General features: G+C 31.8%; 4 protein-coding genes and 1 long non-coding RNA gene across 23 annotated transcripts; 1 reads left to right on the top strand and 4 right to left on the bottom strand.

The window, feature by feature from the left end:
- Nucleotides 1-4,131: 4,131 nt before the first annotated feature.
- Nucleotides 4,132-5,820, bottom strand: LOC139504324 (tripartite motif-containing protein 2-like). The gene has a single exon (XM_071294393.1). The coding sequence runs from the start codon at nucleotides 5,818-5,820 to the stop codon at nucleotides 4,132-4,134; it is 1,689 nt and encodes a 562-aa protein (XP_071150494.1).
- Nucleotides 5,821-18,040: 12,220 nt separating this feature from the next.
- On the bottom strand, nucleotides 18,041-21,909 carry LOC139503086 (uncharacterized). The gene is made up of 2 exons (XR_011659020.1): nucleotides 21,852-21,909; nucleotides 18,041-19,237 (listed from the first exon to the last, which is right to left on the bottom strand). It is a non-coding gene; the product is annotated as an uncharacterized lncRNA (long non-coding RNA).
- Nucleotides 21,910-26,449: 4,540 nt separating this feature from the next.
- Nucleotides 26,450-30,631, bottom strand: LOC139503005 (uncharacterized). The gene is made up of 2 exons (XM_071292670.1): nucleotides 30,523-30,631; nucleotides 26,450-28,305 (listed from the first exon to the last, which is right to left on the bottom strand). Exon 2 carries the CDS (start codon nucleotides 28,295-28,297, stop codon nucleotides 26,609-26,611), a length of 1,689 nt encoding a protein of 562 aa, XP_071148771.1. The 5' UTR covers nucleotides 28,298-28,305; nucleotides 30,523-30,631; the 3' UTR covers nucleotides 26,450-26,608.
- Nucleotides 30,632-44,819: 14,188 nt separating this feature from the next.
- LOC139502675 (uncharacterized) lies at nucleotides 44,820-50,526 on the bottom strand. Its single transcript, XM_071292207.1, has 2 exons — nucleotides 50,439-50,526; nucleotides 44,820-46,751 (listed from the first exon to the last, which is right to left on the bottom strand). Exon 2 carries the CDS (start codon nucleotides 46,741-46,743, stop codon nucleotides 45,049-45,051), a length of 1,695 nt encoding a protein of 564 aa, XP_071148308.1. The 5' UTR covers nucleotides 46,744-46,751; nucleotides 50,439-50,526; the 3' UTR covers nucleotides 44,820-45,048.
- A 5,488-nt stretch (nucleotides 50,527-56,014) lies between these two features.
- On the top strand, nucleotides 56,015-139,739 carry LOC139502424 (band 3 anion transport protein-like). 19 transcript variants are annotated; one of them, XM_071291878.1, is made up of 28 exons: nucleotides 56,025-56,136; nucleotides 65,949-66,068; nucleotides 76,272-76,386; nucleotides 94,332-94,390; nucleotides 95,656-96,013; nucleotides 96,656-96,861; nucleotides 97,684-98,518; nucleotides 98,933-98,989; nucleotides 101,285-101,332; nucleotides 103,610-103,703; nucleotides 104,593-104,780; nucleotides 106,048-106,205; nucleotides 106,775-106,955; nucleotides 107,259-107,394; nucleotides 111,345-111,419; nucleotides 116,048-116,243; nucleotides 121,529-121,828; nucleotides 122,404-122,596; nucleotides 123,854-124,066; nucleotides 125,235-125,383; nucleotides 126,045-126,239; nucleotides 128,972-129,277; nucleotides 130,574-130,666; nucleotides 131,140-131,300; nucleotides 132,557-132,810; nucleotides 133,193-133,362; nucleotides 134,002-134,175; nucleotides 135,462-139,739. In XM_071291878.1, exons 4-28 carry the CDS (start codon nucleotides 94,355-94,357, stop codon nucleotides 135,540-135,542), a joined length of 4,857 nt encoding a protein of 1,618 aa, XP_071147979.1. In that variant the 5' UTR covers nucleotides 56,025-56,136; nucleotides 65,949-66,068; nucleotides 76,272-76,386; nucleotides 94,332-94,354; the 3' UTR covers nucleotides 135,543-139,739. The 19 variants fall into 19 exon arrangements, with proteins under 19 accessions (XP_071147994.1, XP_071147979.1, XP_071147985.1 ...); XM_071291884.1 differs by lacking the exon at nucleotides 98,933-98,989; XM_071291881.1 differs by lacking the exon at nucleotides 101,285-101,332.
- Nucleotides 139,740-144,179: the final 4,440 nt, after the last annotated feature.

Genomic DNA, 144,179 nt, shown 5'->3' with positions numbered 1-144,179 from the left:
AGTTCAACTTATTAACTCAATGCAAATTCATTGAGACGCCTAAAACTTCTGATTTTATACATATAGAGTGCATTATATTTTTACAAAAGATCCAGATAAACAGTTATGTCAGTCATTTTGATTTCAATTGTTTTACACAGCACTGTAAAGGAAAGCGGATGTCTAGTGATTTACAACAATACGTGACTTGATATCTGTGCGTTGTGCCGGTCATTATGATTTCAATCACGTTTATGTAACATTGTAGAGTAAGGCTGATTGCTCTATATTTGTAACAAGCAGTTTCTTTTTCTGTTTATCAAAAAAAATAGCGGTTGGTTTAAGGAGACCATCCCCTTTGGTCAGGATTTCCTTGTGAAGTTTTCCATCGTTTGATATAATGACTGCATTTGACGACTTTTCTCCGACGACAAACACATTACTATCATTATCTACAGTGATGCCTTTCGGATATTTCAAAACCGAATCATCGTTAAAACTCCAAACACGTGACCCATTACGGTCACAAGACACCACACTTTTTTCAACCTTGTTAGTGTAGTATATCTTATTGTCGAATGCAGATACGTAGGAATGTGGCTGTAAATCACAACTGATCACGTGAGAGGTAGTATAATCCATAGTGTTTACTTTATATATACCTTGTCCTTCAACACAGACAAACAGCGAGTCTTGATCACGTGTGATTCCATATGACGGACCAGGAAGGTTGATGAACTTTAGTGTACTTTGGTTCTCAACGTTTATAATATCAATACCGGTCTTATCGAATGAAGTTCCCGATGTAACAGCGACATTGTTATCATCGACAAATGTTATATCAAACCAGAAACTAGGATCAACCGACATCTCATATTTTAGGGTTCCATCTGACGAAATTACGTAGAGTGATTTTTTAAAGGAATGATCAGTGAACAAAAAGTCTCCTTCTCTTTACATACAGCAACCCCTTACTACCATTCCATTCGTTGTTATTTTCTTTTGCAGAATTAACTTCACGTCGTTAACGGTCTTCCTCGCTGCTGCAACTTGTATTTGTGCTTGTTTATCTTTCGCTCTTGTCAACTCAATATCACTTCTGCGAATTTTTATTTCAATTGACCCAAACTTTTAAGGTTATCTAAAATACTTTGAACCATTGTGTCAACCTTGTACACTAAGTCAAGATGCTCTAAACCTTTTGTATCTATCAACGACTGCAAATATTGTTCATTTTCATCAACCTTGACCTCAATGTCTCTCATTCCAATATATGTTTGAAGATCGGATGCATAATCTTTAATGCTTTTGAAATTCAACTGACATTGAGTTATTATAGATCCTCTTTCCATGACCGGCAGCAAAACTTTCTGAATACTCTCTTTACATTGGTACTCCTTCTCTTTAAGCTCTTCAAGAATTTATTTCTCAAGGTTATCTAAATGATTGTGTATTTCAACTCTTATCTGCTTTATTTCTTTAACATTTGAACTCGTAATGTTTCAATGTCAGTTACATTAGCCTCTCGGTTTTTCTTTATAATTTTAATGTTTTGTAATAGATCGCCTAGCCTTAATTCTAAATCTAGAAATTGCCCAGAGGTCTTGATGTTCATGGTGATCTTTTCAATAGAAGTGACGTTGCACTTACTATGATCATTGATGCATTGGAGACAAAGAGGTATTGCATGTTCATTACAATATATATGATATTGTTCATTGTGATAGACACATGATTGGTTTATGTCACCTATGAATGATGGAGGAGATTTGTAACTTGAAATTTGTATGGGTTTGTGTCTTCGGGTGGCTTTCAGTAATTTATGATGCTCTTTGCACTCATCACAAAGAGCTTCTTCACATAGAGGGCACCAGTGTTCAGATGTTTTCGTTATCTCTCGAAGTGCACATATTCCACATAGACTTGTATTAGAAACCATTGTTGTCTCTGAAGAAAATCAATTTAAGAGATGTTAATCAATATCAATGTGAATTTTAAAGGCCCCCTTTATTGTTTTCTGCTTATTTGATGCTATGGTATTGGCTTTGAATTTCATTATTCTACAATTTTTGGTATGATATCTGTGGACGGTCATGAAAGTACATATATCCTTTACGGGACAGACGGACGAGCGGATGAACGATTGAACGAATGCACAGAGCAGAAAACATAATGCCAATCTATTTTTGTAGGTGATGTATAACAACATGTCACACTAAAAACATTGACCGTCTTACTTAATCCCAGGCATAGATTACCTAAGCCGTATTTGGCACAACTTTTTGGAATTTTGGATCATCAATACTCGTCAACTTTGTACTTGTTTGGCTTTATAAATATTTTGATTTGAGCGTCACTGATGAGTCTTATGTAGACGAAACGCGCGTCTGGCGTACTAAATTATAATCCAGGTACATTTGATAACTTTTTACACCACTGGGTCGATGTCACTGCTGGTGGACGTTTCGTCCCCGAGGGTATCACCAGCCCAGTAGCCAACACTTCGGTGTTGACATGAATATCAATTATGTGATTATTTTTATAAATTTCCTGTTTACAAAACTTTGAATTTTTCGAATAACTAAGAATTTTCTTATCCCAGGCATAGATTACCTTAGCCGTATTTGGCACAACTTTTTGGAATTTTGGATCATCAATACTCGTCAACTTTGTACTTGTTTGGCTTTATAAATATTTTGATTTCAGCGTCACTGGTGAGTCTTATGTAGACGAAACGCGCGTCTGGCGTACTAAAGTAAATCCTGCTACCTTTAATAACTATTTATTATGAAATAGTCGAAAACCACTTTGGGATAAGTTAATTTTTCACTTGACTTCAAGATTTTTAGTAAGATCAAACATAAAGTCACGCGCAGACACATAGATGTACAGTAACATTGGGTAAATATACATTAATAAAAATGATTTTTTTTATACAATAACAAGCTAATAAAAATATACAAAACAATATTATTAAACCTGAACGGATTATATACTTTCGATTAATAGAATAAAAGTACACATTCCTAACAGATGATTTCTTTAAAAATCAAACAAAAACAACTCTAGTCTAGTAGATTTCGACTATTTCATAATTAAGTAAAACGTGTTGTTTTGTTTATGATATATGTGAAATAAACTGTCAATACTTCCCCTGAATTATCAAGGCCGTCCTCAATTCAAATTTTAAGTTGATGAATCCTTGAAAGATATATGACAACTCTTACTTATTGCTTATTAGTATTTGGTCTATATTGCTTATTTTATTTCAGTTCTACATAAAAAAAAAACAAAAAAAAACAACAATACATTAAGCGACTCGACAGAGAGGGTCTCTTCAACAACAAAAGATATGACGCAATCGGTGAAAGCGGAAGCAGAGCTGCAAAGCCGAATAACCTTCTGACACCTAGATCAACATCCATACTTGGGACCTGGTATGTAAAAACCATGTACCAAAGCGGCAAAGCAGCAATCATAGCCATAAAAATGAAAACGTACAAAATAGAAATACTGGGGTTGAGCGAGACTCCATAGATTTCAACTGGTAAGACAACGCATGCTACTGGTGAGGCTGTTTTATATTCTGGACACCAAGAGGATAGTAGTCCACATACAGAAGTTGTTGCCATTATGATGTCAAAAGAAGACAATAGGTCACGTAGACATAGGCGGATTTAGGGGGGGCCAGGGGAAAAAATTGGTTGCTTATATAGGGAATCACTGAAGCGTGACTGGAGCGGGCCCCCTCTTAGGTCAGTCAGTGGGCCCCCACTTATGAAAATTTCTGGATCCGCCACTGGTAGACTCTTCAGTGACGCAAATACGCTTCTTTCTATCTCGTTGACTACAACCATGTAGGTATAACTGATCATATTGTTATCTTTTCTCCTTTTTATACATGCAAACATGCTTCAGTTCAACTAAATAAGTAAACTTGATATGATTTCATTTAGACACTAAAACACTCATAATTTTATTCAATTTAAAGTACTTTCAAAGTGTTTTGTTGTGTTTATTTATTCAATTTACCAAAAAAAATGATCAATTTCAATTGTTTATACAAAACACCGTAAAGGAAAGCGGGTGTCTAGTAATTTGCGACAATTATTGTCACGTTTAATGTGTCGTTCGTTAAGATTTTAATCACGTTTACGTAACATTGTAGAGAAAGGCAGTATTCTCTAGATTTGTAACAAGAAGTTCATGTGTCTGTTTATCAAAGAAAATAGCTGACGGTTTATTTAGACCATTTTTTCTGGTAAGAATTTCCTTATGATGTTCACCGTCGTTTGATATAATGACCACATTTGAGGATTCCTCTCTGACAACAAACACATTTCCATCATTATCTACAGTGATGCCTCTCGGGCATTTCAAAACTGAGATTTCCCTAAAAGTCCAAACATGTGACCGGTTACGGTCACAACAAACTACGCTGTGATCATTCGAGTCAGTGTAGTATATCTTGTCGGCGAACACAGATACGTAAGATCCCCACGGAAAGTGACAACTGATCACATTAGAGGTAGTAAAATCTACAGTGTTCACTTTATATATTCCACGTCCTTGTACACAGACGAACAACGAGTCTTGGTCACGGGTGATTCCAAATGACGGACCATTAAGCTTGATACACTTTACTTTAGTTTGGTTGTCAGTGTTTATAATGTCTATACCGGTCTTATTTCTTGAAACTCCAGATGTAATAGCAACATTGTTATCATCGACAAATGTTATATCAAACCCAGAACTAGGAGCAACCGACATCTTATATTCCAGGGTTCCATCTGATTTTATTACGTAGTGAGAATGTAAGAAATGATCAGTGAACAAAAAGTCTCCTTCTCTTGACATACAGCAACCCCTTACTAACTTTCCATTGGTTGTTATTTTCTTCTGCTGAATTAACTTTACATCATTAACGGCCTTCCTCGTTGCTGCTACTTGTATTTGCGCTTGCTTATCTTTCGCTCTTGTCAACTCAATACCACTTAATATGTGATTTTTTATTTCAATTGACCCAAAACTCTTAAGATTGTTCAAAATATTTTGAACATTTGTGTCAACCTTGTACACTAAGTCAAGATTTTCTAAACCTTTTGTATCTATCAACGACTGCAAATATTGTTCGTTTTCATCAACCATGACCTCAAGGTCTCTCATTCCAAGAAATGTTAGAAAATCGGATGCATGCTGTTTAATGTTTTGCAAATTCATCTGACATTGATTAATCACGGTTTCCTTTTCTTTTACTGATGATAAAACTTTCTGAATACTCTTCTTACCTTGACCTTCCTTTTCTTCAACATCTTTAATAATTTGTTTCTCGAGATTGTCTAAATGTTTGTTTATTTCAACTCTTATCTGATGAATATCTGCAACATGCCGCTTTTTCATTTCTTCAATACTGACCACATTAGCCTTCCGGTCCTTCTTTGTTTGATCGATGTTCTGTAATAAGTCTTCTAACCTGGTCTCTAAATCTTGAAACTGCTCAGTAAATTTGGCATTATTAGTTACCTCATCCAATGGAATAACCGTGCATTTTTGATGATCTTTAATACATTTGATACAAATAGGTAGATTGTGCTCAGTGCAGTATAGTTGATATTGTTCCTTGTGATAGACACATGACTGTTGTATGTCAGTTATGAATGACGGAAGAGATTTGTAACTGGACATTGGTATAGACTCATGTCTTCGGGTGGCTTTCAGTAATTTATGATGATCTTTGCACTCGTTACAAAGAGCTTCTTCACATTCTGGGCACCAGTGTTTGGATGTTGTCGTTATCTGTCGAAGTGCACATATTCCACATACACTTGTATTAGTAGCCATTGTGAACTCTGAAAAATTTTATTTAAGAGATGTTAATCAATATCAATATATTTTGTTAGTATAATTCATGTGAATTACGAAGCTCCATTGTATTTTTTACTGTGTGTATTATATTATCTTTTTGCTTTTTAACTACATTAATGAATTTTGTTTGAGAACATTTTGGATGGCCTTGAAAATACATAATATACCATTCATGAGTAGTATTGACAATATATAGTTCACATATTATAAATTCAAGTTCAAATTCAAATATTTATTGTCATATAAACTCTGAACAATAAGTTTGTGACAAATAATATAAACATACACAAAATACGTTTAACAAACAAAACCATGAAAACAATAAAAGCAAAAAAGCAAAACAATCTATTTATATGATATATAAATATATTTTATAAATAAATCAAGAGTCCCCTGTCCTCAGTTCTAATGCCTGTTTAAAATATGACCCTAAGCTTTCTACTTCTTTTGAGGTTGATGGACAAAAAAGATATTTAATTTTTTTTATTTTCTTGCCAGGACATAAAATCTGGCATATGTTTAATTACATTTCCTATAAAGTTATCTCTTAGTTTAGCAATTTTTTTGCAGTATAAAATAAAATGGGCTTCATCCTCTATTGTATTACAGGATGTGCATAGTCTTTTTTCTCTAGGTATTTTTAAATGTCTTCCTTTTTCTATCATTAAATTATGATCGCTAATTCTCATTTTTGTTATGTTCCTTCTCTTTTCAAAAAATTTACAGTTTAAGTAGTTTTCCATTTCTAAATTTTGCTTTAAACTTTTATATAAATACAATTTACTTTTTTTATCTATTTTTTCAAATTTTTGTTCAAATATATTTGTGTAGAAATTTAAGAATTGATGTTTTAAGGTGTTTTTTTAACAACTTTGAGAAATTTTTTCTTTTGTTTCCCTCAAGAATGGATGTGTCCATGTTTACCTCTTTCAAAATATTTTTAACATATGTAAACCAGGTATAGCAACCTGAATTATTTAAACTTTTAGAAAGTAAAAAGGATTAAGTAAAGTATACTTTGAGTTTTTATATGCATCTCTAGTGGGTATCTCCCTAGCTCTGTTCTCACAGCTATGTTTGATGAAGATTTTCTTGTTCCGAGGATATATTTACAGAAAGACAAATGTAATTTTTCTAAACTTGATTTATCAGTAAAATTAAGGGGGTCTATATTTGTTTTGGAAATATTTGCACGTTTTTCTGCTCTAAATTTTGTAACATAAGTATCCATATAAGTTATTTTTGAATTATAAGTGGCTATTGGTTTAACTGTAAATCAAAAAGACTGCAAGCTACTTTAACTGGCAGATTATTTAAGGAACCAGTATAAGTTTTAATGGCAAACATCACTTTCCTTGCTTTATTTACAAGCTCTTCAGAGCTATGCAATAAGTTTCCATTTGAGTTCACAAGAATTCCAAGAAATGAATACTCAGAGACATTTGACAAACTTTCATTTTTATATTTTGATAAAGATGTTTCCACTTTTTTATTATTTTGCTGCAGAATCATTGTTTTAGTTTTATTAATATTTAAAGTTAATTGCCATTTTTCACAATACTTTTCTAAGTTGTTCAGACTATTTTGTAGGCCTTCTTTACTTTCAGATAATATTAAAAGGTCATCAGCAAATTGTAAAGATCCTACTTTAGTATCAATTAGTTCTAATGGACAGCTATTTTCATTTGAAAACTCTGCATCTAAATCATTAATAAATAAATAAAATAAAGTAGGACTCAATGAATCCCCTTGTTTAACCCCTTGTGTGATTTCAAAATATTCTGAATGCCACTCTTGATGCTTGAAGGCAGATTTTGTTTCCTCATACTGTCCTTTAATAATATTAAATATTTTTTTCCCTGCTCCTGCCTTATACAGTTTATAAAGTAAAGCTTTTCTCCAGACAGAATCAAAAGCCTTTTTTAAATCTACAAAGCAGGCATATATTTTATTTTTATTTTTGTGTAAGTATTTGTTTATTAAAGACTTAAGCGCAAACATACTATCAGAGGTTCTGTGATTTTTTCTAAAGCCAAATTGAGTATTACTTATAGTATTTTCCATCAGTTTAATCAATCTTTCATTTAATACAGCATTAAACAATTTTGGTAAGCAACTTATCAGAGATATTCCCCTGTAATTATTAGGATCAGTTTTTACTCCTGATTTGTGCAATAAAATTAAGTATGAGTATTTCCATTTTGATGGGTAAATACCTGTATTCAAAATAAGGTTAAACAGTTTAACAATACTTTTGATGGATACATTTTTACTAAATTTTACTATTTCATTTATAATGGTATCTGGCCCAGGCACTTTTTCTTTTTTTAGCTTACTAATAACATTTTTTATTTCAGAGTATTCTATTGGAGCATCTGTTTCTCTATTAGATATTATGTTCTTTTCAATATTAACAAGTTGTTTTTCTATTTCCTCTTTCCATTTTATATTTACAAATGTAGGTTTTCCTTGGTCCTGAATATGCTTCGTAATTATTTCTTCACAATTTCTGGCACTTCATTACCAGTATTTTTTTTGTTTTTCATTCCTTTAAGTATTTCCCAATAATCTTTAGGTTTCTTATCAAAACTATCTGTTAATGAGTTAAAGATTTTCTCTCTGTATTGTGCTTTTTTCAATTTTACCATTTTTTTTAAACTTTTTAACAATTCAAAATATTTCTGTTTAAGTTGATTATTTGGACATTTTTTAAGTTCATTTCCAATCCTGTTTATTTCTTTTTTTGTCTCATATACACAATTGTCTGACCATGTCTGTTTATATTGTTTTCTCTTACTTTTAATTATTTTTGTAATTTTACAAGTAATATCAGAGATATTTTCAAAAATGTTAGTTAAATTTTCAGTTGCACCATCAACCCCTTTTTGATTATAAACAAAACAACATGTAACAAGAAAACATTAACCCTCTTAATTATCGTTCATGAAATATTTGAAATCTACTGAAGGATAAGTAAACTGTGCAGGTGCCATCAAGATTTTTTTCAAGATTTTAAATATAAAGTAACACGGAAACACATGCATGTGTAACTTTGGGTATATATACACTAAAAAACATGATTTATAATACAATAAACAGAAACAATATCCATATCATAATTAGTTATTTAGAATAAATTTTACAAAACATTGAGTTGTCACAGTACAATATACAATAACCGATCATTGTCTGAAGTATTTAAGATGGTTTGAAGAACAAGAACATATTATATACGGTTGGATTGATTGAATAAAAGCCCTAACGGATGATTAATTTATATTCATATAAAAATAAATCTGATTTAAATTTCAAGTTTAGGAATCATCGAGTGATATATGACAACTCTTACTCATTGCTTACTTGGTCTCGATTGCTTATTTTATTTTAGTTCGACATTAAAACCCAAATAAACAACAACATGTATATCTGATGAACAAAATGCAGTGTTTTATATTACATAACTGACAATCATCTTTGTTTTGTAAAGATAATTGATGTTAAACTTTAAATCAATAAGTTTAATTTCAATTATTGAGTAAAGTATCTTTTAAAAATCAGACTTTTATAATTCATTTTGTATTACTATGGATGTTCAGTATATTTAAATAAGGTAATCCACGATTGACCCATATAATGATAATGATACTCTATGTATGAGATATTTCATGATTATAAACTGTTAGTATAAGTAGTGGTGTGATGTTTTAATATGAAAGAACAAGAGTATTAAAAAAACCAACATTAATCGTTTTGTCACAATAGCAGTTCCTTTTTTACTTCGTTCCATTTTTAATGCATGTTTTGACTAGTTTAAAGATTAATTTAAGCTATTATTTTAGAATTATATTAAACATATTGTTACAGATTTAACAACAAAAAACAGCACATCTAAATCAAATATGATAGTAATAAGTGCAATCTTACCTTAGTTTAGGAATGAAATAAACAAAAATTCAAATGTAAATTTTTTTCTGAACCAGGAATTAAAAAGGTCACATGACAGCAAGATATTTTTATCTTGTACGCGGTAACCTGGAGTGTTTTTATTTGCTGTGTTAAAGATATGTAATTTGTGACCAAGGAGGAACAAAGGTCATATGATACAGCGAGATGAATTCATAGTTAATATTTGAATTTACTCTCTTCAAAGAGTTTAATATATATATGAGATCAAGAAGAGTGCTTCTTTGGTTTCAAAACCACTCATCAAGAATTTCAATTACTCAACATACAAATTCATATACTTACGTAATATGGTATGAAACTTCTCTCCTTTTTTGTGGATAGAGAGAAATCTATCAGATTGAATTGTGAAATAAAATATAAGGATATAGGTTTTTATACAACTGCAAAAATTTAATTTTTTTTGGTCGTATGTTGTTTATAATTCGCTTTAGAAGAACATTTTGAAATGTAGTGATACTGAACTTGTTTTCTCGAAAGTTCCATTGAAATATATCAAATAATTACTATAATAGTTATCTTCCTGTATGATTCTAACGTGAAACAGTTAATGCGCAAACAGTCTTTATAATACAATAAATCACTTGTTTTTCTTTATTTGAATAAAGAAACTTACACATAGATTGCCATTTTTTTCTTACAATATGAAGATTTTTAAGGTAGATTCATTGTATACCACCATATTGGATTGCATATAAGTCTACTAATAACGTGATTAGCATTGCACTACACTAGATATTTTACGAGATTTCGATGCAGAAAGAACTGCATTTCTGAATAAATGGTGTATGTGTGGCTGAAATACTAAATTGTGTTTATTCAAAACACGTATCTGATTTAACCTTCATCAGGAACCCTCAACCTAAAAATTTCAAAATTCTTGTATGACAAATACCTACAATCAACTATTTGTGTTTTCTTCACTTATTCAATATTCCATTTGTCGTTTGTTAGAATATTTTAGTCAGTTGTTATGTATTTCTATTATGTATGTTTAAACAGTTATGGCTGTAGGATCCCCATCATTTTCACATGTCTGTTTGGGTTCTGTGCATACTTTTATCAATTTATCGAAACTATAACTAATTGTCATACAAATGGGAGGGTTTTGCTAGCTATAAAATCAGGTTTAACTCGCCTGTGAATTGTTTTTGACATCGAACTTATTTGAATGTTTTAATAAATTATTAATGTTATTCATATCATGACATTGAGATTGTTTAGAACCATTTAGATACAAAATAAAAAGTCGCATAATACAATTGATATACAATGTATAGTTATAGAAACGAATAGGATATTTGAACTTAAACATGTCTTAATTATTGATACATTGACTTACAATCAATTAGGTTAACTTAGGTCTGATTCTTAAAATCCTTTATGAACCGGACAGCTGGAACCTGTATGTTTTTTCCTCACATCAACGGTAGTCCGTACATCTGCTCCTCTCACAACAAGCTTTCCTTTCAGGAGGTATTTCTTGGGTTTTTGGTGGGTATTGAAAAAAGTCGACTATTCTCAATGCAAATATATCGCAGATCAAATTTATTTGTTCATAGTGTGTTAATTTACGTTTTTTGATTGAGTTAAGCCTGCCAATTGATATTTTATCATGTGTTTTTCAATGTTGTGATGACCATGTTATGCTATTGTTTCAGAAAAAGGGAGAAGGTTTGGTACCATTAAAATTTTAAATTCCGCTGCAAATGTTTGCACCTGTCCTACGTCAGGAATCTGATGTACAGTAGTTGTCGTTTGTTTATGTAATTTATACGTGTTTCTCGTTTCTCGTTTTTTATATAGATTAGACCGTTGGTTTTCCTCTTTTGAATGGTTACACTAGTAAGTTTGGGGCCCTTTATAGCTTGATGTTCGGTGTAAGCCAAGGCTCCGTGTTGAAGGGCGTATATTGACCTATAATGATTTACTTTTATAAATTGTTATTTGGATGGAGAGTTGTCTCATTGGCACTCACACCACATCTTCCTATAAATATATATAAGTCACCATTCCGCCTTTAACGATATAAAACCAATATCGCAAGAAAGAAAAAGCCCCTCAATTATAACAACAAAAAAAACAATTCAAACCAGAACCTTGAAATTATTTTCTCGAAAACACATGATTAACAGACTTTAACCAACCCGATTACCAGATCAACCGCCCATATAGCCGTAGTTCAATTTATCAACTAAATGCAAATTCACTGAGAGGCTAAACACTCTTGATTTTATACATTTTAAAAAAAAAAGTGTTGTTATTTACAACAAGTCCAGATAAATTGTTTTGTCAGTCATTATGATTTAAATTATTTTTGCAAGACACTGTAAAGAGAAGCGGTTGCAGATTAATTTTCAACACTAAGTAACTTGCTAACTGTGCGTTGTGACGATAGTTAGGATTTCAATCTTTTTTGCGCAACATTGTAGAGAAAGGCAGTATGCTCTAGATTTGTAACAAGAAGTTCCTTTTTCTGTTGATTAAAGAAAATAGGTGACGGTTCACGTAGATAATCTTCGCCTGTCAGAATTTGTCTGTGATGTTTTCCATCGTTTGATATTATGACCACATTCGACGACCTTTTCCCTTGGACAAAAAATGTTACCACCGGTATCTACAGTGATGCCGACCGGGTTGGTCAAAACTGAGGTATCTGTAAAAGCCCACACACATGATCCATTTAAATCACAACAAACTACACTTCCATCCTGCTTTTTAGTGTAGTATATCTTGTCGGCATATACAGATACGTAGGAATCTGACGTTAATTTACAACTGATCACGTGAGAGGTAGTATAATCCACAGTGTTAACTTTATATATACCAAGTCGGTGTACACAGACAAACAGCGAGTCTTTATTACATGTAATTCCAAATGATGGACCATGGATGTCGATAAACTTTATTTTACTTCGGCTCTCAATGTTTATAATGTCAATACCAGTCTTCCCTGAATTTGCGGATGTAATAGCAACATGTTTTTCGTTGACAAATGTAATGTCATACCCATGACTAGGAACAAGCGACTTCTTATAGTTAAAGGTACCATCTGACGCAATTACGTAGAGCGATAATAAGTCAATATGCTTTATTCCTTAAGTTTCTATCAGCGACTGTAAATATTGTTCGTTTTCATAAACCGTGAACTCAACGTCTCTCAGTCCAATATATGTGTGTAGATCGGATGCATATTCTATAAGGCTTTTATAACTCAACAGACATTGTAGTTTCTTTTTTTTTGACCGGTACTAAAACTTCTGAATACTCTTTTTACATTGACACACCTTCTCTAAAAGTTCTTTAAGAATCTGTTTCTCAAAATTATCTAAATGATAAATGGAAATTGGTATAGGTTCGTGTCTTCGGGTGGCTTTCAGTAACTTATGATGATTTTTGCATTCATCACAAAGAGCTTCTTCACATTCCGGGCATCAGTGGTCAGATGTTGTCGTTATCTGTCGAAGTGCACATATTCCACATACACTTGTATTAGAGGCCATTGTGATCTCTGAAAAAAACATTCTTAGAAGTTTATCAATACCTACTTGTTTTGTTTTTATTATTCTTGGTAATAAACACATCATAAATAAACACATAAATATGTTATGTTCGCTTGAATATCGTGGACTAAGAACATAACTGTGAAACAGGCAAACCAAAAGACAAACAACAGTATAGAAAACGGAATACGTGAACAACGAGAATTAACCCCAACACCGAAGATGATCCCATGTGTTCTGGTAGTTGTATGTCGCAAAATCAATATAGTATGCTGCGGATGAGGGATTTTCTCGCTGTATTGAAGATTAATTTATAACCTTGTTGTCTCTATGAAACATTCCCCTTTTCCATTCTCAATTTTATTATTAACAATACAAATTTAAAAGAATATTTGTATTCGATGATATATATCTGCAAATACGTCTATTGATCATGTGATGGCAAATACAAAAATTAAAGATGTTTCAACAATTTTAAAGCCGACAAAAAACGTTTTGTAAACAGATGTGTGTGAAAGGAAGGAGTGTTTGTGTGTACACTGCATTTACTTGAGTAATAAACATAACATGACTGTCCTGTGCGATTTTCTGGATATATCTTTATCAAATATAAAATATTAAAAGCCAGGTGTGACGAATATTTAACAAACCACAGAATCTTTTTGACCAGTGGAGATCGAAAAGAAAATATCCAAATCCACCAAATGTTAAAACTTTAGTTTTTACACCAATATATATATAGCTATAATTTCGGATATTGCAAGTCATAGCTTTTTCAACCCAGTCCGCACCGGGAAAGATGATAAAGAGAAAAAGATGTTTTCTTAATCTTTCCTTTCCAAATAAAGGTATCGATGGTGTCAACTTAGGCAATATCCTTCATCATAAATTAGTTCAATCGAAAATACCTCCTTATTTCCAAAATCAGTCTGTACCCATTTCTTATACCTATACCAAACCTATTGCAACTAACATTTTTAATTACAAACACGTTTTGCAGGATCTCAATATTGACGACTTCAAGTCTAAACCTCCCGATTGTACTTGTGCTAGTTCTCAATTCACATATAATCCGGCTGGCCACGTCATTACCGGTGACCTTAACATTGTAAATAACACTTCCTTGCGAAATGTGTTATCGAAAGGTCCGAAACATCGTGGAAAAATCCCTCAATTGGAAATACAATTTTAAAATTTTAATGGATTCAGTCGAGAATTATGCCAGGCAAAGGGCTAAGCGCGAGAAGGAAGACGTAGACACTCTTTCCGAATGGATTAAGGCGATGAGGTCGTTGATACAATTCTGAATTAAGAAACCGAATGGGTCTATCAATGACCATGCTACGTCAATCTTTAAAGACTCAAAGGTTGCAAAACACTCATCCTACCTCCATGACAAATATGTTGCTGTCACCTCAGATAAAGCCCCAAACAACAGTTTTTGTGTGTAAAACTCATTACATTAACTGCTTGATAAACAAATTAGTTATTGACACTTCACTTGGAAACTCAACTTATATACCTATATGGAGTTATTTTTCTTTCAGAACGATAGGTCATTCTATTTCAGAATCAACCCGGACGATACTATGTTTCAATGGAATATGCTCCAAGGCATTAAATAATGACCTGTGTGAGATCATTATTTTCCTTGATAAAAATGCAATCTATAATCTACTTCAAAATCATATTCGTCTGATAGTTTTTCGTTGCCGATTTTATTATTTACTTTTTAAAATTCAATCAATGATAGGTGTAATAAAAATGTCATTGTCCACATTTTAATTTTTGAAACAAATAACGTGAAGTTTTGTTAATTTATCGCTCCAATACAGACACATTCTCATATATGAGATATAGAACTTTAATGTAAACTATCAAAGAAGAAAGCCAGATTTAACATATTCGTTTGTAAGATTTCGAAAATCTTATTGAGTCACACTGCATAGGTTGATTGATTGTTGGTTGCTTAACGTCCAGTGGCAAATATTTCATGCATGTTCAGGACGATACACACTGAATAGGAAATCAGGATGTGACCTACATGTATTTATATTCGTCTTCGTGTCAGTTCTTAACTTTTTTTAATTCATGTATACCTTTTACTCTATCAAATTATCAACTTATATAAGAATAACGTTCACGTAACTCACAAAAGGGGTGGGTGAGGAGGGTAAATAACTATATCCTGATTATCTGTTAAAACAATGTATTGCTTTGCTAAATACAATCTTTCTAAATATTTCATTCGATTCAATTAAAATTGTTGAAAAAATAACCACTTTTCCGCGAAAGAAATGTCAATACAAATTACTTACAATGTGTTTTGTATTTGTCATACACCGTTATCGAAAGGTAACAACTTATTTGTGTCTTTCTTCATGCAGTTACAGTAATACTTTTATTGTAAATAGATGATAATTTTAAAGGTTTATATCTAGATTAATAAGTGAGTTTTATTTCACATTCTAAATGAGCCTAGATTTCATCTTGCAATAGTATTAAAACTTTTGACTTTTCTACACGTTACACAAGTAGTCCACAATCCAAACTCAAAGACAAATTGAAAGAGTTGTTATTGCTTTGTTTCATAAAAAAGAATGGCCAACGTAGATAGAAGTATCTTATCTTACGGAGGGATAAATCCTACTTTGTAAAGGATCACTTTGATTCAAACAAAATATTCTCTAAAACTGACATTATCAAAATGCTTGATTATTTTATTGACAGCATATTTGTTACGTTCGGAGGACGTGTTTTTCAACAGACTGTCGGCATTCCAATGGGAACCAAGTGTGTTTTTCTTCTTTCCGACTTGTTTCTTTATTATTATGAGGCTGACTTCATACAGGAACTTCTTATGAAGCAAAAATAAGAAGTTAGCAATATCCTTAACTCTACTTTCCGCTATATAAATGACGTTCTTTCACTAAATAATTTAAAAATTGGGTGACTATGTTGAACGCATCTATCCCATCGAACTAGAGATAAAGGATAGAACAGATACAGTTAAAACGGCCTCATAGATTGACTTACATCTAGAAATTGACAATGAGGGTCGGTTGGAAACAAAACTTTACGACAAAAGAGATGATTTCAGCTTTCCAATTGTGAACTTTCCATTTCTAAGTAGCAACATTCCAGCAGCACCTGCATACGGGATATATATCTTCCAATTGATACGATATTCCCGTGCTTGCATTTCCTATCATGATTTTTTTGATAGAGGGTTGTTGTCCACCAGGAAACTATTAAACCAAGAGTTCCAAATGGTGAAGTTGAAATCATCCCTTCGTCAATTTTACGGACGCCATCACGAGTTAGTTGACCGTTATGGAATAACCGTTTCTCAAATGATATCGGATATGTTCCTTAAGTCGTAACTACAATCACCTTCCCTTTCATGAATGTGACCTACCGAATTAGACTATTTACCGGTTTGTTATCACATAAGCAACACGACGGGTTCCACGTGTGGACCAGGATCTGCTTACTTCTCCGGAGCACCTGAGATCACCCCTAGTTTTTTGTGGGGTTCGTGTTGCTTCTGGTTTAGTTTTCTATGTTGTGTTATGTGTACTATTGTTTGTCTGTTTGTCTTTTTTTCATTTTTAGCCATGGCGTTGTCAGTTTATTTTCGATGCTTATTCTTTAGTTTTCTATGTTGTGTCATCTGTACTATTGTTTGTTCGTTTGTCTTTTTTTCATTTTTAGCAATGGCGTTGTCAGTTTATTTTCTATTTATGAGTTTGACTGTCCATCTGGTTTCTTTCGTCCGTCTTTCATAACATTTAATTCAATCAAACGTTAGAGAATAAAAATCATTTCAGGACGTACGGATATACGGACGTACCGACAGACCTCTAGACGGACAAGGAGAAAATTTAAAACTTACCTACCACGAAGGGGGCATGAAAATGACTTTTCTGCCATAAAATGCCTTGCCAACTGTTCAAAGAGAATACATTTGAACAAGCTTAACTCATTGTCAAACTATTACTGAGCTATTCAAGAAGATCTGATATGTGACTCTTCTTTTCAATTTTATTTCAAAGGAAATGACTTTAATATCTCTATTAAATTTTCTTCAAGTAAATTGTTGAATTCAGTTTGTTTTATCTCTGAGAATTTTAGTCTTGTAAACATTCATTGTATTTACAATCTTTATAAACAAAATATGTTTGTTCTTTTTATCAAATAATAAAATATCCTTCAAGTTTGACCTTTTTAACTTTTAAGTAACATTGTACAGGAATGCAAAGTTCTTTAGATTTGCAACAAGTAGTTTCCTTTTCTGTTTATCAAAGGAAATAGCAGATGGTTCAACGAGTCCGTCTTGTATGGTCAGGATATCCTTGTGATGTTTTCCGTCGTTTGATAGAATTACTACATTCGACGATTCCAATCCGATAACAAACACATTTCCATCATTATCTACAGTAATGCCTCTCGGGCATTTCAAAACTGAGATTTCCCTAAAAGTCCAAACATGTGACCCGTTACGGTCACAACAAACTACGCTGTGATCATTCGAGTCAGTGTAGTATATCTTGCCGTCGAATACAGATACGTAGGATCTCCTCGGAAATTTACAGCTGATCACGTGAGTGGTAGTATAATCCACAGTGTTTACTTTATATATACCCTGTCCTTCAACACAGACAAACAACGAGTCGTGATCACGTGTGATTCCATATGACGGACCAGGAAGGTTGATGAACTTTAGTGTACTTCGGTTCTCAATGGTAATAATGTCAATACCGGTCTTATTTGTTGAAACTCCAGATGTAATAGCAACATTGTTATCATCGACAAATGTTATATCAAACCCAAAACTAGGATCAACCGATATCTTATATTCCAGGGTTCCATCTGATTTTATTACGTACAGAGATTGTAAGGCATGATCAGTGAACAAAAAGTCTCCTTCTCTTGACATACAGCAGCCCCTTACTACCGCTCCATTAGTTATTATCTTCTTCTGCTGAATTAATTTTACATCGTTAACGGTCTTCCTCGGTGCTGCTACTTGTATTTGCGCTTGCTTATCTTTCGCTCTTGTCAATTCAATATCACTTATGTGATTTTTTATTTCAATTGACCCAAAACTCTTAAGATTGTTCAAAATATTTTGAACATTTGTGTCAACCTTATACACTAAGTCAAGATGCTCTAAACCTTTTGTATCTATCAACGACTGCAAATATTGTTCATTTCATCAACCTTGACCTCAAGGTCTCTCATTCCAATATATGTTTGAAGATCGGATGCATAATCTTTAATACTTTTGAAATTCAACTGACATTGAGTTATTATAGATCCTCTTTCCATGACCGGCAGCAAAACTTTCTGAATACTCTCTTTACATTGGTACTCCTTCTCTTTAAGCTCTTCAAGAATTTGTTTCTCAAGGTTATCTAAATGATTGTTTATTTCAACTCTTATCTGCTTTATTTCTTTAACATGTTGTTCTCGTAATGTTTCAATGTCAGTTACATTAGCCTTTCGGTTTTTCTTTATTCTTTCAATGTTTTGTAATAGATCGGCAAGCCTTGATTCTAAATCTAGAAATTGCCCAGAGGTCTTGATGTTCATGGTGATCTTTTCAATAGAAGTGACGTTGCACTTACTATGATCATTGATGCATTGGAGGCAAAGAGGTATTGCATGTTCATTACAATATATTTGATATTGTTCATTGTGATAGACACATGATTGGTTTATGTCAGCTATGAATGACGGAAGAGATTTGTAACTTGAAATTGGTATGGGTTTGTGTCTGCTGGTGGCTTTCAGTAATTTATGATGCTCTTCGCACTCATCACAAAGAGCTTCTTCGCATTCCGAGCACCAGTGTTCAGATGTTTTCGTTATCTGTCGAAGTGAACATATGCCACATATACTTGTATTTGAGGCCATTGTTATCCCTAAAAAAAATTTAAGAGATGTCAATCAATATCAATCTTTTTTGTTTTTATAATTCCTGTTAAATTTGAAGCTTCACTGTATTGTTTCCTGATTATTTTATATTATTATATTTGCTTTTGAATTACATTGATGAATTTTGTATGACATTTGAGTAGAGTAGAGTTCACAATATATTTTACATGTTATAAACAAATAACATGTAACAATATTTAGCACATACTTACAACTTTTCATCAATCAAATTGCTTGAATTTGTCTTCTAACTTTCATAGTACATACTCTTTTGTGTACTAAGTAACTACGCATGAATGACCACCAGGGTAAGATTTCATTGTATCGTAATCAAGATATTGAAATACAAATTGCTACTGGCTATTTTGAAAAAAATGTGTTCCAAATTAAACTCAATAGTTTGTAATTATTTTTCAATTTTATTTTTAAACATCCCACTATTTAATCTTTGGATCAAAAAATGTTTTTGACAATTGTCTAAAGGTTTTTTTCAATTAAATAAAGAGTAACAAATATACATTGTAGTTCATTATAACTTGATGAGAGTACAATGCCATCTAAAATTGTAATCATTTATATTATCTTCCATGTAATTACTTAAAAGAGTGAATCATGAAACCTTGTAGAGGGAAATAAAAGCAATTTGATATATTTCGTCATGAATGCATTGATTATTGGTTGATTAATGTCCAGTGACAGATATTTCATGCATGTAAACTATTTACTAGACTACCTATGGGTACATACCAGGGGCAGATCCATCCATTTTTAAAGGGGTTCCAACCCAAAATAAAGAGGGAGGGGTTCAACTGTATGTTCTTATTCAAAGCATTGATCACCCCCCCCCCCCCAAATAAGCGTTTTCCACCACCCTCTTTTGGGATCTGCCACTGCAAACTATCTATATGATTTGAAATTTATCATGTATATTAGCACATGCTTGCAACACAACTTTATACCAATATACCAATAAACATACTTACACCAGCAACTACAATCTTTTCATTCTGAAGTCAATATTTACAATGATAATAGTGAGTAGATTTACAAAACTATGTCATAACATTAACGGTACCAATTTTTCTGCACCGGATAATGAGCTACAGCTAGTCAGCCAAAATATATCAATAGACTAATTACAGGATTACTCAAGTTGTAAATATGTGCTAAATTGGATAGTCTCTTATTTTCATAGTATATACCTTTATATACACTAACCGAGACAGCTTTAACCCTCTTAATTATAATTTCAGAAATACTCGAAATCTACTAAGGGATTAGAACACTGTTCAGCTGTCTTCAAGATTTTTTCAAAATTAGATATAAAGCAACGCTCAGCCCCATGTGTTTGAAACATGGAGTAAACAAACATAATAAACATGAATTGTTATAACATCAAAGAATTGATAAAAGATATACAAAGCTTTATGCATATCACAATAAACAGTTCTCGTCGCTTTGACACATTCCCAATTTCCTTTCTCAATTTTATCAAAGGTATCAGGATTATAATTTAATACATAAGATTCACCAGTGACGCTGTTATCAAAATAGATATAAAGCCGAGTAAGTACAACGTTGAAGAGCATTGAGAACCAACAATTTCAAAACTTTGTGCCAAATAGGTAATCTATTCCGGGGATAACAAAATCCTTAGTTTTCGAAAAATTCAAAGTTTTGTAACAGGAAATTTATAAAAATTACAATATACTTAAAAATTGTATTCGGTAGATAATTGATATTCATGTCAAAACCGAAGTGCTGACTACTGAGCTGATACCCTCGGGAACAAATAAGTTACTTAAAAAAAATACAAAACAATTTTACAAAACATCAAGTTGTCACAATACAACATACTATGACCAATCATTGCCCGAACTGTTTAAGATGGTTTATAGAATCTGAACGGATTATATACTTTCGACTTATAGAATAAAGGTTATCAGCCAATCACATAAAAACAACTTTTATTCAAAGTCGTTGAATCCTTGAAGGATAAATGTCGACTCTTACTCGTTGCTTACTTGGTCTCGCTTGCTTATTTCATTCCAGTTCGAGATGAAGAAAATTTAAATAATCAACACTATTTATATACGATGAACTAATAGTAGTGTTTTTCTATCAAATAATTGACAATTATTGTTTTTCTTGTAAAACCAATTGTTTGTTGCTAGTCTTTTAATCAATGAGGTTATTTTCAATTTCTGAGTGAAGTATCGTGTAAAAATCAAACTTTCATAATCAAATTGTGTATTTATATTAGGGACGTTCAGTATACTTTGTCAAGGTATTCTACGATTGACCCATATAATGATAATGATACTCTTATTTGAGATATTCATGATTATCAATTGTAAGAGCAGTTGTGTGATGTTAAAATAAATGTTTAAGAACATGAATTTATGAGTATTAAAAGACCAACATTAATCGTTTTGACACAATATTAGTTCCTTTTTAACTTTGTTCCATTTTTAATCCATGTTTTGACCAGTTTAAAAAAATGATAGATATTTAATAGAACGATATTGAACATATTGTAGCATTTTGAACTTCAAAAAAGCACATCTTAATCAAATATGATAGTAATTTGTCTTATCTTACCTTAATTTTGGAATAAAATAAACAAATAATTAAATGTAATAAACCTTCTTATTCTAAACCAGGAAATAAAAAGGTCACATGATAGCGAGATATTTTTATCTTGTACACGGTAACCTGGCGTGCTTTAATTTGATGTGTTTGAATAGGGTTTTTTGTGATTTAAATTACTCAGCAACCAAGGAGGGAAAAAGTCATATGATACAGTGAGATATATTCATTTTATCAGAAACCTTGTAAAGTACAAAATCAAGTATTTGGTAATCGCAACAACAATCTAACTAATATAATAAATTTTATTTATAATAAATCTCTTATTGTTCTTTATTTCAAAAAAGACTTGCACATAGATAGCCATTTTTTCCTTAAAATAGGAAGATTTTTACGGTAGATTCACTGTTTACCGCCATATTGGATTGTATGGAACTGATTGATCACCAATACAAATTCAAAAGAATATTCGTAAATTATGTCTACTGATAACATGATAACCATTGCATTACACTAGATAATATGAGCTTTCGGTGCAGAATGAACCGGATTTCTAAATAAATATATAAATTTTGTAGGTGAGGTTAAAATACACCAGGAACCCTAAAATCAACTACAATTGTTTTTTCCACTTTGTCAATTTTTCATTTGTTTGTTTGTTTCAATATTTTAGTCAGTTCTGTTATATTTTTGTGATGTATCTTTAAACAGTTATGACGGTAGTATCTCAATTATTGTCACACGTACCTTCTTTTTCTGTTTTGTATGTGTTCATACTTTTATTAACTTAATAAAAATAAAAACACTTCTCATACAACAGGGAGGTTAAGCTAGTTATAAAACCAGGCGTTTCGATCTTTATGGTTTTTATGGATCTCACCTCCTTGAAATTACCTTTGATAAATGATAATTTTATGCCCCAATGAGGATAGTAGAGAGGCATTTTGTTTTCTGGTCTGTACGTCCGTACTTTCGTTCGTCTGGCCCACTTCAGGTTAAAATTTTTGGTCGAGTTTTTTTTTATGAAGTTGAAGTCCAATCAACTTAACACTCAGTACATATGTTCTCTATTATATGATCTTGCTAATGTTGATGCCAAATTAATTAGAGTTTTGACCCCGATTGCACGGTCCACTGAACATAGAAAATTATAGTGCGAGTGGGACATACGTGTACTGGGGACACATTCTTGTTCCTATATTTATTTTGTTCTGCAAATTTTATAACTTGTCAAAACTTCTGCTCAACAGTCTATAATCGAGCTTATCTGTATGTTTTACTTAATTATATACCTTATTCATATCGTGACTTTGAGTTTGTTTCCAACCATTTAAATACAAAACAAAAAGTCGCATTATACATTTGATATAAAATCTTAGAAACGGATATTTGAGCTAAAACATGTCTTTGTTAATGATACATTGATTAAAATCAAATAAGTTAGTTTCGATCTGATTCTAAAAATCCCCCCTAAAGGTGACAAACCACCAATTAAAAATCCCAATCTGTTCAACCAAATTTTGCAATTTTTACAGCTTTCTAAATAGTTTACCTTAGTTTAACTTCATAGAAACCAGGTATATCCTTAATTGTACATGTATCAGCTTTCTACATGCCAATTTTCACCATACCTTTAAAGCCTTCTAACAAAATAACTGACCTTCAAACAGAGGTTCTACAAAAAAAACCTGGAAATCTAAAAATTAGTATACTATGGAGCGCATTATTCCTCAATTTTAATGCAAACTCATAGACAAGTAAATTTTTGGCTCAAAATGATCTAGATATATTTCTCTTTCACCAAAAGTTTCATTTCTGCAAATTTGTTGGTTAGTTAAAGTAAACAAGGACATCAAAAGCACTATTTTGTGTCAGAGTAGGGCTACTTTTACATACGTTCTAAATTGGAGGAAGTAATTGGTGGTCTGACACCTAAACGGGATCGGAACCACACTTATCAAGTCATCTTCCGGTTTGCCGACACTTATTTCTATCATGCAAAATACGCAAAAAACGACTCAACAAATCAAAAACAAATTTCCCTCTGTCTGTATATTTATAGTGTAAAATATCAGCTGATCGGCACAATCTATACTGGGGTAAAGCTGATGACCGTAACTGCATTCAACGTCATCCCAAGATGTCGGATAAAAAAATGAGTCAGTATCTGTATTGTCTGTTACAGTGTTTCTATATCATTTTCTTTACAAAGGAGACCTTGATACGATGTAAATTTATAAAAGATTCACATGGAAATCACAAGTTACTTCCGAGAAATAACCATGAAACAGGAAATTCGATTTGAAAAAAACGCCAAGATGACCGTAAATCACAATCGAGATGACCATAACAGAATCAACGATTCATAACAAGGGTGACCGTAATTGGTTTAAAGATGACCGTCATTTCTAAGAAATATCCGTATTTGTATAACTACCTTTTTTGCATCCAATGATAAATGGTGTTGACATAAAAAGTATTTATGTGAGAGTATTATCATATAGGTAGAAGAAAATAAGACTTGCTTTTAATACATAGTTCACCATATATATCTTTTTTACGGTAGAGGGTATAATTCTTAAAATGAACATACAAGACATGCACATGAAAAAGTGGGGGAAACATGCAACAAAGTATAATACAAGAAAAATTGTGCTGCACAGTCTCCACTGAACGAAAAGCAAAAAGATTTATTTTTTATTTCTGGAATTCCTTGTAATGACATATGATAAATGCACTTTTTAAAAAATGCTAATGGATTTACACCCATTGATATTATATTGTCTTTGATTGGCCTTCTATTTTGTCTTGCAAGTAAAATAACAGAACCTGTTTTTAAAATACTACGACCAAACTAGTGAAGGTGAGCTCCAACAAAATAGATCCTTGAAAGAATCTTGTAAGTTTAGCGTATCACTAGGGGCAGAGGCGGATTCTGCCATTTTCCCCCAAAAAGGGGGGATCAAATGATATGTCCCCATTCAAATGCATTGATCGGTAAATAAAAGGGGGTTCTAACGCCCGGATCCCCCCTGGATCCGCCACTGAGGGGGGACCTTGTCAATTCATATATACAGCAATGCTATTCATATATCAAGACAAATTAAGATTTAAATCTGCTTCCTCTGGAACCATATACATAGGCTCGATTACCGGATATTCATATGTTTGATTAATGTTTAATATACTTCATTTATGGGCATTATGTTTTCTGGTATGTGCGTCCGTTCGTCATAATGCCAAATTACCGGTTTTTCACCATTTTAACGGTTCACTGAATATAGAAATTAATGCAGATGAGGCATGCGTGTACTAGGGACACATTCTAGTTTCTTCAACTTTTCGTCGTATCTCTAACATTTTAAAGTCGGTATCAATAAATATTTCATTGTTTACGAGAAATATGCAATTTACTATAATTATCATGAACTCAAAATACGGCAAATAGTTAAAAAGAAATTGATGAAACATGTTTATTTCCGCTAACCGAGCCCATATTGAGACAAACACAACAAAAAGCTATAAATACAAATACGGATATTCTTAGAATTGAGGGTCATCCTTTAAAAGTTACGTTCATCCTTTATAAATTACAGTCATTCTTTACAAACTACGGTCATCTTTTACAAGTTACGGTCATCTGTTTGCCATTCACGGTCATCCTTGTTATATGTAACGGTCATCTTGGAAATATTTTGATAATGATTTACGGTCATCTTAGCGATTTTTACAAATTGAATTTTCCGTTTCATGAACATTTCTCGGTTGTAATTTGTGATTTCTGTGTGAATCTTTTATACATTTACATCCTATCAATGTATACTTTGTAAAGAAAATGATATAGAAACACTTAAAATAGATACTGACCTAATTTTCGATCCGACATCTTTGGATGACCGTAAATGCAGTTACGGTCATCAGCTTTACCCCAGTGAATCTTATTCCTTTTTGAACTCGTTAGTTTTGTTAACTCGCCCAAAAGCTTCTTATTATGACTTGCAGCTGATGTTTCACAATATCAGTATGGAGCCAACCTGCTAATCGATATATCTGCTCATCCCTAACCATAACTGATACCGGAGGTGTTTCCGTTTGCTTAACAAAATCGACTTATATAGATACAACTAATTGTCACTGTTCCTACTTTTACGATTTGCAAAACCAATACCGCATCACCAGCAATTAAAGGCCCGTCAATTACACAATAAAACAGTTTAAACGAGAAAACCCAAAACTTAAACCTATATGCTAATATTGTTGTCCCCAGTGATACCTGTCTTGTCAGAACTTTGGAGGAAAAAAAATGTCATAATTTAAAAAAAAAACATTGATCAATAACAATCCCATTTGTGTACCGTTCTGAATATATATATATATCTACATCCAATAATTGCAGTTGGACACAACTAAAAATCAAACACAACGAAGTACTCGGTAATTGTTTTTTTTTTATGTGAGTGATGCAAAGTTGAACGGATCATTATTTTGTGTAATCTCGGTTTATAGACATGCAAACATGCTTCAGTTCAATTTCTTAAGTTCGCAAGAGCAAATTCATTGACACATCAAAAACTCGTGATTTTATACATTTATTTTAAATAATAGGGTGCGTTAATTTATACAAAAGATCTAGATAAATAGTTCTGTCAGTCATTTGGATTTCAATTGTTTTACACGGCACTGTTAAGAAGAGCGGATGTCTAGTGATTTGCATCAATAAGTGACTTGTTAGCTATGCGTTGTGCTAGTCATTAGGATTTGAATCACGTTTACGTAACTCTGTATAGAAACGCAATTTGCGTTGAATTTGCAACAAGAAGTTCTCTTTTCTGTTTATCAAAGAAAATTGCAGATGGCTCACGGAGACCATCTTCTTCGGTCAGAATTTCCTTGTGCTGTTTTCCATCGTTTGAAATAATGACCACATTTGATGATCTTTCTCCAGCAACAAACACGTTATTATCATTATCTACTGTGAGGCCTCTCGGGAGTCTCAAAACAGAATCATTTTTAAAAGTCCAATGACGTGATCCCTTATTGTCGCAACAAACTACACTGTTATTTTTGTTGTCAGTGTAGTATATCTTGTTGTCCAATACAGATACGTAGGAAATTGACGGTAAGTTACAACTGATCACGTGAGAGGTAGTATAATCCAAACTGTTCACTTTATATATACCACGTTTTTCAACACAGACAAACAGCGAGTCGTGATCTCGTGTGATTCCATATGAACAACCAGGAAGTTCAATGAACTTTATTTTACTTTGACTATCAATGTTTATAATGTCAATACCGGTACGCATCCATGAATTTCCAGATGTAATAGCCACATTGTTATCATCGACAAATGTTATATCAAACCCAAAACTAGGATCAACCGACATATCATATTTAAAGGTTCCATCTGATTCAATTACGTAGAGTGATTTTTTAAGAACATGATCAGTGAACAATAAGTCTCCCTCTCTTGACATACAGCAACCCCTTACGTTCGTTCCATAAGTTGTTATTTTCTTCTGCTGAATTAACTTTACATCGTTAACGGTCTTCCTCGTTGATGCTACTTGTATTTGCGCTTGATTATCTTTCGCTCTTGTCAACTCAATATCACTTATGTGGTTTTTTATTTCAATTGACCCAAAACTCTTAAGATTGTTCAAAATATTTTGAACATTTGTGTCAACCTTGTACACTAAGTCAAGATGCTCTAAACCTTTTGTATCTATCAACGACTGCAAATATTGTTCATTTTCATCAACCTTGACCTCAAGGTCTCTCATTCCAATATATGTTTGAAGATCGGATGCATAATCTTCAATGCTTTTGAAATTCAACTGACATTGAGTTATTATAGATCCTCTTTCCTTGACCGGCAGCAAAACTTTCTGAATACTCTCTTTACATTGGTACTCCTTCTCTCTAAGCTCTTCAAGAACTTGTTTCTCAAGGTTATCTAAATGATTGTTTATTTCAACTCTTATCTGCTTTATTTCTTTAATATGTTGTTCTCGTAATGCTTCAATGTCAGTTACATTAGCCTCTCGGTTTTTCTTTATTCTTTCAATGTTTTGTAATAGATCGCCTAGCCTTGATTCTAAATCTAAGAATTGCCCTGAGGTTTTGACGTTACTGGTGACCTTTTCAAGAGAAGTGACGTTGCATTTACTATGATCATTAATGCATTTGATACAGAGAGGTAACGCATGTTCATTGCAATATAGTTGATATTGTTCATTGTGATAGACACATGATTGTTTTATGTCAGTTATGAATGACGGAAGAGATTTGTAACTAGACATTGGTATGGTTTCGTGTCTTCGGGTGGCTTTCAGTAATTTATGATAATCTTTGCACTCATCACAAAGAGCTTCTTCACATGCTGGGCACCAGTGCTTGGATGTTGTCGTTATAGGTCGAAGTGCACATATTCCACATACACTTGTATTAGAGGCCATTGTTATCTCTGAAAAAATCAATTTAAGAGATGTTAATCAATATAAATCTATTTTGTTTCTTATAATTCCTGTGAATTTTGAAGCTTCACTGTATTGTTTCCTGCTTATTAAGTCTTTCCACTTTTCTGTGGAAAGACTTATTGTTTTTCTTCTGATTATTATTTTTTTTTTTTCCGCCACATTCTGAAATTTTTGTTTCGCAATATGTCGCTTACATATTTTGTATATTGTATCGTATAGTTTATACGGTTTTAAATCTCACCCTGCTAAGAAGAACAATTTTCTTTGTAAGAGTTATCTCCCTATTCACTCTTTATCATCTGTGTGCATCTCCTTTGTAACAGAAAAAGATAGCGACAAAATTCCTTTTACAAATTGTTCGTTACATCCTCAGGAATTTTTGGCTAATTTGGATCGAAGCGATTCGATGACATTTTATAGGAGTTATCTACCTTTACAAAATAAATTTGTCGGTATGTTTTTTTAACTCATAAACAGTTAACCGTATAACCCTGGAATGTTTTTATTTGGGGCCCCTAGGTCCTAACTTAGAAAATGAGGTCAAGGTCAAAGGTCAAGGTCAAGTTCTCAATTGTGACTTTTGCTTGTTTTTGCATTTTCTCCGACACTTTGAAAGATACATATAAAAGAACAAGTGCAAAATGTCTGCTTTATTGTAATGAAGATATGCTACATTTAGTCTTATACAATTTAATGGCATCTTATAGGAGTTGGTGCCCCTGAAATGTCATGATATGAGGTTATTTGATTATAACTTCACGAAGTTCATTATAAAGGCATTTGACCTTTTACAAAAGGTTAGGTGACAAATGACCTTGAAAAATGACTACCGGAAGTGACCTTGAGAAAACCGGAAGTAGCCTTTTTTGCAATTTTTACATTTAAAAGTGCTCAGAATCAATATATTTTGTCATATAGATACATAAACTGATTACTGACGACTAAAAACGACTTCCAATAAACCGGAAGTGACCAATTATCTCCCATTCTACATACAAAAGTATATCGAAACTATATATTTGTGGAATCAGTGTGAAAGAAGCTATCATATTAGACCGGAAGTGACATTAATTTCACCGGAAGTAGCATATTATTTCCCTTATATCACTCAAAAATATAATTAAACCATTATTAATCGCATCAGTATGAAGAAACTATCTTCTTATCATAATTTCTTTGGTGTGGAAAGACTTTCAATTGTTCTCTGAACAATTGGTTTTTAATTTTATATTATTTGCTTTTGAATTACATTGATGAATTTTGTATGATATTTGTTTTACTAAATTTTGGACGACTTTCTAGAGTAGAGTTCACATTATATTTGACCTTTTATAAACAAAACAACATGTAACCAGATAACTTTAACCCTCTTAATCATAATTTAAGAAATACTCGAAATCTACTAAGGGATTAGAACACTGTTCAGCTGTCTTCAAGATTTGTTCAAGATTAAATATAGAGCAATGATCAGCCCCATGTTTTTGTAACATGGGGTAAATAAACATTATAAACATGAATTGTTATAACAACAAAGAGTTGATAAAAAAAATATACAAAACTTTATGCATATTGTTATGATATTGTAACTATTATATATATTCAAGTTGGCCTAATTTGTTTTGTGTGTCCTGATAGTTGTTTACAAAATAATCTGATAACTCATTGCTTACTTGGTCTCGGTTGCTTATTTCATTTTATATACAATGAATTAATAGCAGTGTTTTTCTATCAAATAATTGACAATTATTTTTTTTCTTGTAAAACTAATTGTTTTTTGCTAGTCTTTTAACCCATGAGGTTGATTTCAATTTCTGAGTGAAATATAGTGTAAAAATCAAATTGTGTATTACTGGGGACGTTCAGTATACTTTGTCAAGGTATTCAACGATTGACCCATATAATGATAAAAATACTCTTATGTGAGATATTCATGATAATCAACTGTTTTTATGAGAAGTTGTGTGATGTTAAAACAAATATAAACGAACAAGAATTAATAAGTACTAGTATTACAAAACCAACATTAATCGTTTTGACACAATATCAATTCCTTTTTTACTTCGTTCCATTTTTAATGCATGTTTTGACCCGTTTAGAAATTAATTTTAGCTAGTATTTTACAATGATATTGAAAATATTGTAACATATTTAACAACAAAAAAGCATAACTAAATCAAATATGATAGTAATAAGTGCAATCTTACCTTTATTTAGGAATAAAACATACAAAAAATCAAATGTAATCAACCATTTTTTCTAAAGCAGGAAGAAAAAAGGTCACATGATAGCGAGATATTTTTATCTTGTACGCGGTAATCTTGAGTGCTTTTATTTGCTGTGTAAAAATTATGTAATTTGTGATTTACTCGTAAGCCAAGGAGGAAAAAAGGTCATATGATACAGCGAGATTTATTTATAGTTAATATTTGAATTCAAATAGTTTAATATATGACGTCAAGGAAAGTGTTCCTTTGTTTTCAAAACAACTCACCATTTCCATTACTCAACATACGAAGTCAGATATACTTACGTAATATGGCATTAAACCTCTCTCCTTTCTTGTGGATAGAAAGAAATCTATCAGATTGATTTGTGAAATGTGAATATAGGTTTTTATAATACGCTTTAGAAATATTTTTTTTTTAATGTCATTGAACTTGTTTTCTTGCTACAAGAAAAAAACGGAAATTCAATAAAAAAAAATATAAATAAATACTATAGGTTACAAGAGCGCAATTATTCGTAATGCATTTTCCATATTTTTTTCCTCGAAGACTACACAAACTATGAGAAAACGGGTAGCGTAGCAGTTCCTGCTACTAGAAATGCCAGTGTTGCACTACAACCAAAAAAATATATAGGGTCATGCAGCTCAAATTGACTTAAAATGCAGTTGAAAAAGATCGTCTATTTTTTTCGCCTAATCACGAAAAAGGCATATTTTGTATGGCTCCAACGTGCGGAAATAGAAGATATTTTCTATACTCCGTAAAATGTGAATATGATTTTCGGCAATTTTTAAACCTGATTGGATAAGCTTTCGATTAAATGTTATTCCAATCCTGTATCATCCAATCAGAAACCGTATAGGATTCTATTCTAAGTACCATCTTGATGTAAACAAATAATTGCGCTCTTGTAACCTTAAGAGTTATCTCCCTGTATTGCTAGCGAGAAACATTTAATGAAACAAAATCAAGTATGTCGGTAATTGCACAAACGGTCTTTATCATGTTTATAAAACAATGTTCAAATAAAGAGACTCACACATAAATTGCCATTTTTCTTAAAATATGAAGATTTTTAAGGTAGATTCACTTATACCGCCATATTGGATTGTATGAAACTGATTGATCACAAATAAAAATTCAAAAGAAGTTTCGTAAATTATGACTACTGATAACATGATGACCATTGCACTACACTTGATAATTTATGAGCTTTTGATGCAGAAAGAACTGGAATTCTAAATAAATCGTGTAGTTGTGGCTTAAATACTTAATACTTAATTGTGTTTATCCAAAGCGCGTATCTGATTTAACCTTTATCAGGAACCCTCAAACAAAAAATATCAAAAACTTTGTATGACAATTACCCACAATTAACTACAAGTGGTTTTTCAACTTAGTAAAATTTACATTTGTATGTTTGTTTAAATATTTTAGACAGTTTTGTTGTATTTTTGTGATGTATGTTTAAACAGTTATGACTGCTGTAGGACCCCAATCATTGTCACACGTACCTCATTTGTCTGTTTGTGTTTTGTGCTAACTTTTGTCAATCTATCGAAACTAACAATTGTTATACAAATGGGAGGTTTCGCGTGCTATAAAGTAATGATTGACTCACCATTTTCTTCGTAAAATGCCTGAGAATTGTAATCTTCTCGTCACGCTACAAACCAGTAAATGTCTGAAGTGGCCTATATCTGTACTCGATTGTACTGAATTAATCTGAATTTTATTCGACATTACTCGACCCCAGTCTTAATCGTACTCGACTATACTGATTTGTACTTTACCCTTATCTTTGCATTTGAAAATAGTTTAAACCATAACCCGACCAGTCTGAAACAGTCTTAGCTAATTCACGACCTGTACTAGATCAATTTTTTCCGTCTTAACCATACTCGACAAAGGTCTGAACAATACTTGACCAGTCAGTACCATACTTGAACAAATAACCTCTATTGTTTTTTTATTAAACTGTTGAATTAAATTGCTTATTAAATGACATGACAACAGCAACAACAAAATAAAGATAAACATATATTTAAGAACAGATTTTTACATCCTTACATGATTCTCAGATTTATCAAATAGAGATAGTTAAATCAAATTGTCTAGTATTACAATTTAATGTAATAATTTGAAAGTTAAACATGTTTAAGGTGGATCGGGACTATTCGACATAATTTCACGCATGAATTACAATGAACACGAAAAGTATTTGTCGTAAATTCGATATAATTTTTTTAATATTTTGATTGATTAGAAATGTTCAATCTTTCTAGTTATGTCACTTAAAGAATATTTACGTTATTTTGTGTATTTTTCAAGGTCCAAAATGACATTTCACGCATTTTCACCATTTTCCCGCCAGATTTTTAGTTTTAATGCAAATAAAATTGAGAAAGGAAATGGGGAATGGGGAGTGATAATGGACGTCATACTAAACTCCGAATTATACACAAGAAACTAAAATTAAAAATCATACAAGACTAACAAAGGCCAGAGGCTCCTAGCTTGGGACAGGCGCAAAATTGCGGCGGGATTAAACATGTTTATGAGATCTCAACCCTCCCCCTATACCTCTAGCCAATGTAGAAAAGTAAACACATAACAATACGCACATTAAGATATGTTTTACCTTTATCGGTGACCTATGTTTTTTATTTCCTCATTCTATGAAGCTATATTTCAGCTTTTTATATTACAGTTTTGGACCAAGTGTCGTTGAACGTTTTTTGATATTCCGATGAAATATGTCAACACCTCTATTTTTCCTATCATTTCATTAAAAAATTGTTCCTTTTATATACCTGTTTAAAAGTAAAATTTTGAGCTTAAATGGTCCGTGACCCCCAACTTTTTTCGACCAATTTGATTCACTTTCTATAAAGAATAAAATAACAAAAAATACGGCACTTCTAATAGCAAATTCAAATAGACCCGAGCCATCTTAAGAGTTTTGTTGACTAGAGATTTTCTGTAACCTAAAAAAATACACTTATACTGAGGGTAATTAAACCTTATTAACATGGTTAAGTTGATTCTTGGCTGGCATGGTTTTTTCATCTCAATTTTTCCTGAGTTTCTAAAATAGTAATACAATTATCTTTTAATGAGATGACAACAGCCAACAAAATAACTAAAATTGTTCGAAATATGTCTGTTATTATAACTTGAAATGTATCATATATAATATATATTAAAAAGGGATAAAGCAAAATTAAAGAAAGTAATAAAATTGTTCTTACAATTCGTGGTGAAGTATAAAGTTATACCTCCTGCTTTGGGCATACTCATTAAAACGATCACACCTGGTCAGAAAGTGTTAAATTCTGAATAACACTAATTCCAAATTTCCCCGAGGATATCACCAGCCCAGAATTCAGCACTGTTATGCTGACATGAATTATCATTTATATGGTTATTTTTATAAACTAACTGTTTACAAAATTTAGAATTTTTGAATTATTAAGACTTTTCTACCTTTTTTTTTTTTTTTGGCCTATTTAACTTTGTTTGGTTCGAGCGTCGCTGGTGAGTCTTTTGTGGACGAGACGCGCGTCTGGCGTATATACAAAACTTATTCCTGGTATCTATGATGAGTTTATTTGCAACATCTTGTTTAACCTTAATCGCAAGGCGTTTCGAACTCACGTGATAATTAATACACGAGTTTAAGAAAATTAGGGCTTTCTTTTTACTTGTAAAAACCCACATGAACTGAGATAATTAAACCTTATTAAAGTGCGTCTTGAATGCCACATCTAAATTGAAATAAATCTTAACTGTAACTTTAGAACACGTTTCCTTTTTTAAAAGGTTACCAATGATTTCTATGGTTTTATTATCTTGATTATAATTCTTAGTTTACCAAAATAAAGGTGTCATTTTTTTTATTTATTAAATTTATTTAAATTTTATATATACAGTCCGCCAAAAGTTAAGCACCATCGATATATACATTGTTTGTAACTGGCAATATTTTTTTTCAACTATTGCGAAAAAAATATTTATGTTTGGTGTTATAAATTGCCTTTGACATACACTACGAAAATTCTTTACGACCAAAAAGATTGAACTCCGATAAAGCAGTCAAGAAACTTTTTATTAAAAGGCATCTTCGCGTTTACAAAAACACTGTTTCTCCAGGTGGTCGTGTTAGTGTGCGAGCATTGGTCCGTCGACTTCCAATAGGCAACCGAAGACCAAGTCGTATTATCAAAAGACATGCCCTAACATACAGGCACTGTATAGGCAGGTTTCAATAAGAGAATGACTATCTATCCTCGAACATGAGAAGCTGACAAAACACTCATTGGTCAGATGAGAGTCGGTTTATGTTTCGACCAGTAGACGTCACAATACGAATTTTGCAGGTAAATAATACAGCCTATGACCAAAACAACATTTGTCCAATGATTTCATTCGGTCATGGTGGTATTACAGTACGGAGTTGCTTCTTATACCGTTGAAAGCCGGGTATGCATATCCTGCAGTGTCACATGACAGACATACATATATTTTGTGCCTAAAAACCATGTAGTTCTTCATTTTGATAATCCCCCAGTTGCGTCAACATGGTAACGACCCTTGTACATGCACGACAACGCTAGACCACATAGGGCAAGGATTTACACTATCTTTTGGCTTTCCATATTTCCATACATAAACCCTATCGAACATGTCTAGGGTGTCATTGGCAGAAATCTCAATTGAGAAACCAACCTTCACAAAATTTTGTCGATTTTAAAGTTGTATTTTGTCGATTTTAAAGTTGTAATTGTTGATGAAGGGCTTAGATTTTCTCAACTTAAGTTTTGAATGCGTGTAATAAGTCTCAGACGTCGTGTTATGGAACTGTACCGGAAGAGAATGTTTTACACATGCTATTGACTCAAATATTGACATTAAATTTGGTGAACAAACCAAATATTATTTCTAGAAATTTTACTGATATTGGTTGATTAATTGTTGTTAAAAAAGAAAATCACAGTGAAACTTAGATTCCGTTTCTGATTTGTGTAATTTACACTGTTTCTATGAAGGTAAAACCTTAATGCATAGAACCTTAATAAGTGACAAAAATTATATTTGTGATTTGTTTATGGTATATGTTAGCTAAATTGCTACATGAACGTTTTCTTTTTTCCGAGGAATAATTGATTTTCCAAATTAGAAAAAAAATCGATGCAATGAAAATAGGTGGTGCTTAACTTTTGGCGGACTGTATATTGTTTGATAAATAAAAATGTTCACTGCATTATAAACTAAACCCAACTGACACCCTAAATTTGTACTATGCTTAAGTCAATGGTGAAAATTGTCAAATACCCATACAATATAGCTGAAAAATTAATTAAAACAATTGAATAACATTGAAAATGTTTGTCATAATTCAGTTTTAAATGTTTGATTTTTTTCAGTTTTTAGTGACTTCACCTTTTGAAATTACCTTTGGATTTTGGTATTTTTCATACATTTTTTAACAGCAAAATTTCAGCTCAATAGTCTATAATCGAACTCATATTTTAAAAAAATTACTTTATTAATATTGTGACATTTGTTTCAGACATATTAAATACGAAAGGAAAAGTCGCATTATACATTTGATATATAATCATAGAAACGAATCGGATATTCGAACTAAAATATATTTTTATTATTGATAGATTGAATTACATCCATTAAATTAATTTAGATTCTTAAAACGCCCCCTTAACGGGACAAGAAGCTGTACTTTTTTTCATTTCACATCAACGGTAATAGCCTTTAAACGGCCGTCCCACTGTCTATATCACTCTGCTTTCGTTTCAGGAGGTGTTTTGTTTTCGTGGGTATTGAAAAAGGTCGACTAATTTCAATGCACTATAGGTCGCCGTTCCAACATCAACGATATAAAAAACCAAAACCGCATGGTCAGCTACAAAAGTCCCCGAAATTACAAAAAGTACAAAGTTCAAAAAAGAAACGAGAAAACTCTAAGCTTCAATTTAAAAACTACATGCTAACATTTTTTTAACGTAAACTAAACACAATTACGTTCCCATTGATAAAACTCAATGTTTACATGTAGTTTTAATCATGTTTTATCTACATGCAGTCGATATTCAATGTAGAACTTGTGTGGTTCAGTGTACACAAAACAATCAAATTGACATTTAGAACAATAAATTATGTAGATTTGTTATCGAATTATTTGTCTAAACCAAGGATTTATATAGTAAGAATGTCTTATTATACAAATCCTTGTCTACACTCGATATATTAATTGGTTTGTTACATATAAAAACTAGTAGCCTTTTTAGGGAGCAATCATTTAACTACATGCGGAAAGGGGGTTATGGTTTTTATGTTCGACACAGAAATTTTTTTACGCGCATAGCACAAACATTTTTATTTAGTTTTTCAAAGCTTGAAATAATTTTGTTCAAAATTTAACACTGAAAGGTATGAGGAAAATCTTGATTGAAAAATTTTTTCCTCATTGAACAGACAATTTTTTTCATCAATATTAGAATCAGAATAATTTTTATGAAAAAAAACAACCCCCCTTTTTTAGTTGAATGATCATTCCCTGGACCCCTAATCCAGACTCAAAGCATCATCATTGCCGAACACATAATTCATTTGAAAATGTCTTTCCAAATTGACTGGACGTACTCAGAAATATTTGCGACTGGTCAATCAACAATTCAATCATAAATGCATTACTGAAACACCCTAATCATCTCAACCTTCTTCTACGTTTGTAACCTATGTGATGTATTGAGTAATTAATGGCGGGTTCCGGGCGTTTGAACCCTCTTTTTGTAAGTTTTGTAACAGAATCTAGGACTTATACATTTCTCTAAAAGCCCAAGCAAACAGTTATATTTGTTTAGTTTGCTTGTTTCAATTACCATGTGATTACCATGTACGTATATGAGGCTATGAATAGGTCACCATTTATAAGGATATGAAAGTGTTTTACAGGTATTACTATAATTAGACTAATGTGCAAAAAGTAAGTCTGGAAGCGAGGTCAAAAAATATAGATAACAGAATACAAAGGTGATAAAATATAAAGAAACTATTGATTGGTTGTTGGTTGTTTAACGTCTAGTGGCCAATATTTCATGCATGTTCAGGACGAATATAATAAAAATCAATTGGCAGGGAAAAAAATAATTTTAAAAATGCCTTTATCCGCCTCTGGCAGTCGAGATATCTGTAGTATCTTTAAATAGGTGCAAATGATTAAAATGGCTTTCATCACTGCTAGAAAAGTATGTTGCCCAAAAAATTTAATTCTATTCTATGTAATGAACATTTTAATGACATATAGTTTATAAGTGTGAACAAAACTTATGCACAGGTTACTAAACCAGGTGAATAGATGTGAACAAATTTAATATGAAACCAGTGTACATAACATTAAACTAATTGTTAACATGTTTACTGTACATGGCGTTTGGTGTGAACACGGCCTAAGTCATTGAAACACTGAAAAACTCGTGATGTTATACATTTTATTAAGGAAATTTGTAAATGTGTTGTTTGTTTTTTTTTTGTACAACAAATCCCGATAAATATATCTGTCAGTCATTTGGATTTCAGTTCATTTTGCACAGTGCTGTAAAGGAATGCGGATGTCAAGTAATTTGCAACAATAAGTATTTTTAACTGTACGTTGTGTCGATCGTAAGGAATTCAATTATTTTTATGTTACACTGTATAAAAACGTAGGAACTCCCTTTTTTTTATAAAAAAAACCCACAGCAGATGACCCACACAGACCATCCTCTTTGGTCAAGATTTCCTTGTGACGTTTTTAACCATTTGACGACGATGCTCCAACAACAACACGTTACCCTCATTATCGACAGTGATGTCTCTTGTGCATTTCATAACTAATTCATCATTAACAGCCCAAACACGTGACCCAGTCACAACAAACTACACTGTTATCATTCTTGTCAGTATAGTATAGCTTGTCGGCAAATAAAGATACGTAGGAACCTGTTGGCAAATCACAACTGATCACATGAGGATGGTACAGTCTTGTATATTAATAATGTATATTCAACGTACTTCTACACAGACAAACAGTGAGTCTTGATCATGTGTGACTCAATTTGAACGACCTGGATCTTTGATGAACTTTATTTTACTTCGGTTTACTATGTTGATAATGTCAATACCGGTCTTATGCGAATCTCCAGATGTAATAGCAACACATTGATCATCAAAAAGTGTTATTCGTACTTTATTTGGCCCTTTTAAACTTTTTTGGATTCCAGCGTCACTGATGAGTCTTTTGTAGACGAAACGCGCGTCTGGCGTATATACAAAATTTAGTCCTGGTATCTTTGATGAGTTTATTTACAGCCACTGGGTCGATGCCACTGCTGGTGGACATTTATCTCCCCGAGGGTATCACCAGCCCAGTAGTCAGCACTTTTGTGCTGACATGAATTATCATTGATATGGTTATATTTATAAATAAACTGTTTACAAAATTTAGAATTTTTGAAATACTAAGGCTTTTCTACCTCAGGCATAGATTACCTTAGCTGTATTTGGCACAACTTTTAGGAATTTTGGTCCTCTATGCTCTTCAACTTCGTACTTTATTTGGCCCTTTTAAGCTTTTTTGGATTCGAGCGTCACTGATGAGTCTTTTGTAGACGAAACGCGCGTCTGGCGTATATACAAAATTTAGTCCTGGCATCTATGATGAGTTTGTTTACAACCACTGGGTCGATGCCACTGCTGGTGGAGATTTATTTCCCCGAGGGTATCACCAGCCCAGTAGTCAGCACTTTTGTGCTGACATGAATTATCATTGATATGGTTATATTTATGAATTAACTGTTTACAAAATTTTGAATTTTTGAAATACTAAGGCTTTTCTACCTCAGGCATAGATTACCTTAGCTGTATTTGGCACAACTTTTAGGAATTTTGGTCCTCTATGCTCTTCAACTTCGTACTTTATTTGGCCCTTTTAAGCTTTTTTGGATTCGAGCGTCACTGATGAGTCTTTTGTAGACGAAACGCGCGTCTGGCGTATATACAAAATTTAATCCTGGTATCTATGATGAGTTTGTTTACAACCACTGGGTCGATGCCACTGCTGGTGGAGATTTATTTCCCCGAGGGTATCACCAGCCCAGTAGTCAGCACTTTTGTGCTGACATGAATTATCATTGATATGGTTATATTTATAAATTAACTGTTTAGAAATTTTGGTCCTCAATGCTCTTCAACTTCGTACTTTATTTGGCCCTTTTAAACTTTTTTTGGATTCGAGCTTCACTGATGAGTCTTTTGTAGACGAAACGCGCGTCTGGCGTATATACAAAATTTAGTCCTGGTATCTATGACGAGTTTATTTATAGCCAGTCCACTACAAGGATAAACCGACATCTTTTATCTTAGGGTTCCATCTGAAATAAAGAGAATTATAATAGTAATGATCAGAGGATAAAAAGTTTTTTCCTGATATGCAACAACTTCTAACTGAATATCCGTATGCTGTTAGTTTGTTTTTGTAGAACTACTTTCACATCGTTTACTATTTGTAATTGTGTTTGCTTTTCTTTCGCTCGGCTAAACGCTATTTTCCTAGGTCGAGCTATGATTTTTAGTTCTAAATTGCAAGAAATGAAGGTAGAGAAAAGCACTAGAAGTATCTTGTACATCTTCACTAAGAATGAGGTATTCTGAATGGAGAATATACTCAAAAGACTTATCGAAACTGAAAAGACTGGTAAAAGTAAAATTACAACTAGACAAAGTGGTGACCCTACACTCCCCTCTGAAGTAACTGTATTATAACAAAGTCAATGTAGAGCTTTCTTTGAGATCTTAGAGACACAATTGATGCCCCCGCAGATGATGCAAAGAGTTATATTCGAAAAATATAATATTTAACCGCTTATACACAAAAATGACAAAGTTCAATTATCTCCCTAAAGAGCAAATACGTGTATTAATAAAAATCAAAACCCTGACCACCTGCACACCTTCAATATATGTACAAACAGCCAGCGAAGTGAAAACGTCCTTATATATACCGCTGAGTGCATTGAGTGTGAAGGTTAGCTTGATTGCTAGCTGAACCGTGAAGTCATTATTAGGTTAGGTGAACTAAGCTCCTTTAAAAGTAGACATTTTTTTTATTTCATTTTGTTTTGTGGTTAACTTAATATATTTTTATCATGTATATATGTAAAGCGCCTTAGAGTGATTTTATTGTTATATAGGGCGCTATAGAAATTTTTACTATTATTATTATTATTACTAGTCCGAGAGATAACCAATATATCTGTCTGTAGGACTAGGTTACTTCAAAAAAAGGTAGTATACCTTACCTTATAATGATTTCATGATTCAGCTAGTAAGCAAGCTAACCAAAGCTATTGCCTTAAAAATGGCAAAATCAAAAGCTCAAATACATCAAACGACATTCGTGACTTGGTACAGGCATTTTCGTATGTAGAAAACGGTTGATTAAATTGGTTCGTAATTTAGCTTAACCTCTCACTTGTATGACAGTCGCATCAAATTACTTAATATCGACAACGATGTGTAAACAAAACAAACTGATGCAATAGATAAATATGGCAAAATTAGGGACACAGTAGCTTGTTGACTTTCCATTTGGAGTTTTCCGCGGGGTTCGGTTTTTGTATTATTTTACTTTTTTCTGTAGTTAATTAGATTGTGTTTGCTAAATATGTCTCTGTTTACATTTTATGATGCAAACGCTTTATCAACATCATCCAGATATCTAGAGAATCTATTTGAAAGGATATCATATCCATAGAAAAAGTTACCGTCATTGCGCCAAATGGTCAACATATCTTGTCATAAAACGATGTTAATGAAAAGCGTCAAAACATATGAGCACACGGACATCTGTCTATGCCGTCACGTGCTGAATATATCAATGCAATGCAGAAACTTACTGCTTTTTTATAGCAGTGCCCAGGCCAAAGCTATGTTTTAATCAAGAAAACAAAACGAGATCAAATTGAAACACTAACGATACTTTATTTTCAGGAGAGAAACCAATCTGCCGACGATGAGTCTATTTGAAACTGGTATCACAGCTGAATTGAGTTCTAATGTGGACAAGGCAAACTAAATCGACATGAGGATTTTCGAATATATGCCTAGATTTTCATTTTTAATCACTACAAGTTGATCCACAGCTTATTTTCAACGCTTGCAACATTGCCTGTACCAAATCACGAATATTTTGAAAATACTAGATATTGAAAAATATATTCAAGGGTTAAAATTAACGAGGTTGCTAAAAACGATACAAAACTCAAAAAGCAAATAGAAGGCATAGAAAATATCAATATTGAAAACCTATTATCTCTATGTCCACCAAACAAAAGTAAAAAGCCCTTTTGTAAAGAGGTTTTTAAAGCATGGACAGAAATGCAAAATAAACTTATACCAAAATATGATGAAGAATTTTAAACAGACTAAACAGACTCACTTTGCAAAAATTGAAATATTAAAATAGGTAACACAGCTGTTTTCTATAAATACTGGGCTGATAACGATATGTTGTTGATTAATGATCTGGTAGATAATGAGGAATAATTAATGTCTTATGAGCAATGCAAACATATTGATAAAATTAAATCTAACATTCTAGTTTATAATGGAGCAATATCAGCAATAAAGTCATACAAAATTCTCTTAAACATAATATCTCTATAGAAAATCTTTATAAAGTTCATGGACCAATTCTTTCAAATAATATAAGAACACTTTTTTAATCAAATAAAGGGTCAAAAGACATGTATAATGTTTTCTTAGAAAAAAAAATAGTACCAGGCCTGGTTGTATAGATAAATGGTCTCTAAGATTAGAAAAAATGGATTGGAAAAATGTGCATAATATGTCTTTCTACACCACAAAAAGCTCTACACTTCATTGGTTAAAATACAGAATAGTGCACATTATCATACGCAGGAATGAATTTCTATTTAAAATTAAGATAAAACAATCAGATAAATGTACTTTCTGTAGTGAAGCTATTGAAAATATTGGGCACATATTTTGGACATTCTATAACATTTAAAGGTTATGGGTTAAACTTGGTAATTGGATTTATAACCAAACACAAATATTAATTCCATCTAATATAGATATTATTTTTATTTGGAAATTTAGGTAACAAAGGAAATAGTATAATATATAAAAAAAAAATATAAGAATACTCCTTACAAAATTCTATAGAACAAGAACTGACCAAATTGACTATATACTACTAACGGGTAACGAGGCTGGGATAAACTACTGGTATTTAATGTATCCACTAACAAATGTCAAAGCGATTAATAAAGTTTGGTTTACTACTAAAAAAAATTGAACCATGCTGTTAACCTCCATCGATATTAGATTTTTTGCCTCTCTTTTGTGAAATTGTAAAGGGTTTGTTTTTGGGCCTCGAACAATGAAAATAATATTATGCATTATTATATCTTTCCTTAAAATTACCACATTTGGACCACTTCATAATCAAGATTTTACTTTTCCAATTGTCGAATTCATATTTTTCAACAGTAACAAAATAAAAGTATTCATTTGAATCATGGAGTCATAAGTCAAAAACCATATCATATTTGAAACTGACTAAGCGGTATTGGTTTGGTTCATTGTTTAAGGCAGGAGAGTGACAGAAAGTTGTTAATATAAAAAAGAAGATGTAGTATGATTGCCAATGAGACAACTGTCCACAAGAGACCATAATGACACAGACATTAACATCTATAGGTCACCGTACGGCCTTCAACAATGAGCAAAGCCCATACCGCATAAAACAATTCGAACGAGAAAACTAACGGTCTAATTTATATAAAAAAATGAACGAAAAACAAATATGTAACCCTAACCTGGGACAGTGGTATAACAGTACAACATAAGAACAAACTATAAAAATCAATTAAAAAGGCTTCACTCATCAGATGGACAACAATACAAGTGGACGTGGCAGGGTACTTGTACATTCCGACCACAAAAATACATTAGGAACAGATCTGAGAGTACTCGCAGTTATCTGACAGATATTTCAAAGCCCCTAACAACTGATAAAAAAGCATGCATCTAAGACTAAACTATCAATCCGTACACATCCAACATCCAATGAATTTAGTGTAAAGACGTCATAAACAGTCAGAGAAAAACATGACCTTGTGCAATGCCAAATAACAGGTATCGACAGATTGTAGATCCATGAATGTGTATATGTATATAACATACAAGTAATATTTAGTTTGCTTTTAACTTACTGTATTATCTTGTGGAGAGTTGTCGCATTGGCAAACATGTCACGTCTTCTTGTATTTATATAAAAACGACATGTCAAAACACAAATCAGTAAAATGACGTATATGTAAGGAACATCTGAGAGATACACACCTATACTAAATCAGTTATTATGTTGGGTCATTTTAACTTTTTGCTATACCATATATACCGTATAGGACTTGTCATTGTTCAAGACAATATGGTACGCTAAAGTGTGTAACCGTATTCTTTTTTCAACATTTTCCTTTTCATGCTTCCCAACATTTGATATAATTTCCAAAAGCTTCTTTGACAACAAATAAATGGTTACACTATTGTCTACAAGGATGTCCGTCGGGTTTAAATTGTCATAAAAACGAAATACCATTGACCAACTACGATCACATGTTTGATATAATTTTCAAAAGCTTCTTTGACAACATAAATGGTAACACTATTGTCTACAATGATGTCCGTCTGGTTTAAATTGTCATAAAAACGAAATACCATTGACCAACTACGATCACATGTTTAATATAATTTCCAAAAGCTTCTTTGACAACATAAATGGTAACACTATTGTCTACAATGATGTCCGTCGGGTTTAAATTGTCATAAAAACGAAATATCATTGATCAACTACGATCACATGTCTGTATAGATAGAAATGTAATTACCTGCTGAGAATACTTTGATACTATTTAGGTTTTAAAACAGGTAACAGTAATTTGGTTCTAAATAAGTTAATACAAAAATATTTAGAACCTTGAAAAATCTCATTCATTTATTACCGAGAATTTAAAATATTGTTAGTTCTTAATATTTAAAAACAATCATGAATTATCACATCACACTAAAGAAGAAAAGCAGTTCCCAAGAAAGTGAAATTGTCAGCAATGTCAATCATTTTGGGTTTTTCTTAAAAAATTGTAAAAACAGACGTTAAGTGTCTTTTGTTAAGAGAAAATAGCAAACGGTTAACGGAAACCATCCTTTATTATCATAAAGTTTGATCCCCTACATTTATAAAAATAAATTCTTGTGGTTTATGTTGTATATTTACAAAAATATCCAAATAAATAGTTTTGTCAGTAATCTTAATTTCAATTACTTTTTAGATAACACTGTTGAGGAAAACGGTTGCCAAGTAATTTGAAGATTTTTGTCTTCGGTTCGTTCGTTTGGTCGATCGTTTTTTTCTTTCAATTACTTCGACTGAACATTGTAGAGAAAAGCACTCTGCCTATAATATGCAATAAGAAGTTCTCTTTTCTCTTTATCAAAGAAAATAGCGGTTGGTTGAAGGAGACCATCCCCTTTGGTCAAGATTTCCTTGTGCTGTTTTCCGTCGCTTGATATAATGAATACGTTCGACGATTTTTCTCCAACAACGTACACGTTACCATCATTATCTAAAGTGATGCCTCTCGGTCCTTTCAAAACTAATTCATCTTTAAAAGTCCAAACTCGAGATCCATTACGATCATAACAAACTACACTGTTATCATTGTTGTCAGTGTAGTATATTTTGTCGTTGGATACAGATACGTAAGAATACTGTGGCAAGTTACAACTGATCACGTGAGAGGTAGTATAATCCACAGTGTTTACTTTATATATGCCTAGTCCTTGTACACAGACGAACAGCGAGTCTTGGTCTCGTGTGATTCCAAATGACGGACCGTTAAGCTTGATGAACTTTAGTGTACTTCGGTTGTCAATGTTTATAATATCAACACCGGTCCTATCGAATGAGGATCCCGATGTAACAGCGACATTTTTATCATCGACAAATGTTATATCAAACCCAAAACTAGGATCAACCGACATCTTATATTTCAGGGTTCCATCTGACGCAATTACGTAGAGTGATTTTTTACAATTATGATCACTGAACAATAAGTCTCCCTCTCTTGACATACAGCAACCCCTTACTGCCTTTCCATTAGTTTTTATTTTCTTCTGCAGAATTAACTTTACATCGTTAACGGTCTTCCTCGTTACTGCTACTTGTATTTGTGCTTGCTTATCTTTCGCTCTTGTCAACTCAATATCACTTATGTGATTTTTTATTTCAATTGACCCAAAACTCTTAAGATTGTTCAAAATATTTTGAACATTTGTGTCAACCTTGTACACAAGGTCAAGATGCTCTAAACCTTTTGTATCTATCAACGACTGTAAATATTGTTCATTTTCATCAACCTTGACCTCAAGGTCTCTCATTCCAATATATGTTTGAAGATCGGATGCATAATCTTTAATGCTTTTGAAATTCAACTGACATTGAGTTATTATAGATCCTCTTTCCTTGACCGGCAGCAAAACTTTCTGAATACTCTCTTTACATTGGTACTCCTTCTCTTTGAGCTCTTCAAGAATTTTTTTCTCAAGGTTATCTAAATGATTGTTTATTTCAACTCTTATCTGCTTTATTTCTTTAACATGTTGAACTCGTAATGTTTCAATGTCAGTTACATTAGCCTCTCGGTTTTTCTTTATTCTTTCAATGTTTTGTAATAGATCGCCAAGCCTTGATTCTAAATCTAGAAATTGCCCAGAGGTCTTGATGTTCATGGTGATCTTTTCAATAGAAGTGACGTTGCACTTACTATGATCATTAATGCATTGGAGACAAAGAGGTATTGCATGTTCATTACAATATATTTGATATTGTTCATTGTGATAGACGCATGATTGGTTTATGTCAGCTATGAATGACGGAAGAGATTTGTAACTTGAAATTGGTATGGGTTTGTGTCTTCGGGTGGCCTTCAGTAATTTATGATGCTCTAAGCACTCATCACAAAGAGCTTCTTCACATTCCGGGCACCAGTGGTCAGATGTTTTCGTTATCTTCCGAAGTGAACATATGCCACATATACTTGTATTTGATGCCATAGTGAAATCTAAAAAATATAATATCAAAGATGTTCAACATTATTGTAAAATGTGTTTAACAATTCTTGAGAATTTTCATTTTTACCTTGATAGAGGCTTACTCCTCAAAACGAAGTTATTAAACCAAGAGTTCCAAATGTTGAAAATTAATCATTCTTCGTAAATGTAACGACCTTGTTGACCGTTATGGAAAAAAAATCAATAACCGTTTCACAGATGATATCGAATATGTTCATTGTGTCGTAATTACAACCCCCTTTCCTTTTCATAAATGTGACCTACCGGAATAGACTATTTACCGGGTGTGTAGTAACATGAGCAGCACGACGGGTGCAACATTTGGAGCAGGATCTGCTTACTCTTCCGGAGCACCTTAAATCAACCCTATTTTTTGTTCGAGTTTGTGTTGCTTAGTCTTGTGTCTTGTGTACTATTATATGTTTTTTTGTCTTTTTTTTTATGCATGGCCTTAGTTTATTTTCCATCTATGAGTTTGACTGTCCCTCTTGTATCTTTCTAAAGCTCCACTGAATTGTTTTTTGTTGATTTGAGGCTATCTGATTTGCTTTTGAAGCAAACATGTAATGTTTGGTATGATATGTTTTAGAAAATTGTGGACGGCCATGGAAATACATATGTATGAAATAGTCGAAATCTAAAGCTACTTCAGAATAAGTAAACTGTTCGACTATTGTCGAGATTTCTTCAAGATTTAGAATTAAGCAACGCTAAGACAACTAATTATATGTGTAACATGATGTAAATAAACATAATAAACGTGATTTTTTATTACAATAAAGAATTTATAAATAAATATACAAAAGTATAAACATATAACAATACATTATTTAAATCAAGTTTTAGATTATTTTAGGTATTCGTTGTTATTCTGTGGTTAACATGTCATAAAGCACTTTTATATTATTGATTAGGTTTTTTTTTATCTACGTCTCTGTCGTGTGTGTTCTTGTGTTTATTTGTACTGTATTCCTGTCATGAAATGTTGCCATTTTAGTGGTATATTTAACATTGCCATAAAGCCCGAGGTTTGGCTAGCCACAAAATCAGGTTCAATCCACCATTTTATCTTAAAATGTCAAGTCAGGAATATGGCAGTCGTTTTTTAATTGTTCGTTTTAATGTATGTTGCATTGTCGTTTGTTTGGGGTTTATATTGCACTTCAGTGCCATGGTTTCTGTTTTTCGTTGTTTTCCTCTTAGAGCTGATGCGTTTCCCTCGATTTTAGTTTGTTACCCGGATTTGTTTTTTTCTCAATCGACTTATGACTTTTGAATAGCGGTATATTATGAGTTTATATACTACTGTTGCCTTTATTTACAAAACATCCAGATGTCACAATACAACATACAATAACCCGCCGATCATTGCCTTAACTGCTTAAGATGATTTATAGAATGATATACTTCGACTAATAGAATGAAAATACACAGAACTATAACGGATGATTTCTTTATCTTCAAATAAAACAACTCAAATTTCAAGTTGTGGAATCCTTGGAAGATAAATGACAACTCTTTCTTATTGCATACTAGGTCTCAATTGATTATTTTATTTCAGTTCGACATTAAAACAATAATAATCAGCAACATGTATAACCGATGAACAAATAGCATTGTTTTGCTATCACATAATTTAGTCATTTTTGTTTTGTAAAGATAGTAAGACTAATCAATTATTGAGTTAAGTATCTTGTAATGAGTTTCTTCACCAAGCACAGCTGGATACGACCGCACAGGTCCAACCCTCAAATAGTGGGGCAAAAATGGACACAATATTCGTACTTGATGAAGGCCTTAATTTGGATACTAATCAAATTTTTGACACATAATAGGTTTCTGACACCGAATGACTGTAGTCAAAGAACTTTGTTTGTTTATGTGATTTGCATTTATATTTTTTTTTTGGCTTTTGTGCATACACTATGCTGTTGCAAATTGACCCTCGTTCCCCCTAAAAATAAAATCCAACTTTTTTTTCAAACAAAAAACACTATTTGAAAAAAAAATTCTTTTCAATTTCTGAAATCTTAAGAACAAATTGTTCCCCCCCCCCAACAACAAATTGTTTGACCTCCCTACCCACTTTTCAAATAAAATAGCTTTCCCTCAAGATATGGTCATAATCTCAATCAAAATTTCCAATGGAGTTTGTTACCGTAATAACCAATTTAAAAACATCATAAAAGTCTTAAAATAGAAAATGACATTCATAATCATGGCTGAATTAAATAACCTTCATCTAGCAGCAACTTTAAGAAAGTAACTTCTAAAAATAAGTTACAGCTAATAACCTCAAGACAATACAACATTTCTGTATGCATAATTTAAAAGTGTAAGGGAGGTTATTATGTAATTCAAACAACATTATCAATATTGTGTTTGAATTATCTCCCTTACACTGCTTTAAAATTATGCTTTGCACTTTGTCCATTGTCCATTAACCATGTTCAAACCCTCATCTTCCCCACTATTTGGCCTTTTAATGCTGTAATTAGGTGAGGTTAGATGAAAATTAATAAATTAAGAATTTGAAATTGATACTATAAGCTTGTATATATAGCATCCACAAAGGATAAAAATAAGCTAAAAATATTGATAGGTCATGGACTTTCTTTTCGAGATATTTGTGATTTAAAATATGGTGGGAAAAGGCTGACTCGGACTTTTTACCTTATCTTTGCATTGGTATTATTTGGGTCTAAAAACTAAAGAAAGAAAATCAAGAATCTTCTCAAATTTTGGTAAATGACATTTCGTGAGCTGTTAAGTCTTATATGAAAAAATAAATGGGTGTTATGAGGCAAAATATTTAACATTGTATTGTATGGAAAAACACCAAGGAGTCCGAAAATTTGACACAAATTCCAAAACATCACCTTAGTACATCCTTAAACATTTGTTGATTCGAACGTCACTGATGATGTAGACGAAACGTGCGTCTGGCGTATATATAAAGTTTTAATCCTTGTATCTATGATGGGGTTTTTTTCAGAGAGATCCATAAATCTTTCCAAAAGTTATTGTCTTAAAATCTAAACAAAATGCTTATTTGGACACCTTGTGAGCTCCTCATTCATAAACTGTTGGGATCATAACCCTAAAAATCCATCTTAATCGTCTTTTTGTGGTCATAAACCTTGTGTTTAAATTCATAGATTTCTAGTTTCTTATACTAAAGTAATTGTACGAAAACGAAATGTCTTCGATCGCCGATGAGACAACGCTGACGCTGACGACGACGCTGACGACGAACGACGACGACGTCGACGTGATACCAATATACGACTGCACAATTTTTTGCGGTCGTATAAAAATCAGACTTTGATATTCATATTTTGTAAGTATTAGGAATGTTCAGTATTCTTTAACAATATTTTCTACGATTGATCAACATACCCCTGATAACAATAATGGTAGTTGTGTGATGTTAAAACAAACATGAAAGAATAAGTAATAAAATACCAACATTAATCCTCTTGTCAAAATATCAATTGTTTTTCATTTCGTTCCACTTTTAATGCATGTTTAGACCCATTTCAGAATGTTGAAGTACTCTTGGGAAACAATTTAAACTAGTATTTTTAGAATGATATCGATATATGGAAACAGAATTATCAACATTTTTTATCAAAGTACACTTAAATCAATTATTATAGTAACAATTTAAATCTTACCTAAACTTTGTAATATAACAAAAGCAATCAAATGTTATCATCCATTTTTCTAAACAAGGAAGAAAAAAGGTCACATGACAGAGGTATACTTATCTTGTACGGGGAAACCTGGTGTGTCAAATAACTGATATTTTAATTTTCTGCTTATAAAAGTGTGTCATGTATGATTTACTAGTAAAACAGGAAGAAATAAAGTCAATTCATACATTTTTCAGAAACCTGTCACTACTGTTGTAGTTTTTTTCTTCGAGGGTATCACCAGCCGAGTCAGTCATAAAGTTAGTCACTGATGAGTCTTTCTGGTGCTAATACAAAATTGCAATCCTGGTATTTATGATGAGTTTATTTTCAAAATAACTTTCTGATAATTGAATTTACTGTGTTGAAATAGTATATTTATAACATTTACTAAGATAAGGTAAAGGAAAGTGTTCGGTGTTTCCAAAACAACTCAATTGTGTATCAATTATTGGACCAGGATCTTGTTGATTAATATTTCGTTTCAATTTCACAAATTAAACATGAGGGTCTTGAATTATAATTCTACGTACTGACGTTGTTTATATACAAAGACTTATAAAAAGAACACCGTAACAGTACGTGGATCGGTATTTCTACATCCCACCATTTTGCTTTTGTGCTACGGTCAGTTTTTGTAATCTTGTCTTTCATTTTTGCTTCTGTGCTTTGTCTATAGATTGGCTATATGACATTTTGTTTTTTCTTTGGTGCATTCATTAACATAGTTAATTGTTTATTTTTATAGTGATTAAGGTTATACACCAAGATTAATGTTGACTGTTCCACCGCTATTGTTCAAATTAATTTTACCTATTGTGTGTTTATTTCACACGATGTTGTCAATATAATAGAAGTGTAAGTTGCCATACAAATGAGATGTTTAGCGAGCTATAAAAACAGGTTAAATCTTCTACAATTCAAAATATGTTTATCGGAATCAGGACAAATGCGAATTTATATGCTGAAACATTATTATATACTCAGTATCTAAGCAAAGTTTTCTATTTGAGACAATGAAAAATGTACAGGATATATAAGATAAATGATTAAAAATAAAATTATTCAGTCAGTCTGTATGTAAAAATATTGTCATGACTTACAAATTAGATTTATCATTTAGAGTTGTCCCTCTTTGTCTTATTATGTGTCCCTGTGTTTTTATTTTTTAAAACATGTTGATTTATGGATTGATAAACGTCCAGTGGCGAATATTTCATGCATGTTCAGGACGATTGCAACATGTAATGTTTGTCGTGATAATGAATTCACCTTTTTCAGGTGAATTTTATTGTAGTCTATATCCTCTGAATCAAGGCTCTTTAATTAGAAATAAAGAAATGTGATTTATAATTTAATGAGGCCATCAGTTATTCGTCAGCTTCTCTTGATATGGCATTACCATCAGTTGGAATATATCATTTCCTCCATAAGACGTATTCTTTGTAGTTTTCTTGTGAAGGTTCTTTTTGGGTTTTTTTCGTTTATTGATGTTTTTGTCATATGTTTGTGTTGTTGTCTTAGGATAATGTACTTCCATATATGTACTAAATCCATATACAATACAATATTTTTCGCACAAAATTCATAACATTACACCTAAAATTCTACTGGTGTTAGTTGTTTTTGTGCCTCTCATCAATCGACTGAGGAAAAGACAAATGCTACTATTTTTTACAGTTTTTTTCTTGTGTTGAGCTGATACACCACTGTCTACGGTTATATATGAAAGGGTTCAACCCTCATAATCATGTTAAATACGATTAATAAAATTGGCAATGGAAATGGGGAATATTTCAAAGAGAGAACCCGACCAAAGAGCAAATACCCGAAGGCCACCAATGGGTCTTCAAAGCAGCGAGAATATCCCGCACCCGGAGGTGGTCCTCAGCTGGCCTCTAAACAAAAGTGTGTACTAGTTCAGTGAAAATTAGCGTCACACTAAACTTCAAAACATATAAATGAACTAAAGTTTAAAAAAAAAAACATACAAGACTGTCAAAGGCCAGAGGCACTTGACTTGGGACAGCGCGAAAATGCGACTGGGTTAAACATGATTTGTGACATTTCAACCCTCCCTCTAAACCTCTAGCCAATATGCAGAATAAAGAAACACATAGCAATACGCACAATAAAACTCCGAGATCGTTGTCAGAATAGATAACAAAAGAAACTAAGCAAACTGATAATGATACATAAATTAACAAAGTACTGCTAGCATGCTCAAAACCTCAATTAAGGAGGTAGACCTAGGTTAAGGGAAATAACTCTTAAAATCATCAGTACGTTTGTGTCAACCATTTTCAAAAATATATTTTAAGCTTCTAGGTTACACAGATTATTTTCAATCTGTTTCATGTAAATGCTTAAAATACATTGATGAACTTGACTTTTACAAACGCTTAACTGATTTAAAGAGTTATCTCCCTGAACCAAGGTCTACCCCCTTAAACTGGTTGAAAGATTATGTCTTCATCATATGAAAATCAAGTCAGTCCCTCCTGTTAGGGGTTTGGTATCATACCATCATTAAATATATGAGAAGAACATATCCCGTAACACGCCAAAAACTGGTTTTAGAATAAATGTTTTTATCTGATTTTCCGATGCAAAGACCGTATGTGTGTGAATCAATATCAATACCAGAATATGCAATCCTTAATGAACTGACAACAGTATCGTAACTATATCCTTTCCGAATAAGTCTGTTTAAAGGTTTGGGTAGATTTTGAGGTGAAAGCCAACATTTTTGTGTTTGTAAAGAATATTATCATAAAACATTGGATGTGAAATACCTGAACGTATAAGATGTCTGCATATATAAAAAAGAAGATATGGTATGATTGCCAATGAGACAACTATCCACAAAAGACCAGAATGACACAAACATTAACAACTATATGTCACCGTACGGCCTTCATCAATGAGCAAAGCCCATACCGCATAGTCAGCTATAAAAGGCCCCGATAAGACAATGTAAAACAATTCAAACGAGAAAACTAACGGCCTTATTTATTTTTAAAAATGCATGTTGATTTATATTTACAATGATGTCCTTGTTCCGATGATAAAAAGAAAATGTTTTGACAAGTTTGTGACACAGAAAACGCTGGTGTTATATTTTGTCAGTAATAATCAAATTAGGAGATAACTGTATTGTATTTTAAGCTCCGACGGCATCAATTGGGGATTAGATGGTCGCAAATTAAGTTTACTGGCGACTGCCGTTGGTTGGTGTCTGTCATACTAGTATTTGTTTTTCGTTAATTGTTTTGTTATGAAATAGGTCGTTAGTTTTTTCACATTTTTTTTTGTCGGGGCCTTTTATAGCCAACAATGTTTTTCTTTTTGTTGAAGGTGATCTATTATGATGCAGAACCACATCAATTAAACTCTGATGTGTGGATATGTTTCTCATACCACATCTTCTTATTTGATTATCACTAATGTGGCCATTCAATATAACATATCAATTATGTGTATTAAAACTTTAATAGTATTAAATGATGTTCGTTACTTTGTTTGTTGCTGTTAGTCTGTACTGCCACTTTTATATACATTGGCTATATTAAGGTGGTCATGTTTGTAAGTGGAGGGAGCTAGAGTACCCATAGAGGACCACCAAATGTCAACGGCATAGATATATATATATATAAGTAAAAATTCATAACTAGCTTCGGAAACTTGAAATTTATAACTTGTGTTGTTTTTATCTTTTGACTAGTTTTTACTCTAATTAAAAAACGTATACACCTGATTCTCGAAGAAGCAGCCATCAAGTTTTCACCCTTACTATACTAAACGTATACGCATGTTTCTCGGAGAACAAGCAGACTAGATTTTACTCTTACTACTAAGCGTATACGCATGCCGGATTCTCGGAGAAACAAGATATTCGTTTTTACTTTTACTACTTAGCGTATATACGCAAGATTCTCGGAGAAACAGCAGATTTTTTTTTACTCTTACGTATAAATGTATACAGGTATGATTAACAGAGAAGCAGATAATATCAATTCTCAAGTTTCCCAATAAGCGTGTCCTGGATTTTTTTTTTTATTTAGTTGAGAAAAGTTGTAGTTACTGAAAATCACGGTATACTGGCATGCAAATGTGGTTATTCACGTTGTTTTATTTGAAGCTGGGCGATTACAGATACTTATGATGAATGTGTTTGTAGATAGATGTTTTTGTGTTCTGTTAAATTGTTCCTTTTAAAATTGCTACACGATGATGACTGCTGTCCATTCGTTTTTGATGTGTTTTGTCATTCGATTTGTCATGTGATTATGGACTTTCTGATTGGATTTTCCTCTGAGTTCAGTATTTTTGTGATTTTACTTTTTAATGACTGGGCTCAAAGGTTACTGTTTAAATTGAATTTTGAATTCAAAATGTTTGCATAAATAAAAGAGACGTTGACAAATACACAAGTGAGAGGTTTATAACAGCTAGCTTTTTAAAAAACCATGCAGATTTTGTCAACCATTTTCTTCCGACAATGCAACTGAGTTGGCAATATATTCACGAAAGGGGAATACCTATATACCTATCGAAATCAAAAGACAATATAACCGGTAGATATCTGGTATAGAATTTTGTAAGTAGACTTGAAACCCATAGGCACTTGTCTCAGAAAAAAAATCCCTATATACCTTATTATAACACGTGTAATAATAAGGTTTATAGGAATTTTTTTTCTGAGACAAGTGCCTATGTTGAAACCCCAGTAAGTCCAGATGCTATACTGGTACCCGACCGTTATTGACAAGCTTGATATTTCGGTATATAAGGCCAAGTATTTGTATAGTAAAAGTATACTATACAAATCCTTGCGAAGGTATACTGAATATTTTACGGAGTAAAACAACCTAGCCCACTACATATCTTTTCTTTTTTAGACTCATCAATGCCGTAAATAATTTAGATTTTTTTTAAATTGTTTAAAAGTAAAAGAAAAAGCATAGACTTTAAAAAAAAAAAGTTTCCTCAGCTTGCCGGAATCATTGAGTCATGAAGTCTAAAATTCTGTATCTATATTACCAGCCTAACGCTCGACCTAGTATGTATGACCTGTTGTATCATGCGTGTCAATTTTGTTTCTCCCAAAACAGGACAAACAAATGTACTGTGTCCTGTTTTCAGTGCAGCATATTGTTACCCACATTAACGGTCTAGTAACCTGGACTGGGACTTTCATACTAATATAATATATTATACTAACTGTAATTTCAGATATACATTCAACTGTAAGGTAGCCTCAGCCTTTTTTGATTATGTGATTACTTAGCTGTTTGTATAGTGATTATTATTATTTGCCTGATTACCAGGAACAGATCAAACTTGTACAAATCCTTGACCTGAGACCAAATATTTCATTATGTTTGATTATTTGATAACCCTTATAGAACTTTATTTTTTACGATTACCTTGTTTAAAGGAAAAAATAATGATTATGTGATTATATTGACCAAAAATTTGGGATTATGTGATTACTTGTACCCCCATGAGGACCCTCAGATTTAACGGCATAGTGTGAAACGCAACTACGATTAATTCCGCAATATTGTATGTACTTCCGGTTTTTAGAATTTATGCACTTGTACAGATCTGTGTGGGATTAAATCGATATTTTTCACATTTTAACAACAAATTTTGCAAGATTAACCTTGTCAACCAGGTAAGCAACTAACTCAGACTCATATGTAAGCAAAATATTTTGATGGCGGAGCCTATATTTGCTCATTTTAGTTATATAAATAACAAGATGCAATGACCAACGTCCGATCGGGTTTGTTTATTTTGTTGGCGCTTGTTCAAATTTAGTTAAAATCAAACACAATAGAAGGAATTCTGCAGGTGTCATTCTTAAATTTAACAGTAAGAAGAAACACAAAATCTTGAATAATAGACAAGATTTATGCATTGCCACTAAGCTAGAAAAATCATGTCCATTCTGATTCAACTTTCTCTTTTTGGAGTATTCGAGTTGGATATTGTCTATTGATGTAGTCTAGCAACAAAAAAAAAGAACATCTATCTCAAATAATATAGAGGCTGAGCATCAACTTGAATTTTTAAGGAAAAGGCTTAACAGCAATACATTGTCTACCAACATGGAAGTTATAATTATTTTTTTAGTAAACAAAACAAGAACACTGTGAACATGGCGAACAGTTTCTTGCAACAACTTGAATTTTTCAATAAAACTGATTTTTTAGGAAACTGTGTGCATTTGATGTAATAAACGAAAAGCCAAGCAGCTATGATTATCTTACATCATATATAACTTTTAAGGTAGTTGTTATGTAGAGGATTGGACATGATGAATCATAACACAATACTTCCCTGTGTAAATTTTATATCATCATTTAAAAAATGTTTGATACTTTTATTGGCCCTATATATGAAAATAACAGTGAAACCACAAAAATGAGGGTTAAGATGGGGTTTACTAAATAGATACAATTAGGCAAATATTTAAAAATTAATGCCCCCCCCCCCCCCCCCCCCTGACTTTCCATCATGTCCATCTTTGAGACATTTACAAATGTAATATTAATATTTTAATAATAATTTTATGTTTAATATTCATGTACATGTATGTAGTAAAATTGAGAACAGAAATGGTGAAAAAGCCTGAATATATATACATGTATACATGTACATTTTTTATGTCAAAGAGAAAACAACCCAACCGAAGTGCAGACAATAGCCAAAGACCACCCACTTTAATGTAGCAGCAAAAGGTCCTGCTCCCGGAGGTGGTCCTCAGCTGGCCCCAAAATAAAATTGTGTACTTCATGTACATGTAGCTCAGTGAAAATGGACGTCACACTAAACTCTAAAACAAATAAATGAACTTAAATTAAAAAAACATAAGAGACTAACAAAGGCCAGAAGCTCCTGACTTTACATGTACAATGTACACTTGTACAAGTTTGCAAATAAACAATTTACAGTGGTACAAGTTGCAGTTGAACAAGTTTGTAATCAAATGAGTTAACAGAAGTATAATATGGTCCGTAACAGTCTTCACGCTGAGTGGCAGCCCAGGCTAGTAAAATTGCTCTTGGGCCTGTAAAAATCATATCTACAGGCCAACAGAATCTAACTAAAAATTTTCAAAAATTTAGCTCCGGGCCTGTAGATTTTATAGTTCAATGGTCTTCAGAAGTTCAGGAAACGATGATAGTCTGTTGGAAGTGGACGATAAATGGCTGACCCCTGTTAAGAGAGAGTCATATCTCTTGCACTTAAAAGACACAAAGTCTTTAAGACACCCTTGTAGATTTCTAAAAAGAGTAGGCTAATGCCACTACAAGGCAGAACTCACACCCGCAAAGTTGAAAGGGATAAATATAAGTTGCAATAACTTGTTTCCGAATCCACTATAAATAAATATGTTTAAACTAAACTAAATGAAACAAAAGTACAAGTTTGCAAAGGTTTGTCTGTCAAACCACAAATATTGACATTTTATGGAATGGTTTGGCTGTCATGTACATGTGTACGTCAAGGAAGATACGATTATATTTGAATAACATTTTATAACATTGTTCCTATCCTGATTAACATGATTAATCATAGTATTAACTACATGTAAAAAATGTACATTTGTACATGTAGGAGAAATTAATTTTGGACGTCAATACAAAAAATAAGCAGTTTTCCTGTTTGATGTGTGATTATGCAAATACACCTGGAATTTTAAAGTACTTTTGCACTAAAAAGAGTAATTGCTTTATACTTCATCTGGTGAAAGTTAAAGTACATGAGTAAGTTTTAATTTTGTAATTAGAAATGGAGTGATTTGAAATGAATCAATGTTAATCAGGTGGATTTTTTTTGATTGATTAAACCCTATCTACATTTGTAAGTTAATTACATGTACATGTACATCTGTCTTCATGATAAACTTTTGAGTCCACCAGTCCAAAGATCAATTTTTGAAAATTTTAGTTGAACTTGAATTCTGTTGCCTTGCATTTTGTCATGCTTGTAGAGAAGAATTTTACAAGCCTGAAAGCAATTTTACAAGTCAGGGCTGTAGGACTTGTGGTTAAGCATGAAGACTATGTACATTGTACATGATAGGAATGAGTGCCAATGAGATAACTCACCATCAAAGAACCAATGTGTAAACAATGATCTACATTTATAAATTGGTGATGGCAGGTGATTGAAAAAGTAGGAAAACACATGTACAAAATGTATGGGAAGGCAGAAATGTTAAAAAAAAAAATTGAAATATTTTACCAATATATTGAATTCATGGAATTTGCAAGGTACATGTAGAACTAAAAAAGAATGGAAGGCTTTTTGAATTATTACTAGTCCCTCTGAAAGGGGAGGTAACTCTTTCATAATTAGTTCATAAAGTATGAAAGATTCAAAAAGTACATGTTCTTACATGTAGTCATTGTTACATGTACTTTAGCATATGTACGTGTATACATGTATATCTATGTTTGTATATACATGTATCATACCCTTTTCTTGATTTTTTTGTAGGTTCATGAAAAGTATCACTTTTGAGAAAATTTATTGTCATTTTATAACATGTCCACAGATCTATTCAAATTACTTGACCATGTCCATGTAGATCTAATCAAATTACTTGACCATGTCCATATCTAAAATGTATATAATATCTACAGTCAGATATATTCGTAAAATTGTGCAAACATATGTCTGGGTATTGTAGAGGCTGGGTTGCAAGGGCTCCCCCTTTTTCAGGGAAAAATTCCATTCCAAGGAATTTGGCTCCCCTTCGGACCCCTTGTTTTTGAATTTTTGACAGATATTTGAAATCCTGTTTTATATCCATGCTATTGCAGTGTCATTAAACATATACAATGTAGCCTGCTAACCCCTACTTTTCTTTTCATAATTTCAATACATGTATTTATAGTTTAAAAAGCCAAATCTGATAAAATTCTTGTTTCTTTACATTGTTAACTTTTTTGAAGAAAAAAAAATACCAATGTTAAATGTGTGAAAAATCTAGAGAGTATTACTATAAAAAAGAAGATGTGGTATGATTGTCAATGAGACAACTATCCACAAAAGACCAAAATGACACAGACATTAACAACTATAGGTCACCGTACAGCCTTCAACAATGAGCAAAGTCAGCTATAAAAGGCCCTGATAAGACAATGTAAAACAATTCAAACGAGAAAAATAACGGCCTTATTAATATAAAAAATTGAACGAAAAACAAATATGCAACACATAAACAAACGACAACCACTGAATTACAGGCTCCTGACTTGGGACAGACATATACATAAATAATGTGGCGGGGTTTAACATGTTAGCGGGATCCCAACCCTCCCCTAACCTGGGACAGTGGACCATTTCCGGCCAATTTTCAATGCCTTTTATCACATAAATTTGTACCTTAATTTTTTTCTGCTTTTTAGTTTCTTCATTTATATCAATTTATAACAGTCTTTTATTTAAAAAGCTTGTTTTTCTGAAACAGAGAAGCAAACATCCTTATACTCAGGGACTAAACTAGTATATATTTCAAGCTGGGAGCCATGACCAGATCTTTCATAGTTAGTTTCTATATGTTCAATTGAAATTTACCTGAAAGTTTAGGGCCCACCTCAAAATCTAGGAGCAATGGGTGACTGGGCTCCCTTTAAGTTTTGTCCCCAATTACTATGTAAGTGAAATTTGTTTGTAAAATAAGAGTTATATTTTTCCTCCTTGATTATTATCAGCTACATTAAATTAGAATAATTAAAAAGCAAAAACATGCAAAAAGAAAGAAATTTAATCTTAACAACATGATACTTTATAATTACAATAAAGTTCTCACTCATAAATTTTCTCTTAGTTAAAATTCGGATTTGAAAGGTAACGCTTATGGTTTTCCCAAGAACTTTCAAACAAGATTCTGACGGATGACATTATGTAATATATACTCAAGATTAGAACACATGTCTGACAAAAGCTGATTAAAGAATATACCGTATATGTTTTTCTCATTTAGAAAATTAGGGTAGGTAAATGTAAAAGGGATTTTTTTTATGATGATAATTTTCCCATGAAAGGAAACCCTAAATACAGGTTATGTTTTTAGTTTTTTTAACTACATTGTACTCAAATTTAGCAACACAATTTTTTTAAATTTAAATTTCATAACCATATTAAGTAGCTATACATGTATATATAGATTATCATAAAATAACATGATATATATTTTATCATATAGGCTAAAGTGCAAACTTACTCAACCAAAGAATTATTAAAAAGTAACTTCCTCAACCTGAGAAAAGTTACATTTAAAGTCATATAACGTTTTATTAAGTAAATTACACATGCACATGTTAATGCATGGTTTAATTCTTATGATTTGATACATGTACTAATGAAATAAATATTACATACATGTACATGTACAAATATATGTGTAGGCAATGTATACATGTTGATTTTCCAATCTCAGTTAAGTTGGTTTAACAATGTTTTGAAATTTGATAGAAATTACTATTTTTAATGTAATCATAAAACACTCAAGATTTATGTTGCCATTGTTGGTTCTTGTAAAAATTTGCCAGTCAAGATATGAATTTCAACATCTCTGAAATTGATTTTTTGTTTGTTTTATTGGTAATTAACATTTACAACATATAAGGGAGCACCCATTTAACTTCAAGGGGATTTTTTTTATTGCTTGAATGAGAAATTTGTTTTTGACTTTAGGGAGCTACCATTTGATTTTTATGGGGGGGGGGGGGGGGGGGGGGGGGGGCTAGGATGAAAAATGTTGTCCTGCATTTTTTTTTAGCTGTAATCTCTGTCCTGCCTTTTTATTTTTCACTCTAATCGGTCCTGCCTTTTTTTTTTTAGTTTATCCTGACTTTTTTTTACCTAAATTGTCGTCCTGACTTTTTTTTTTTGCAAGTGTCACATCCTGCCTTTTTTTTTACTCAAAACTCCTGTCCTGCCTATTTTTTCAAATTTCATCCTAGCCCCCCCCCCCCCCCCCCCCCCCATAAAAATCAAATGGTAGCTCCCTTATAATGTTTTCATGTTTTCAGTAAAAAAAAAAATTTAAATTTAATACTTAATTTATGAATGCTAAGGTGTAGGGAAAATCTAGATTCAGAATTTTTTTTGGTCACCTGCTGGACCATAATTTTTATTTTCATCAAAATGGGGATGTTTTTTTAGGAAAAAACAATACCCTCTACCCCCCACCCACCCTTTTTTTTAAAGTTAGATGGTTGTTCCCTTAGTTAAATGGGATAACGATATGGTGAAATAAAAAACTGCAATGACAATGCATAACTGTTGAAGTTTTTGTAATAATCACATGTAATTTCTTTGGATAACAATGTACTATATATTGTATTGTAAATACATAATTTATTCATCATGCATGTATCTGTTGTATTGCCATTTTATAACTGAAACAACACATTGTTAAAAAGGCCTGGGAGACTAGATGTACAAACTACGTAAAATTTCATTTAATATACTAAATATATTATATTGAGATCAAATAACATGCACATAAAATAAATAAAGGAAACTTGATAAATAATATACACAGAGTTAAAAAGGACTACGGTAAGATAAATTTTGGAAAAATACATAAATTTTAATTTTAATTACCTCGTGTACAAAAATAAATATATATCTTGTATTAAAATAAATAATGTGCAGATTTGAATAAAGGTAACATGATAAATAACATAAATAGACTTATAAATCATGTTAATATTAAGGACTGGGAATTTTTTTTGTAAAAATAAATAAATTTTCTTTTGGATTTCTAGTATATGAGATATTGTAAATAAATAATGTGCAGATGTAAATAAAAGGAAACCTTCAAAGAGATAATCCCTTAAAATTTAGGACACCGTTTTATCAGTTGTTTACGAGGAATTTTAAATTAAAATCTTCTGTAAATATTGTCCAGCATACAAACAACTTTTCATAAGTTTATTTATCCTAAGGTTACTTTTATCATGTTTGACAGGGTCATGAAGGTCAAATTCAATTTCCAAATCAGATGATTTAAGACGAAATAGGATTGGAGGACAACATTTGTTTTATGAAAGTTTGACGTAACGAGAAGATTTAAAATCTTAGTGTCATAGATGTATTTACAAAAATACAGCAGTGAATTTGCTTAAAGGGTTATTTGTTTTTCTTGTTAACCGTAAGTGCTAGTGGACTCGGGCGGTCACTCCTTTATGTTAGCGTCATGATATATTTACAATATATATTTAATAGTAAAATTGATCATGATTATACGGATCTTTCATTTCTGGATTAGTTCTGGAAGTTTGAAGTTACAAGAAGACTAAAATCTGATTGGTTTATCATTTTGTGGTTAGATTCACTGTTTAACAGTAAGAGAACTATTTCTAGAAGATTTATGTAACAAAAAGACTCTTTAATTTTAGTGTCACTGTTATAAAATATAGTAGTGATTTTGTGGTTAACAGCAATTAAGGACTACTGGGTAGTTCTAGAAAGTATGACTTGTGAAGAAGAATTGAAATCATAGTGAAATATACAAAATTTACAATACAATACAATATGCTTTTATTTCAAAAACACTCCGTCACATTGACTAGTGAAACAAGAGGTAAATTACAAAATACTTAAGAATTGAATGCTTCTTTTTGTAAATTTATTGGGGTGTAAAAGCGTTGACCGAAGTACATTTTGTATGAAGCGCGGAAGCGCTTCATTCTAAAAATGTACGCACGGTCAACGCTTTTACAACCCTATAAAGTTACAAAAAGAAGCATTCAATACTTATAATTATATTTGTTGGCTATGATCATGAAAACACGAATTTTATATATTTTTTTATTTAATTCTCCTGTGCACTTTATTGTTGGACCGCATGTTATCATGAATGAAAAGTTGTATTGAGCAATGCAACTGCTTACGGAATAACACGTGATGTGCAGTTAGCCAATCAGAATAAAGTATTATAATGAAACATACATCTAATGTAATTATAATCACATACAATTAATGAAATAAATAAAACAACTTAGAAATGAAATATATAGAAAATTACTTTACTTTACATTATAATATTTCATGTTTTTATATTATAATATTTTAATAATCATATAACCTGATAAACATTGTCTTTTCTCATTGACTTTTTAAAAAAGTATACAGAATCTTTTTTGATAAAACATCATGAACATTATGTATATTGTAATATTGTCGCTGGGCTTCTAAAATGTAAATTACAAATTTTTCAAGAAAAAAATTTCTCACAAACAGGCTTTGAAAATTTTGGCAAAATGCATGCTTCCAAAATGTTGTATGTGAACTTGAACATTTTTGTAAATAGCAGTGAAATAAAAACGTTGACATTTCTGGATTATCCAAAAACTTAAATTATTTTCACAGAAATAAAGAAATGTACAATTATTTTTTTCCCAAAGCTATTCTACAATGATTTTCAAGTTTTCATACAACATTTTGGAAGCAAACTTTACAAACAACTGACATTGGCAATTTTGTAATATGTCTTATTTCACACATTTTGATTGGTCTAACTGTATGCTATTTTGTAATACAAAAGATTTCCTCCCGCCCAGACCATTGGTGTTTCAAAAAGTACTTTTAGCCAAAATTTAGAAGCCCAGCGACGATATATTATTATGTGTACTTAATATATACATGTATATTAATTAATTATTATTTTCCTATGCAACAGCAACATGGAAATTACAGATTTCATAAATAAAAAGAAAATTTCTTCAAACATTTTTTTGAGAGGATTAATATTCAACAGCATAGTGAATTGCTCAAAGGCAAAAAAAATTTAAGTTCATTAGACCACATTCATTATGTGTCAGAAACCTATGCTGTGTCAACTATTTAATCACAATCCAAATTTAGAGCTGAATCCAGCTTGAATGTTGTGTCCATACCTGCCCCAACCGTCAAGGGTTCAACCTCTGCGGTCGTATAAAGCTGCGTCCTGCGGAGCATCTGGTATTACATGTTACAATATATATATTTACCTATACATGTATATTAAAACAGATAACATTTTAAGTGTAAAAGCAGTTAATATCTTGAGCAAATCTAAAAATTTGAAAATGGACGAAAAAAGTCATTACAAGTTGACTTACACATATATAGAGTATCAAATCAGTGTCATGTACAAATGTATAGTGCCTCCATGATTTACAAAATAGTAGCAAAATTCATTGTACAGTATATGCTTTATAATATATAATTTTCTGGTCAACTATGAAATTTTAATTTAAGAAGAAGACAAAATTAACATCTTAAAGCCTTATACATTGTACATGTACATGTACATTTGTATTTTCAAAAATTTAGAAGTGACATCTGATTGGTCTATACATGTAATCAGGTTATTTGATTCTGTGCTAAAACAGGTACAACTGTACGTACTAGTTATCTAGTAGTTCGCTCTAGTTTGACTTGACAATATTTACAAAGTTTTGGTGTGACTTTTGTCTGGTCTATGATAAAGTTATTTGATTCTCTGGAAAACAGGTTCAATTGTTCTAGTAGTTTGCTGTAGTTTTACGTAATAAGAAAACAAAATCTTCTGGTAATGTTTACAAAGTTTTGAAGTGAATTCTGATTGGTCTATAATTAAGTCATTTGATAACCTGGTTGTAGAAGATTGATTTACATTATACTGGTTCATTGTGCATGTACATGTATTTAAAATTTTCATTTTTGTATTTGTTTTTTTCAAAATTTAAATGCTGACAGTACTTAAGGGACGACATCAGAAGATCGATGTAGGATAAAAAACTTAAATCAAATAGTTTGGGGGTGGGGGGTCAACATTGCTGCAAGTTTTGTTAATCTAAAATCGATTTTACATATATCCCTATTGGTCAATCAATTTTTCCCAAATTAAGTTAAGAGGGGGGTGTGGGGGTCCGTGAAAAAACTATGTGAATGAAGTTTTTTATCCTTCATTGAACTTTTGATGTCGTCCCTAAACTTTGTAGTGGTTGATGAATAATAACAATACTTCATGAATATGCAATAAGCATAAAGCTTGGAGAAATACATGTTAATGTATGCTGTTTAAGGAAACAGGGGTGTTTAAAAGAAAATGATTGTCTTTATTTGACAGCACTGCTTAATAGAGATTTGTGACCAAGCCGTTTCAGAACATTATAATGCATTTTGGGTAATATTTCTAAAAGTAAAACACCAAAACATGTGATTGGGTACTACCATTCTTTACTTTGAAAATCAACCAATGATATGATAGAATTTTTATTTTTGGTTCAGCACGATGATACCAATTAATTTTCCTGTAGATTCTGAAAGGGCGAACTGTTCTGATTTGGGTTGTTTTAAAGAGCTTAGTATGTGTATGGAAGTACACTAAAAAGGTATATTTAGACATGGATGTTTATGTTTAGTAATATAAACAAATATACATTGAAGTTTATAACCAGTGTTAATTCTAATTCTAACTTTGTATGTTTTCAGAAGTGTGACTTTTGGATGACAATTGCTACTCAGCAGATTAAGACAAAGGATTAAACATTAAACAAGCAAACTATTGAAAAGATAAATAAAGAAGCCAACTAAAGCAGGAAAAGTTCAAAGGTACAAATATATATAGAAGTAGAATATACAATTCCGAAAATAAACGGGGAATGTGTCAAACAGACCACAACAACTCTACAATTTAGCTTAAACTACATCATGTACATGTAGTCAAATGGTCACCATGAGTCAAAATGAATGATTATGTCCAAGGTTGGCAAAAAAGCGGTCAATACTAGTATTGACCATGCCAGTGGTAAATACCGGGAAATACTGGCAAATACTGGGAAATACCGGCAAATACTGGTCGATTGAAATTTAGAGTGGTCATTACTATAAAAACCATTCTTTACCTGGTCAATTATAATTACTATTAATAATTAAATATAGAAAGTGTTCAAATCATTTTAAATGCTTTCAATTCTATTTCTATTGTAAATTCAAACAGGGATCTATATTGATTAATGTGTAGTAAAAGATAAAAACTTTTTGTCCCTGCTTCAAAATTTCTATTTCCAGCATGAAGAATGTTTTGTCACACAGTCAAATAGACAGGAAATAATTTATTGTTTAAGGGAGTTCATATATCACTTTTATTACTTTCAACCCATGTACTGTCAACTTTTATTGGGGGCTGTTGTTTTAGTAATTAAAATTTCACACCTAGCCATGCCAGGTGATAGGTAAAAAGACACATTTTAATTACCTGTAAAATCATACATTTTGAATAAAAAATATATTGAATTATAAATGTTGAAATTTTAATGTAAATTTTTACATATATCTTGAGTATACAATATCAAAATTTATAATAACTAAATTTTAAATCAGTAGGAATAAGTGTTATAAATGAATAAAACATATCAAATTAATTAATTTTTAAAGCTGACACATGCACAAAAATTAAAGTTTATGTATATTTAACTTTTTATCAAGTTTTTACTTAAATTGATAGTAAAAACAACCATGAAAATTTCAATTGACCAGTATTTGCCAGTATTGACCACTTGGGGAGTATTGTCAGGGGCGGTAATTACCGGTAAATACCACTGGTAAATACCGGGGGTGGTATTTACCGCCCAACCTTGATTATGTCAGCAATTGCGTCATGAAAATGATCAAAAGCAAATCCAATTTCAGACCTCTACGCTTATTTTTAGTTCCGTTTCAAGTTCAAGGTAATTATATATAAGTTAACCAATGGCTGTGAAGCTTATTGTAGTGTCGTGTATCTGTCGGATGTCTGTTTGTTATTTCGATGTACACTTATATAAAGCATCTATATTGCTAAATCTCAAAATCTTAAAATCCTTCAACATTAACATAACATGTATGTCCCTATGAAAATGGCATCTACATGTAAGTGTAATGTTGAAGTTACTGTAACTAGAAACATTAAACACATACATGTACATGCACTTGCATAGCCCAAAATCTTTTAAAAAAAAATTAAGATCTAAGATTGAAGTTATAGAATTTTTTTGGCTAGTCAACATCATGTGTATTTTCACATTTATTTACCATAAATGTCATTGACTATAGCACAGGATCCTTTTGAGTACAATTTGTTAGGGACGACATCAAAAGTTCAATGAAGGATAAAAAACTTAATTCACATAGTTTTTTCACTGACCCCCCTCCCCTCTTAACTTAATTTGGGAAAAATTGATTGACCAATAGGGATATATGTAAAATCGATTTTAGATTAACAAAACTTGCAGCAATGTTGACCCACCCTCAAACTATTTGATTTAAGTTTTTTTATCCTACATTGATCTTTTGATGTCGTCCCTTATGACTTTAAGTTTTGAAGGTTGCAGTAACAAACATCACATTTGATATGGGTTTTGAATCTTAATGGATGCCTAAAATATTTTTGACATTATTTTTCAATTATTTTTTTTATTTCAAAATTATAAGACGTGGAAGTCTTGAGATAAGCATTCTTTAATTTGATTTTAATTTTCACAACGCAATTTTGGAGATGAAATATTTAACAAAGGCAACTTAATGTGGACTTTTTAACTTGGTTTATATATTTCAATTTCGTCCAAATTGAATATTAATTCAAACATGAGATAAAAAGGATCAAAATTACGATTTACCTCTAAGTGAATTTGAAAGTCATGTGACAGTAGAACATTCATAAATAATGTTTGGAGGTCATTTACTGATATGAATGGCTTTGTAGTCATTTCTTCAATACTAAGAGTGTTTACCTGAATATAAAATTATCTGTAAATCAGTGTTTCCCAAGGCTTTCAGAAATAAAATGGACACTTTTTACTTAACTGGACCAGAATCTTGCTTACAGGGCATTTACATGTATTATTTAAATAATTTTGCTGCTCATTTGGACCAAAAATGCATATCACTCAACTGGACCTAACCAATACACCTTATCGCTATTTTGAAATCTGCTCCGCTTGAACTATTGACGTCATACAACAATCACTTTTCCATTGTGGTGTCAGACATTTAGCATAATGACGTCAAAATTTTACAGGAACCTTTGTGATGTCCAGTAATGACGAACAAAAAGCAATAAGGTGTATATTACTGGTCCATTAACCTTGGGAATGACTGGTACATACATGAGGCTCAGAAATTATTTCAAACCTAAGGTCTTAATCAATAGATAGATTTAGTTATTCAATGTTTCATCATGTAGCACCTCAACTACTCCATATATAATCTATATGTTTACATCCTTGGCTTTCAATTTATTTTTTGAGCCTCCCCTCACCCTAAGTAAATCAATCACCAAATTTATAAAGTGATATTTTCATAGTGTAATTACACTTCTATATAAAAAAAAAGGGCCAAGTGAGCTTTTCTCATTACTTGGCGTCCGTTGTCCGTCACCGTCTCCGTCGTAGTCTTCATCCATCGTCGTCATTAATTAACTTTTACAAAAATCTTCTCCTCTGAAACTATTGGGCCAAATTTAACCAAACTTGGCCACAATCATCATTGGGGTATTTAGTTTAAAAAATGTGTCTTGTGACCCGGCCAACCAATCAAGATGGACAACATGGCTAAAAAAAGAACAAAGGGATAAAATGTTAATTTTGGCTTATAACTCTGAAACCAAAGCATTTAGGGCAAATCTGACATGGGTAAAATTGTTTATTAGGTCAAAATGACCAAAATGGTCAGTCAACTTGACCCCTGAAGGAGTTACTTTATAGTCAATTTTAAACTATTTTCAATAATTTTGTAAATTTTTGTAAATTTTTACAAAACATTTTCCTCTGTATCTAAAGGGCCAAGTTTATTATAGATAGAGAAAATTGCAAGTAACAAGAATGTTCAGTAAAGTAAGATCTACAATCACAATTTTGTCATAAATCCATCTGTTTCCTTCATACATTAGGCCAAGGTGAGCGACACAGGCTCTTTAGAGCCTCTAATTAATAGCTCTTAATGACTTCAAAAAAGAATTCCAAAACTGCAAAATACATGCCATGGTTAAATTCTGCTGTTGATATTCACTTTTATCATTATCCTAAAGTTATTGCAGCAATTAGTGTATAATTTAAAATAACTTATAAATGTTTATGTAAGATCAAAAGATGGTTCTTAATGGATGAGATTAAAAAAAAATATTTTGTTTGGTCTACATCTTACATGAATGAACATTTCCTCATTTTAGATACATCTGCTGGTTTATTTTAGCTTGAATGTTGATGCAAGAATTCTTTTGTTAAAAAAACAGAATAGATTTTTTGAATTTGTAAGTGTACTTCCAAGAAACAGTCAAATCTTTTATATGGGCACATATTTTTACAAAATTCTTATAATCAATTGATTTATTCTTGTTTACTTTAAATAAATAATTTTAAAGTCAAATAAATTATAACCAATTTTAGTGGTAAGATTTTTTATGAAAATGATACACGTTTTTATTTTGTATAGAAATTAAGTAAAATATTATACATGTATGTTTGTTTAGATAATGCTTGTCCAAGATGCAGCCTTTTTTTTTACTTTTACAGACCCAAGGGCAGGGTCCTTAATTGAGATAATGTTTTTAATTACTGTGGGGACTTTTACAGACCCAAAGGCAGGGTCCTTAATTGAGATAATGTTTTTAATTACTGTGGGGACTTTTACAGACCCAAAGGCAGGGTCCTTAATTGAGATAATGTTTTTAATTACTGTGGGGACTTTTACATACCTAAAGGCAGGGTCCTTAATTGAGATAATGTTATTAATTACTGTGGGGACTTTTACAGACCCAAAGGCAGGGTCCTTAATTGAGATAATGTTTTTAATTACTGTGGGGACTTTTACAGACCCAAAGGCAGGGTCCTTAATTGAGATAATGTTTTTAATTACTGTGGGGACTTTAACAGACCCAAAGGCAGGGTCCTTAATTGAGATAATGTTTTTAATAACGGTGGGGACTTTTACAGACCCAAAGGCAGGGTCCTTAATTGAGATAATGTTTTTAATTACTGTGGGGACTTTTACAGACCCAAAGGCAGGGTCCTTAATTGAGATAATGTTTTTAATTACTGTGGGGACTTTTACAGACCCAAAGGCAGGGTCCTTAATTGAGATAATGTTTTTAATTACTGTGGGGACTTTTAGAAACCCAAAGGCAGAGTCCTTAATTGAGATAATATTTTTAATTACTCTGGGGACTTTTACAGACCCAAAGGCAGGGTCCTTAATTGAGATAATGTTTTTAATTACTGTGGGGACTTTTACAGACCCAAAGGCAGGGTCCTTAATTGAGATAATGTTTTTAATTACTGTGGGGACTTTTACAGACCCAAAGGCAGGGTCCTTAATTGAGATAATGTTTTAATAACGGTGGGGACTTTTACAGACCCAAAGGCAGGGTCCTTAATTGAGATAATGTTTTTAATTACTGTGGGGACTTTTACAGACCCAAAGGCAGGGTCCTTAATTGAGATAATGTTTTTAATTACTGTGGGGACTTTTACAGACCCAAAGGTAGGGTCCTTAATTGAGATAATGTTTTTAATTACTGTGGGGACTTTTACAGACCCAAGGGCAGGGTCCTTAATTGAGATAATGTTTTTAATTACTGTGGGGACTTTTACAGACCCAAAGGCAGGGTCCTTAATTGAGATAATGTTTTTAATTACTGTGGGGACTTTTACAGACCCAAAGGCAGGGTCCTTAATTGAGATAATGTTTTTAATTACTGTGGGGACTTTTACATACCTAAAGGCAGGGTCCTTAATTGAGATAATGTTTTTAATTTCAGTTACTGCAGTGGATTCATTTATATTTGTGTGTACGAATAATATTTTCATAGTTTAAGGAAAACTTTCATATTCCTGGATATTTAAATTCGTGGTTTGGGCAAATTCTGCATAAATTCCTATAGAAATTTTGTTATTTGTTGACCATATGAATTCATGGTTCTCCTGTACCCACGAAATCCACGAAAATTAGTATCTAATGAATTCACAGTTCAAATACTGTCATAACTACTATACATACAATTATAATAAAAATTATTTTCTTTGGAATCACTATACTTTTATATTATTAAAAATCAATGTCTAATTTTAAAAGTACTTTATGGGGAAAAAATAGCACGAACATCCTGGTTAGTGATTTTACAGAAATGCTTAATTTCATATTCCATATGCAAATACATAAACATGTACATGCATTGATTATTTTTTGATTTAATGCATTTACCATCAGTGTAAAAGATAGATTTTTACAAAAATAACATTCTTGTATTAGATGGTATCTTGGCAAAGTATTGGTTAAATGCAATTTATCATTTCACCTGATTTGTTTGACTTGAGTTCATACCAATAAATTTTGCTTGGAGGATGTTGTTAAAAGTACACATGACCTTTGCTTATTCATCATTGCCATATTTAACCAAAAGCAAAATATTTATTGAATATTTTTGTTTGTTTATTTGCGTAAAAATCCAACTTGGAAAGGGAGTTATTCTTATGTAGTGCTTAAGTTTGTAGTGACATCGCCATAAAGGTATAAGGGCTTCAATTTATCAGAATATCCGGAATTTTTAATTTGTTTTCCGCAAAAAGGTTAAAATAAATGTTATAATATCAATGTAAATACAGTGGTATTTTCAACTTAAACAGACAGATTTTGATTGGAAGTTCAAAACAACTCTGTGCATATGTTGTGTTAAGAAGTACAAATAAAATTTGCATTTTGACAAGGATTTAAACAAAATACAAAAATACATCAAAATGCACCAAAGTATTTGTTTTGAATATCCTGCAAGTCTGACCGGTGAGTAATCGTTAGGAGATTTGATATAAAATATATATTATTGCTCATAGCATGAATATTTAAGCTGACATGCTATAAAATAATTCATAAAATACTGTTTTATTTACATATTGTCATCAAAGAATTATAGGCATACAAGGTTGCATGTATTTTTCGGTAAGGAATTTTTGTGTTATTTATTATTTTTAAATTCCAGAAATATTTGATGTTTATTTTAGTAAATAAGTTTGACAGAATTTTAAACATTAAAAAAAAAAAATGACATCAAAACAGAAACCATGAAGTAGTCAAGTAAGTAAGTAAAATTTATTTCACTGGCAGATCCAGGAGAGGATTCAGGGGATTGGAACCCCCCCTTTTTTTTTAATGATCAATGCATTTGAATGGGGAGATATGGTTAGGAACACCCCTTTATCCTGGGTCGAGAACCTCCCCTATTGAAAATGCTTGATATGCAGCTGGATTTAGTGTTGGCCAGCGCATATATATATGTTAACAGTCTCCAAACTCAGGCTAAATGTTTATAAAATGCTGATCATACAAAATGTAATGGTTACTGTGGATCATTCCAAATTTTCCGTGGATTCTAAATTTTACAAATTGAGCTAGCGAGCAACGAACAATTTGATCAATTTGAGAATTGTTGATTTCATGGTTTTTATACGACCTCAAAAATTGAAATTTTTTTCTTTCAAAGTTTGCATACAGCACAAGACTTTAGAAAGTTGCTTTTGCTTTAACATTTGGGATGTGTCAATGCATTGGTGCTTCTAAGGCACAAGTTTTTGAAGGAAAAATCTAATTCTAAGTTTGCACTGTTATTAAAACCAATTATGATATACACATGATAACAAATACATGTACTGTCCAAAAATAAGAGCTATTAGCATGAATGAATAGAATCAAAATTTTGAAATTTGCAATTGTCACCAAATTTAATTTTTTTTTCAATGATAAAATCAAAATTAATTCAACTTTGAATTTACTGTTGAAAATTGAGATTCATTTAAATATATTAATGGTAATATTTTCTAAAAGTAAGAGCTGTCAATTGTTTTTTTTTAATGTCCTTTTAAAGCTATATAGGACGAATTGGATACTGTTATAGACCAGGGGTCATGGCAGTGACAATTATGTCATTCATACTCGCTGTTTGAAGTATAATTATTTTAGATCACATGACAGAAAATTTAGCTGGCATGATGACTTTTTTATATCCGCATGCTCCCATGACCCTAATATTAAATTCCGTGTTGAACAACCTTGATTAGACCTTGAAAACTACTTTTGGGGATGCTTCGATCTTATTTAAAAAGTAATAAACTAAAAAGGGTGGATGTTATACAATGTATCAAATTTAAAGTTATAAAAAAACCTTGAAAAGACCTTCAATTCTTAATGTACTTGAATGTAAGGACATGTTAGATAATAAGAAAAAGTCATATAGGTTAGATAAGAATATTTAAAAGGAAATAACCAAAGAACTTTTCTTTCTGGTTCTCATCTCGTCTTGACTACAAAAAGGAGGTACTGTATCAGTAAATGAAGGGACACAACTCTCAATGATCATTGGTATGTTTTATGTTATTCATTTTAATTATTATAATGTAAGCTTTTAAGTAAAACAGGCAAATTTAATTTCATTTCAAATGATTCTTTCAAATTCATGGAGAAATCTTACTTTTACAAACACATTAATGATTTAAAGAGTTGTCTGTTTTAACTCTGATGCTTATAATCAGACACTGTAAATTCAGAAATTATTGCAATGTTTTTATGATTGTGAAAATTGCAACAGGGTTATAATTGCAATGATTTAAACTTGCATTTTGATTTTTTTAAATAAATTTAACAGGATTTTCTCAATATTGCAAAAATAAAATTCACGTTGAAGTCCAAAATGACAAAATGACAAAATGACAAAAATTAATGCATACAATAATTTTATGATTTTACAATATTTAGATACAAATTGAAACAGTTTTATAAGCGTCAGTCTAAGCTGGGGAACTTTAAAATGCTGTAAACTTGAAAAATTTGGCCAACTTATTTTTGTAATTGTGAAAACTACTATAGATATTTAGATTTTCAATAGATGTAGCAAAGTATTAATAAATTCAGAATTTTTTTGCATGCATTTAATAATAGCAAATGTTGAACAGTTGAACAAAATGAGATATTTATTATTGCAATTTCATGTAATGTTTATTTCCCCATTTCCCCCAAACTTCATATTGCTTTAATTGTGACTTGGATGAAGAGTTGTCTCATACCTTATCTTATATCTTATTGTTGCTTTTATCATGTTTACGAGGTATAGCACCCCAGACTTTTATAATAACGTATACTATATGAAAGAACATCTTGTATAAAATTACCAAAAAATCATAGACTTGAAAAGTTTTCATACAGGCCATGTGAATGGAATTTTAGTCAACAGAGGGATTGGTCTAGTTCTGATTCCTAAAGCTGAATGTAAGGTCTATAAATAGAACGTGGGGAAATTATTTGGCAACCAAAATAGAAACATTTTGTCACATGGTTAATAACATTCCCTACTCATACATGTAGAGTGAGTCAGATTTATTAACGTAAACTTAAGACTTGTGATACAATAACATACACACTTTATATATACCGTTAGTAATGTACTTTGTATAATAGCCTATTTTTCGTATTTTGTGGAATTTACCTTGAAATATATCAGGTTTGTTTTTTAATTTGTACTATCAATTTTACTATTTGCATGTATATATATTAATGGTGTAATTTAGTTTCTCAGTAATTTCAAAAAGAGCAGTCTGTGCCAAAAACCTTTCCATCTACAAATGTACTAGTCCGGACACTAAATTATCAAAACTTGTCCCTATAGTGACTATGTAAAATTTTGAAAATTTTCACCAGTCCAAATCAATATTTACTAGTCTGCGGCATCAGATTAGCGGCTAACGGTGCAGACTGAAAGAGGTCACTGGTTTGATTTACCATTTCAATTATATGAAAATGAATTTGCCAATAAATCTTTTTTTCTTGAAATATTATCTCTCTATTACATGAAAACATTATTTTTTGGCAAATTTACTGAATCTAACAAAACAATTTCTAATTTGCTGGTATTTGAAATTTAGCTTACAATGATTGTTTGATGGAAAAGATTAGTATGGTGTTTTTTTTTATTCATGATCACTAAAATCCATAGAGAAAATCCAGTGTATTTTTTATCCTCATTTTCATATTATTTCCAAGAAAAAGGAATCCTGAAACCAATACTAATCTCCATGACATTCATTACAATGTAAACACTCTCAACATTAATGAATTAGATAAATTTAAGCATGTCAAGGGAATAAAACATAGAAAGTGTGACAAGAATTATCCAACTGCCCACTCCCAAACAGACCACCAGCTATCAGGAACACTGACTGTTTGGTGACTACCTTTTCTGTCATCCTGTACATGTTTCTGGTTATATTTAACATTGTTATTCCAGGACTGCATGTTATAGCTAACTATGCAGAATGGATTTTGCTTATTGTTGAAGGCCATATGGTGACCTTTAGTTGTTAATTTCTATATAATTTGGTCTCTGGTTGAGAGTTGTCTGATGTTGGTTATACTACCCCATCTTCTTTTTTGTAAGAAATATTAATATGATTAGAAGATGTGGTATAAGTGCCAATAAAACCATTTACATCTGGGAAGTCTTCATGGGAGATAACTTGTGTACAAATCAAGAAACTGTTTTTCGTTGGTGAATTATAAGGTTATATTCACCACTAGGGTAAATTTTAAAAACTATTTGTGCTTCCTTGCAATTAAATGAAATTTAACTTAATTATTCCATGTCACATGATAGCATGTTACCCAATAGAATTGTTTGTAATACATGTATATGTAAAATAAACCTACTTGTAATATTTTAAAATGTCATCAAATTTTCACCACATATATTTTAATAATAATGATGACGTGACAATATTTTAATCTTGGTTTTATTTTCAGATTTCTTTGAATTTTTCACTAACCGTCGTGACGGCACAGCTAGTCATCACGGAGTTACTTTGCAGTCAGATCTGTTTTACCAATAGGATTTACCAACAAGATCTCACATAGCCTGGTAAGGCATACTTACTATTAATTTTTATTTCAAAAGGAACTGATTCATAGTCAATTTTAATGATCCTGAGTCAGATATTAATTTTAAAAAAAATGAAACTAAAACTTTGACCACAGATTATTTGTATCAAAATGTGCATTTTTATTATTACAATACTCACCAAGTCATATTATTAGCATCTCGCAATAATTTTCCTAGTTTTTATTTTGCAAATGTTTTTTTTTTTTTAAATTAATTTAATTTTTTTTTTGATTTTTCATTATTACAATGTGCTATGGTTGATTATTTTGATATATTTCTATCAGTCAGTGAATCTAAGTGTTTTATAAACAACTCTCCTGATTTCAGTTTGGCAAGAGTTGAACTGTCTTAAATTTTATGTTTACAGTATTTTGACCAATCAAATGAATCACTGTTTTTAATATCTCATTATATATATAGCTTGGGTAGGTTTTGTTATTTTAAGTGGCAGTCCTCTTCTGCTAACTCAAATTTTACAAAATACTTCAAACTTTAAATCCAAAAGCTTTGAATGAACAGATTGTTCAGGCATGTAAATAATTGGGCTCTGGAGACTTTTGGAACTTTGGTCTACTTTGTGTCCATTCCAACAAGGTACAGGTGAAAAAGACAAAATCTGCTCTTTTAAGATTACTGTAAATTCAGAAATTATTGCGAAAAATGCGACATTGTAATAATTGCAATTATTTTAACTCCCATTTCAAATTTTTTTATATGAATTCAACAGGATTTTTCTCGGTATCGCAAAAATTAAAATCGCATTTTCATCTAAAAGGACAAAATCGCAATAATAAAAGCACACAATAATTTCTGAATTTACAGTATTTAATTATATTGTATTTTAATACTGGTTAGTGCATAAAGGTTATGTTCATACTCTGTTTCAAGTTCAACACAGTGTATCAGACCTTTAAATTTCAAGAAAGGTTTCAGGTGAAATACAAATCTCACCTTGACCTTTAATTGTAATGTTAAATGGCATATTTTTTCTCTCAGTCCTGTTATAACTGGGGTAAACAGCTGATTTAGCATTTTTACTGAGAAATGATTATTTTTTTCTCTTATAAATTTAATTTGAGTGTCAGACTAATAAAGTAAAAACTTATCAAAGCAAATCAAGAGACTATTGCCAAGGTGACACCGATCATGTTGATACACCAAAAAAAAATACCAACTTTGTGTTCAGCATTCATTAAAATGAAGTGCACTCCAATTAATCATAAATTTAACTTGATATTAAAGTATTTTGTAAAAGAAATGAATAAGAAAGTGGAGATCTATCATACTGTGAATTCATTTATTTTCGTGGGTACCAATTTTCGTGGATGAAGAAAAACGTGCATTATCGTGGACATTTAATTTCGTGGTTTTGCAGAAGTCTTCACACAAGCCTTTGGAAAATTTGTCATTCGTTGAACATTTAATCTCGTGGTTAATCTATACCCACGAAATCCACGAAAAATTGGTATCCAACGAATAATAATGAATCCACAGTAAAACAAAAATCAGGTAGTTAACTTAGTACCACTACCTTCTTTTGGTTTGTCTTTTTTTTTCTCACTCATCCACACAAATAATATGGCTTCACCTAACGTAAGCTCCATTAGAGAACTATTGTGTTTTGAGACCTCTTAATGTCAATTTTCTCATTATTTATACTCATTAAAAACAAGTAGTGCCCTAACATACAAAGATTTTCCCCAGTAATTAATGACAGATATTTAAACAGCAGTTAATCTTTTCCGACTTTTGATTTCTATTTTTGGAGTTTTATTTGAAATCCTCTTAATAAAGAAAAATGACTGTGACTGAGATTTGACAGATAGATAGTTGTTTTATTTGTGACATCGGATTACCAAAAGATTGGGGTTTAACAAGAGTGGTATTAAATATTGATCTCCATTGCTATGTACCATAAATATTGTGACGAATCTATCTGTTTTTGTAATTCATGAATATAAAAACAAGAATAAATAAATAAATAAAAAGAAAACCTTAAGAAATGCATTGTCAACACTTATTGTTGGATTAGGGCAAAAAAAATAACTATAAAAAATTGAGAATGAAAATGGGGAATGTGTGAATGAAAGTGACAAAAATCCGACCATAGAGCAGACAACTGTGAGTGAGCCGAAGGCCACCAATGAGGGGTCTTCAATGTTGCGAGAAACTCCCGCACCCAGAGGCGTCCTTATACTGTGAAACCTGTTTAAACCATAAACCTCTTCAGGACTTAAGATTGTGTTCAGTTTAATCAGGTTCACAACGCACACAATTTGATATGACGGTGCTTTAGAAAATGTTTGGTTTATACAGGTTTTCGGTTTAAGCAGGATTCGGTTTAGCCAAGTTTCACTGTACATGTATGATGAAACTGTTTGGGAAATGTGATTAGATTCACCCCTCCTCTTTTTTCTCTCCAACTTTTTAACTAAAAATTTCAGGAAAAGCATGTTTGTTTAATTGAAAATTTTAATGAGGTAAAAAACTTCAGAAAGAGCTTAAAAAAATTTCTGATGAGGAAAATAAAATTGCGAGTGGAAATGGGATATATGTCAAAGAGACAACAACTTGATCAAAGAGCAGAAAACAGCTGAAGACCACCATTGGGTCTTCAACACAGCTAGCTAGAAGTTCACACATCTGGAAATGGGCCTCATCTGGCTATAAATAAAAATGTATGCTAGTTCATTGAAAATGGACGTCATATACTAATAACTCCAAAACATATAAATGAAAAAAAATAAAAAAAAATATAAAAGACTAAAAAAGGCCATTGGGGATCCTGACTTGGTACAGGATAAAAAAAGCATGTTCCTTCATTATAATTTTGTGAACTCAAATTGAGGAATAGTTTAGCATATTGGAATGATAGTAAATGATATTGTTTCAGAGTAGTTGTAATTTATTCCATATGTATATATTATTTTATATAAATAAATAGTTATTGAAAAACTGGTCCTTATCGTGATAATATTGACTGCCCACAGGACAGTTGTATTGACTAAGACAGTGATAATGACTGAGCTGTAGGCGAGGTCTTTATCGCGGTCACAGGCAACACCACCAAACAGCATTATACAAAATCACTTCATCGGGTATTACTATTAAAGAAGAATAAGGTTGCAATCTTGTTATGCCTCACATAGAGGCATTATGTTTTTTGGTCTGTTTGTCTGTCTGTTAGCTTCAGGTTAAAGTTTTTGGGCAATATAGGTAGTGTTAAATGAAGTTGAATTCCAATCAACTTGAAACATAGAGCACATATTTCCTTTGATGAGGTTACCTTAATAACTCCTGGGTCACCTCAACACGTTTACCTCAACTCTGTCACCTCAAATCAGTCACTTCTACTCAGTTCACCTTAACTGGGTCGCCTTAACTCGGTCATTTTAACTTGCTCAACTCAACAATTTTGATGATTTACAAACTTGTTTGTTTACAAGTGTTATTTTATATCTGATAACTTGTCAAAAAGGACGAAAAGTTTTATCATTTACTAGTATTTGAATAAGATATTTATTGTCAATGATCAGGAAAGATTCATTGAAACTTTAATTATATTAAATACAAATTTAACATGAATTTCATTGGTAGGGACGAAATTTTAAGTTTGAACTCGATACTAAGAAATTTTTACTATGGCTTTATTTTTTACCCATTGGTCAAGAATCGCTATAATAAAAGCATGCAAAATTTTTTAAACAAAATTAGGCCCCTCTTTTTATTCGACCCTGTGAGTTCCCTACTTCTCTTGGGACACATGGAAATTACCAGACTAATGTAATAGTTCACCATTTTGGGTGTGTCTATTGGAGAAAACTGCGGGAGAAAAATTACACATTCCATTCATGAATCTATATTGTTGCAATAGAGTTATTTTGGGGTTGTGAGACTGAACCACAGTACATCTAGCTCAAACTAGTAATTTCCTGATCTATGTGTTAATATCTATTAATTAATCTTGAGTGTTGACAAGATTTTGGCAGATTTCTCACTTATTTTTTGGTAATAACATTTCAAATCTTTCAAGATTGTGTTAAGCTGCTGGAAGGCAATACATACTTTTTACAGACCTGGGGTAATTAAAAATGTAATTGTAATTACATGTAATTGATTAACAAATTTAAATGTAGTTACATGTAATCAATTACATGTTTGAAAGTTATTTTGAGTAATGTGCAGTTGAGAATATTTTCAATTCCATTTAATTGAAAGTGTTATGAATTACATAGCCTATTTTGTCTTGTATTTGTATTTACAAGTAATTGAAAGTAATGAATTACATAGCCTATTTTGTCTTGTATTTGTATTTACAAGTAATTGAAAGTAATGAATTACATTGCTCTTTTGCCTTGTATTTACGCATTACATTTCAATTACTTTAGCTATTTGGAAGTTTAAAACATTTCTTGCTTTTCTGATGAACAAACACATGTAAACAGCATTATTTTTTTTCATAAATTTCTACAAATAAAAACAAATCTAATAACAATTTATTGACATAGTATCTGTAAATTTGTTTTTCTAACCATAAGAAAAATAATCTTTAGGCCTCTGGATAAATTCTCTTACTTCACTGATTGATAATGTACAACATCTTCCCTTGATTTTATGCCAAAGGCAATATAAAGTTCTTCCTTGAAAACTAATTGATGAATTTACATATTGATTGAAATTTAATTGGTGCAAATCTTTTTTTGAGGTAAACACTTATTACAGATGCCTTTGAAACATACATGTCTATTAATATATAAATAATACAGAATAATTAGCAGAAAATAGAAAGAATAGAGAAAAATAAAACTACTGATAAACATGATAAATAAGAGATAATACAGAAATTAAGGACACCAATCCAGACCAAACACAATGCTACATGGTATAGGTTTTTTTTCAGAGAAAATTGTGGTTAAACCTGGTTTTATAGCTAGCTAAACCTTCCACTTGTATGACAGTTATTGATGTGACAAGATAGATATATCGCTGTGACAACAGTGAACTTGATAATTTTGTCCTCAATTCAAAAATAACTACCTTTAAATTTTCTTGACTGTAGGTAGGAGAAATAAAATAGTTTGACCTCAGACATTCATTAAAGATGATAGCTTACTTTATTTCACTTTTACAGCTAATTTCCTAATGCATGTAAAACAAAACTTTGGTTAGCTTGCTTGCTTTGTTTGTATATTGTACAATCATTAGGATAACACCCAATTAAATTCAAATATGATATATACAGGTTAAACTATGCCTATATAAATTGTTTACAGATGTCAATCTTATTAACAAAGCTTGTAGAAACAATTATACAAACAAAGCAAGCAAGCCAACCAAAGTTTTTCTTTGCAAGCATTAGGAAATCAGCTGTAAATCCTCTAGTTTTATCTATGCATTGCCATGAAAAGTTTTGCCTGCTAGCCCTTACATTTCTTTCTATAGTTTTACTATATATTAGTTTAAAAACCAATGTTTTTGATAATCTTATAATTTTTTTTCAAATTTTTGAAATAAAAGAAGCTAATGTCAAGTTTGTGAAAAGTCTTAGAGAAAATAATTTCCTGCCAAATTTTTCTTTGCTATAAATCTAAAAAAACTAGGGTTGCTTCAATATTGTAGTAGCTTCATAGATGTACATAGCTGCTATCCTAAGATCTATGAAGCAGCTAGGCTTAGGTTACACGTTCAGTAGTAAAAAATCTACATAGCCCTATGTAGCTGCTACGATATATATAATACAACCCAGGTCAGTGACCTTTAATTTTATTCTGCTTTTACGTTCCGTTATTTATATAGTATCAATTTATTACAGTCATTTAAAAAGCTTGTAAAAAAAAGTTTTGACCAATGCAAGCAATTAGGTTACAACTAACACCTCCATGGTTTATGGTGTAAATGTTATAATTACTGGTAATTTATAGCCATGTGCTCCCTAAAATGGAAAAGTTATCTAGATGCAAATAAAGACATTTCCCTCCTAAATGCCATATTGGGAATTATAGATGATAAGGTTTAAGTTGAAGAATTTTAAAGGGGATATTTTCTTAAAATCAGTTCTCTTTTTATTTGACCTTTAACAAGCGTCAGCTCTAGCTCAAATTGGCAGACATGGAGTTTCAATGCTTACAGGTCAAGTTCACAAAATTTAACATTATGTAATATTGTGCTAATGTGTAAAAGCTATTTATAGGTCAAGGCTATTACACTACATTATAATACAAAACTAATTAAAAATTCAGGATTAGATCAAGTTACAAATGCAAATTGATATTAATAACTGTTAGAAAAAAGTGGTATAATCAAGATATTTAAATTTTTAACCTTACATTGAAACAGCGTTTTAAGGAGACAGATGTAAGGTTGTTTATTTTTGGACAAGTAACTTTACCCTACAATTCCCCCCCTTTTTTCAGCTAGAAGTAGAAAGATAAGCAGCCACAAAACACAGCATAAAAATCTAAAAGCATGTACTGAGCAATACAAACCCCACCAAAAACTAAAGGTGGGCTCAGGTCTTCAAGAATAAGCAAATCCTCCTCCACATTTTGCGTCCGTAAAGTTACCTCAGTCTGTAAAAAATGTTGGTACATAAAATCAAGTTTAATCACCTCCTACTACCCCTGGATCCGCCACTGTGGGATCAGGAAATAGAGGCCGCCACTGTGGCATCAGGAAATAGAGGATTTAAAATCTTAAGAAACAGTCTTTACGATGAAATGCTAAATCTAAATGGCCCGGAGCTCAATTTTTGAAAATTTTTAGTTAGATTCTGTTGGCCTGTAGATATGATTTATACCGACCCGAGAGCAATTTTACAAGCCACTGGGCTGCCACTCAGTGTGAAGACTGCAGAAAGTATAGTTTGTATGGTTTTCAATGTTCACATTACTTCTGGTACAAACTTTTGACCTAGAAAATGATCTGTCAGTCATATATAAATAAGTAGATCTAAGTATATCTTATCTGTCTTTTCAATGATCAAAACTGTAACTTAAACTAATCCAACTTTTATTCATCCAAAATAAATAATAGGAGCCGATCGATTGTAATTTTTCATTTATAATAGTATTGAGATCTCTTTTTTATGTTTACGGATATATTTTGCTCGTAAATCAGGATGAAATTGAAAAGTGTTTTGTTGTGGTTAAAGTACAGTGATCTTAATCGAGCAGCAAAAATCTACAAATTGATTTTCTCTATGATTAAATAATATGAAAGTATGGTATTGTTTGTGTACTATAGAGTGAGGGTGTTGAACCGGGTTATAAATATCAAAATTGTGTGTAACCAGTAATTTTATTTCCTCTTAGTTTTTGGACCAGGTTTTAGGCTGTTACTAACTAGTTGGAGGGATGAGCTGTTGAAATAGCCCTTACTATATATATAATATGAACGTATGATATTGTTTGATTAATGTTATATTTGGTGTTGAAAGAGGGTTTAAACGATATCAATTTGCTTTTTAAGAGTTATTTTATTTCTTCTTAGTTTTTGGATCTCAGTTTATGAGTGGCGGCAGAGTGAGTGAGTGAGTGCAATATTAAGTGAGGATGAGGTTCTTAGTAACTTATCAAATTGCTTTTTGACAGTTATATTCTTTTTAGACCCAGTTTAGATTTGTTAGTAGGTCCACTTACTATGTACATGTAATGAATAGCTAAGGGATGAGCCCCTGTTAAATGTGTCTTATTGAAGCTACACTTTATTTGATGTTTAGGAGGAGAAATATATACTGTAAACCAACTTGATCATATGATGAAGACATAATCTTTCAATCAGTTTAATTGAGGTCTGGAGCTGGCATGTCAGTTAACTGCTAGTAGTCTGTTGTTATTTATGTATTATTGTCATTTTATTTATTTTCTTTTGTTACATCTTTTTGACATCCGACTCGGACTTCTCTTGAACTGAATTTTAATGTGGGTATTGTTATTCTTTTACTTTTCTACATTGGCTAGAAGTATAGGGGGAGGGTTCAGATCTCATAAACATGTTTAACCCCGCCGCAATTTTGGGCCTGTCCCAAGTCAGGAGCCTCTGGCCTTTGTTAGTCTTGTATGATTATAAATTTTAGTTTCTTGTGTATAATTCGGAGTTTAGTATGACGTCCATTATCACTGTACTATTATGCATATTTTTAGGGGCCAGCTGAAGGACACCTACGGGTGCGGGAATTCTCGCTACATTGAAGACCCATTGGTTGCCTTCGGCTGTTGTTTGCTCTATGGTCGGGTGGTTGTCGCTTTGACTTATTCACCATTTCCTTTCTCAAATTTATTATTTTCGTGAGCGAGTAGAAAAATAACACGAATAAAAATTGTCGCGAATATGTCAATCTTTGATTTTTCTTTATAAATTTCATCAAGGAAATCAGATAATTGCGAAATTAAATAGCCATGAAGTGGTCAAAAGAGAATAAAACGCGAAAAAAAGTATCGCGAAAATAAGTTGGTTTACAGTTTAGGGAATAATACTAGCTGGATTGAAAACATTGAATAATACAACCTAGATTGATAAAACATTGAATAATACTAGACAAATTGAATTTATTGAATAATACTAGATAGATTGAATACATTGAATAATACTAAATTGATTGAAATCATTGAATAATACTAGATAGATTGAATTTATTGAATAAATCAAGTTAGATTGAATACATTGAATAATACTAAATTGATTGAAATCATTGAATAAAACTAGATAGATTGAATTTATTGAATAAATCAAGTTAGATTGAATACATTGAATAATACAACCTAGATTGAATACATTGAATAAAACTAGTTAGATTGATAATACATTGAATAATACAACCTAGATTGAATACATTGAATAATACAACCTAGATTGAATACATTGAATAATACTAGTTAGATTGATAATACATAGAATAACACAACCTAGATTGAATACATTGAATAATACAACCTAGATTGAATACATTGAATAATACTAGTTAGATTGAATTTATTGAATAATACTAGATAGATTGAATTTATTGAATAATACTAGATAGATTGAATTTATTGAATAAATCAAGTTAGATTGAATACATTGAATAATACTAAATTGATTGAAATCATTGAATAAAACTAGTTAGATTGAATTTATTGAAAAATACTTGCTAGATTGAATATGTTGAATGATACTAGCTTGATTGAAAACATTGAATAATACAAGCTTGGTTGAATACATTGAATAATACAACCCATATTGAATAATACTAGATAGATTTAATATATTGAATAATACTTCATAGATTAAATATATTAAATAATATGAGCTTAGTCAGATTTTTTTTTAAATTTGAAGTATCATATGACATGGAGAGCTGTCTTATTGGCAATCATACTACATCTTCTCATTCTAATAAATTTATTTTGCCTATTTAAAAACTTTTCTCCCCTGGACACATCTAGATGTCTAGCCTGATTATTTGGTTTGTAATAATAGAGGGAGAAATAAGTTATATAGATTGGGGTTTGTAATAATAGAGGGAGAAAAAAGTTATATAAATTTTGAAAAACAAACAAGTTGTCACTTGATTGCCAATTAAAATTATCTAATATTTAAACCTGTTTATTTAATAATTTCAAATAATCCTTAAATCTGATTATTTTGACTGGAAGTTGTCTGATTTGTTTATTTCTCACCCATTTGCCATTGTAAACAATTGTATGGAATTTGTGATTATAATAAATTAAAATGGACTCCTCAATTGATTAGTTAAATGTGTTATTTTTTACATGCAAATAATTTATTGGAATTTGTGATTAAATTTGATTTAAAGAAAAGACTACTCAATTAGATAAGTGGATTTGTCAATTTGTCAATTGTAACCAAGAAGAATTTTTGTGTTTTGGGACATATTTGAGTAGTTTAAGGATTATAGTGTGAAATACACATACATTGGATAGTGTCATGAAGCCAGTTATAGGAGGTAAGAGACACATACAAATGATTTGATTTAATTTTATAGCTATTTTTTTTTTTTAAATGCATACATTTATTATATGGATTTTTGGAATTGGACAATGATATAAAAATAATTATTGCCATTGTCCAGTAAAATCTTGCATATTTCGCCAAAACAAAAAAAGTTTTTTTAATGCATTTTTTTTACCGATTCGGTAATTATTAGTTCTAGATTTTTGTCCTTTCCATAAGAAATACAATCCTAGATGAATGCAAAATTCCTGAATTGATAGTAATTTATATTCTTAAATGCACATGTATACCCATTGGGGTTGAAACAAATTATAAATTCATAAAATGCATAAAATCTTAAAATAAATAACATAATACCTTTATTTTGTATATAATTAAGAAAACTATTCATCCTTCTTTTCAAAATTCCAATAGGGAACATACTATATATAATTGTATAAATAAACCAATTTTTCAAGACGTTTCGGCCATTGGCCTTCTTCAGTTCTTTATTTTTCCTCTCAACTATTCATCATAGAACCCAGTTAAGTTCTTTACATAATTCGCTCCTTGTTCTCAATTGTTGATATTTTAGCTCTATTTTTCATCATATTTATGTTAAATTCTCTTTTTTTTTAAATCACATCATTAATTAAAGCTAAGCTTTTTAGGAGGGGGAGGGGGGATGTGGAGCACGACGATTTTATGATTTATTCAAGTGCATGTAAAAAAAGTGTTTAAATACCAGTTATTCGAATACTTCAATTACAAAGCTCCTGGCACTAAAAGAACCTTAATGATAAAATCAATTTTGATAATAGTTTGTTCTTTAATTATTCTGGCTGTATTGTAAAATATATAATTATATAAACAATTAATGCTTCACCCCTACGACCCCTGTTGGCTTTGTTTGTTTTTATCCCAGCAATCAATTAGGTTAATACAAGTATGTTGTGAGAATTCTAAAAATAGAATATTCAGGGCTATCTTATAACTGCTGATAGTATTTATATTTGTCAACAAGAAGTTTGTTTACGTGTTTGTTACATGTAATTATGTGCGGAAATGAATGTAGTGGCGTGTGATAACCTCGGGTGAGTATTTTGATGACATCATTGACCTGAAAAGTTGTAAATTTCATATTAGGAAATAGATAACTTGATTGATTTGCGGTCAATCATAAGAAAAATTGTTAATTTCGAAATCGATAGTTTTAAAGTGTTTTATCAAGGATAAGAATTGATATCAAAACTCAAAAGTGTTTTTACACAGAGAGTGTTCAGATAAAATTTATTCATAAGGTTATCAAAAAAGTTTCAAAGGGGAAAAAGAAAAAGAAGTTAGGTATGATAAAAATTCTTTGATTTGACTCTTTGAATTTTGAAACTTACAAAGTTAGAATATATCTATCAAAAATACATGTTTATAGAATGAAAAATTGTCTGTTATTCATACTTTTGAATTTTGTACTAAAAAAGTGACTCATATCTTTATTTTCAAAAAAATATCATGAAATGGCCATATTAGGTCAAATGCATCAATTTAGTCTTATTGTTAAATGTTTATGACAATAACATTAAAAGTCTTGAGTGATGGCTTGTATAATAACTCCTCTTTTATTTGATACAGACTTTAAATCAGTGCATGCAGTTAAACTCACAAATATTAGAATATTTGAATTGTTCATTTTTATACTTTTTTTTAGCCTCTTAAAGTTCACACGTAAATTAAATTCAAATCAAATGTGAATCGAATTCGCTAATTGCATTCACACACTTTTCTTTTTTAATTCAAATTAACCAATTCGCATTTGAAACACATTTTGGTTAATACGAATTAAGAGTTAACATCGTTTGGACAGTAAGGGGAATTTGACGTGCATTGCAATTCGAATTAGAATTGACGTTAGGACATAAAACGTTTCAAATGCCAATTTAACTTATTTATATTACTTGTTAACTCAGCATAACTTCATCTTTTTTTCCCCCCATCAACATGAGATAATGAGATAGAAAAATTCATAGTTTATGAATGAATGAATCTTTATTGCAAAAGAATTAATTTCCAAGGGCAAAATAAACAACACATATTAGAAGTCAATAATTTTGATTAAAAAAGCTTTCCAATTAACAGTTTAATTATTTGAGGACCTCAATTTGATCATGATCAATAAACTTTTGATTCCAAGGTGTATAAATGAATCTGTTTGGTTGTAATTAAGATTCTCATTAAAGAGGGGCGTAATGGGGGGGTATCTACATGGAAGAACGTAAAATAAAATTGCCATTTCACGCTCGAAAAAATTAAAAATGTCTTGCATGTTGATCTTTTTACAGATTTCACCAAACGGTGAATAATAAATCTTTTTCATGGCTGCACATGAAATAAACATGGCAAAACATGTTGCACGAAAATAAGCCTTTACCACCCTCATTAAACTTTGATTCACCTCAGGAAGTGAAATTAATGTTTGTTATGAAAAAGACATTTTGTGTGTATTTTCATTGATGTAATCTGGTTAAATGGTCATTTTTTTCCCCCTATTTTAATTAAATAAGTTGGAAAATTGACAATTGTTGTTTTGGATTGTTATTCATAGCAAGCATTTGGTCCAAGGACACAGTTATTGTCCTTTGGTTTTCGTTGTCTACGAATATAGTCCCTAGTGTAAACAGTGTATAACTTGCATGTTTTATTTGATACACTTTCCCAATTTATTTCTTGATAATAAATGCATGAAATATTAAGTAGGGAGATGTAATTACATGTCAAAAAAATTTGGGTGCTGAATCTTTATGTTAAGTAGTGAATTGGTCCAGTTCTAAAAGGTCAAATTTTATCAGGTCTAAAGCTGTCACACTGAATTTTACACCCCCTTAACACAGAATTGTCAATATTTTGAGTTAGAGCTGGTAGAAGTTTCTATAATTTTGATATTATTTGTCTCACTGGTAGTACACTACACTGTAAAAATCTTTTTTATAAAGAGCAGGTGCGATTTTTTTAATTTGAATTTGTTGTCGTAAAGAAATGCACTACGAAATAACTGTGTTCTTAAGGGCCATTTGAATACTATATACAATACAAATCATTGATCATAGGTATTTGATTATATTTTATAAAAAAAACATAAAAATAATATTATTTATACAACGCCCTTTGAACTTTGATTGATTAAAGTATTTTAGGTTACTTTGATTGTACTTAACAATAAAGGAAGAATTTTAATTGAACATGAAGATTGGTTTAAAAAAATCTCCCATTAAACCTTAAAACCTTAATTATTATAGGTATTTTAAGTATTTTGATTGTACATGTATTTAAAAAAGTTTAAAAACAAAAAGAACATTTATTTATTTACACTTCCCATCTAAACCTTAATTTCATTCATAGGTCAAGTTTTATAAGAATAAAAAGAAAGCAGAAAAGAGGGGAGGGAGTCAGTAGACTTGTTCGTATTCGAGCTACGGTGAATAAAAAACATTTCAAAAAGTTTTAAATAATCACATCATACATCATACATACAAAGTTTTATTTAGTTGATTTTTAGTTAAAATTGAAATTCAGCAACTTTCATTAGACTTTTTTCAGACTCGGTTTAAATTTTATGTGTAATGCAGGGGCGGATCCAGACATTTTAAAAAAAGGGGGGGTTACAACCCAGAGTAAAAAGGGGGGGTTCCAACCCCCGCGGAACCCCCTGGATTGGCCAATGTAATGACATATTTTTATGGAGACTATGATCTACTTGTTGACATTTTATCTCTTTTATCTGTGTTGTCCAATGTTAGATAAGGTTTAAAGATCAATATTGAGAGAAGTTAAATTCCAATGAAGACACCTATAGGGATATAGGCTACTAATAATAACAACGGATCAACATTCTTAAGTTAACGGCCGATCATCCACGCTTCATTAAGTTTGAAGTTACATAAATTTTATATAAACAACTTATGTAAATTTGTTTGTTTTTGTATGATCAATATCTGGTGATGATTTTGGCCCCACAGATTGAGACACCTATGAAAGGGTGGTGGGCTACTAACAAAGAATCAATATTCTAATGTCAACATCTGATCAAACAGCTTCATTGAGTTTTAAATTACATTAATTTCATAAACAATTTATGTAAATTATATTCCTGGTACCTTTTTGTATGACCAATATCTGATGATGATTTTGGCCCAAACAGTTTCTGAACAATTTGAAGGTAACACATTCTTATGTACAAATGTCCAATTAACCATGTAACATTCAGTTTTAACATATATATATAGCAAAGCATTCAAGGTAACACGGTCCAAAACGAAAACTTGAGAAATAAGAAACAAAAATGTAATTTTGAAAATGTGTCAATAATACCAGTGCATGATCCTCTTACCAATTTTTTCGAATACAAATCAAATATTTGTCATTGAATGAGGTGTGTACTAATTAATAGGTACTAATAACTATCTACAATCTTTTGGAGTTTGTTTGACTGGTAAATGTTAAGTCTAAAATCAAATATTAAATGAAGACTTTAAAATATTACATGGAAATGTTAAGGGAGTTCGCTTCTCAGTTTCAAAGTAATTAACTTTTCAAAACACTAGTATATATTGATAAGGATTTAATAAAGGAATCAAAAGAGCAAAAAAATTATATAGGTCACCTTGCTTGTTTTCGAGATATTAGCCATTGAAATGTTGGCTGGAAAATGTTCTCTCTTGACTTTTCATAGCTTTATCATTGACAAGTTTAGGTCTTCAAAAACTATTAAAAAGTAATTAAAATTTTATAAGACTTAAACAGACAGCTTATCATTATATATGTAAAAGAATTATAAAAAGAAAAATGGGGGTCACCGGGCAAATTTTGTTAAGGCATTCAAATGGATAAAGCTAGAGGATTCCGAAAATCTGACCAAAATTCCAAAACGTGACAAGCAAGCTTCCTTAAGATATTACATGTAAATGTTAAAAGATATATGTGTCACTATAAAAACCAATGGCTAAAGAGGAACTAATTTTTATTCAGTGCCTAGTTACAATCTGAACTGTCTTGTAAGAGACAGTTCTTTTATACAACTACAAACGTGACTTAAATTTAGAAAGAATTTTGTTTATGATAGGTAGGTACTTACTTTTAAAAAGCCCAAAGCCACAAACAAAATGGTTCTAAACAGTGACCATTACTTTTGGTCCCATATACTTAACATTAGGTTAATTAAAGTAAAACTATTAAAGTTTGATTAACTAATGACCACAATTTGTCACTAAATGAAAAAGCAATGGTCATAAACTTGAACATCCCTAAAGCAAAAGCATGTACATATAGAAAGTCATGTTTGTAGTTTAACAATAATACATACTTTAAAACAATTATTAACTTTATAAATTATATTTAATAATTTCAATTCTTTCAATCACTGCATTAAGTGTTACATATATCAGTACTTTGAACTTAAAGTCATATGAAACGAGTGAGTGGTGAAAAATAATGTTTGTCCAATTCTTGAACACATGCATGTATATATCATAAACTTAGTCCTCTGTGCACGATTTTATCATTATTTTCGCAAATATATCATATAATCGTCAATTTTTTTTCTCTCTGTTTGTTATGATTTAAAAATATGGCTGCTCATTAAATGCCGTGTTTTGAAGCCGAGTTTTACCGATTGTCACCTTATAGTAAACAAATCACAAAAAGCATGGGTATTGAAGCACGTGTTTAACATGTATACCGTAATCAGATATTTGTTTATTTCAATGACAGATCCATGCGTATTGCGGTCACCGGATTTTTAAGAGGAGGGTTACGCTCGGGTCACTATGCATACGGAAAATCTGTCGGCGAATTGCTTCCTGGAAGCAAGCAATTAAAAATAAGTAAACTTCTTCTAAATGTGGACAAATTAAAGAATTTTCCTCAGAAAAAAGTATATTTACATAAGTTGTATAATGAAATCTATCCATTCAGTTATAAAAAAACATATGCATATTTTTTTTTAATTTGAGGTTTCTTATGACTTTAACAGGGTGTCAAATGTTAAATACTGTGGATATTTTTATTCTTTGGATACCAATTTTCTTGGGTTTTTGAGGGTGCACTTTTGAAGCACAAATACAAATGTTCAACAAATGAAAAATTTCTATAGGTTTCGTGAACATTGATTGGCAAAACCACGAAATCAAATACCCACGAAAAAACAAGTTTTGACGACATCAAACGATCAATGTAAGATAGAAAACTTAATTCAAATAGTTTGGGGGTGGGGGGGGTTGAACGGCTGCAAGATTTGGTTATCCGAAATTGATTTTTACATATATCCGTATGGGTCAATCAATTTTTCCCAAATAAAGTTAAGAGGGGGGTAAGGGGGTCAGTGAAAAAACTATGTGAATTAAGTTTTTTATCCTTCATTGAACTTTTGATGTTGTCCCTAAGTTCCCACGGTGCTAATTTGATTTTTATCTTTTTATCTTTTTTGTCAAATCTGCGCAGTATATGCATTAACATTTACATGCATACATAATTTTATTATTTTTCTTTATAATTACTTTTCCGTGTTTCCTCTTGGTGTAAGACTGTACTTGCAAAAACTTTAATTTCAAGTTGAATTTGCACTTTTCCAAATAAATATTAAAAGAGGGTGGTAAAGGGTTATTTTCGTGCAATGTGTTTTGCTACTTTTATTTCACGTGCACTCGTGAAAAAGGTTTGTTATTCAGTGTATTTCGTGAAATCGGTAAAAAAAGATCAACATGGTACAAGAAATATTATAATTGTTTTTCATTGTAAAATGGCAAATTTATTTCACTTTCTTCCGTGCAGATACCCCCCTTTACTCCCCTCTTAAAACTTGATGATTTTCTGTTAGGTAAGGGAAGGCAAAATTAAAATAACAACATTATGTAATTTTAAATTACAATAAAATCGATGAATATGGAAACCAATATAATTTATATAAATGTACAAATTAATCTTATCTGTTGTCAATCTTGTTCATAAATTTTAAGAATCCAATAAATTTTCTGAGGACAAAGGTTTTTAGGTGTGAAGGTTATTGTCACTTTGATATAGGACTTGAGGATATGAAAGATTCACACAGGGGTTGATCTGTTAGGTTTGTTGTTTTTATTTATATATTTATGTGACTTATTGGAATATGAACCATGTTAACATGAGCATCGGTAAGTGTGATATGGGATATAAATGTAAGACAGTCTGCAAGGTTAGCCACTAGTCCGATGCCCATCTGACTAGTCAAATTTGGTTCGGACGAGTAAGTTTTTGCAAAACTTTGTTTGGCCCAATAAGAAAAATGTTAGAATATTGGTCTTCTGACTAGTAGTTGAAAAAGTTTTTGGTGCAGACTGGTCACTAAGATAGCAACCCAACAAGACTGTTTTGCAATTTTTGAAATTTTTGAAATAATGCACACATGAAAATGCAACTGATAGGTTTTAATAGTATTTCTAAATATTGAATAAGTTGCATTGAAATTTTTAATGAATTCTATGTTTATTCTGTATAGTAATGTTCTGTGTGGCACACAACACTTTCTATTACAAAGAAGATAGCACATTTTTAATAGAATGTACTGTACAAGTCACTATCTATACAAAATACATTGTGTGGAAAGTGTTTTGCACCCCTCAAAACATTATAATACAGAATATACATGGAATTTATTAAAAATTTCAAACACAAGAAATTATGCAAATTCCAAAATTAAAAGTAATTCCAAGTTCAAATAAAAGTCACTAAATATAGAACCCAATATATTTATAACAAATTAAATTTACACCAATAGAATATATAGGTATATGAGAGCAAGGTCATTAGGGTCATTAGGTGCGAAGTTGTAATGCCTACAGGACTTGTAGGTATGAATAAACAAGTCACACAGGGGTCAGATGATATGTTTGTAATTTTTATTTATATCCTCATACTTTTGTGAAGTTATTTCTTTTGACCTATTTCTTATTCTTTTTTCATTTTTTCAGACTTCCCTCTATGTAAGAAGACTATGGCATTACTTGGAAGAGACAACAGCGAAGATCTGGTTTGTTTTATTTCATGAAGCAGAGTTATTCACCCTTGTATACTTTAATTATAATCTTTATTTGTTATAAAAGTAACATCATACTTGTGACATAAACAAAAGTAACAACAACAATAAAATAACTGAGTTGAACACACACATATCTATATATATATACAAGTAAAATGAAGGAGATTGATTTCCCCTTGTTTACTACTTTTATAAAGGAGAGTTATTTCCCCTTGTTTACTACTTTTATAAAAAGGAGAGTTATTTCCCCTGGTTAAATACTTTTATGAAGGAGAGTTATTTCCCCTTATGTATTTCTTGCCAGGATGAATATCAATTGCAGTTAAAAAAAAATGTTTTCATTTGTGCCAATCTTACATATTTCATTTGCATCAGTATTCAAGGCAATAGAATACGTAATAGATATAAATTGAAAAGAGAATTTTTATATTGACCATAAAACACAGTTTTTGTTTGCATAGTAAAACATATTCCTCATAAAACACAGTCAATATAAAACCACAGTGAAAGATCTTTAAGGACTATTACTCTGATAAATTATGAAAAAGAGACTTAAATGATAAATATTAAACACAGTTTGTTTGCATAAGATCAATAAAACATATTTAAAATAAATCACCGCCATTATATAACCTTATATAACCCCAATGGTAGCAAAATTGTATACACTCAAGTAAAACTAATATAAAAAAGATGTGGTATAATTGCCAATGAGATAACGCTCTACAAAAGACCAAATGACAGAGAAACTTACAACTAAAGGTCACTGTACAGCTTTCAACAATGAGCAAAGTCTGTTCTGGCACCATTGTCAACCAAACATGAAAGTAATGTGCTCATGTAGGAAGTTTCGTCTCTTAGATGTGTACTGTATTTCTCTAAAGGAAGCAAAATCAAGCTTACAGCCAGTGAAATAAGTTAAACCAAATAAAACAGAAATTGACAAATATAGGTCAATGCATGGCCTTCGACAATGAGCAAAAGGGCAAATGTAAAACAATTCAAGCCTAAATATGTACAAAACAATGAAGGAAAAACAAATATGGAACACATCAACAAATGAAAACCCATGAATTACAGGCTCCTGACTTTTGGACAGGCACATACAAACAGAATGTAGTGGGGTTAAAAATGTTAGCAGGATTCCAATCCTTCCCATAAGCATAGATTGTACCCTCTGTTAAAAACTTTATACTGCATTTATATTGAAGACATTCTCATACACTAAATATTGTAATGCGTTTATCTCTTTGCAGAATTATATTAAAGAAACTGAACCTTTTCTCTCAACATCATCTAGTCATGGGGGAAGCCTCGAATCCAATGGCAGACAAGATATTGCTCCCTTACCAGGCCCTATTCCTTGTGTTTCAACGGCACCCGTCCCATTTTCCCAGTTAGAGGAGGAGTATAGACCTCGTCTTTCAAGCTTTAGGAGTTCTTTTAACGAAGATGTGGAAAAACTGTTTTCTATGCCGGAGAAGTTTGACATTGCAGCACTGTCATCTGGGTCAGAGCTTGTTACTTCTAATCGTAGTGACCCTAACTTCCAGATCGGTGCTCAAGTTATGGAGAAGCAATTCCTAGAAGATATTGAAGTTGAGAACTTTTCAAGTAAGATGTTATGTGTTCATTAAGCTTTGCTTTATATTATCGATAGAAGAAACCATTATCTTGAATACTGTTCACTAACTTAATTTCAGTTAATGTTAATTCAGAAATTATTGTGATGTTTTTGTTATTTCATAAATTGCGAAAGGGTTATAATTGCAATAATTTAAACTCGCAATTTGAAATTTTTTATATCAATTAAACAGGACTTTTCTGAATATCACAAAAATTAAAATTGCATCTTAGTCTAAAATGACAAAATCGCAATAATAAATGCAGACAATAATTTCTGAACTTCAGTTACCCATTTTTTTTTTTTTTAATTTGGCAAGTTGGAAAATAATACAAATTTAAACCTTACCAAATAGGTAAAACTTTGAGATTCTCTTTTATCATTTGTTTCTATAAACAGCAACAAAATTAGAAAAATATAGCCATGAAAAAGTGAAAAAATGCTAATCACAAAATTTTTAGAGAGGAACTCAATCCAACAGGCAAAGTTGACCATTAATTGATTTGGCTACTATTTTTAGGTCCCATATAGATATTCATAAACATTCTCTGCTTTCTATTTGGTTTAAGTTAAATCCAGAAAAGCGCTTAAGAAACATGAAATTTATAAAATATTATTTTGATTTTTTACAGACCATCGAACCTCTAGATTTCCCCATCAGCACCACCCACTTAAAGCCATGAGGAGTAAATCGTTTAAACATGCCCCTCCATCTCAGGAAAAAGTGAAGAAAAAGAAGAAGAAGAAGAAAAGAAAAATGAAGACCCCTAAAAGTTTTCCCTCTCGATCTGCTATATTGTCACCTACCATTCACGAAGTCGAGAATGAAGAAGATCATGTAAGATTTGTTTTTGCTAGCTTATTAGAAAATATCTCTTGTTGCTCTTTGTTATTGGGTTGCTGTCTCATTGGCAAATACCCACATCTCCTTTTATTCACACATAAAGGTCCTAAACATAATCTACAACAACAAAAATGAATGAAGATAAGTGGATCACAATATATATCGTATCGATTTTCCTTGCTTGAGAAAATCTTGCATTTACATGAATATTTATTTTTGTGATATTGGGGATGTTGAATATAAAATTTTAATCCTGGTATCCATGAGGAGTTTATTAAATACATGGGTATAGAACATTTGTTCTCAATTTGAATACATGGTTCACTATAACCATTCAAATCCATGAAATTTGGTATCCAATGAATAATAATGATTATCCACAATATTGTTATACATGTTTAAAATCAAATGCTTTATGGACATATTTGCAATCAAATTTTTGTATATCACTTTAATTGTGATATTGTGTATATATCCAGGCACTCTGGTTTCCTCCACCATAAAAACTGAGCACCACATAATAGCACATTAGTGTTGAAAGTGGCGTTAGACAGCCTCAGACTGTCAATCAATCAATCTTTACATTATCAGAAAATCTTGAGTGTTACAGATTCCTAAATAGCTAAGCCTAAGACTAGATTGGAAGCATTTCTGAATAAAGAAAAAAGAATCGTTTGAAAAAAGAAACACTGAAATCTTTAGTAAAAAAACTACAACATAAAAAGACAAAGAGAATGCAAAACTTGGCCATGCAATTGTTAAATTTTTGGTGTTAATTATAAATGTAGGTTTAATTTTTTTTGTTTTTGTTGACAGTCATTGCACTTGTCCTCCTCCAGTTCCTACGAAACAGACGGCATGGAATCAGAGACAGAGAGACAGGAAAATGGGATAACATATACCCTAATGGATACAGGGATGCACCAACCTGAATCTGGAAACTTTAAAGAAGTGGAACGACCCAACTCTGTAGACCTAATTGAAAAAGAACGGTCCACTTTTAGAGATCTTATCAACAGTGATACAAAAAGAGATGATGCCGTCACTGAGCTTAATCGACAAGGCTCTGAACCTAATGATTTTAAGCTGGATCTCTCTGATGATGATAATCTGAAAGATTCCCCCGCCATAATTCTGACATCACCCTCGCCAGTTCATTTTGAATATCCTACATCTCCTGTCAACTCTTCAGCATTAAAGCCTCAATTTCAGCTTGGTCCAGTTTCATCTGGAGCCTCTTCTGCTGAAGACATTCAACATTTGGGTAAAGTTTGGCCTATCAAAAAGAGTGGTAACGGGTCCAAAGATGATGACAAAGTTGTATTTTATTTTGGAGATACTGAATCAGTCAGTTCTAAACAAAATACGCCAAAGAAAACGTTTTACTTAGCTGATGAGAATTCTTTATCGTCACGAAAAAAGGAGTCTGAAGTAGGATCATTTAATTCTGTGACATCATCAATGTCCAATCCCGCAGATACAGAATCAATATATTCTGGAACATCTGTTTCGCAGGGACCCCCAGACACAAACTGGATAGACGTACTGTCTGATGCCAGTGTAGAACCACTGCTGTCCCAGAGTGCCTCACAGGAAGGAGCTAAAAGTATAAAGGAAGCTGTAGGGTCAAGCAAGGTCAAATTTCATATGGGTAGGTTGAAAATTCAATTAATATATGTCTAAACAATAATTGCCTATTATGATTAATTTTTTTAGGGGGAAGAGCTTATTTATTCTTTTATTAGTTTAAAAGTGGGAAATTTCATATCACTTAGCAACTAAAAGGAGAGTGAATTTTAGACAACATGAAAATGAGTTTGAATTAAAAAAAAAACCAGACAAAATCTTGAATAGTAATAATAAAATAATGTGCTGTGAAAATCTGACTTAGAAAAAAACAATTTCAGTAGATGCAAAATAATTGTATTTCGTTATTTATGGTTGCAAACAGATGCAGATTAGGTGAATAATGAATTAATTTGTAGACTCGCAGAACCAAGGATTCATGAATATGTATATTTGTTTTTTAAAAGTTTTACTTACAAAGTTTTTCATTTATATGTAGAAAAAGAGATGAAAGCAGCCTATTTCTATTTAAGTGCATTAGTTGAGGGTGAAGAAGGTAGACTTAATCTTTAATCATGTTTTATATATAACCAATTCATTATTCGGAGCCTGATCTGTTTTAGATGTATAGATATTGGGTAGAATGCGGTAGAAAAATAATAGAGTCAATTTCCGAATGCATGCAGAGTAAGAGATTTATTGTCTTTAATTTGCTTTGCTTGCATTGTAATTAAGATTGACATCTGATATAACCATACAAGTAGGCAGAGTCAACATGTATATAGTTGATTATTTGATAATGTTCAATCAAATTCAAATATATACTGTATACAAGTTTAACTCCGCCTTTTCATATTGTTTTCAGATGTCAATCTTAATTACAATGATTGAGCATGCAAACATTAATACAAAGCAAGTAAGGCAAGTAAGCCAACACAACTCTTACTCTGCATGTATTAGGAAATTAATTCTAAAGACATAATAATTCGGAGCCTGATTGTTTATAGATATTAGATTTTGGGAAAGAATGCAGCAGAAAAATATTACAGGCTTATTTTTGCTGCTTAAGGAGGTAGACCTAGGTTTAGGGAAATAACTCCTAAAATCATCAGTACGTTTGTGTCAAACATTTTCAAAAACATATTCTAAGCTTCTAGGTTACATAGATTATTTTTAATCTGTTTCAGGTAAATGCTTAAAAAACATTGATGAACTTGACTTTTACAAACGCTTAACTGATTTAAAGAGTTATCTCCCTGAACCAAGGTCTACCCCCTTAAAGTAGCAGATTGCTAATGAGATTTTATGCTAGCAACTTATTTTTTTAGGTTTTGAGTTGGTTTGAAATGTTGTTCAACCAATAAGTGTTCTGGAGGTGTTTTGAAACTTTTTTTTTTCTTTAAAAACTAAACTTTTATGGGAAACTTAAGCCAAAAGTATCATAAATTCTAATCAGAATCTAAAAAAATTTAATACTTTATGAGAGATTTTCAAAGGTTTGCCATTTGTAAAAATACCTATGCATTTTGAACCTCATTTTAATGGTCAAGTTCTCAAGGGCACAGTAGTGACCTTCCAATACAGGTTTGACTGTATTTTAAAAACTTTCCCTTGTTGATGCTATGTCTTGTGGAACCCCTTTATCTAAAATGTTATTTAGTTTGAACTGTAAACCTGTCATTTGTATTAAGCGTCAGATTTACTTTTAATTGATTTTTTAAAGATTGCTTTACTAAAGCTAGTTAACTAGAGTATTTTATTACTTATAGGTACTGCTTATGTTGATTATACAGATTGCATTAGTTACTAAGTCTAGTTAGCTTGAGTTGTGATACTGATAGATACTAAAGAAACATTTTGTTCAAGCGCATGTCAATCTGGCTATAGTCATCTTTTAACAATTTTATAATTTTGTTAGGGAAGGGGTCTAAAAAAATGAAAGAAAAATTAGAATATTGATGACCTTTTTTTAAGGGGATCTTTTATTTTAAATGAATACATTTAACATAGTTTAGTTGTTAACTATGTTTTAGTACAATTATAATCAATCTATTTTTAAAGGTTGCAGACTTCTTTTAGGGGGAATTCTGTTTTGTGCTGAATAAGGGAGATTTTTTAAAGAAATTTAATAAATTCATTTACCATCCATAATATAAAAAGAGGTGACTTTAAAAAAGAGATCATTGACCAGTACAAGAATAAATGTTATCTCTGTACCTATCTGTATTTGTATTTTGCAAAAGCTACTAACTTATCATCCATATCATGTCATGTCATTGATTCAGGATGAATAAAAGACAATACATTCATGGCAATATCATACCATCCATCCTTGACATTTTTGTAGCCTATATATCAATATGTTATTATAGTTCTTTAGAGGTTCATTCTTGATAGTTATCATAGAACTGTAGAGGTTTGTTCTTAATAGTGATCATATATTTGTAGAAGTCTGTTCTTAGTAGTGACCCTAGTATTGTAGAGGTTCGTTCTCAATAGTGATCATAGAACTGTAGAGGTTTTATCTCAATAGTGATCATAGTATTGTAGAGCTTTGTTCTCAATAGTGATCATAGAATGGTAGAGGTCCGTTCTCAACAGTGATCATAATATTGAAGAGGTCTACTCTTAATAGTGATTATAGTATCATAGAGGTTCATACTGAGTCATCATCAGAATCAGATGGAATTCCATAATCGTTTTTTGGTGTTTTAACTTCTTTTTTTTTGTACATATTTCCACAAGGTATATGGTATGTTTTTCAAGTATATGAAATGTTGTGGTAGCATTTTATGCAAGACATTCTTAAAAAGTTGTCTAAAACTGAAAACAAGTGATTTTATTTGAATAGGTATGGACGAGGATTCAGAACCACTAAATAAAGTCACATTTAAAATGGGTAGGTATCCAGGTCACATTGGTTGATTGATCAGCTTGGAATTATATTTTGTTACCTCAAATTGATCTGTCATTTTTTTTTTCTAGTTTTCCATTGATATAGAATTTTTAACTTTAGTAAATGAATATAAACAAAATGGCATATAATTGTTGTTTTGAAAAAATTGAATTAAAATTTGTTTTGAAAAAATGTTTTGTTAAAAAAAAATTAGAAGAGGGAAACAAAGATAATTTTAAGGGTGATCCTCACAGGACTTTGGATTTTCCACATCATTTAAAGCTAGAAATGTTTTTTCCATTACCTCAAGTCACAATTCACAATAGACATATTTACATATTTGTATGCAAATTTGTCTGCAAACACTTGAAAGTTCTAGTAAAAATTTTGCACTTCAAAACAAAATATTTGATGTTTCAAATTTAAAAATGATTGTCACGCAATATGAGAAGATAAAAAATTCAGCTTAATACCCAAAGTGTAAATATGTCTATTCATCTGTAACCATGAGTATATGATCCCCCTCCCCCCTTAAAAAAACATCAGGAAAGAAAATAATACCATTTGCTGTGATAATGAATAGAATCAAACAAAAATTCTATTTTAAAATCTTGTTTTGATGACTTTTTTTTTCATTCAGCAAAATCCAAAGAACTGGAAGACCAAATTGATGTGACCGTATTTGTTCCTAGCAAGAGACATGATAAAAACTTACTAGTGTCAATTTAATTTTGCACAATTCCAACTTTCTTTTTTTTTTTTTTATCGTATGCATTTGGTATGATCTTTTAACAACTATCTGTTGACTTGCATTAAACTTTACTACAGGTATAGATCAAATCTTAGATTGAAATGGATTGAGTTGTTTTGGTATATCTCTGAAGATATCAGTAATATAAGCATCTAACAAATTCTTCTTTCTTCTTTTATTTATGCACTTTTATAAAAAAAAAAATTTAGATATGATGATAATTTCCTAAATTATAGATAGCATTTTACATATTTGTAATTTATCTAAATTTTGTATCGCAAATTATGAATTTTGGCATGTCTTTAAAAAAAAATTTTATCTAAATATTCTGATTAAAAAAAAACCAACACTTTTCATACTTAAGACAAACAAAGTAACTACAGTTAAGATAAACAATTATTGTGATCTGTCAAAGGTTATTTTTTATATATTAATTTTATTTAGTGTACTCTGCTCACCTAACAACCAATCACCTTTGTCTGTTTTTATTTCACCTGTGATCATGTACACTACAACCTGGGAGGATTTTGTCATATCTACCTCCACGGTGGAAGAGGGTCAGAGTGGACAAAATTCAAGATGGCAACCTTTTGGAGAAGATTTGCCATTTCTTTCCTTTCATCATAAGAATTGAACAAAATATAGATAGAAAGAATTAATTAAGCTTTTTAAATCTATGTTTTTCCAATAAACCTTGCAATTGAAATTCAAAGAAATGGGCTGTCCACAATACACAGGTGGACATAACAGAATCCACATGGATTGAAGTGTATATATCATTATCAACATCTGCTTTTAATGCTTTGCCTGCTTCTTTACTTCAACAATACAAATGTTTGTACTTTTGCTATAAATGGTAGATCATAGTAGCATTTTAGAAGACTTGTTTTCTTTTGTTTGTAGACATTCACCATTTCAGAATTGAGGGATTGCCTGTTATTTCGTTGTTTTAACAATGAAATGAAAATAACTGTACCTTATTGGTTAAAATTCTATTGCTTTGAACTTTGTTAACCAATCACAATGCTTTGGTGTATGCTTTTGAAAATTTTACCCAGAATGCATAAGATTGTGAAAGAGATGATTGGATAATTTCTATTATATATAATTTGTGTAGCATGTATCATATATCCATATATATTACAATGTTAGCATGGTTAAATATTTATTACTTTGGCACAGGTATGATCAATGATAAACCCGATATTATTTTGTTTTAATTTTATATAGGGATTTTGTATCAGGAGATTAAAAATCATTTCCCTTTCGGTTCTTTATTTTTGATTGATTGATTTTTATTTATCAATGCTTCTTTTGGTGGAGGAAGAGGGGGGGGGGGGGGGGGGGGTGTCCAGAGAGAACCACATTTTACCTCAGAATCTACTTGCAGGGTTCAAATTAACAACATCAGTGTTGACAGGGTTGTGGTAATGCACAATATCTTCAGAATTTGCAGAACATATGATATCTGAAATTTAAAACTTCAGTTTTCCTGAGCCATATAATTAAGTTGATGTATATATTTTTAGGGGCAGACAGTTACTCTAATCTAGAGGCTTTGGACAAAGAAAATGACCCATCTGTAGAGCAAGCAGTTCATAACCAGAATAGGAGAGGTTCACGGTAATTATATGATTCATTTTTACACCATATACTGTAAACCACCTTATTTTCGCGAGCGATTTATTTTCGCGACTTTCGCGAGAAGCAAAATAACCCGTATATAAATCGTCGCGAATATGTAAAACTTATATCCTTCCTTATTTTACTACACCAAACATTTTTGAAAATCGCGAAATTAAATCTCCATGAAATGAGATAGTAAGGGCTAAACACGAAATAAAGTATCCGCGAAAATAAGTTGGTTTACAGTATTAGGTGCATATCAGGAATAGAACAATTTTACAGACCTGTACAGACACATAGTTATGAGACTTTGTCAACCAGTCTTCTCCAACACCTAAAGGCTGCATGCTTCATAGGCCAATCCAGGGGGGCCTGTGGGGGTTGTGGAAAAAAAATGGTTGATTATATAAGAAATCACTGAAGCATGACTGGAGGGCTCCCCCTTCCCTTTTAGGTCGGTCAGTGGGCCCCCGGTAAAAAAAAGTTCTGGATCTGCCACTGTGCTTGATGCAGCAAATAAATAATTTTCACAAGTCTTTGACTAGACTAATTTGGGATCTCACGCAATTACTGTAAACAAACATATCTTCATAGATACTTTATTTCTCTAAGAGTTCTTTCTAGTAAACTTTCTAATTTCTTGACCTATTTATGTAGTCCAAGATAAAAATGGGACAATTTATATTGGCCTTCTTTTTCAACTGGCAAAAGTCTAGAAAATAAATTTCCTTATTCACCCTTTAGATAAGCACACTGAAGTAGATTTAATACCCAACAAACACACAACAGATTTAAAAAATGTGACATGTGATAAAAACAAACATTTTGTTGGAAAGAGAACAATAAGAATCAAGTGTATTACAAATTAGACATTTTCTATTTATAGGTCAAAAGATGGGCGGCCCCACAAGCACCGTCATCACCACCACCACCATGAGCATTATAAACAAGAAGATCTGTTACTACGACGACAGAAGGGGAGCGAAGTCCACTTGGACAAAAAACTTCAGAGGGTACCAACTGAGGCTGACGAGGCTAACTTACTACAAACTGCCGATTTGGATGAAATGGCCAGTATGTATTGTTTCTGTTATGGAGGCCCAACATGGGGATATCTAGGAATCATAAAATCATTATATTTTCTTGATGTTGATTACAAAATTGAAAATTAATTTCTATAAAAGTAGTAATTGAATAAATAAAAAATGCAAAAAATGAAAAAAGTTAATGTGATGGTGGTAATGAGTTCAATCTAATCATTGTTGATCAAATGACAAAAATTAAAGACATAATAATGATTCCTTCATGCAAAGTGTGTACTTGTAACTGCATAAATTTTTAATGCAATAATTGTGAACCCATTATTCATTAGTGTACTAATTGTGAACCCATTATTCATTAGTGTACTAATTGTGAACCCATGATTCATTAGTGTACTAATTGTGAACCCATTATTCATTAGTGTACTAATTGTGAACCCATTATTCAGTAGTGTACTAATTGCCTTAAAAAAGAAAAGGCAAAAGATAACAAAGAGTACCTTAAAATTTACAAGCCAAAAATTAACAATGTCACAACAAAAAACAAAGACAGCACATCCATATCAGTCTTCACGCTTAACCACAAGATGATGCTTGTAAAATTGCATTCAGGCTAGTAAAATACTTTTCTTAAAGCCAACAGAATCCAACTAAAATTCTTGTGGATTCAAAAGTAAATCATGGAGACCGCCCCTGGGGGGGGTTACTGACTATACGTTTGGGTATAACTGTGCCGACAGCACTTGTCAGAACATACTCTGTTTTAACTAGAAAACCTAGAAAAACATACCCTGTTCTAAACAGAAATATTGAAAAACATACCCTGTTCGAAACAGAAATATTGAAAAACTTACCCTGTTCTAAACAGAAATATTGAAAAACTTACCCTGTTCTAAACAGAAATATTGAAAAAGATACCCTGTTCTAGACAGGCTTAGAAAATTGATACCCTGTTCTAGACCGTATAAAATAGATGCTTATCTATACCCAGGTTCTAGACTGTATCTTAAACAGTTAAAAAACCGTTTGTGTTATAGACAAATGCTTTATTTGAAAAAAGACCCTGTTCTCACCAGCAAGGCATGAAAAAGCGACCCTGTTCTAACCAGCAGGACATGAAAAAGGGACCCTGTTCTAACCAGCAGGACATGAAAAAGCCACCCTGTTTTGCGGCACACTCGTGCCACCAAAAATATAGGGAGTAACCCCCCTGGGAGACTGCCATAGACAGTACATGAAAACTAAAGGCTAAGCAACACAAACTTTTCAGTGAATTACAATATAAAACTATTATATTTTAGGCCACAGATTGGAGAACTTACAAGGAATACGAAGACATAAAATAAACAGGAAGAAACGTAATGCCATGGCGTCCATTGTCCATATTGGAAAGACTGACAAAGGGAAGAAAAAGTTTTACAAGGAACCAAAGAAAAAGTTTGATCATAGTCCTCATGAGGTAAACAATGGTATACATAGTAAAAGTTTGATCATAGTCCTCATGAGGTAAACAATGGTATACATAGTAAAAGTTTGATCATAGTCCTCATGAGGTAAACAATGGTATACATAGTAAAAGTTTGATCATAGTCCTCATGAGGTAAACAATGGTATACATAGTAAAAGTTTGATCATAGTCCTCATGAGGTAAACAATGGTATACATAGTCAAATTCTAGGTTGCAAGTTAAATCTGAGGCCAACCAATAGAAATACTTTTACGTTGGTAATTGCTTTCCATGTTTGAATCACATGGCATGTTTTTTATGAGTATGAAAAAAGTTAATGTGACATCATACTCATGACACATTGGTAATGAGTTCAATCTAATCATTGTTGATCAAATGACAAAAATTAAAGACATAATAATGATTCCTTCATGCAAATCATGCAATTAAATTTGAAAAGTAATTTTGATTATTACAAGACAAATCCAATTAGAGATCAGAAATAATCAATAACAAAAATATGTGTTGGAGCCTTTATTAGTTAAAGGCAAATATACTTACACATTTATCTATATTTGCAGGTGTTTGTAGAACTTGATGAATTGTATGTCGGAGAGTCTAAGGAATTTGAATGGAGAGAGAAAGCTCGTTGGATCAAGTTTGAGGAAGATGTAGAAGAAGGAGCAGAAAGATGGGGGAAACCCCATGTAGCCTCACTTTCATTTCATAGTCTGCTGGAACTCAGAAGGGGATTGGAGAATGGTTTGTAAAATAAACGTTTTTATGTGGCTCCATCTTAAGTAAACCTTTTGACGCTATATTGATTTTTTTATGCTAGTAAATGATATTTCTAGGAAAGTCAGTTCAGAAATGTCATTTATATGAAATGTATAGTCAGATTTTCATTTGATTTATATATATTCTCTTTTGCAAAATATTGTAGAAATTTTTTGGAAACAATAATCATGATTTCTTGAAATTCTTTTGTCAAGATGACTAAAATTGAGGAAAGTATAATACAATTTTGAGTTAATATTTATTTCATGTATTCATTTCTTATTTAAGGTACAATGCTGTTAGACATAGAAGCAACAGATCTGCCAACCATTGTAAACAACATCATCGACAGCATGATTATACATGATCAAATTAAGCCAGAAAACAAAGGCAATATACTAAGAACTCTGCTTCTTAAACATAAGTATGTATTATCATAATATAGACTAGTGGTAAATTTAAGATTCACTTAGTTACATAACACTGAATAAATATTTTCATACTATATCTTGGTCACGGCACCAAAAAAAGTGAAATAATTTCATCTCTTTTAATGGAGTACTTCATACTGATCTCACTATATTATAAATGTGTGATGTTTTTGAATGTTAGTCAATGCAAGTTTTTGTTGTTACAATTTAACATGTTCTTTTCTTTGTTGTCATATTTTATAAGCTTTGGTTAGGATTGAAGACATATACTTTCTTAAAGTGTCTTTTTTTGTCTTTGCGTTGTGATTCGTAAATTACTATGTAGAAAGTTCTAATTGAGTTGGTTCATATGTGAATGTAACTGATATTGTTTATAGCAATTCTAGACTTTCTTCATGTACATATTCATATGTTTTTTGAAGTCTTGAAACTCTTTACTTGTTGTCTTATGTCATATCTTAGTTATTTTTTTTGTTCTTTTGAGAATTTGTTGTTGATAGTTTCTGTTACATTTTATAGTCTTGATGAATAAAAACTTGACACATTGTATAGACAACTGATTATTGTTTAAGAATGTGTTGTACTCTAGATGTCTAAGAACTAAGCCTACATCATAAATGTGATTTTAGTTGTTACGATTTAGTTATTTTTTTTATTTCTGTCTCATTGATGTTAAGCTCCTCTCCCTTTTATTAATTCTTTCTTCAGTTACAAGATATCTGATTGGCCTAATGTTATGTTCTGATATAAGTAATTTGTTCCTTCTTAGTGTTATGAGTAAGCGGTAAGTGTTGAGGTCAGCTCTGCTAAATAATGATTGCTCTCATCAGTAACAAAAGTAACAAATCATTTGAAGAGTGATCGTTTCAATAGGTAATCAGCTGTGTTTTTTTGTTGCCATTGGTTACTTGTCAATTGACAAGTTGATGTTACCATTGAAACGCCACAATATGTGATCGTTGCCAATGGTAACAAGGTGTGATCATCTGAAAAGCTGATTTGAGTTTATTTAGTTATATGGTGAAAACTAAACTACACATTGTAAAATATTTCAGCTCTAATGTTATAAGTGCTTGTGTCTTCATAGATATCATTTTTGATTAAATCTCATCATTTTTTTCATTGTGACGCCATCATGTTTGTTGTGCCTTGTATGTAGAAAAATAATTACAGTTGTGTGTTAAAATTGGTATAAAGAGTGATTGTTGCCATGGTGTGGTATATTGATAAGCTTAACTGAGAAATACTCATAAAATGAGTTATAATATATGAATAACTTTGGTAGTCATCATTGTCATTCATTAAGATTACAGATTACTGTCTACGAATTTGGTTTCATTTTCTTTGGGTGGCCAAGGGGTGGGGTAATTCAATCAGTTAATAATCATATGCAGCATATATGAGGTTTGGAAGTTTTCCGTAATTCCATGATTCAAAATGAAGGGATGATTCATTCAGGTTTTATTTTTGCATGGAAATGTACTTAGCATTTTCAGCTTTTTAATAACTTTATCTGCCGTTTAAAATCTATATACTTTCTCTGAACATACTAATAGGTTTGAGGAAAGTATCAGTGACTTTTGATTAAGCATGGGATAACCCACTAGCACTTACTCTAAATTCTAAGATTAAAAAACAAAAAACTGACGTTCTTAAAATGTGGTGGTTCTGAAAGGTGTTGACCACCAAAATTTGGCAAAGGACCGTCACAGTTTTGCTATTTTACAATAAAATAATAATGAGGAACTCTGGATAATTTTAAAACTTTATTAACTGATTAGACTTTGTGAATGAAGAAATACGTGGAAAACGTGACAATATTTAGGATCCAGCAGTCTTTATTGTGTCAACATTTAGTCTTTAATGGGTTTTAAGATAGAAGTGTCAGAACATAATGTATATAAAAAAATATCTACCAGTTTTTACATTTTGCTTTTTGCATTCCCAGAAAATGGCTTTTGAATTTAGCAGTAAACAGAAGAAGTTTGAATTAGATTTTATTTTGAGCTTTTTTAAACATAGTAGCATATGAATATTCAGATATGCAAATGCTTCACATACAATGCGTAAGTAACTTAGCTTGCAAATTAGCTTTAATGTCAAGGAATTTTAACCTAGATTTACCACAAAAATGCTTTAAGGAAGTAGTGGCCTCTCTGAAATCAGATCATGTTCCAGGTTTTGTTAGATTTGTCTGTCTTTTGAGCAGATTTTCATAATTACATTTTTCAAAACCTCATAGCCATAGGTGCCATTAATCAAGATTTAAGCTTTCCTTCCCTTTAAAAAGAAAACGTCAGTCTTTATAAATGTCTTCAAGACATTTAAAATATCACCCACTAAGCTTCTGTTCAACAGATACAGAAACATACCTTGCTACAAAAGACATTCTTAGAATAAATATTTGGTATTTTGTCCCGACATTGGTAAAAGAACAAAATTAGTCAAATTTTCTTCTCTTAAAATCATTTAAATAATATCAACATGTTTATTAATCTCTAAAGCAGCCATCAGTTATAATATTTCATTAAACTATCTTTCAATGAATATGCATCAATCATTTCAGTGAACTACATAGATTAATTCCAGTTTTTTTAGGAGAAAAAAAATAAAAATCATGATAAAATATTTCATGTGTGTATATATCACCATTCTAATAAATAACAACATTGATAAGCTTTTGATCATTAATTTGTTTGCATAATTAACTTGCAAATTAATTTCACGCCCTGTTTGTGGTATAACTTATAACAAGTGATTATCTCCCTTTAATAGTTTTTTTTTATTATCTCCCCTTAAGAGTTTCTTTATTATCTCCCTTTAATAGCTTAAAGTAATTGGCTGGAAATTCATTATAACATTTCTCATTAGTCTGGAATGAATCCTAAAAAAATAAACTGCCATTTCTACATTGTATGCAGTGCTTTTTAACAATTTTAATGTAATTATTCTGAAGAAGAAAGTTTGATTTCAAAAACCACGCCCCTGCACCATAAAGAAATACAAGACTTTGATTTAAATTGTTTTGGAGAATCAAAATGCTCATGGAAAGACAAAGCAGTTTGTTTTCTTGTAGGACAAATTCAAAGTACATCAAAAGGTTATTGTGTCATTTTGTTAATAAGTAAATTAGAGACAGTATCTTTAATAAATAGAAATTGCTTCCTTGCAGGAATAAAGGTCACCCTAGGTCAAGGTGTCATTTTGTCAACAGGTTATTAATGTTTAGTAGATAGTAATGTTATTGTTTTGTTATAAAGTTGATGATTATTTTGGTCTAAGGATTTGTTAGCATGACTTGTTATTTTTTCATAACATATCTGAGAGTCTAGAATGGGGGGTGGGGGAGGTTCTTGTATTCTTTAATTTTTTTATTCATAAATTTTGCCCATATTTCTCTAATCTCTACCACCCCTTTATCTTTTCTTTATTTTTAGGCCCATTTTTCTGGTATTTAATCAATCATGTTTGTTATTCTCTATTCTGTAAATGCCACCAGACCCTCATAAAATTGTAATGGTCCAATAAGATGTGTACTTTGGTGATTAGTGGGGTCCAAATCTTGTAAGCAGACAAAGGACCACATAAGTTTGGTCCATATGGAATAAACATTTCTTTGCTTTTGGTTGCCTCTTGTTGCTTTGGTTTTAACAGCAGGTTTAAGATACCTGTTTCTTTACATCAGCTCTCTATGGTTGCTAATGTGCCATATTGTCAGAGCATGTGAAATTGTTTTGGCGGGAAAATCAGTCTTGCATGAAAGCCTTCAAGGAAAATCAAATCTGGAAGTGGGTTGCCTTTTTTACAAGACTTATATGTTCTGATTTATTTGTAAGTCATATTTTGTTTAATTGTTACTTTATGGAAATGTATGTATGCACAGCATGGCCTTTCAGCCATTTTGTTTAATTAGGATATTATAAGAGTTACATCCCTTTTTCAGACATGTTGGTCAAAGAGAAAACTTTATCCGACGGAATTTTTCGTATATGAATCTACGTGGATTAGACAGATACAGGTGGATATACCATGGTTGCCATGGTTACATTCTTCTTGGGAATCCTATATATTTATTAACCATATTTAATTATGCATTCAAATTCAAGAGGTCATGGGTCATTTTATTGATTGTATGTTTATAGATTATCTGTTTTGTTAAATGTTTGATATTCATTAAACATTTTTTCTTCGCTCAATTTCTGTAAAATAATTGATCAGAATGATTGATTCTATCTAGAGTCTAATATTTATGGACTAAAAAAAAGAAAATTTTACTACCGGGTAATCAGTAAAAGTTGTAAAACCTTCATATATAGGAGTGAAAGTTGTTCTTTTGGGTGTTATTTTCTTGACAGTTATTAAAATCAATTAATCAAATTTTTTATTGATGAATTTGAGCTGTGAAAAAATTAAAACGGTTGAAAAATCATTTTTATCATTTGGTTTGATTTTTTTTTATATTCATATCTCAGCACAAGCAGACGAACTTTGTTTTTTAATGTCTCATTTCTATAGTATTTTGCTATATAATCCACCCATTAGCTTTTATTGAATGCTTTGGGCATATAGATATGCAACCAAATTTGTCATATGCACCAATCTGCTTGCATGCTGAAATTATAGAAATGATCAGATATTTAAAAAAAAAAAAAGCTTAAAGCTGAGGGCTCATTTATATCTAAAGAACAATATACAATATGCATTTTTAGTTCAGATGAAGTCAGGGTTTCTTAAACTTGATAATTTTTTTTATAATTTATCCGAATAAAAAAATCAAACCTTTACAAAATGCAAAGACTATATTATTTTCTGATAAATAAGAAGCTTTGGGAATTTTTTAATCAAAGTAAGAATCTTGCAGATGCGGAAATGTCTCTTCAAAATGAATTATTAAATATTTGAATGAAAATAGATTTTTACAAACATTCATAAAACAAATAATCTAAATACATCTATGTAATAGAATTTGACCTTTGAATTTGAATATGAACTTAGCTAATTACTTGTAACCATGGTAATAGTAGTCAGCATACTAACATGGCTTTAGTTGTTTATTTCTTTCTTTTAGTTTTAGCAGTTTTGTCCATAATCAAAAATATTGTTTTTATTATTAATTACTTTTTTTTAATAGAGGTATTTCAATTTGTTTTACATTAATTGTTTAAGGTGGTGCCTAACACTACAGGGAGATAACTTTGTAAAGTCAGCTAAACGTTTTAATTACGTTGTGTTGTTAAGGGAATATAAAGCTTCTCAATGATCAAAATTAGTGTTTGTCAAACTGCTATATAACCAGTGTAATTTTTCTGATAAAACGCTTGGTTCAAATTTTATTCAATTTTTTATATTTTTGTTAAAGGGTCAAAGTAAATACTTTGTAAAAATTTTATGAAAATTAAACGAGTCAAATTAATTTTAGTGAAAGTGTTGGGTACCACCTTAAGTATTGCTTAAAACACTAGGAAGTTCTATTTGGTATTATGTTTAGATCAAGTAAATTATATTTTTCAAAGGAATTTTTTTTTTTAACTGAAACTTTTCAAAAGACCATTTTTATATTACCAACTTTAAATTAATGAGTATATACTACTGGTTACCTGCTCTGTGATAACACATTCTGGAATTCACCGTTTCAGAATCTAATGCATGCTGGGTAATATTTTCAAAAACGTACACCAAAGCGTTTTGATTGGTTTAAAACGTTATAAACAATGGAAATTCAACCAATGGCGTAACGTTATTTTCATTTTGGGGTACGAACAATGAAATTACCCATGATGCTTTAGATTCTGAAACGGCCAATTGGTCAAGTAAAAGCAACAAAAATAAATAAAATCAAGTTTACACTTGGTGCAATCTGTGGAAAAAATACACTGTTATATGTTTTCTGCACTCAACAAAATCATTGTTAAACAGTTCATTTTTGTGCCAAATTACACAGTTTATACCGGTAAGCTTGATTTTACTGCTGTCATTTGTTCTTACTTGGATGAGTATCAGATTGTCCTACAGTATGTAGTCTGTCCAAAACTTATATACTTCATTAAGAAAGTTCTGGACAGTCCCCCTTTTCTGTGTGAAGGGTCAAAAGTCATGTCATGTGACATTTTTCTGTGTGTCTGCCAAATCTTGTGAAGTCCAAATTAAGCAAAGATAATGATTTTAACAGATTTCCTTTTAAAATATTCAATTATTTTTTTTTATTTTGGGCTTACTAACTCTGACAAAAGCCTAGGTTATGGTAACATTTCCCATAACTTGATATTTCATGAAAACCCTGTAACCACATGACTTTTATATGTAAAATTGGATAAGACCAAGAAATAGATTTTCTCAGAACTTAACATTGGTTCAAAAATAAAAAAAGTAGAAAGAGAAAATGTATTAAATCTACAAGCTTTAATTGTAAAAATACAACAATATTTTAAGGTGGACAAAACTACATTTATGCATATTTTCTATCTTTTTATACTAACCAGTTATTTAGTTTGTTTTTACTCAGTTATCGTAAATGTTCACAATGCACCTTATCGCTATTTGTCCGCCATTACTGGACATCACAAAGGTTCACATAAATTTTGAAGTCAGAATAGAAAATATCTGACGCTGAAATGTGATTGTTGTATGAGTTCAAGAAGCGCAGATTCTAGGTTCAAGATGCGCAGCTTCTAGGGTCAAGTGGCGCAGATTTCCAAATAGCGATAAGGTCTATGCCTGAATGAGCACCTTTATCAGTTTTGGTTTAAATTAATGCTGCACATTTTATTTCATTTACAGAATAACAGCTGACCAATCAGAGTGTGCTATTATGTTTGGTGAACCATGAATTTTTTTTTATGAACTTTTGTAAAAATGGAGAAAAAGAACACTGGTCTAGATGTTTTAATTTAACTTTTTTCATCAGTCCCACAAAATTGATTACCTAGAAACTCTTTTGATAGGTAGTTAACAAGGCGATTTCATTGTCCACCAAACAAATATGGAAACCTGACTTTTTCATTCATTGTACACACTCAAGTGCGTCTGCTGTAATTTGATCAGCTGAATTTGATGGAGATTAAGTTCATTACTTGAGTCTAATATCCATGTGTTGTCTCACCTTAATTCAGCAGAAATTGATATTTATATTAGTTACTATTTGAATATTAAATTTGGGGGTACCCATCATTTTTTTCCAAAAAGAATTATAGTGTTTATTAGCCTTCAATTTCAATCATCATATTCAATTGCCAAAATCCAAATAGATCATTTGATTTGAAAATTGTAACTCATGTTCATAAGATGCTTCCAATTTTAAATACTGTTAAAACACTCTGTCGACTGATAATATGCTTTTCCCTTAACCTCCCTCCTCCTTATTTGGAATGCATTATTAATTACTGTATTTAGAAATAAGAATTATCAGACGAAATTGAAAGTTTGAATTTTTACAAACATATAATGGAATGTGGTGATGGTTAAGTTTAGAATAGAAAATGCTTCTGAGGTGATTTTGTGTAGGTTTTATACTGAAATGTCTGACCCCAGAACACAAGTTCAATGATGGCTATAAATATCTGAAAATAAATGAAATCAGTGATCAAGTCTACTCTTAAAGAATTTGGATTCATTTTAAATTATATTTACTAAATTAGAATATTGTAATGAGTTGTAAAATTAAGTTTGTTTCATTTAATTGCATTACAGCCATGTTTTTTTTAATTATTTTATTTTAACGTTTAGCTCTCACGTTTATTCATATTGATCATTCATGATTTCAGATTTTTTTTCAGCTTGATATGTTTAGTTTTACAAAATCCTTGTGGATTAGTTCAGAAATGTTTATGTCCTTGTGAATTTTGTCGTTAGAATATAGAATCTAATATTTATTGTTCCTGATGTTATCTTTTAAATCACTTTTTTTTTTTTTGAGTATTATCTGCCTTGTATAATATGCAATGCATTCACCAATTATCATGCACATACCCGTAGCCAGGGGGGGTTCGGACCACCCCCCCTTGAAACCAAATAAGCACTGTTAAAAGTCAACGTTCTGTTCAAATTGTGACTGTTAAACTCAAGTTCAGGAGTCCAAATAACCCCCCTTGGAAATTCCTGGCTACAGGCCTGATGCAATAGCTCTTTTATATCACTTGATGTTCAAATGCCCCTTGAAGAATACTGCGAAACAATTTTAAATGTGAAAAAGACAAAAGAAAACAAATGATTTATCATGTGCGACATCAAACTCATTATAACATGGTCGATAAAATATATTTATTCGTTGAAAAAAACATAACTAAGATAACAGAAATCACATCAAATACACAGTACATCAGACCACATCAAGCTCTAACAATTTCAAAACAAAAATCCTACTCTAATGAATATTTAATATGAGGATGACTCATGAATATGCATTATATGTTGTTTATTCTCTAATTTTTTTTATCACTCATGAATATTCATTCAATTACTTTTTTAATCTTTAATAATTTCTTCTTTATATTATTGATTCTTAATAAAATATTATATATGCTTTCAAATTATTTAGTATGATCATAAATTAATATATTAGTATTTGTTCCTTTTAGACATTCATTATTTCTTTTATGAATATTCATCAATTAAGTTCATAAATGAATATGCAGTATACGTTCCTTTCAGACATCAGAGTACTAAGCATTCCTTGATGAAGTCACTGTCGACTGCTAGTTTCAATTCAGAAGCATCTCGAAACAGTCTTGATCACAAAGACAAGAACTTTAGTCGTCAGGATTCAGTGAGGGAGAAGTTATTGGACGAGAACCATGATAACAAGGGCAAGCTAGAATTTGTTAAAGTCGATGTTGACAACAATATGGTATGATAATTTCCTAATCACATGATTGACATGTGACATGGAGTACAAAATAACATAACTAGTTTCCAGTGTTATAATAGAAAAACACAGGATATGGAGCTTCCATCCATGACATAAAAATCCAAAATGCCAGTAACCAGTCTGATCAGGGTTGGCAAAAACCCGAGTTTTATGAGTATTGCCCAGCCCAGTGGGAAATACTGAAGGGAAAAGCCGGGTTTTACTGGGTTTTACTGGGCAATACTGGGTAATAAAGAATACTGGCCTGAATTTTAAAGAGGATTCAGTTATCAAACACAAATGCAATACATTTAAGATATATATAAACCTATTTTTATTTATAACTACATGTACGTTTACTTGTTTGAGAGTCCTATAAGACATACATGTACAAATGTACAAGTCTATACTATACATTTGAGAAAGAATAATTCTAACAACTCTGAGATTTTTGTTTTCAACCATATATAGCTAATATAAAGAATTGACCAATTACATGTAATAAAAATTACTTTGAAATGATTTATATGTACAAATGTACATAACTAATTAATAAGTAATTATTCAGATTAGAACATAGATATGTTTATATAACAATAATCAGCCTTTTCATTTCTATAAGAGTTAATGACAAGACCCTGTAGGGTGTTTATTTAGCAATCATGATTGCATATATAGCAATTTAATTTACAATCCACATAAACACTGCAATAAAATGCTTGGAAATTAACAAGGAGGCTTAAAATGTGTAAATCTTGTATTTTGCCTACATGAAATTTAAGTAGAGAAGAGAATGAAATTGAATTTTTATACGACCGCAAAAATTTTAATTTTTCGTCGTATATTGCTATCACGTTGGCGTCGTAGTCGTCGTCTTGCATCATCGTCGTCCGAATACTTTTAGTTTTCGCACTCTAACGTTAGTAAAAGTGAATAGAAATCTATGAAATTTTAACACAAGGTTTATGACCACAAAAGGAAGGTTGGGATTGATTTTGGGAGTTTTGGTCCCAACATTTTAGGAATTAGGGGCCAAAAAGGGCCCAAATAAGCATTTTCTTGGTTTTCGCACTATAACTTTAGTTTTAGTAAATTGAAATCTATGAAATTTTGACACAAGGTTTATGACCACAAAAGGAAGGTTGGGATTGATTTTGGGAGTTTTGGTTCCAACAGTTTAGGAATTAGGGGCCCAAAAAGGCACCAAATAAGCATTATTCTTGGTTTTCGTACAATAACTTTAGTATAAGTGAATAGAATTCAATGAAATTTAAACACAAGGTTTATCAACACAAAAGGAAGGTTGGGATTGATTTTGGGAGTTTTGGTCCCAACAGTTTAGGAATTAGGGGCCAAAAAGGGGCCCAAATAAGCATTATTCTTGGTTTTCGCACCATAACTTTAGTATAAGTAAATAGAAATCTATGAAATTAAAACACAAGGTTTATGACCATAAAAGGAAGGTTGGGATTGATTTTAGGAGTTTTGGTCCCAACAGTTTAGGAATAAGGGGCCCAAAGGGTCCAAAATTGAACTTTGTTTGATTTCATCAAAAATTGAATAATTGGGGTTCTTTGATATGCCGAATCTAACTGTGTATGTAGATTCTTAATTTTTGGTCCCGTTTTCAAATTGGTCTACATTAAGGTCCAAAGGGTCCAAAATTATACTTAGTTTGATTTTAACAAAAATTGAATCCTTGGGGTTCTTTGATATGCTGAATCTAAAAATGTACTTAGATTTTTTATTATTGGCCCAGTTTTCAAGTTGGTCCAAATCGGTGTCCAAAATTAAACTTTGTTTGATTTCATCAAAAATTGAATAATTGGGGTTCTTTGATATGCCAAATCTAACTGTGTATGTAGATTCTTAATTTTTGGTCCCGTTTTCAAATTGGTCTACATTAAAGTCCAAAGGGTCCAAAATTAAACTAAGTTTGATTTTAACAAAAATTGAATTCTTGGGCTTTTTTGATATGCTGAATCTAAACATATACTTAAATTTTTGATTATGGACCCAGTTTTCAAGTTGGTTCAAATCAGGATCCAAAATTATTATATTAAGTATTGTGCAATAGCAAGAAATTTTCAATTGCACAGTATTCAGCAATAGCAAGAAATCTTCAATTGCACAGTATTGTGCAATAGCAAGCAATTTTCAATTGCACAGTATTGCGCGATAGCAAGAAATCTTCAATTGCACAGTATTGTGCTATAGCAAATATTTTCAGTTGCACAGTATTGCGCAATAGCAAGAAATATCTAATTGCACAATATTGTGCTATAGCAAGAAATTTTCAATTGGAGTTATCTTTCTTTGTCTAGAATAGTAGTTGAATCAACTTAAATCATTGTTTTATACAATATACAATGTATATTCACTTTTACTACCAACTGATGAATTAAAACAATCTTTACCATTCAGTGATAACAAGCACTTTATTTTACATTTTAATATTTTATGATGTATTTAAATGAGTAGTTATTGTTGCAAACTCCATTAGGAATTTGAATTGAGATCAGTTTTGGAAAAAGGGAAAGGGGGATGTGAAAAAAAAATTGGGGGGGGGGGGGGTAAATTTTTTTCATTTCAGATTTCATAAATAAAAGGAAAATTTCTTCAAACATTTTTTTGAGAGGATTAATATTCAACAGCATAGTGAATTGCTCAAAGGCAAAAAAAAATTTTTAAGTTCATTAGACAACATTCATTCTGTGTCGGAAACCTATGCTGTGTCAACTATTTAATCACAATCCAAATTTAGAGCTGAATCCAGCTTAAATGTTGTGTCCATACTTGCCCCAACTGTTCAGGGTTCAACCTCTGCGGTCGTATATAGTTGCGCCCTGCGGAGCATCTGGTTTATCTTCTAGAAATGACTCAATGGTTATCTGTATAAAATGTATATATTTAGCTATAATACTATGAAACTACAACAAGTCTTTACTATTTATTGTTGAAATAAGCTTAAAAAATCGTATTGCCAAGTATTGCCCAGTAATACCCATTTCTGGGAGTATTGCCCAGCCCGGGAAAACCTGGGCTAGTAATACTTTGCCAACCCTGAGTCTGATGTATAAATATGGGTATTTTGATCCCCCTTCCATTAAATGTTTTGAAGTAAAAAATGTTTCTGTTAGCAAAGTACATTCACAAGAAAGTATTATGCAAGTCAGAAATTAAAAGGAGTCTATTACAGTAATGTTGTTGATTATCCCAAAAGTTATTGAAACACATCAAATGAAAAATATCAATAAAGAAACAACAAAAATTCAAAGCTACATTTTGTAATTTAGACAACTTTAATCAATGTTCTAAATTTCAAAATTTAAGACCCAGATTTCAGATTTAACACATTAAGGGAAGGCAGCACCTTTTTTAGCTCACCTGGCCCGAAGGGCCAAGTGAGCTTTTCTCATCACTTGGCGTCCGGCGTCCGTCGTCGTCCGTCGTCGTCCGTCGTCCTGCGTCCGTCGTCGTTAACTTTTACAAAAATCTTCTCCTCTGAAACTGCTGGGCCAAATTTAACCAAACATGGCCAAAATCATTATTAGGGTATCTAGTTTAAAAATTGTGTCCGGTGACCCGCCCAACCAACCAAGATGGCCGCCATGGCTAAAAATAGAACATAGGGTTAAAATGCAGTTTTTGGCTTATAACTCAAAAACCAAAGCATTTAGAGCAAATCTGACATGGGGTAATATTGTTTATCAGGTCAAGATCTATCTGCCCTGAAATTGTCAGATGAATTGGACAACCCGTTGTTGGGTTGCTGCCCCTGAATTGGTAATTTTGAGAAAATTTTGATGTTTTTGGTTATTATCTTGAATATTATTATAGATAGAGATAAACTGTAAACAGCAAAAATGTTCAGCAAAGTAAGATCTACAAATAAGTCAACATGACCAAAATGGTCTGTTGACCCCTTTAGAAGTTATTGCCCTTTATAGTCAATTTTTAACCATTTTTCGTAAATCTTAATTATCTTTTACAAAAATCTTCTCCTCTGAAACTACTAAACCAAATTAAACCAAACTGGGCCACAATCATCATTCGGGTATCTAGTTTACAAATTGTGTCCGGTGATCCGGCCTACCAACCAAGATGGCCGCCATGGCTAAAAATAGAACATAGGGGTAAAATGCAGTTTTTGGCTTATCACTCAAAAACCGAAGCATTTAGAGCAAATCTGACTGTAGTAAAATTGTTTATCAGGTCAAGATCTATCTGCCCTGAAATTTTGAGATGAATGGGACAACTCTTTGATAGGTTGCTGCCCCTGAATTGGTAATTTTAAGGAAATTTTACTGTTTTTGGTTATTATCTTGAATATTATTATAGATAGAGATAAACTGTAAACAGCAAAAATGTTCAGCTAAGTAAGATCTACAAATAAGTCAACATGACCAAAATGGTCTGTTGACCCCTTTAGGAGTTATTGCCCTTTAAAGTCAATTTTTAACCATTTTTCGTAAATCTTAGTTATCTTTTACAAAAATCTTCTCCTCTGAAACTACTGGATTAAATTAAACCAAACTTGGCCACAATCATCATTGGGGTATCTAGTTTAAAAATTGTGTCCGGTGATCCAGCCAACCAACCAAGATGCCCGCCATGGCTAAAAATAGAAGATAGGGGTAAAATGCAGTTTTTGGCTTATCACTCAAAAACCAAAGCATTTAGAGCAAATCTGACATGTGGTAAAATTGTTTATCAGGTCAAGATCTATCTGCAACAACAAAAGAAAGAGAGTTTTTCACGACCTCAGCTGGCTATACAACCCTTGCACTGGTGGCAAAGTTGGGGGGGGTTACGCAACAACAAAACTACTTCACAACTTTCTCATTACTTTACATTTCTTGTTAGATAAATTTTACAAAAATTCTCCCCTGAAACAACTGTCGAATTTAAACAAACTTGGTTTAAATCACCACTAGGATATCCAGGGACCACTGTGTATGATGACCCTGCCTGCCCACATGGCTGAAATAAAACATAGGTTTCAAATGCACTTTTTAGTATTATATCTCTGAAACTAAACGACAGTACAACAGTTGCATTTATCATGCAACAATTGTAAATAAAAATATCAGGTGAGCGACACAGGGTCCTTGGACCCTCTAGTTTTAGACCACAAACACCAATAAAAGAAAATGTAACCACTGGCTCCAAACCCCCCTCACCCATGTATTTAAATCTTTAATGACCCCTATTTAGACAAGAATAGCTGTCTCTATTATTGAATTGAAAAAATTATTGCAAAATGGTGTTTATTGATTTTACAGCCATCAGACGGTGTACATATTGGAATCGCTCCAGCTCAGGACCCTCGTCAAAAGAACATCCAGGATATAATGAGGAGGATCCCAAAGGGAGCAGAAGCTACAACAGTACTCGTAGGATGTGTGGATTACCTGACTAAACCAGCTGTAGCTTTTGTCCGATTGGCTGAGGGTCAATACCTCGATAATCTGACTGAGGTGCCACTTCCTGTTCGGTTTCTGTTTCTGTTACTCGGACCGGAGAATAGTGGAATGGATTATCATGAAGTTGGTCGATCTATATCTACCCTGATGTCCAATCAGGTATAAGGTTTACCAATGTTTGTAAAGGGAGGGGTGGTAGTTCTCAGGGGTGGGGAAGTTTCGTATTTAAATGAAATCTCTGATGGGAAATGGTTTGTAGAAAATGAGGATTTGTCCTGTAGGGAGAAAAAATAGTGACATGAAGTTTAGAATGTACTGTGAATTTATTTTTATCTGTGGGAAACAAATTTTCATAGGTATAGATAGATAAAAAAAAAAACTTTAGTTCTTTAGACTGGTATGCAAATTTTGGCAAATTTTGAAAATCTTATATCCACACAACACACATTTTTGGGGGTTATCCTGATAGAGCCTCTTTGTTAATTTGATTAATTAGGAAAAAAAAACTGAAATGAATGCTGGACATGTTATTTCTCAAAGTATACTTTCAAAAAATCATTTTTAAATTTTGTTGCCAGGATAGCTTACAAATTAAGGCATGGTGTATGTGAGCTTGGTCTTACCGTTCTTTCATTTGAATTTGAAGATGTAACCAAAAAAACATAAAAAAAGGTCTGCATTTTGACAATATACATAACAACAATATGTTCAATGTTAAACTTTACTCATTTCAGCATTTTCATGATGTTGCTTACAAAGCTGAAAGTCGAGGTGAATTGTTGGGTGCCATTAATGAATTCCTTGATGAATCCATAGTACTGCCACCTGGAGACTGGGACCAGAAGACACTCTTGCCTATTATGGATATGGCAAGGAAGAAGGCAAGACAGAAAAGGAAAAAACAACAAAAGGAAGAAGAAAAACAAGGTAATTTATAATTGGTCTTTTGGGAAAACTTTTCAAAAGGTGAAAGTGTTTTCTTTGTATGGTTCAGTGCTTTGGTACTGACCTCACTTTTAATAAACTTTTCTAAAAGTTCTTCATTGATAAATTTATGAACTATTAAGAAACTCATTATAGATACCAGGATTCTAAATGTGTATGCCAGAGGCTGGTTTCATCTATAAAAGACTCATCAGTGACGCTTGAATCAAAAAATTAAAAAGACCAAATAAAGTGTCAAGTTGAAGAGCACTTTGGACCTAAAATGCCAAAGGTTCTGCTTGACCACCACTCGTGAGATCAAGTTTTCTGACTTTTGACAGAAATATACTGTGGATTCATAACTATTCGTTGGATACCAATTTTCGTGGATTTCATGGGTATAAGTAAATCACGAAATTCAATGTTCAACGAATAACAAATTTCCTATAGGCTTGTATGCAGACTTTGGCAAAACCATGAAATTAGATATCCACAAACATGTCAGTTTTCCTTAATCCAAGAAAATTGGTACCCATGAATATAAATGAATCCACAGTAAACTATTATTGAATTTAACTACCTATATTAAGGATGTTCGCTACTCTGTTAAAAAATAACAAGCTTTTCAAAAGACTATTATGAATTGGTGGTATATTAATAAAGAAACTCAAAAAATATAAAAAAAATGGAGGTCCGTGTGCTCATTTTCGAGATATAAGCCATTGAAAATTTGGCGGGAAATAATTCTCTCTAGATTTTTCATATATTTAACATTGGCACATTATTTGTTTCAAAAACTATGAAAAAATAACAAGAATTTTATAAAATTTTGAAAAATGGCTTCTTAAACTTTATGTAATAAAATTATGAAAAGAAAAGTAGGGGTTAGTGGGCAAATTTTTTTAATGACAATACATAGATAAAACCAGAGGATTTCGAAAATCTGGCAAAAAATCAAAAAATGGAGGAGCAAACATCCTTAACTGTCTCTTGTTATGACAGATAAGGCTCTTCAAATTCTCAACTAAGGTTGGGTGTTTTTGGAAAATAAAAGAGTAAGTGATATTAATTGCCTCTATATTGGCTACAAAGGGATGTTTTTCACTAGTTAAAATAATCAATGATTTTAAAAGCTCCATCCTTGAAATTTGTTATGTTGTCATAGATATTGTTACCTTATGAAATCAGATACAGAAATGATAATGAAATTGGATTATTCAAATGAAAAATTATTAAATTCTGATCCTATTTTCTTTTCAGCTCTTCTAGAGAAGGAGAAAAAAGATAAAATTCCGTTGGATCCATTGAAAAGGACTAAAAAGATATTTGGTGGACTTTATTACGACATAAAAAGACGTTATCCTCACTATATTAGTGATTTTAAGGACGGATTTAATCTGAAATGCCTGGCAGCCATTGTATTTATATTTTTTGCCTGTTTCGCTCCCTGTATTGCATTTGGTGGTCTTCTCAGTAAGTAGACTTAGGACTGTTCCATTATAATTGGTTAGGGAGGGTAGGAAGGCGTCTTCTCAGTAAATAGACTTAGGACTGTTCCATTATAATTGGTTAGGGAGGGTAGGAAGGGGTCTTCTCAGTAAGTAGACTTAGGACTGTTCCATTATAATTGGTCAGGGAGTGTGGAAGGGATCCTCTCAGTAAGTAATCTTAGGACTGTTCCATTATAATTGGTTAGGGAGGGTAGGAAGGGGTCTTCTCAGTAAATAGACTTAGAACTGTTTCAATATAATTAGTTAGGGAAGGTAGGAATGAGTCCTCTCAGTAAGTAACCTTAGGACTATTCCATTACAATTGGTCAGGGAGGATGGAAGGGGTCTTCTCAGTCAGAAACCTTAGGACTATTCCATTATAATGGGTTAGGAAGGATAGGAAGAGGTCCTCTCAGTAGTAACCTTAGGACTATTCCATTTTAATTGGTCAGGGAGTGTGGAAGGGATCCTCTCAGTAAGTTATCTTAGGACTATTCCATTATAATTGGTCAGGGAAGGTAGAAAGGGTTATAGGTCATGTATGGTTACAGAGGCAAGGTATTTTTGTTGGACAAGTATTGTAAGTCATTGATGATTGTTTGTCTATTTGTTTTACAAAATTATTCAATGAAAATATGTCAGTTTTGGGGGAATTGATGTACTCCTTTTCTGAATGCCCACAATTTTAAAGCAGATGACATCCCCATGGTTTAGATTTTTAGATATCTAAACCATGTCAAATCTATTGGATCAAATTCAATGAAAAACTGGAGTTTGAAAGACCATTGATAACCTGTTTATTGCTATTTTGCCTATGAAGATGATGATTTTTATGTGACAACTTTAGTATCTGATGACCAGCGAGTAAAAGATTGAAGAAAAAATATACTAAATAACAATACTGTAGATTGATTATTATTCCTTGGATACCGTGGGTACAGGTGAACCACAAAAATTTCCAATGAATAACCTATAGGCTTTGCATACAGAGATTGGCAAAACTACAAAATCTAATGTCCATGAAAAATGCAAATTTTCAGCAATGCATGAAAATTGATACCCACAAAAATAATTGAATCCACAATATTTAACATATGGTACACATTATTAAGTAATTTTACAATTTTCACCGTCTTTTGTGTTTTTTGCAGGTGAGAAGACCTATGATTATCTTGGTGTCAAAGAAACTGTGATAAGCACTTCTGTTTGTGGGATTATATTTGCTTTGTTAGCAGGACAACCGTTAATGCTTGTTGGTGCTACTGGACCTGTCCTGGTTTTTGAACAGTCCCTTTATATGGTAAGTTTAAGCCTCAATTTCATTGTTTATCTATTCGTTTAAGGAAGCTGGCTTGTCCTGTTATTGATTTTTTTTGTCAGATTTTCGGATCCTCTGGTTTTATCCATTTGAATGCCTTGAAAAAAATTGCCCAGTAACCCCCATTTTTCTTAATGTAAATCTTTCACATGTATAAAGTCTTATAAAATTTTAATTACTTTTTAACAGTTTTTGAGAACTTCAACTTGTCAATGATAAAGCTATGAAAAGTCAAGAGTGAATAATATCTCGAAAACAAGCACGGTGACCTGTATATTTTCTTTGCTCTTTGGATTCCTTTATTAATCCCCTATCAATATAAACTAGTGTTTTGAAAAGTTAATAACTTTGAAACTGAGAAGCGAACTCCTTTAATACTGAATTAAATTTAAAAAGGTACTTCTCTCAACATTTTATGATTTTATAACATTTTTCTCTTTTAGTTTTGTAAAATTTGTAAACCTTTCATTACATTTCTAGTTTCATTTTTGTGAAAATGTATTACTAGTTGTTTTGTAAAAATTACATAACATTTCTACTTTCAGTTTTGTAAAATGTACTTACATTTCTTCATTCAGGTTTGTAAAATGTTCTACATTTCTACTTTCAGTTTTGTAAAATGTTCTTACATTTCTACTTTCAGTTTTGTAAGAATAATAATATAGAGTTTTTGACGATGCGGGTATGGATAGGATTCTGGGTAATGTTGATCTCTATAGTAGCTGTTGCAGCAGAGAGCAGTGTCCTCGTCCGTCATATCTCCAGATTTACCGAAGAAATATTTGCCATTCTCATCTCGCTCATTTTCATTTTTGAGGTCATCAAGAAAATTGATGAGGTAAGGAATTTTAGAATGTTATAATTTTTCTGTCTATGAAGAAATAACATCAAAAATGTGGTTTACACTGAATAACTTGCGTAGTCATTCCTTATGATTTAATTCTAAAAAGGAGTAAATAATGATAAAAACGTTGATGACGTCATGGTAACATGACAAAATTGTGTCTATGAGCTGATAGACAAAACACTTTCATCCAATCAGAAGACATGTTACATCCAAAATTGAATTATTATATGGATGTTCATGTTTAAATATTTTTACATTACCATAGTAGTATGGCATCTATTACCAAGTGGTATAAGTAGGTGAAATGATGTGAATTTAATAAAATTTAAAATGGAAATGATGAATATGTCAAAGAGAGAACAACCTAACAAAAGATCAGATAACAGCCTACAGCCACCAATCGATCTTCAATGCAGCTTGAAAATCCGTACATGGAGGTCCCTCAGCTGGACCCTAAATAAAAAATTGATACTTGTTTAGTGAAAATGGATGTCATACTAAACTCCAAAACTTAAACTAACTAAAATTAACAAACATACAATACTAACAAAGCCCAGAGGGTCTGGACATGGGTATGGTGCAAAAATCTGGGTTATACATGTTAAGTGACATCTTACCACCCCCACCCCCTATACCTCTAGCCAATGTAGGATAAACAAAAACACACAGTTTACACACAGTAAAAGTCCGTTTTAGAAAAGTCAGAGTCTGATGTTAATAGATAACATATAAACAGCCTTGAAAAAAAACACATGTCCTATAGTCACTGTTTAACTACCATGTTACTATCTATCAATTTAACTGTCTGGAGTGGAAAGATATCGTATACACTCCATACTTACTTACTTACTTACTTACTTACTGCCCTTGTACGCCATTGGCGTGTAGGGCAGTAACGAAGATTTTCCACTTTTGTCTGTCGTTGGCAGTTTTCTGTAGTGTGCCCCATGTCTGTTGGTATTTACTAGCCTCTGCCTCTACAGTTCTTCTCCATGTCATTTTGGGTCTTCCTCTCTTTCTTTTACCTTCTGGGGTCCAGTGGAGTGCTGTCTTTGTGATATCCTCCTGGTCTTTCCGCAGGACATGCCCAATCCACCTCCAGCGTCTTCTTATTATTGTTGTGGCTATATCTTGTTGCTGGTATCTGATGAAGAGGTCCTCGTTTGAAATTTTATGTGGCCAAAAGATTCGCAGAATCCTTCTTAGACTTTTAGTATGGAATACGGATCACCCTCCATACATTGGTAAAACTATCTTCATGTTGTGCAGTGATAAAAATATTTGCAAAACAGCAGATTTGAAGCCTTCAATGTTCAGATGTTGTACAAGGGATTGCTGATGTTGAAAGAAGTGGATACATGGTGAATTAATTCTACCAAATCATCAAGCGGTACTAATTGATATTAACATCAGTTTACACTTTTTTCTAAAAGGACAAACACTATTAAAGAATTATTTCTTGAAATAACAAATGAATAACAGATCACAAAAACATAAGTATTCAGAAATCATTGTTGCATTTATTACAACGATTTTGACATGAGAGAATAATTTTTGCGATTACAGGAAAAACTGCATACACATATATGTGTCAGATTACTTAATGGGAGTTTTTATTATTGGAATATTCACACAGCCCTATTATAGAGATGTTAAAGACCTGGCAATAATTTCGTGGTTGACAGTATATCCCCCATCCCCCCCCCACCTCCCCCCCCAAAAAAATGGTGAGAGTGAGACTTGAAATTATTATACGTAAAATCCGTGTACATTTGCAAAGCATGACTGAGTGAAGAAGCTCTTTCCACGTTATTTCTTCAACAAAATGCTTGAAATGAACGTTAAGATACAGGTATCAATGATAATTTTAGCATTTTGAAGAAATAAAGGATGCATAATTAAATTTCCCACCTTTGCACATGCGCACACGTGTTCTAGTTCATTCGACATAGTTCTGACGATTTTTCATTTAAACCTTTTAAAATTTTTTATCAAATCATGTAGATAAACTAATTTCTTATAATTTTAATCTTTTGGACTAAATCAATGAGCTACAAACCGCTGAAATGTAAGAAAATAATTGTGAATAGCCAATCAATTTATACGATGTCCGGTACTGAACATAGTTTACCTGTCAACTGAACAGGTAGATATCACCTGTCCAACAACTAATTAGCCTTGATTAAAATTAGAAAGTATTGAAGTAGGGGTTGTTTTGATAGTAATTAATCATCATGTCACTTTTATGATCGGAAATGTGTAGATGTTAAAGGCAAAAGGTTGGGTCAAAAAGATCGTGACTTATGTTAAAATGACCGAAAAAGCCTTGAAAACTAAAATGTATATGACCGTTTCATGCTTTGCCCAGCTTGACTTTTACCGGACATTAATCAAATGTCTGGAATATATGACCGTTTTGGAAGCCCTGGGTGAGACTTGAAATTATTCTTAATGACTTAACCGTTTAGTATAAACATTAATTTAACATAAACATTACAACGTCACTCATAGTTCAAAAATAAACTGACATCATCATTGCTAAAAAAAGAAAAAAAAGACAAATAGAAAAACAATAATACACAAAACACAACATAGAAAACTAAAGACTAAAAATGACAGTTTTGATAGCATTGTAAAACAAGTGATTTTTCACTTTGACGAATTCTTCTCCTTGTACAATGTTGTATTATTCTGTTTTACAATATTTTGTTTGTGTTTTTCAGACATTCAAGGATCATCCATTGTTGTTAGATTACTGTGCCAAAGACAATTTGACTAATCTGTCGTCAAACAGCAATGTTACCCTACATTCTGTGTTAAATGTGACTTCGTTGCCTGGATATACGTTCGCCAATGATTCTTTTCAAGAGGAGGCTGAGAGTGATACTCATTATAACAAATACCTCCATTACAAGGAGGTTACAAATAGACCCAATACAGCTCTAATGTCTACGATTTTAACATTAGGGACATTTCTGATCGCATATTTCCTAAGGATTTTTCGAAACAGTAAATTTTTAGGAAGAAGGGTATGTATTTTGTTATATAGATATAGAAAGATGTGGTATGAGTGCCAATGAGACAACTCTTCATCCAAGTCACAATTTAAAAAGGTAAACCATTACAGGTCAAAGTACAGTCTTGGCTCACACCAAACAGCAAGCTATAAGAGCCCCAAAAATTACTGGTGTAAAACCATTCAAACAGGAAAACCAAAGTTCTAATCTATATAAAAAACAAGAAATGAGAAACACTTATGAACCACATAAACAAAGTCAACTACTGAACATAAGATTCCTGACTTAGGACAGGTGCAAACAATTGCAGTGGGATTAAACATTTTGATGGTACCAAACCTTCTCCCTTATCGGAAACAAAAGTGTAACATCACAACATAGAAAGACACATTTGTTTTCATGATCATACTTACAGTGTATTCACATTAAATTTCTGCAAGCATTTATATTCAGAAAAAAACCATTAAAGCTATTTATTATTTTCATATATCCTGGCTGTTATTCTAGTTATATCTTCTTCAAATAGGCTGAACCCTTTCCTTCATAATGACACCTTTTGACGCCACCCCTTAACTCCATAATGACGCCTTTTGACCCCTGTATAGTACCTCAGTTGAAAGGCTTGGACTACAAAATGTCTGCATCAAACTTTAAAAAAACTGTATCCAATATTAAAAGGAGATTCATGAGAATATCTGACTGGAATTTCATTGAAGAAATATTTGTTTTTACAATGCATTATCACTTCAAATATGCTGATTTTTTTTTACTGAAAAAAATCCTATGTGAATCAAGTGCGTTGAAAAAAACAATCCATGAAGGAAAGGGTTAAAGCAAAAAATTGAAATCCAAGGATTTATAAAAACCAAAACACATAAAGACCTTTATGACGAACAGGGATCTAAAAAAAAAAAATGGCATCAATAGCGCACCAGGCATAGCAGTGGTATTGACCAAGTGATCTTAAAAAATGATTGAAACACTTTATATGACATATATTTTTGGGAGATTTTGGGATTGTTATTTCTGTTTCTTTATTTTCAGGCGAGAAGAGCATTGGGAGATTTTGGAAATGTTATTTTTATTTCTTTATTTTCAGGCGAGAAGAGCGTTGGGAGATTTTGGAATTGTTATTTCTATTTCTTTATTTTCAGGCTCTCCTTGAAACACTTTATATGACATATATTTTGGGGAGATTTTGGAATTGTTATTTTTATTTCTTTATTTTCAGGCTCTTCTTGAAACACTTTATATGACATATATTTTGGGGAGATTTTGGAATTGTTATTTTTATTTCTTTATTTTCAGGCGAGAAGAGCGTTGGGAGATTTTGGAATTGTTATTTCTATTATTTTAATGGTGCTGTTAGATTTGATTATAGGAGAAAGTGTATATACTCAGGTAAGTGTTCTCTAAATCAAATTAAAGCATGGTGATATTCTGGTTTACTTCCCCTTCCATGTTTGTGTCCTTCACATGGAAAATGTGCCTAATTTTTCACCCAAGCTACAAATTGAAGCTCCCTGGTATTTGTAAATGTGTCTCTCCTGAGCATGAACTATCATGTGATTTTTTTTATCCTTTTAACAGAACCACCACTTACCATGCATGGTCACTGTATCTATATAAATATGCTAAAGGTCTGTATTGGACCGACACTGGTCAGGCTATGAAACATCACCAGGCGCTGTTAATTATGTGTATTGACATATCTACTATATTTTTATACCTAAATGAAATATGTTTAAAAGTTTTAAACTGCTAAATACAAGCAGTCAGTGTCTATAAACTCTGAAGAATAAATGTTTGTTTTTTTAGAGATTTTAAGATTCATTTTTTTGGCTATGTTGAAACAAATAATCTTTTCTTTTCAGAAATTACAAGTTCCGCCCACTTTAGAACCTACACTCAAACGTGGATGGGTGGTCAACCCTGTAGGTACAAAGAAGAGGTTTGAAGTGTATATTATTTTTGCCTCGTTTATTCCAGCTGCTCTGATCTTCTTGCTGCTCTATCTTGAAACTCAAATCACAGAGTAAGTTTTTTGTTTATTTAAATTGAGGCATGCATGTTTATATAAAAAAGAAAACGTGGTATGACACAGAAATTAACAACTATAAGTCACCGTACGGCCTTCAACAAGAGCAAAGCCCATACTGCATAGTCAGCTATAAAAGGCCCCAAAATGACAATGTAAAACAATTCAAACTAGAAAACTAGCAGCTTAATTTTGGTATAAAATTTATGTTGTTGATACACTTGACTTTCATTTTAAAAAATAAGAAGATGTGATATGATTGCCAATGGGACAACTCTCAAACAGAGACAAAATGTCATAAAAGTTTTACAACTTACTATAGTTAATTTAGAAATCTGATAAGTTAAAATTTCAAATTACTGTAAATTCATAAATTATTGTAATGTTTTTATTACAATGTATTACTATTGGTTGGGTATAAGAACTTGCATTTTGATATCTGATGCATATATCTGTGTATGCTTTTCCTAAACTTGTAACACTTAATCTCGCATTTTGTCCATTTTTGAAAAAATCACTTATAAATGCACACAATAATTTCTGAAATTACTGTATTAAGCTCAGAACTCCAAGCTTTCTCCTACTTTTGCCCTCAACTCAAAAGCTATTACTAAAAGTAAGTTTTAAAAGGACATTATAAACAATCAAATATTGTTTATTTATAGAATAACTAATCGAAGAATTCAAATAGAGAAAAATATTAAACCAGTGACCGAACAACACATTAATTCACAAATGTGCATAGCACATGAGTTAATTATAAGTGTTGTTCGGTCACAAGTTGAATATTTTTCGATATTCGAATTCTTTAGTTAGTTATTCTTTTTATTACAATGGCAAATTGCTTTTTTTTTTAAAGAAACTAATGTAAAACATGTAAGGAACTATATTTTTTTCTACACATTCACAATTTGTTTTGATCCGCCGTTATCAACGTCTTGACAACGCCTATTGTTGTATGACGTCAGAGAGTGAAATAACCACGTTTATTTCACATGTGAAATTATCGGTTTTAATTTAACTAGGAAATCAATGTAATTCATTGCAACCAATGTAATAAAAAATATAATTTGTTGAAGGATTACATGGATACAGGTAAAGCACGAAATTAAATATTCAATGAATCACAAAATTTCTAGAGGCTTGTATTAAAGCAGACTTTGATAAAATCAAGTATTTATATATCTACGAACATGTAAACTTTCCTTTATCCACTAGAATAAATGAATCAATATCAATATTTTTTTTTGCAGGATGATATTAAACAAGAAAGAGTTTAAGATGAAGAAAGGATCAGGATTCCATTTAGACATGATTTTAGTCGGGGTCATGACCTTTATGTGTTCATTGTTTGGCTTGCCATGGATGTGTCCCGCTACCGTCAGGACGATTGCTCATGTGTCAGCACTCAGTGTCATGAGCAGACATCACGCTCCGGGAGAAAAACCAAAGTTAATGGAAGTTAAGGAGCAGAGAGTTACTGCACTTGTTATGAATATTGTTATAGGTAAAATTTACTTATTAAACACTTGATTTTGGATCTAATTTTTATTGTGTGGAGAAAGTTTTCTCTATTTGAATTCTTCAATTAGTTATTTTCATAATTATTTAAAAATGTAAATGAGAATTTAAAAAAAAATCAATGATAATTTAAAAAATTTGATAATAGTAATGATAATTTAATTTTGTTTTGCTTTCATATGTAAATGATAATTTAAAATATTTGATAATGGTAATGATAATTTATTTTTGTTTTGCTTTCATATGTAAATGATAATTTAAAAAATTTGATAATGGTATTGATAATTTAATTTTGTTTTGCTTTCATATGTAAATGATAATTTAAAAAATATTATCAATATGTATTATATTTGTTTTATTATATTTAGGTATATCCTTATTCTGGGAGCCTGTTTTAAAGGCTGTGCCTATGGCTGTGCTGTTTGGTGTGTTTCTGTATCTAGGTATCTCTTCATTGAGTGGGGTACAGATGTTTAAAAGACTCAAACTTTTACTCATTCCAGTCAAATATCATCCATCGAGAGGATTTGTTCGTAGAGTAAGTTGTTAACAATAGACATCTTTCGAGTTTGTTGCATTTCTGTCGAAAACTTTCATTTTAGTGAGCCTCATTCTAGCGTTTAGTGGGGTCATCACTCCCATTCATATGTTAAGCGATTGGTTAAAAAATTAGAGAAATTCATTTTAGTGAACCTCATTCTAGCGTTGTGTCACTTCCGTTCCTATGTTGAGCAAGGAAAATTCATGTCGCAACTGAATATAGACCAATGAAGAACTGAGATCAAATACACATGTTGATTAAATAAAAACAATCAACAGGTCAGGAAAAATAAATTGGCTGAGAATTAGAGAAAGGATCTTAACTGTTATGATGCCAGTATAATGAAGATTTAAACAAGTCTACCACACTAGTTTTCATTTAGCTTGAAATTTGAGACAACTAAAGTTATTTTAAACTATTCCAAAAGAAAAAAAAATTGAAATTAAAACAGCTATTCCATGAATATTCCATGACAATTCCATGAATATACCATGAAATTCCATGATTAATTCTTGGAAATCCAAAGACAATTCCATGAATATTCCATGCCAATTCTATGAGAATTCCATGACAAATTCCATGAAAATTGTAATCATTACAATACAACAGTATTAAAGTAATTTTGACTTTTTTCAGGTGAAGACTATGAAGATGCATCTTTTCACCATCATACAGCTTGTGCTCCTCGTTCTGCTGCTGATCATAAAATCCACTGCTGCAGCCTTAGCATTCCCATTGTTTGTTATACTCCTTGTGCCCCTCAGAATGAGGGGACTACCTAAGATATTTACTGGTCAAGAGTTACACGAGGTAAGTCAGTATTCCCATTGTTTGTTATACTCCTTGTGCCCCTCAGAATGAGGGGACTACCTAAGATATTTACTGGTCAAGAGTTACACGAGGTAAGTCAGTATTCCCATTGTTTGTTATACTCCTTGTGCCCCTCAGAATGAGGGGACTACCTAAGATATTTACTGGTCAAGAGTTACATGAGGTAAGTCAGCATTCCCATTGTTTGTTATACTCCTTGTGCCCCTCAGAATGAGGGGACTACCTAAGATATTTACTGGTCAAGAGTTACACGAGGTAAGTCAGTATTCCCATTGTTTGTTATACTCCTTGTGCCCCTCAGAATGAGGGGACTACCTAAGATATTTACTGGTCAGGAGTTACACGAGGTAAGTCAGTATTCCCATTGTTTGTTATACTCCTTGTGCCCCTCAGAATGAGGGGACTACCTAAGATATTTACTGGTCAAGAGTTACATGAGGTAAGTTAGTATTCCCATTGTTTGTTATACTCCTTGTGTCCCTCAGAATGAGGGGACTACCTAAGATATTTACTGGTCAAGAGTTACACGAGGTAAGTCGGTATTCCCAGTGTTTGTTATACTCCTTGTGCCCTCAGAATGAGGGGACTACCTAAGATATTTACTGGTCAAGAGTTACATGAGGTAAGTCAGTATTCCCATTGTTTGTTATACTCCTTGTGCCCCTCAGAATGAGGGGACTACCCAAGATATTTACTGGTCAAGAGTTACATGAGGTAAGTTACCATAGTAACATTGCAAGGTTTTGGCCTAAATATCCTATTTGAAACTTATGTTAATAAAAAAAAAATAGTTACCGTGTGTTTTAATTTATAAACTAATAGAACATTAAACCTTTATTGAGACAATACAAAACTCTACCATGAGAGAAGCCATTTGAAAAAAAATCAAGTACAACTTTTATGCCCCACCTAGTAGAGGTGCATTATGTTTTCTGGTCTGTGCGTCCATTCGATCATCACATGTTTTTCATTTCAAATCTGAATAAAAAAATGGTTTTTCTCTGAATAGCGCTTCAATATTTGCCACCAACTTTGGACAATCAACTTGTAAATAAATAATTTTTGCTAAAAAAAAATGTGTTGTTTTTCCATCATCAACAGCATCAAAGATTTCTGTTGAAAGCTGTTTGAAAGAAACTACTTGTGATAGATCAATGATGTTTTGTATAAAGTTGCATTACTATCAGTACATATCAGTTTGACTAGTATTTCAATGCCCTGATCTTTCGGTTTGATAAAAACTTGTTCTTTATTTCTATTTTTAGCTTGACCAGGAAGAAGAAGATTCTGATGATGAAGATATAGATGACCCAGATTTCTATCAGTTGGCCCACATGCCAGTATAAGAAAACACTTTAAAGATACTGAACTTAAATCAAACACTAAAGTGATGCTGATTATGTCTGCTTTGATTTTGTTTTTATTTCATCATAACCATTTTGAGATTTTGGAAATCCAAGCAAGATTAAGTGTTCAGAGTTGTGTTTTTATTTTATTTTTAAACTTTATTAGATAATTAGATATGACTCAATATTTATTCAAGAACATTTGATCATGTGATACTGTAAATTCAGAAATTTATTGTATCAATTTATTATTGTCTTTTTTCAAGAATGGACAAAAATGCGAGTTTAATTATTGAGATTTTTAAATATCTACATACCGGTTCATGTTTCAGTTATCTGAATGCTAGTTCTTATCATTGGGATACTAACCCAGTCACATTATTCACATTGCTAAAAAACTTCCCAATAATTTCTGAATTTACAATTAGGGAGCTACCATTTGATTTTTATGGGGGGGCTAGGATGAAATTTGAAAAAAATAGGCAGGACAGGAGTTTTAAGTAAAAAATAAAGGCAGGATGAGTAACTTGGCAAAAAAAAAGGCAGGATCAAATAGTGAAAAATAAAAGGGCAGGACAGAGATTCAAACTAAAAAAAAAGGCAGGACAACATTTTTCATCCTAGCCCCCCCCCCCCTCCTAAAAATCAAATGGTAGCTCTCTTATATTACAATTGCTGTAAACAAAAATTTGGGAAAAGCTGTATACACATAATGCCATCAAAATTTACAAAATGTGAGTTTTTATTTTGTTAATTTTATCAGGGTTGTAATTCAGAGATCAGAATATTGAAATTTCAAATGGGACAGGGCTTGACAATTAGGTGATTTTGACTCCAACCAACTGTATGCTATCCTTTCATAATTTTCAACAAAAAACCATCATAAAAATTTCTGAATTAACAGCTTATCTATTTTATTTAAAGATTCCCTTCTGCAAACAACACTTTACTTTTTTAATTAATTGTTAAAATTGGGTTTTTAGACCCAGACAACCTAAGTAGCTGCTTTATAGAAAAGGATTATATTAACCCTTAGTTAGTTACTATATATATTTCATCCACAGAATTTCTGTTATATTTATTCAAGAGGGGAACAGGATTCCCCCCTCTTTTTTACGGAGCTTTCAATTTTGTTTTTATTTTGTTTTCATGTTATACTAGATTATTTTTAGTAATGAATGTGTAGTTAATTTTTTTATGAGAATAGTGCATTGAAAAATAATAGTGTATTGTTAAAATGTTAACAATATGTTTTACTTTTGTAAAATGAAGGCTCAACTCAGCCTTTTGATAAGTAAAGGTCCTAATAAAATCACAAAATTGAATATCCACGAAAATGCAAGTTTTCCTCTTGAAATCCATGAAAATTGGTACCTACAAAAATAGATGAACCAGCAGTAGTTTTTTTTATTTTTATTTAATTTTATATATAATCAGTAGATGAGTATTTGTAACTGGAATACTATTTATTAATAAATTATAAACTGTTAATAATTTGTTTGCTGATTTTAATCATGACTTGTATGCATTTTAATTCATAGCGATCTCAATCTTAAAGTATTTCCATATCAGAGGGTCTGGGAGGGGGTTACAGAATAGAGAATAAAGGGCCAATTGTACAGAAAAAGGGACAAAAAAATAAAGAAGAGAGATAAATTGGGTGATTAAAGAATGAATACAGAATATTTTAATGAGGTGCTAACATCTAGATAAAAGAAAAAATAGTTGAAAAACATACAGAATAGAGGGAATGGCCTAAAATTAGATAATACAGAATTTGAGATCCCCCATCCAGACACTCATATTTTATTAAGTTTTAATTTATAAACAGACTTACAATATTTGTAGGTTTAGAAAGTAGGGAATGGACTATTTTTAAGCTCCTAATTTTTAAAATGTTCATTTATTGTAAGTCCTTTCCTACTCTTGTTTTATTGGAATATCCGTTATTTTGATTCTGAAAAGATTAGTGAAATAACCAAAACTTGCATTTGTTAAACAAGTTTTTTTGCAAGTTGTCTTATTTAAATCAAAAGCTTTCTTTTTTTTTTTTAATTTAAGTTTAAAAAATGAAAATCATTACTTATATAAAGGAGTTCCGACTGTCTCGAGTGAAAGAGATCTAACACAGGGATGTCCTGAATTATTAAGGTTACCTGTAGTTAACAGAGGAAGACATAAGGAAGCAGAGGGCTTATATGTTTAATGCACATACTTTTTACATGTTCAGAATCCAAGTTCAAATGTTCCCAAGTTTGGGGTCCCACTATTTTCTTATTTTTAAATTCCAGGATCCACATCTGCTTATACAGGACACATTGTTTTGTTGGATGACTCCCATCAGGGGCGGATCCAGCCATTTTAAAAAGGGGGGGGGGGGGGGGGGGTTCCTAACCCAGGACAAAGGGGGGGTTCCAATTACATGTCCCCATTCAAATGCATTGATCGTCCAAAAAAAAGGGGGGGTTCCAATCCCCGGAACCCCCCCTCTGGATCCGCGCCTGCCCATATTATTTCATTTATTATGAAATATTTGTTATATATATTTGCTTTTTGACATAGCATACATTATATTGTAGCTTCTAATGTGTTGTTATTATGTAGAATTTTATCAATAACATACCTGCCAACTTTTCAAAATGCCCATGGGGGTTTTGCGTGCAAGATGGCTGTCATTGTCATAAAAAACCTTCAAGGGGGCCTTCAAGTACATTGTAATGTTGTTTTTTGGCTTCTTCATACTTTTATGAGCTTACAGTCATTGTTAAACTAATTGTTTTGTTTAAAATTGTGGACAAAATTGCTCTTTCAAAATTTTAATTTGGGAGCCTCCATGGGAGAAATCCCCCCGCAAATAGTGACAGTTGGCAGGTATGCAATAATCTCAATAGTGTTATACCCATGGTTATGGTGGCCATATTGAAAGGGGCAGATTATTATAATGGAAGTTGAAATGCTTTCAAAAATGTCAGTCCCCCTATTCAATATGGACCCAATAACCATGAATCAGCCTATTTTATTGAGTTTAGATTGATACAAAAGTTTGTCTTATTATCAAAGTCCTAATATATTTTTTAAGTTATGTTCCTGAGAAATCCCTAAAACTTGTCTCTGGTTATATTTGAATGAGAATTGATATGACATTCATTTTCAGGTTAGATTTTACTTCCCTGTTTAAAGACTTAGTTGTGAGGATGAAATTTTCATTTTTATAAAGTATTTAGGCGGCTTCTTAAGATATGAAAAAAGTTGATCTCCGTGTCATAAGAAATCCTTAGAAACTTTTCTGCAATCCTATGTAAGTTTTGTTTACATACAGTCAAATAGTTTTTGTGATTATGTTGCATTGTCAAAAACTTTCAAATAAGTAAAAATTTAACTACAGAATTATCACCAAATATTGTGATCTCATCTAAAGTAATTTTATACAAGGCCATACTACTTTAATTTGATTTGAACAGGAGAAAATGAAAGGGTTTTAAGGTGTAAGTAAAAACAAAATTTATTTTGTTTACTGTTATTATTTTGTTTGAAATGGTTGTTATAGAAACATGAACTGAGTTCATAATTTCAGATTTTTGTTTTAAATACTTGAATATGTTATATAAAAATGTTGTTGAAGAAAAGTTTTTATGCATGTGGTGTACCAAATTTTGTTTTCACATAAGAAATATTTTCTGATTTGCTGAAAAAATTACAATAATGTTAAATACTGTACTTCAATTATGTGGTCCAAAGTCAAAGTCTGTTTTGTAGAAGGAACCATTATTCAATTGACCAACACACTGTAACTCAAAAACTGAAAATCCCAAGAAAGTAATCTTTTAAAAAATCATATTTTTGTCATGGATTTTTATTAATGATATAAACAAAAAAATATTAACATTTTAAAAAATTGTAAAAAAATCCACACATTGTCTAAACCATTTTATGATATAAACCATTTGATTAGTTGACCTATGACCCAAGTATTGTTATTTTGTTTTAGCTGTGATTGTGTTAGAAAGAGAACTTGTGGTACAAGAGACCCTGCTCTTAAAATTATTACTGTATATATATTATATCAATTTGTTTCTTTGTTTGTTTGTTTATGAAGAAAACTATATTTTTACAAATTTCATTAGAAATGGCGATAAATACATCTTGTACAATTCACATGTAGCTATTTTTTAAAAATAAAACATTTTTTTAAGGAAATGATTTATTACTATATGTGTTATCTCTTATTCGTCCCTCAACAGGAGCACCACCTTAAATGGGAAGAACTTCAGTTTCAAAATAGATATAGGGACCAGGGGCGCATCCAGCCATTTTAAAAAGGGGGGGGTTCCCAACCCAGGACAAAGGGGGGCGGGGGGCCAACTATATGTCCCCATTCAAATAAAATTGAGAATGGAAATGGGGAATGTGCCAAAGAGACAACAACCCGACCATAGAAAAAAAAAACAGCAGAAGGTCACCAACAGGTCTTCAATGTAGCGAGAAATTCCCGCACCCAGAGGCGTCTTTCAGCTGGCCCCTAAACAAATATATACTAGTTCAGTGATAATGAACGCCATACTAATTTCAAAATTGTACACAAGAAACTAAAATTAAAATAATACAAGACTAACAAAGGCCAGAGGCTCCTGACTTGGGACAGGCGCAAAAATGCAGCGGTGTTAAACATGTTTTGTGAGATCTCAACCCTCCCCCTATACCTCTAGCCAATGTAGAAAAGTAAACACATAACAATACGCACATTAAAATTCAGTTCAAGAGAAGTCCGAGTCTGATGTCAGAAGATGTAACCAAAGAAAATAAACAAAAATGACAATAATACATAAATAACAACAGACTACTAGCAGTTAACTTGGTTAAATGCATTGATCGACCAAATAAAAGGGGGGGGGTCCAACCCCCGGAACCCCCCCTTGGATCCGCCAATGGGGACATTCATAAGTTGAAGAGTAACTGACAGAGCCATGACAAACAAATTCAGTTGACAACGGACAAACAAACAGCACTGAAAACTTAAGACTTAGTAACACTAATCCCACCAAAAACTGTGGGTGATCTCAGGTGTTCCAGAAGGGTTAGCAGTACCTGCACCACATTTGACTCCCTAAATTGAGAGTTTTAGAATATCAATTCCAGAAGTAATTACACAAGTCTGTATACATACTGTCTAGTAACATCTCTGTTTTGATTTTTAAAATGATCAATAGCAATGTCATACTGAGAAAGCGCAAGTTCCCTCAAAAAACATCAATATAATAATAATCATACAGAGAAAAATATGTCAGCACCAAAAGTAAAATAAGGATATGCAGGAGGCTCCCACAGGGTACCCCCCTTAGGTCACAAGGTCGCTTTTAAATTCGTCCAGAGGTCGATTTTTAAGGGAAATGTACAGGTCGCAGGTCGTTTTTCCCAACACAGAGAACAGAAGTCAGTCAGAGGTCGTTTTTTTCTAAATTTTACAGGTCGCAGGTTGTTTTTAGAAGGCCCTCAGGTCGGAAGTCGCCTCTAAAAAGTCCAGAGATCGCAGGTCGTTTTTGACCCTGCGGGAGCCTCATAATTGCTAATTAGACTACTATCCACCAGACATTATTACATGGATGTGATACTTTATTTTTTGTGTGAGGTTTAAATTTAATTCTGCAGTGCTGGTGGACATGAAGAGTATATTTTGTTTATCTAAAAGAGGAATATTGCTCCATGTATATCAGTTCAAGATTTCATCTACTATTGTTAAAAAAAATTTAATTAATTGTATTAATCGTATTTCTTATCCCTCTGATCACTGATTTTTGTATCAGGATACTATGTGTGATTCTTTTTAAAGCTCACAGAGAAAAACATTGCTCTATTTCAAGTTTTGCAGCTGTTTCAATGATAATGGATTAGCTTGCTTGAGATTTTTTTTCCTGTTGTCAATGAGAATAATTTGCAAACAAACAAAACAAAAACAAATAAGTTAACCTGTTGGCACTACAAACAAATGGGTTATCCTGTTGGCACTGTAAACAAATGGGTTAACCTGTTGGCACTACAAACAAATGGGTTAACCTGTTGGCACTGTAAACAAATGGGTTAACCTGTTGGCACTACAAACAAATGGGTTAACCTGTTGGCACTGTAAACAAATGGGTTAACCTGTTGGCACTACAAACAAATGGGTTAACCTGTTGGCACTGTAAACAAATGGGTTAACCTGTTGGCACTACAAACAAATGGGTTAACCTGTTGGCACTGTAAACAAATGGGTTAACCTGTTGGCACTACAAACAAATGAGTTAACCTGTTGGCACTGTACACAAATGGGTTAACCTGTTGGCACTACAAACAAATGGGTTAACCTGTTGGCACTGTAAACAAATGGGTTAACCTGTTGGCACTACAAACAAATGGGTTAACCTGTTGGCACTGTAAACAAATGGGTTAACCTGTTGGCACTACAAACAAATGAGTTAACCTGTTGGCACTGTACACAAATGGGTTAACCTGTTGGCACTACAAACAAATGGGTTAACCTGTTGGCACTGTAAACAAATGGGTTAACCTGTTGGCACTACAAACAAATGGGTTAACCTGTTGGCACTGTAAACAAATGGGTTAACCTGTTGGCACTACAAACAAATGGGTTAACCTGTTGTCTTTCTAAACAAATGAGTTAACTTATTGTTACTTCAAACAAATGAGTTAATCTGTTGTCACTATAAACAAATGACTTAACCTAATGTCACTATAAACAAATGGTTTAACATGTTGTCACTGTAAACAAATGAGTTGACCTGTTGTCATTGTAAACAAACGAGTTACCCTGTTGTCACTGTAAACAAATGAGTTAACCTGTCTGTTGTCATTACAAACAAATGAGTTAACCTGTTGTCACTGTATACAAATAAGTTAACCTGTTGTCATTGTAAGCAGATGAGCTAACCTGTTGTCACCGTAAACAAATGAGTTAACCTGTTGTCTTTCTAAACAAATGAGTTAACATGATGCACTGTAAACAAATGGATTACCCTGTTGTCACTGTAAACAAATGGCTTTACCTGTTGTCTTTCTTAACAAATGAGTTACCCTGTTTTCATTGCACACTAAGGGAGCTACCATTTGATTTTTATGGGGGGGAGTGGCTAGGATGAAATTTGAAAAAAATAGGTAGGACAGGAGTTTTGAGTAAAAAAAAGGCAGGATGAGACACTTGCAAAAAAATAAAAGTCAGGACGACAATTTAGGTAAAAAAAAATCAGGATAAACTAAAAAAAAAAAGGCAGGACCGAACAGAGTGAAAAATAAAAAGGCAGGACAGAGATTACAGCTAAAAAAAATGCAGGACAAAAATTTTCATCCTAGCCCCCCCCCATAAAAATCAAATGGTAGCTCCCTAATGGGTTAACATGCTGTTTTATAATGTAAATAATACATATATCTATCAATTTTGTGCATGTCTCACCTAGTTTCGAATGATTTAAACGACTCAGAGAAAATACCGGCAATTTTTCTTAGTATGGATTGTAAAATTGGGTATTTTCTCTGAGTCGTTTAAATCATTTGAAACTAGGTACATCTATAATACTAAAATTACGAGGTCCAATTTGTCAGCCGTCATCACGTAAAAACGACGAATCAAAGAATTCAACTTTATATCTATAATACTAAAATTACGAGGTCCAATTTGTCAGCCGTCTTCACGTAAAAACGACGAATCAAAGAATTCAACTTTATATACAACTAATATAGTACAAAGGTGTAGATTAATAATTACACCACTCCAGGCCCTTTTGTTTTCCACGTAATTAATATTGCCAATAATTAGGAAGTTCCGGGTAGAGTCCGATACCGATACCAATAGTATAATCACCTGTTACCTATTACCTTATCTGTACGTTCCGCATCTGACAGGCGCACCACCAGGGTTGCACTAATGACAGGGCGATTGCCCGGATAGTGACAGGACGGTTGACCGGACGACATATAAATAGTCATAACTTTTTTGTTATCCGATAGATTTGTTTAATATTTGTAAACCTGAAAGATATTAAACTATATTTTATGAATATAAAAAAAAAGAGGAAAAATAATTATTTTTGAGCAAAAAAAGTTGACCGGACGGTATTCACACTCGCCAATATACGCTAAATATATATGCAACAGGTTGACGACAAGTGTTAATATCTCTTTTGTTTTACAATATTTGTCCATGAAACTCAGGAATCTGTGAGATTTATAAATATATTATACGAAAATATAAACTTGATTGCAAAAAAAACGTGTTTTTCTCAAAAAAAAGTTGACCTGACGGTATTCACCCTCGCCGATATACGCTATATATATATTGAAATGGTCGACGACAAGTGTTAATATCTCTTTTGTTTTACAATATTTGTCCATGAAACTCAGGAACCTGTGAGATTGAACAATATATTACACGAAAATATAAACTTTAAAGTAAAAAAGAAAACAAATCTGCAAAAAAAGTTGACCGGACGGTATTCACCCTCGCCGATATACGCTATATATATATTCAACTGGTCGACGACAAGTGTTGATATCTCTTTTGTTTTACAATATTTTATCATGAAATTCAGGAATCTGTGAGAATAATAAATATTGGATACGACAATATAAACTTTATAGTGAAAAAAA

Source organism: Mytilus edulis, chromosome 14 (assembly GCF_963676685.1).
Source record: "Mytilus edulis chromosome 14, xbMytEdul2.2, whole genome shotgun sequence".
NCBI classification, from domain to species: Eukaryota; Metazoa; Mollusca; class Bivalvia; order Mytilida; family Mytilidae; genus Mytilus; species Mytilus edulis.
The sequence above is the reverse complement of the archived record's forward strand: the minus strand, read 5'-3'. Positions and strand labels throughout refer to the sequence as shown.

What these genes read in the sequence shown, in the direction of transcription:
- LOC139502675 (XM_071292207.1), bottom strand. Translation starts at nt 46,743, where the DNA reads ATGGCATCAAATACAAGTATATGTGGCATATGTTCACTTCGGAAGATA.
- LOC139504324 (XM_071294393.1), bottom strand. Translation starts at nt 5,820, where the DNA reads ATGGCTACTAATACAAGTGTATGTGGAATATGTGCACTTCGACAGATA.
- LOC139503005 (XM_071292670.1), bottom strand. Translation starts at nt 28,297, where the DNA reads ATGGCCTCTAATACAAGTGTATGTGGAATATGTGCACTTCGACCTATA.
- LOC139502424 (XM_071291877.1), top strand. An exon ending in CGATTTGGATGAAATGGCCA is followed by an intron (nt 104,781 to 106,047) that starts GTATGTATTGTT and finishes ATTATATTTTAG; the next exon opens with GCCACAGATTGGAGAACTTA. An exon ending in GTAAATTTTTAGGAAGAAGG is followed by an intron (nt 129,278 to 130,573) that starts GTATGTATTTTG and finishes CTTTATTTTCAG; the next exon opens with GCGAGAAGAGCGTTGGGAGA.